This window comes from Oncorhynchus mykiss, chromosome 18 (assembly GCF_057628025.1).
Source record: "Oncorhynchus mykiss isolate SJ-2025 chromosome 18, ASM5762802v1, whole genome shotgun sequence".
Taxonomy (NCBI): domain Eukaryota; kingdom Metazoa; phylum Chordata; class Actinopteri; order Salmoniformes; family Salmonidae; genus Oncorhynchus; species Oncorhynchus mykiss.
In genome coordinates this window covers 34,748,587-34,892,765 of record NC_143039.1, presented here as the reverse complement: position 1 = coordinate 34,892,765, position 144,179 = coordinate 34,748,587, and the positions used below count along the sequence as shown (strand labels likewise).

General features: G+C 42.8%; 5 protein-coding genes and 3 long non-coding RNA genes across 12 annotated transcripts; 7 read left to right on the top strand and 1 right to left on the bottom strand.

Moving 5' to 3' along the window:
- The first annotated feature begins 9,794 nt into the window (after positions 1 to 9,794).
- Positions 9,795 to 15,256, top strand: LOC110495936 (gap junction alpha-8 protein-like). The gene has a single exon (XM_090206791.1). The coding sequence runs from the start codon at positions 11,441 to 11,443 to the stop codon at positions 12,587 to 12,589; it is 1,149 nt and encodes a 382-aa protein (XP_090062917.1). The 5' UTR covers positions 9,795 to 11,440; the 3' UTR covers positions 12,590 to 15,256.
- A 9,725-nt stretch (positions 15,257 to 24,981) lies between these two features.
- On the top strand, positions 24,982 to 38,831 carry LOC149975484 (uncharacterized). Its single transcript, XM_090208259.1, has 5 exons — positions 24,982 to 25,195; positions 25,617 to 25,688; positions 26,061 to 26,166; positions 36,340 to 36,379; positions 36,530 to 38,831. Exons 1-5 carry the CDS (start codon positions 25,144 to 25,146, stop codon positions 36,650 to 36,652), a joined length of 393 nt encoding a protein of 130 aa, XP_090064385.1. The 5' UTR covers positions 24,982 to 25,143; the 3' UTR covers positions 36,653 to 38,831.
- Positions 38,832 to 48,087: 9,256 nt separating this feature from the next.
- LOC149975483 (uncharacterized) lies at positions 48,088 to 48,579 on the top strand. The gene is made up of 2 exons (XR_016488414.1): positions 48,088 to 48,244; positions 48,341 to 48,579. It is a non-coding gene; the product is annotated as an uncharacterized LOC149975483 (long non-coding RNA).
- A 1,977-nt stretch (positions 48,580 to 50,556) lies between these two features.
- On the top strand, positions 50,557 to 77,294 carry LOC110495935 (follistatin-related protein 1). Of its 2 annotated transcripts, none has more exons than XM_021571467.3 (11): positions 50,557 to 50,848; positions 50,965 to 51,021; positions 63,907 to 64,008; positions 64,185 to 64,314; positions 64,583 to 64,618; positions 67,739 to 67,869; positions 68,769 to 68,887; positions 71,045 to 71,157; positions 71,778 to 71,888; positions 72,160 to 72,260; positions 73,095 to 75,102. In XM_021571467.3, the coding sequence occupies exons 1-11, from the start codon at positions 50,846 to 50,848 to the stop codon at positions 73,134 to 73,136; spliced, it is 945 nt and encodes a 314-aa protein (XP_021427142.1). In that variant the 5' UTR covers positions 50,557 to 50,845; the 3' UTR covers positions 73,137 to 75,102. The 2 variants fall into 2 exon arrangements, with proteins under 2 accessions (XP_021427142.1, XP_090064384.1); XM_090208258.1 differs by lacking the exon at positions 73,095 to 75,102 and adding an exon at positions 76,856 to 77,294 and having other exon boundaries at positions 50,629 to 50,848.
- Positions 77,295 to 77,760: 466 nt separating this feature from the next.
- On the top strand, positions 77,761 to 81,873 carry LOC110495934 (leucine-rich repeat-containing protein 58). The gene is made up of 4 exons (XM_021571466.3): positions 77,761 to 78,546; positions 80,171 to 80,299; positions 80,466 to 80,743; positions 80,961 to 81,873. The coding sequence occupies exons 1-4, from the start codon at positions 78,092 to 78,094 to the stop codon at positions 81,152 to 81,154; spliced, it is 1,056 nt and encodes a 351-aa protein (XP_021427141.2). The 5' UTR covers positions 77,761 to 78,091; the 3' UTR covers positions 81,155 to 81,873.
- A 2,213-nt stretch (positions 81,874 to 84,086) lies between these two features.
- On the bottom strand, positions 84,087 to 106,897 carry LOC149975482 (uncharacterized). The gene is made up of 5 exons (XR_016488412.1): positions 106,757 to 106,897; positions 106,327 to 106,388; positions 88,027 to 88,141; positions 85,108 to 85,174; positions 84,087 to 84,225 (listed from the first exon to the last, which is right to left on the bottom strand). It is a non-coding gene; the product is annotated as an uncharacterized LOC149975482 (long non-coding RNA).
- On the top strand, positions 94,059 to 139,649 carry LOC110495932 (glycogen synthase kinase-3 beta). Of its 4 annotated transcripts, none has more exons than XM_021571465.3 (11): positions 94,059 to 95,058; positions 113,887 to 114,080; positions 116,042 to 116,125; positions 127,470 to 127,580; positions 128,750 to 128,880; positions 129,204 to 129,310; positions 129,488 to 129,585; positions 130,760 to 130,855; positions 135,261 to 135,447; positions 136,300 to 136,398; positions 136,890 to 139,649. In XM_021571465.3, the coding sequence occupies exons 1-11, from the start codon at positions 94,971 to 94,973 to the stop codon at positions 136,943 to 136,945; spliced, it is 1,251 nt and encodes a 416-aa protein (XP_021427140.2). In that variant the 5' UTR covers positions 94,059 to 94,970; the 3' UTR covers positions 136,946 to 139,649. The 4 variants fall into 4 exon arrangements, with proteins under 4 accessions (XP_021427140.2, XP_021427138.2, XP_021427139.2 ...); XM_021571463.3 differs by having other exon boundaries at positions 94,070 to 95,058; positions 135,240 to 135,447; XM_021571464.3 differs by having other exon boundaries at positions 94,070 to 95,058; positions 130,760 to 130,867.
- Positions 118,219 to 122,231, top strand: LOC149975481 (uncharacterized). The gene is made up of 2 exons (XR_016488413.1): positions 118,219 to 118,338; positions 118,658 to 122,231. It is a non-coding gene; the product is annotated as an uncharacterized LOC149975481 (long non-coding RNA).
- Positions 139,650 to 144,179: the final 4,530 nt, after the last annotated feature.

Genomic DNA, 144,179 nt, shown 5'->3' with positions numbered 1-144,179 from the left:
ACCACAGCATTCTGCAGCGGTACACCATCCCATCTGGTTTGCGCTTAGTGGGAATATCATTTGTTTTTCAACAGGACAATGACCAAAAACATACCTCCAGGCTATGTAAGGGCTATTTGACCAAGAAGGAGAGTGATGGAGGGCTGGTTTGGGATGAGTTGGACCGCAGAGTGAAGGAAAAGCAGCCAACAAGTGCTCAGCATATGTGGGAACTCCTTCAAGACCGTTGGAAAAGCATTCCTCATGAAGCCTGTTGAGAGAATGCCAAGAGTGTGCAAAGCTGTCATCAAGGCAAAGGGTGGCTGCTTTGAAGAATCTAAATATATACTTTTTTGGTTACTACATGATTCCATATGTGTTATTTTATGGTTTTGATGTCTTCACCATTGTTCTACAATGTAGAAAATAGTTCAAATTAAGAAAAACCCTTGAATTAGTAGGTGTGTCCAAACTTTTGACTGGTACTGTATAAGTGGCAAATAACCAGATTAGCAATGGGTCCGGATATTTATTTTCCCTTGTATAATTTTGTCATGTTTGTGTTTTGGGGCTGAACCTGGAAATGGAAATGTGCAGCCAAAACAGAGGTGGCAATGCCAAACAATTTAACCTTCCAACAAGTATTCTAAATATTTATTGTGTCCAGATATGTACAAAGTAGACCAGTGTGGCTGCCTGGTCCCACAGGCAAGTTGCTTGTTCACGTCAGCAATGGTGCTTTTGTCTCTTTCGCCTAATTTATGCAATTTGGTTTTCTGTGTGTCTCTCTGTTTGCACTAATTCTGATGAACACCAAGATGGCAAAAAAATATATGATTTTTGCTTCTTAAGCAAAAGATTTGTCTATTTCCCTCCCATGTTGTTCAATGGTCTACAGTTTTCATAATTGGAGCAACAAATTAAAATAATGATAGACACATTACCAGTCAAAAGTTTGGACACCTACTCATTCAATGTTTTTTCTTATTTTTTTTTTACTATTTTCTACATTGTAGAATAATAGTGAAGACATCAACACTATGAAATAACACATGGAATCATGTAGGATCCAAAAATGTCTTCAACAAATCAAAAAATATTTTATATTATTCAAAGGAGCTTCCATTTGCCTTGATGACAGCTTTGCACACTCTTGGCATTCTCTCAACCAGCATTACCTGGAATGTTTCCAACAGTCTTGAAGGAGTTCCCACGTACAGTTGAAGTCGGAAGTTTACATACACCTTAGCCAAATACACGTAAACTCTGTTTTTCACATTTCCTGACATTTAATCCTAGTAAAGATTCCCTGTCTTAGGTCAGTTAGGATCACCACTATATTTTAAGAATGTGAAATGTCAGAATAATAGTAGAGATAATGATTTATTTCAGCTTTTATTTCTTTCATCACATTCACAGTGGGTCAGATGTTTACATACACTCAATTAGTATTTGGTAGCATTGCCTTTAAATTGTTTAACTTGGGTCAAATGTTTCGGGTAGCCTTCCACAAGCTTCCCACAATAAGTTGGGTGAATTTTGGCCCATTGCTCCTGACAGAGCTGGTGCAACTGAGTCAGGTTTGTAGGCCTCCTTACTTGCACACGCTTTTTCAGTTCTGCCCACAAATCTTCTGTCAGGGCTTTGTGATGGCCACTCCAATACCTTGACTTTGTTGTCCTTAAGCCATTTTTCCACAACTTTGGAAGTATGCTTGGGGTCATTGTCCATTTGGAAGACCCATTTGCAACCAAGCTTTAACTTCCTGACTGATGTCTTGATGTTGCTTCAATATATGCACATAATTTTCCGCTCTCATGATGCCATCTATTTTGTGAAGTGCACCAGTCCCTCCTGCAGCAAAGCACCCCCACAACATGGTGCTGCCACCCCCGTGCTTCATGATTGGGAGGGTGTTCTTCGGCTTGCAAGCCTCCCCCTTCTTCCTCCAAACATAACAATGGTCATTATGGCCAAACTGTTCTATTTTGGTTTCATCAGACCAGAGAACATTTATCCAAAAAGTATGATCTTTGTCCCCATGTGCAGTTGCAAACCGTAGTCTGAATTTTTTTATGGTGGTTTTGGAGCAGTGGCTTCTTCCTTGCTGAGCAACCTTTCAGGTTATGTCGATATAGGACTCGTTTTACTGTGGATATAGATAACTTTGTACAGGTTTCCTCCAGCATCTTCACAAGGTCCTTTGCTGTTGTTCTGGGATTGATTTGCACTTTTCGCACCAAAGTACGTTAATCTCTTGTAGACAGAACGTGTCTCCTTCCTGTGAGGTATGACGGCTGCGTGGTCCCATAGTGTTTATACTTGCAAACTATTGTTTGTACAGATGAACGTGGTACCTCAGGCGTTTGGAAATTGCTCCCAAGGATGAACCAGACTTGTGGAGGTCTACAATTTGTTTTCTGAGGTCTTGGCTGATTTCTTTTGATTTTCCCATGATGTCAAGCAAAGAGGCACTCAGGTTGAAGGTAGGCCTTGAAATACATCCACAGGTACATCTCCAATTGACTCAAATGATGTCAATCAGCCTGTCAGCAGCTTCAAAAGATATGACATAATTTTCTTGATTTTTCCAAGCTGTTTATAGGCACAGTCAACTTAGTGTATGTAAACTTCTGGCCCACTGGAATTGTGATACAGTGAATTATAAGTGAAATAATCTGTCTGTAAACAATTGTTGGAAAAATTACTTGTGTCATGCACACAGTAGATGTCCTAACCAACTTGCCAAAACTTTAGTTTGTTAACAAGAAATTTGAAGAATGGTTTAAAAATGAGTTTTAATGAGTCCAACCTAAGTGTTTGTAAACTTCCAACTACAACTATATGCTAAACACTTGATGGCTGCTTTTCCTTCACTCTGCAGTACAACTCATTCCAAACCATCTCAACTGGGTTGAGGTCCGGTGATTGTGGATGCCAGGTCAACTGATGCAACACTCCATCACTTTCCTTCTTGGTCAAATAGCCCTTACACAGCCTGGAGGTGTGTTGGGTCATTGTCCTGTTGAAAAACAAATTATAGTCCCACTAAGCGCAAACCAGATGGGATGGCGTATCGCTGCAGAATGCTGTGGTAGCCATTTTGGTTAAATGTGACTTGAATTCTAAATAAATCACAGACAATCTCATGGGCAAAACACCCCCACACCTCCTCCTCCATGTTTCATGGTGGGTACCACACATGCAGAGATCATCCGTTCACCTACTCCGCATCTCACAAAGACACCCCGGTTGGAACCAAAAATGTCAAATTTGTACTCATCAGATCAAAGGACAGATTTCCACTGGTCTAATGTCCACTGCCAGTGTTTCTGGCTCAAGCAAGTCTCTTATTATTGATGTCCTTTAGTAGTGGTTTCTTTGCACCAATTCGACCATGAAGGCTCTAGCAGTCTCCTCTGAACAGTTAATGTTGAGATTGTCTGTTGCTTGAACTCAGTGAAGCACTTATTTGGGCTGCAATTTCTGAGGCTTGTTACTCTAATGAATTAATCCTCTGCAACAGAGGTAACTGGGTCATCTGTTCCTGTGGCAGTCTTCATGAGAGCCAGTTCCATCATAGCTCTTCATGGTTTTTGCGACTGTACTTGAAGAAATTTTAAAAGTGTCGTTTCTCTTTGCTTATTTGAGCTGTTCTTAATATAATATGGACTTGGTCTTTTACCAAATAGGGCTATCTTCTGTATTCCACCCGTACCTTGTCACAACACAACTGGTTGGATCAAACAGATTAAGAAGGAAAGAAATTACACAAATTAACTTTGCAATGCATTGAAATGCATTCCAGGTGACTACCTCATGAAGCTGGTTGAGAGAATGCCAAGAGTGTGTAAAGTTGTCATCAAGGCAAAGTGTGGCTACTTTGAAGAATCTGAAATACAAAATATATTTAACACTTTTTTGGTTACTACATGATTCCATAGGTATTATTTCATAGTTTTGATGTCTTCACTATTATCCTACAATGTAGAAAATAGTAAAAATCCTGGAACGAGTAGGTGCGTCCAAACGTTTGACTGGTACTGTATATGTGCACATTTAGTTTGACTGCATTCCACGACACCAAATAACATCAAACAAAAAAAAATACCCACATTAAAGTTTGGTTGAGGGGGTGAGATAACAGTTTATTACACATGCATTGTATCATTGCTGCTCTGGTTTTGTCCCACTCCAACTATAACATCGCTTTCCACTGGAAGGCAGCAAAGAGGGAACCTCCGTCCATCCATTCGCTCTATTCCCATTCCCTATCCCCCCCACACACCAGGGTAAGCGAGCTGAATCAGACAAATCCTTCTTAATGTGGCTGGTATCTCTGGTATGCACAAAGAACCGAGAAGAGAGTGTCCCGTCTGGGTAGCATCAAACGACTGATCCGGGGATAGAGATTAATGGGATTATGACAGGAAGACGAGATGAGGGAAGTCAATGTGGGACTGGGATGTTCACCAGCTGAAAGATGGAGAGACCCACTGTGCAGCACCCAAAGATCAAGGAGAATACTTATAGCCGTATTGTTACAGAGCAAGAAATAGCTCTGAGAAATAACCTCAGTGCTTTGGGAATTGGATACTGCTAAATAAATTCATGCAGGTGGGATATCCTGAGAGACACATCTACATTGTTCTACCTGTTTAAATGGCTGCACAGTCCTATTTCCATATAGGGTGCAATGAAAGCCAGACCCACTCGCCCTAGCACACTTCTCCTCCAAATAACTACTACATGCTAGCGTGAGAGTCCCCTCTGGCCTTCATTTCCCCTAATGCCTTGCATCCTCTCTATCCCAAATCGACGCATAATTCTGGGATCGTCAGCTAAATCGCAACCCCAAGAGCAGGAAACGTGTGGCGCGACGGCGGGTAGGCAGATAAGCGTAAGATAACTTTGTTGGCAGGATGGTCCTCCGCTTAGCGACGAGTAGGTGCTTCATTGGCACAATCTGGGCTCACGCCTCAGCGCCCTTGCTCAAAAGAGCCCGCATGCCCCATCATGACATCATGCTTTTGTGCAAAATCCCTGCGCCATTCACAGCCCTGCTCTCGGCTTAGGCCGCTAGCGCCGGCAATATCAACAAGTAGTGCCCATAACAGACAAGTACAGCGCGGAGAACTAGCCCAGTTACTATCCATGTGTGTCTGTACCTGGATATCCTTTCAAATTCACTTAGGGAAAGTTCGGGGAAGATTGGCTATTGGCTACAGGATGTGGGGACAACAATGTAAAAGCTGTAAAAAAAAAAAAACGGCAGCTTCATTTTGTTCCTGAGATGAAACATTAACTAAACCACACGGTCAGAACTAGCAGTCCTTCTTGACCCACTAATGTCTGGTCTGACTCTTCCCTCAGTCTAGTGCTATGACCTCCATGACCCCAGCCTCAATGCTGAAGGGCTTTACAACTGCTGGCTGTCCTGTGTTCTCGCACAACCGATTTTTCTCACCGAAATATACTTAGAATTGTTATGTTTTGAAATATAGCAGTATACTTTTTATTCTGTAATATGATATAGTTGGACCAGATATACAATTGAAGTTGGAAGTTTACATACACCTAGGTTGGAATCATTAAAACTAATTTTTAAACCTCTCCACAAATTTCGTGTTAACAAACTATAGGTTTGGCAAGTCGGTTAGGACATCTACTGTGTGCATGACACAAGTAATTTTTTCCAACAATTGTTTACAGACAGATTATTTCACTTATAATTCACTGTATCACAATTCCAGTGGGTCAGAAGTTTACATACACTAAGTTGACTGTGCCTTTAAACAGCTTGGAAAATTCCAGAAAATGACGTCATGGCTTTAGAAGCTTCTGATAAGCTAACTGACATCATTTGAGTCAATCAATTGGAGATGTACCTGTGGATATATTTCAAGGCCTACCTTCAAACTCAGTGCCACTTTGCTTGACATCATGGGAAAAGACCTCAGAAAATAAATTGTAGACCTTGGGAGCAATTTCCAAATGCCTGAAGGTACCACGTTCATCTGTACAAACAATAGTACGCAAGTATAAACACCATGGGACCATGGAGCCGTCATACCGCACAAAAAGGAGACGCGTTCTGTCTCCAAGAGATGAACGTACTTTGGTGCGAAAAGTGCAAATCAATCACAGAACAACAGCAAAGGACCCTGTGAAGATGCTGGAGGATATGTATCTATATCCACAGTAAATCCACAGTAAAACAAGTCCTATATCGACATAACCTGAAAGGCCACTCAGCAAGGAAGAAGCCACTGCTCCAAAACCGCCATAAAAAAGCCAGACTACGGTTTGCAACTGCACATGGGGACAAAGATCAGACTTTTTGGAGAAATGTCCTCCGGTCTGATGAAATAGAACTGTTTGGCCATAATGACCATTGTTATGTTTGGAGGAAGAAGGGGGAGGCTTGCAAGCCAAAGAACACCATGCCACCCGTGAAGCACAGGGGTGGCAGCATCATGTTGTGGGGGTGCTTCGCTGCAGGAGGGACTGGTGCACTTCACAAAATAGATGGCATCATGAGAGCGGAAAATTATGTGCATATATTGAAGCAACATCAAGACATCAGTTAAAGCTTGGTTGCAAATGGGTCTTCCAAATGGACAATGACCCCAAGCATACTTCCAAAGTTGTGGCAAAATGGCTAAAGGGCTACAAAGTCAAGGTATTGGAGTGGCCATCACAAAGCCCTGACAGAAGATTTGTGGGCAGAACTGAAAAAGCGTGTGCAAGTAAGGAGGCCTACAAACCTGACTCAGTTACACCAGCTCTGTCAGGAGGAATTGGCCAAAATTCACCCAACTTATTGTGGGAAGCTTGTGGAAGGTTACCCGAAACATTTGACCCAAGTTAAACAATTTAAAGGCAATGCTACCAAATACCAATTGAGTGTGTGTAAACTTACCCACTGGGAATGTGATGAAAGAAATAAAAGCTGAAGTAAATTATTCTCTCTACTATTATTCTGACATTTCACATTCTTAAAATATAGTGGTGATCCTAACTGACCTAAGACAGGGCATTTTTACTAGGATTAAATGTCAGGAAATGTGAAAAACTGAGTTTAAATATATTTGGCTAAGGTGTATGTAGACCTCCGACTTCAACTGCGTAGTCGCTCAAAGACTCTAACCCATGCTTTCTACCTCCGGTCAATCATCAAACACTTCAGATGAAATGGGATATAATGAAGAGCTTATTTCCGAAACGCACCAATTTTTTACATTTGTGTTTTTTTTCATCAGAAATGATTGATTATGGGTACCTTCATGTGGTTGAAAAATGTATTTTAGATGTGCATGGAAATTATTGTTTTTTTTTTCTAAACACTATACAGTATTTAAATAGTTTAGCTGAATTTTCATATCCTGTATTTTTGACTGTGATATGTGGCTGTCTCACCAATCTTTTTTAAGAGGAATGCACTTACTGTAAATTGCTCTGGATTAGAGCATCTGCTAAATGACAAAAATGTCAAATGTAAATGTTTTACATAGAGATCTCATATTATTGTATTAATTAAGAAAACATTTTATTTTTAAAATATTGATGTCACCAATGTATCATTTGTACAGTTCTTTATAAAAAATTGTGTTATTTGTTTCATTTGACTGTGTAAAACCTAGCAGTACTACTTATTTATCTGAGAGAGGTGCAGATATTTAGCATTTAGCATTTAGCAAAAAACATGATTATTTGTCTCTTTGAAATGAAACCATCATGTGATATATTTTAAACATATACATATTTGTCATTGCACGACCATGCCATGATTATATAGTTAAAAAAACACATCTCTCTCATAATTTCTTTAAACAATAACTGCTTATTTGCCAACACTTCTGAAAATTGATATATAGAGTTTTGGAATGAAACTCTATCTAGAGGGATGATGGAACTTATTTTTGTCATTTTGCAATCCATAGAACTGATACTTACATCTATGGCAAAGAAAGGATGCAGCATTCTACTTAAAAACAAGTGGGTCATCAGCAAGCCCCTTCCTACCTGAGGCCCCACTGTTGCACTTCAGCCAATGAGAGACAGGAGGTATCATCTGCAGATTGCTTTCTCATTGGATGAAAGGTACGTCCTGTTGTGGATCCAATAGAATCAGCAGAGAGGATGTGGTTCGTGAATTATGACCCTGAGGACACACCCTGTTGAAACCGATTTTAGTAACACTTAAAAACATCTTAAGGATCGTACCCTTTTTTTTAAAATTTTCGCCTAAAATGACGTACCCAAATCTAACTCCCTGTAGCTCAGGACCTGAAGCAAAGATATGCATATTCTTGATACCATTTGAAAGGAAACACTTTGAAGTATGTGGAAATGTGAAATTAATGTCAGAGAATACAACACATTAGATCTGGTAAAAGATAATACAAACAAAAAAACATGAGTTATCTATTTTTTGTTGTTCCATTATCTTTGAAATGTGAGCGAAAGGCCCTAATATAATATTGCAGTTTAGGCACAATTTAGATTTTGGTCACTAGATGGCAGCAGGGTGTGGGCAAAGTTTCAAATTGATCCAGTGAAGCATTGCAATACTGGACAATATTTTGTATCAAGCCCAAATGTTTCCTGAATTGGTCAATTGTTACATTTGCAAGTACATAACTATAGAGAACATACAAACATGATAAGGTAATACAACATTTAAGTTAACACATTCCCAGGAATGTCATACATCATGGCTCATTAGCTTATACACTAACTTTCACACATCTAGATGGCCGGGCGGGGTGGGTGTGGAGCCAGAGACAGCAGGGGTACAAACTGCAGAACCCAGTTCCTACATTTGAATATAAACAAATATTTTATCGAACAAAACTATGCTACATTCAGCATGACAAATCAGAGCAAGATTACTGAATGTAAGTACATTATTTACCTTCAGAGGTCAATGTATCAAACCAGTTGCCATGATACGTTTTTTGTTGTTGTGCACTCTCCTCAAACAATAGCATGGTCTTCTTTCACTGTAATAGCTACTGTAAATTGAACAGTGCAGTTAGATTAACAAGAATGTAAGCTTTCTGCCCATATAAGACATGTCTATGTCCTGGAAAGTTTGCTGTTACTTACAACAGTCATGCTAATCACATTAGCGCATGTTAGCTCAACCGTCACGGTATAGGGACACCGATTCCGTAGAGTTTAAGGCATGTAGTTATGTGTTATTACTTGTTATAATATTATATCAATTAATAATATGTTACATCTTGCTGTGTCAATTTTTCAACTATTTCAAGATGACTGATATTAGCTCTGGTTCATTATGAGACTACTAACACATTATAAGCAGTTCAAAGGCTTATGTACTATGATGCACTCATATATGCATTATACCCCTGTACACCAAAGTGTCACCCCCATATCTAACCCATTAGGTAACCCATGTACAATCTCACATCTTATTTTCTGTTTGAGTACGACTAAACACTGCAGAAAATAACGTCAGATAATGTGGTAGTTTGTGTACATTTCATTTAAACACTGGGGCCATGCTAAATGTACAAATAAAATAAAGATGTCGATAACAAAAAATACAAATACAATAATCGCAATACAGAAATATTGGTAGCACCCTACGGTGTAGAATAAATTAGCAATAACATGGTAATAACAGAAGTAGGTAATTTAGCACTTTGCAGCTCTGATACAATTTTATTACATTACATAGTAACTGTATTTGGGTAACAAACCATGGTCTTGTGAGTTTAAGGCAGGATATAAAGCTATGATGCTTTATAATGCCTATTACTGGTAACTCCTTGTTTGTCAATCATAAGTTGATGATAACATGATACGATTCATTGGGATGAGTCTGGGGTATTGTGAGTGTTTGGATGGCTGATGAGGCCACTCTGTGGTACACTATTATTACCCTCTTACTCCAAGCCGTACATTTTTTAAACAAAATTCTCCCGAGATATCTGTACATAGCTGCTGTAAAGTTCGTGGTTGTCTTTGAGGGACACTTTGAGCCGTTGAGTGTACGATATCTTGATGAACATCCATATACACAGAAGTAGTGGAAATGGTCGGAAGACAAATTGCAAATAAATAAACATTTGCAAATGAGTGGTAAGTCTTTTGTCTCTTTATAACGTTTGGTCTGCTTACAGTTTCCTGGGAACATCATAAGATAAACTGTTTAGACGGTAGAACAATATCGTTCTCATAGTACATGTTGCCCACGTCTCAGTTTATATTTTCTATTTGTGTGGGTTACAGCTGACCAAACCAATGCCTGACCTTTTTGACTTTTTGACTAAAATCCAATAACAAAATTGGAAAAGCTTTATGCCTGGATGCTGTAAATAAAGTGTTACCAATTTTTATTTTGATGATGAGCAAACCAAAGTCCTTCTGTTTTTCGCTAAAATGTTAGATCATACATTCCTAGGCTTTTATAAAAGCCCACCGAAACAAGGATGACCTGACCTTACAATAAACGAAATGTAAACTTTCTCCAAAAAAATCACACACATATTTACTGCTGATCACAGTACATTCCACATGAAATGTCTAATTCACCAATAAACAATCTACGTCAGTTGCTATATCTCTCAGTCTAACCAAGTCAGTAAACAGCTTTATTGTCGGCAGCTAGTTCATTAGGATGTGCCTTGCCTGTCCTCCTTTCCCTCCCTAACATAAAACCATTCGATGGGACACACCGCGTATATTGTACACTACATGAGTTGGTATCATTCCCAACTGCGGTGTCCCATACGTTCCCATTTGTGTTGGGTGATCCTATTGTCTTCTGCGTCACCACACGTCGCCCGACGAATAAAGCCTGTCTGGCTCCCAGCTTAAATATTGCAGCAAACTAAAAACCAACCATCAGACTCAATTCATTCACTTCTGCTCAGTGGTGCGACAAGGACTGGGGGCCTTAGGTGGGAAAGAGAGAGGAAAAAAAGTTCACTTCACACCATTGGGTGCCAAGAGAAGGGGAAACACAACTACACTGGAGCTCTCACTGTGGCAAGTTGCCCATTTGTTAACTTTCACCAATATTATATTCGTGTTTCGGGAATAATATAACCTGGCATTGATTATTTCTATAGAGTTTAGAGAGTTAAGGTGTTTATTGCTATGGTGTTTGTTGCAAAAATGTGCTTTTGGACTGTTGGTTTTAGTCATTTGGGGTGAGGCAACGAGGCATGCAGCGATTTTATGTTTGCTCTCTTTGGATTTGACAAAGAGTGAGCGAGTGGCTCATCATTGCTGTAGTTACAAAATGTTATTAGCCACAGTGTAGCTAGCTACAAAGAACATTTTGGATTGTTATATGGGGATCGAAAAATGACAAAAGAGAGTTGTGGATTCAACACAAGGATTCTTTGCAGTCTTTGTCGCCAGTTCGATTTATAACTTGCTTTTCTCTTCTCCAACCCTCAATATGTAGCGCTGATTGTTGATCATGGGTGACTGGAGCTTCTTGGGAAACATATTAGAGGAAGTAAATGAACACTCGACAGTGATTGGGAGGGTGTGGCTCACAGTGCTCTTCATCTTCCGGATCCTCATCCTGGGCACAGCCGCTGAGTTTGTGTGGGGCGACGAGCAGTCGGATTACGTGTGCAACACCCAGCAGCCTGGTTGCGAGAACGTGTGCTACGACGAGGCTTTCCCCATCTCGCACATCCGTCTGTGGGTTCTCCAGATCATCTTTGTATCTACGCCCTCGCTGGTGTACGTTGGCCATGCTGTGCACTATGTCCACATGGAGGAGAAGCGCAAGGAGCGCGAGGAGGCCGAGCTGAACCGCCAGCAGGAGCTGAGTGAGGAGAGGCTGCCGCTAGCGCCTGACCAGGGTAGTGTGCGCACCACCAAAGAGACCAGCACCAAGGGTAGCAAGAAGTTCAGGCTGGAGGGCACCCTGCTGAGGACCTACATCTGCCACATCATCTTCAAGACGCTGTTCGAGGTGGGATTCGTGGTGGGCCAGTACTTCCTTTACGGCTTCCGCATCCTGCCACTGTACCAGTGCAGCCGATGGCCCTGCCCCAACACCGTGGACTGCTTCGTGTCGCGCCCCACTGAGAAGACTGTCTTCATCATCTTCATGTTGGCCGTGGCATGCGTCTCGCTCTTCCTCAACTTCGTGGAGATCAGCCACCTGGGCCTGAAGAAGATCCGCTTCGTGTTCCGCAAGCCGCCACCCCAGACCCAGGGCGGTCAGGGCGGCGAAGGCCAGAGCCCAACCGGGGAAAAGAGCCTGCACTCCATGGCAGTGTCGTCCATCCAGAAGATCAAGGGCTACCGGCAGCTGGAAGAAGACAAGCCCGCATCGCACTTCTTCCCCTTGACAGAGGTGGGCATGGAGGCAGGCAGGCTGCCCGCAACTTACCAGGTGGGAAGTGAGAACGTCTCTAAAGTGTACGACGAGTCTTTGCCTTCCTACGTCCAGACCACTGGGGCGGAGGTGAGGGTCCTACCGGAAAGCGGCGAGGACGAGGGCTCCGCGGATCCCGACGTGGAGGCTACCGACACGATAGCAGACACCAGACCACTCAGCAGTTTAAGCAAAGCCAGCAGCAGGGCAAGGTCAGACGATTTGACAGTATGAAAGTGAAAGCAATGTGAAAAAGCATGGGAGCAAAGCCTCACAGAGCCTTAACTCTCGCTGTGAGGGAAGTTAACATCAGCTTGTTATTCGGGAAAAAAGAGTTTAAAATGCTGTGCAATGTGCAAGGAGCCTTTAGTTTTAAAAGAAAGATAAACTTGTATTTTATAAGACAGCATTTTTTGTACAGTTTTTATCAATCTATTTAAAAGCTAACAAAAAGAAAAAAGGTCGTTTTCAGCAGGATTCCTATCGTACAGAGGAGGTTATTTAACAAAAACGTGCTGTTTTTTAATTCACATATTTTCTATCAAGAGTTTAACCAAAAACCAAACGCTTCCGATGTTTACATTTTTTGATTAGCCATTTAGCTTGATGTTAAATGTTATATTTCTATTGAACAAGTTGTTTTTTGCAATACTGTCAGGGTTGAGCGTGTGTATGTATTACAATCATTTCACATCTACTCACACATATACAACTCATTTATTTCACCTAATAGACCTACAGTATGTGTGCAAGTTGTATAATGTCCTTTAGATTTATTTATTTTATTTGTGAGGTGAAACATCACATTCTCATAGAATTGCCATCAAACATTTTTAAAAGAAAGGACCATTGGTTAAATGAAAATTGACATCAATCTTGGCATTTATGTTTTTAAATCCACAACATGTATCAAAAAGCCTTGATAAACATGTATTTTATTGATAACTATGGGAACCATGGAAACTACTGTGGGCAAAATACTTTCTTCCCTTCCTCTACACACAGCCGCCATGATGATAAAGATCTTGTCCCATCAGCACAAAGTATTGTTAAACAAGAGAGAATAAAAGAGCAAACTCATATTCACAAAACTGGCCTTCCTTGACAACGTTTGAAAGAAAACAACTTTTTGATTCCATCTCATGAAATGTGACAACCAATGACCAGTGTAGCCGAAGTGCTCAGTTCGCAATGTACATTTCAAAACTGGAATTAAATGTCAAACTAAGGGCCTCGCAATAAATTCATTTACACAGTGGTCAACACGCTAACGTCTATCACGTTGGTCAGATTTCGACACAGATCAACCAAGAGCCATATTGTCAGGCAATATGACATCTTGCTTTACCGATGTTCATATGTACAAATATACGATGAAGAGGTATTCCTTTAAATTGTATTGGTTATCTAGTTGATTCATTTGTGTTACAAATGAAGACTATACATATCAGAAACCCATTGACACTAATTCTGCTAACTGGACAGTGACAGAACATAAACGCTGAAGTGAAACAATTTACGGGCCTTCAAATCAAACTTGGTTTTGAAATACGGGAATCTGGAAGTGCCTGAAGGATATACTTTCTGATACTTGTCTTCAGTCTGTATGAGCCCTTCCATATTGTGACGTTGAAACATCATATTGTGAAATTGAAAGTTGAACTGTGTGTCTAAATAGAATGTCTGTAATGTTTTGATGAGCGCCAATTGATTCCATGTTAACGGTTGCTTTTATTTCTATTTTCATTATTTTACAAAAAAATGCTATTTAAAATGGCGTAGTGGTTAAGGCATTGTTGCCCTGGGAACTGCTCTACTGTTGTTCATTTGAATTAAATCCCAATTCTATTTTAGGTTATTCAAACATACAGTTTAGAGAAATAGAATCCCCCCCCCCTATCTTCCTTCCTCTAAGTTTTGCATATCTGTTACCCATCACCCTACTTCAGAAAAACACCAGGGCGTGTTGATTAGGCAACAAACGGATAAAAACAGACAAACAGAAAGGGAGTACTGTAACTGGCTTGGTTTCGATTGCCATGGCAAAAACATTTTAAAACATGTTCTGCTGTGTGTCCTAATGAACAAGACCCAGACCAGAGATCTGATGAACATTTCAATGGTGCTTTCATTCCAACCAAGTCCTGCCATTTTGCCAGAGGCCGAATGATTCAGCAATCAGTATCGCCATCAACACATTGCAACAAATAATGAGAGGCGTTTAGCACAATCACCAGTCAGAGGAGGTAAAGCAAATGTTTCTGAGTGTTGATATGATTAGGAAAGTAATGCTTCAGCAGAGGGGGAACATTGAGCCTTGTTCAGCCAACAAATGCAAACCATCTCAGTATAGTGCAGTGGTCCATCAAACCCCTGTCCTAGACAAGATGCTACAAGCTGCAAGGTTATCAACTTAGCCCAAACCTCAGTTCTGTACGTAATGTGAATGGGGCAGACATTCACTTCCTAGGGCTGCTCCAGATGGGGTGCTGTTCACTTGGATTAAATCTCATTTAAAAATGAAATCCAAAAGAATTCATGACGTTGGCAAGGTATCCAGTTAAACATTTAGCCATGCTGAAAGTCATCGGCCTTGCTGACCTGCTCACCTGAATGTCAGCAGGGAATATCTGAGGAATATTAGTTTCTTATCAAGCTGTATACATTCCCAATAATCAAGAGACAGACGAGGGCCTCATGATTTCAAACCTCACCATAGGGTTAAGTGTCCTAGCAGTATCAAAGTCAGTCTTTTACTGTTTTTACGATCAAAATAAGTATTCTTAGTAAAAAGAAAATAAACGTTTTACTAACTTGTAGTCCTATCTGCTCATAGTTGTGTGCAAGTATCATCTTTTGAAACTGTGAACAAATCCAATAAAAGGTCAGGTGTGGTCAAGAGGTGGCGCCTCCTTGTCTTTTCTGCATCACACATACACACACACACACACACACACACACACACACAGACACAGACACAGACACAGACACAGACACACACACACACACACACACACACACACACACACACACACACACACACACACACACACACACACACACACACACACACACACACACACACACACACACACACACACACACACACACACACACAGTATGTATTTTAATTAGCAAGTATAAAAGGCCATGACTTTCATCAATTTGTTGCCCGACAGGAGACAGGATGCTCTCAATTGTACATCTGTAAAAGTTTGTGATGGTTTTATGTGTAAAGCCACATTTCTTTAGCCTCCTGAGGTTGAAGAGGCTGTTGCGCCTTCCACACTATCTGTGTGGGTGGACCATTTTGGTTTGTCAGTGATGTGTACGCTGAGGAACTTGAAGCTTTCCACCTTCTCCACTGCGGCCCCATCGATGTGGATAGGGGTGTGTGTGTGTGTGTGTGTGTGTGTGTGTGTGTGTGTGTGTGTGTGTGTGTGTGTGGCTGCATTTACACACGCAGCCCAATTCTGATAATTTTCACTAATTTGTCTTTTGACCAATCCAGAACAGCTCTGAAAAAGATCTGATGTGAAAAGGTCTGATGCGATTGGTCAAAATACCAGTTAATAGAAGAAATATGAGAATTCGGCTACCTTTGTATAGACAGCCTCAGTGTCTCTGTGTGTTTCTGACATTTGGAAAGTTTACTGACAAATCTTCTGTTTCCATCAGGACTGTCATGACATTTTTTATCTGACATGTACTTCACTGGCATAAAAGGGTCGGATGGAAACCTGGTTACTGACTGCCAGCTCTGTGGGCGCACAGGTCATGTGAACATTGCCTAGATTGTTTTGCCAGCTATTTGCTATGAGGGGGAACTGCCCCAACGAAATAGCAGGATTTCATAGCATAAATTATAATAGCACAAAATAAATGCACCGTCCTGGGGTGCTCAAATGTGTGTCTGTTCAGTCAGAACTTCTGGCTCTGCTCTAGTCTCCCTCCCACATGAGTCGCTCGTGCCAGATGGCTTAATTCCACCCCAGTAAATTTTGGACTCTTGATTTTCTGAGTTCGATCGTCAAGGTCCTAGCATGATGAGAGTGATGTATCTGTTCTATGTGCGCTATTTCTATGCTTCCTGGTCTTAAGTTTTGTTTTTGCTTTCGGTTTTGTACACCATCTTCAAACAGCTGGAAATACAACATTTAGACGGTAACTATTTGAATTTTAGCAACCAGGAAATGGCAGAGGGATTTCTGCATTGTGTATCTTTAACAGAGACTAAAAGGAGGCATTGTGCTGTTTTCAGGTGGTTTAGGGACCATCGTAAAAGTGCAATACATGTGATTGCAAGTAAGCAAAAAAATATATGTTTTTGCATTCCCATGAAGATTACACACACTACATAGGGCCTCCAGTCGCAAAAGGGCCCAACATTTTTATTAGTTACCTCTAACTACTAAGGTGCTATATTTGACCCATTTACAAATATACTTTTCAAAAGGTCCCTATCCAGGTGAAATGGAAATGTACAACCACATAATGTGAAGTCACTGACCCCCCTCGTCCATGCTACATTCATTAGAAGTCCAGTTCACCACTTCCTTGATTTTATAGGCATATTTCTTCTGATAGGTCTAACTTTGAATACCTTTCTATCCATATGAGCTAAAGATATACAGACACGGGCTGTGGGTTCCTTCAACTCTCCTATCAAAATTACATTTTTTTTTATTCCTCCTGATTCTCTTCCAAATAGTTTTCCTAATACAGATTTAGATATTCATTAACATACAGATCTGATGTTCAATAGCTTCATATCCACATATACATCTAAAACGACTTGTGGTTATGTCTCTGACTACCCTCGTCCTTAGTTTGCCATGAATATTTCCTGTGATGGGTCAAATTGCTCACTGTCCATATGAGCTACAGATCTACAGACAAGTGTGGTGGGTTCCTTGACCTCTCTTATCAAAGGTACACCTTTTTATTTATTTTGTATTCCTCCCCTTTGATTTTCTACAAATATTTATCCTATACAGCTGTGGTTAATAATTCATGTACAGATCGCATTTCCATGAGCTTCCAGTCCAAATTACATAAACATCTAAAACCCACTTGAGTTTGGGTCTTTGGTGTCCCTTGTCACGTTCACTCCCACTCTGGCGCTCGACGTCGCCGGGCTACTATAACCACCGGTCCTGGCAACCCATCCTTACGCACACCTGGCAACCTTAATTACACCTGCACCTGATTAGGTAAACCTGGACTTCATCACCTCCCTGATGACTTCCCCTTTATATAGCACTCCGTTGTGATCACACACCAGGCAATATTGTTTGTGTTTCCATGTTTAGACGCTTATCTTGTTCTATATTGGTCTCCTTTCTTCGTCATTAAGGGTGTTTTCACACTTGTTTCCTTTCAGCCACTTTTTGTGAACTCAGTGTGGTGCACAAAAATGTGTTCAGATGATTTGTTTGCAATTATGTGATCTATAGGTTAAGAGAGTTTCACAAGCTGTTTATTCAATTGTGGGATTTGAATAGCATGAGAATCACAACACAGGCTTGGGACATGGGACCAACACTACCTGTTGAAATATTTCTATTTTTGTTCAGTATAGTATATTATTACAGTAATATTATAATATTATAATATTATATATTATACACATTATATATGTGTTCATATTGTCGGTGTAGACTGTTCTGTGGAAAGAATTTGTAGGTTTTTTACTTTTAAGACTGTGAAATTCAAATCAAATGTTATTAGTTATTTACACATATTTAGCAGATGTTATTGCGGGTGTAGCGAAATGTTTGTGTTCCTAACTCCAACAGTGCAGTAGTATCTGACAATTCATAACAATGCACACAAATCTAAAAGTAAACGATTTTGTGCCATGAACGGTTCATAGGGAAAAATATATATATAATCGCATAATGTAAAATGTTGGTCCCATAAACTGAAATAAAAGATCCCAGAAATGTACCATATGCACAAAATTATTATTTCTCTCAAAGTTTGTGTGCACAAATGTGTTTACATCCTGTTAATGAGCATTTCAGCATGATCATTACACAGGTGCACCTTGTGCTGTGGACAATAAAACATTACTCTAAAATATGCAGTTTTGTCACACAACACAATGGCACAGAATTTCCACCAGAGCTGTTGGCAGAGAATTTAATGCTAATTTCTCTATCACAAGCCGGCTCCAATGTCATTTTAGGAAATTGGCAGTACGTCCAACCAGCCTCACAACTGCAGACTACATGTAAACATGCCAGCCCAGGTCCTTGACATCAGACTTCTTCACCTGCGGGATCGTCTGAGACCAGCCACTTAGACAGCTGATGAAACTGTGGGTTTGCACAACCAAAGAATTTCTGCACAAATTGTCAGAAACCGTCTCAGGGAAGCTCATCTGCGTGCTTGTCGTCCTCACCAGAGTCTTAACCTGACTGCAGATTGGCATCGTAACCGACTTCAGTGGGCAAATGCTCACCTTAGACGGCCACTGGCATGCTGGAGAAGCTTGCTCTTCACGGATGAATCCCACTTTCAACTGTACCGGGCAGATGGTATTGTGTGGGCGAGCGGTTTGCTGATGTCAACATTGTGTCAACAGAGTGCCCCATGGTGGCGGTGGGGTTATGGTATGGGCCGGCATAAACTACAGACAACAAACACAATTCCATTTTATCAATGGCAACTTGAATGCACAGATATACCATGATGAGATCCTGAGGCCAATTGTCGTGCCATTCATCCATGCACGGCCAGATGTCGCAAAAATCTGTACACAATTCCTGGAAGCTGAAAATGTCCCAGTTCTTCCACGGCCTGTGTACTCACCAGACAGATAATTGAGCATGTTTGGGATGCTCTGGATCAATGTGTACGACAGCGTGTTCCAGTTCCCACCAATATGCAGCATCTTCGCACAGCCATTGAAGAGGAGTGGGACAACATTCCACAGGCCACAATCAACAGCCTGATCAACTCTATGCATGAAGCAAATGGTGTTCACACCAGATACTGACTCGTTTTCTGATCCACGCCCCTACTTTTTTTTAAGGTATCTGTAACCAACAGATGTATATCTTTATTCCCAGTAATGTGAAATCCATAGATTAGGGCCTAATGAATTTATTTCCATTGACTGATTTCATATCATGAACTGTAACTTTGTTCAGTGTAGAAATATGTTTAACAATATATTAAGGCGACACACAATGCATTCGAAACATATTCAGAACCCTTGAATTTTTCAGTCATATTACAGTCATATTCTAAAAAATAAAATAAAAAATAAAAAAATCTACACAAAATAACCCATAATGACAAAGCACAAACAGAAAATAGAAATACATGATTTACATATGTATTCAGGCGCTTTGTTATGATACTCGAAATTGAGCTCAGGGGCATACTGTTTCCATTTTTCATCCTTGAGTTGTTTTTACAACTTGATTTGAGTCTACCTGTGGTAAATTAAATTGACTGGATATGATTTGGAAAGACACACACCAGTCTATATAAGGTCTCACAGTTGACAGGACATGTCAGAGCCAAAACCAAGCCATGAGGTCAAAGGAATTGTCCATAGAACTCTAAGACAGGATTGTGTCAAGGCACAGATCTGAGGAAGGGTACCAAATAATCTCTGAAGCATTGAATGTCCCCAAGAACACAGTGGCCTGCATCATTCTTAAATGGAAGAAGTTTGGAACCACCAAGACTAGAGCTGGCCACTAGGCCAAACTGAGCAATCGGGGGGACAAGGGCCTTGGTCAGGGAGGTGACCAAAGACCCATTGGTCACTCTGACAGAGGTCCAGGGTTCCTCTATGAAGATGGGGGAACGATCTAGAAGGACAACGATCTCTGGAGAACTCCACCAATGGTAGAGTGGCCAGATGGAAGCCACTCCTTAATATAAGGTACATGGTTATGTACCCAACGCACAATAACACAGTTACCCAATAACACAGTTATTTCTCTCCTGCGTCTGACTTCTCTGCCGCCAGTTCGCACCCCTTACACACACGTACCTTGTTTTCCATGAACATTTGTGTTCACTCTCGTATGAGGCAGGCAATCAGGCAGGCAGGAAAGGAGGGTCACCACTAGATAACACAGCTTAAGTCAGATTCCACCAGGATCACTAGATTAGGTTATACATCAAAATATCTTGAATCACGCATTCCTGCTTAAATGTGTTAGTTGAAACAACTCATTTATTGAATACCTCAATTGTCTATTTATACCTCAAAAGTATATTTATCATACTTCCTATTAAAGCACTATTAATGACTTTCTGAGATGAATACTCATGATTTGAGTTGAAGGCACGCACAGTGATATGGGCAGGTATGGATAGAATGCCAGGGCTGGATTCCCTGTGTGTGTGTGTGTGTGTGTATGTGTGTGTGTGTGTGTGTGTGTGTGTGTGTGTGTGTGTGTGTGTGTGTGTATGTGTGTGTGTGTGTGTGTGTGTGTGTGTGTGTGTGTGTGTGTGTGTGTGTGTGTGTGTGTGTGTGTGTGTGTGTGTGTGTGTGTGACAGTGCTGATGCTCCCTGTTTGTTTTGTGGGTCTATGTATCAACAGGATGTGTGTAATGGCATTCCTCCTCCTCTTCTGAGGAGGAGAAGCGAGAAGGAGGAGGACCAATGCACAGTAAGTGTCCATAACGTTTATTTAAAGACATAAACTGAACACTACAAAACAATAAACGTGAAACGAACGAAACCGAAACCGTACCGTGTGGCATCAAACACACACACGGAAAACAAACACCCACAACTCAAAAGTGAAACCAAGGCTGCCTAAGTATGATTCTCAATCAGAGACAACTAACGACACCTGCCTCTGATTGAGATTCATACTAGGCTGAACTCAAAACCCCATCATAGAAAAACACACTGCCCACCCCAGCTCACGCCCTGACCATACTAAATAAAGACCAAACAAAGGAACTAAGGTCAGAACGTGACAATGTGGTAAAACACCAGTCGAGGTAGCTCACTGATCTATTTAATTAATGATTGAAAGGTGTTAAAATGACCAGTTTCTCATGGCAGGAAAATTATGTGAATTATTGTGTGGATTATATTTAATGGACATTTTGTTGGTTATATTTTTAGTTAGTGCAAATCAAGTCTGCCATTTTAAAGTGGAAATAAACTTTAGAGGCCTTTTTAAACCTCATATAAACTACATGTTTAGGACATTTCTGTGATTTAAAAAAAATTAACTAATCATATTTGTTGTGCCCTAAACCAATCAGATAACTTTTGCCCTTAGAACAAAGTTGACTGCACTTTGTCAACCTGTGGACATTTCCTGCAACAACAGGGTGATCAAAATAAGATTCTATCTGTATTCATGTGCCATATCCCCTGTTTGATGATGATGCAAAAACATGTGTCTGTTTAACAGAAAGTGTGTGATGATATGTAGCCTATCTGTTGTTGTGCATTCTCTTGTCTCTGGTGTGCGGAGAGGACAGTAGAAAGAGGACACCGAAGCTACAAACAGAAGATCAACTCAATCTACATGTGCATGCCTGACCAATACCAGCACAGGGAGGAGGACATGACCTTAAACCTGGAAACACTCTCTCTGACTGCAGTCTGGTTCTAGATTTGAGCAAGTCATTCATAACAATTACTGATTAATCATTCTCTTTCAACTAAATTAAGTGAATGATACATGTGTAGCACATGAATAAAGAGCAAATACATCTTTAGTCTCCTCGATATTCAAAGGCAAAGGAATTTGTAAAATATTAATTAGTAAAATATAATTGCTCTGATTTGAGAATAAATGAAAAATGGCAAACAAGTATTAATTAATCTGTATAATTACATGGTCAATTTCACATGTACTTTCCTGATCACTATATATACAGTCGTTTCTAAATTGGTATGATATAGATTGTTATTGGAATGTTGTATAAGGTCCACCTTATGGCAACACCTTTATGTAAACCACTCACAGACTGTGCCATACACACCATAATTAAAACGACAACATACGCCATTATCTACAGACAGCACCACACTCCATAATCAAAAGGGCAAGACATTCCATAATCCTGTTGCCTGCAGTTATGGCAAGGTGAGACTCTCACGAACACGTACATGTTGATTGTTTTGCTCTAGGATGCCCACAGACCTCACCAAAGGGGCTTGAATTTTCAAGCTCTACCTGTAGATTTAGCGGTGACGTAGTGTCACCCTAAGTTACAGAACACTGAGCAAAGCAAGGCGCAACTAGAGAAAATTAAGAACCCCTACGCTCTGCATTTTCTGCTGGCTGCCCCACCACCACAGAAAGCACTGAGCTAGGCTGAAACACCTGCATTTTGGAGCTTACTTACTCACGAAAGCAAAAAGAGACCAAGTTTGTATGAGGCTTTATTAACTCAATGAATTATATATATTTTTTTACATTGTTTGCTAACAGATGTGTGTCACGTATTAATGCCAAGATGTTAGATTATTTTTTTATTTAAAACAATGTACAAAATGTGTGGGACTCTGAATGATGGGTTGCCACTGCTGTTAATTATTATAATATATTTTTTTAAATGTGCCATCTGGATTGCTTAATATGAGAAATGTGGAATGATGTATACTTTTACTTTTTATACTTAAATATATTTTAGCAATTACATTTACTTTTGATACTTACGTATATTTAAAAACAAATTATTTTAGACTTTTACTCAACTAGTATTTTCTGGGTGACTTTTACTTTCACTGGTATCTTTACTGTTACTCAAATATGACAATTGGCTACTTTTTCCAACACTGACACATTGCAACATTATGGGAAGCGTTTGGAACAATTACCAGTCAGAGGAGGTAAAGCAAACGTTTCTGAGTGTTGATATGATTAGGAAAGTAATGCTTCCGCGGAGGGGGAGCATTGAGCCTTGTTCAGCCAACAAATGCAAACCATCTCAGTATAGTGCAGTGGTCCATCAAACCCCTGTCCTAGACAAGATGCTACAAGCTGCAAGGTTATCAACTTAGCCCAAACCTCAGTTCTGTACGTAATGTGAATGGGGCAGACATGCACTTCTGAGGGCTGCTCCAGATGCGGTGCTGTTCATTTGGATTAAATCTCATTTAAAAATGAAATCCAAAACGAATTCATGACGTTGGTAAGGTATCCAGTTAAACATTTAGCCATGCTGAAAGTAGTCGACCTTGCTGACCTGCTCACCGGAATGTCAGGGTAATATCAGGAATATCAGTAGTAAATATTAGAGGAAATATCTGTTTATTTTTCAAGCTGTGTACATTCCCAATAATCAAGAGACAGATGAGGGCCGTGTGATTTCAAACCTCAACATAGGGTTAAGTGTCCTAGCGGTATCAAAGTCAGTCTTTTACTCTGTTTTTACAATCAAAATAAGTATTCTTAGTCGTTGAAAAAAAAGAAACATTTGACTAAATTCTAGTCTTATTTGCTTATAGTTTATGTGCAAGTATCATCTTTTGAAATGTGTGGTCAAGAGGTGCTGCCTCCTTGTCTTTTCAGATACAAAATTGGTTCACACACACACATAATCACGCAGCACTTATCACACAGCACTCACGGACACATGGACACACACACACACACTTGCACATAGACACATTTGTGCATCACTCACACACACAAACATGAACACACACACACATTCACACATAGACACACACACACACACACACACAGGAATTCCAATAAAACATAAGCTACTGTACAACCTTAGAGTTTGAAAGCATACTATACTCTATGCCCTGCCATCATGTTGCTATGACTACACTACTACAACAATTTAAGCTGATAAGGAGTTTAGTTTTCTGCTGCTCCCTATTGGTCACAGTGTGATGAGACATGATGTCTTTTCAAATTGTTTATCTTTACACATGCTTCTCAATGCGAGCTCTTTGTGGAGTATGTTTGGCCTACATTAATAACCAAACATGTATTGCATTATCACAGTATTTGACATTAGCAGACACTCATTCAGAGTACCATCGAAGCTGTGAAATGTAAGGGTTTAGGTTGGGTGAAATTTTACACCAATACAAGTGGTGAAAGTCATGGACGCATGTGTTTGCGTTTATTTTTTATTGTGCCGTTATTTAACCAGATAAGTCCTTGAGAACACATTCTTGTCACGTTCTGACCTTAGTTCCTTTGTTTTGTCTTTGTTTTAGTATGGTCAGGGCGAGAGTTGGGTGGGTTGTCTATGTTCCTTTTTCTATGATTTGGGATTTCTGTGTTTTGGCCTGGTATGGTTCTCAATCAGAGGCAGCTGTCTATCGTTGTCCCTGATTGAGAACCATACTTCGGTAGCCTGGTTTTACTTTTGAGTTGTGGGTGATTATTTTCCGTGTCAGTGTTTGTTTCCACACGGGACTGTTTCGTTTATCGTGTTTTGTTGTTTTTGTTCGAGTATTCGTTTTCATTAAAAAGCATAATGAATACATACCACGCTGCACCTTGGTCCTCCTCTCTTTCTCCCAACGACGAACATTACAATTCTCTGTTACAATAAAGACCAAGATGAGAGCGATGAGAGGGTTAATTGTGTGTGTGTGTGTGTGTGTGTGTGGTGGGGGGACAGGATATGTAAATATAATCATTAGAATACGCAAAGTGCGAAGTGTGAGAAAAACATTTCCTTGTTTGCTGCTTCTTTGGGCTTAATGTGTCACTTAGTGTATCAAGACAGTCAAGATAACACTAGCCAAGAAACAATAAGGTGCTGCTTGGATATTGTTTAGTACTATTTAAGTATTAAGGAAGCAATAGAGAAGTTTTGAGATGATGGCCAATGTTTTTTTCATGGTTTTGTTTGTCCTTTCAACATTCCGAGGTAAGAAGTCAAAGGTTACACTCATATTATGCAAAGTCTATATTTTAGTTATGGATTTTTTATCTTTAAAAATAAATGACGACTCAATCAAATGTATTTCCACTTTGTAACACGATAAAATGTAAATGAATCCAAAGGGTCTATATACTTTTGCAAGGCACTTTATATTGTTTTATGTCCTGCGGATTCAAGAAGAAAGATGACAAGTTCAACAGGAAAGTGAGCCTGTCAGATAGCCAGCAGCCTTGATTCTTGCACAGAATCCAGATTTTTTTTTTGCAGAGATGTGTGCTCTTTTGTGTGATGAAAATGTCACCCACTGTATTCTGCTGATTTCTACTGTCTCTCGATATTGTTATTACATATTGTTGTGTACTAAACAGCACTATGATTAAGTTTTATTAACCTATTGGACACACAGGTAAATATTCTCTGAACCTAACCGAACCTTGTAAGAATGGAACCACTGGAACAACAGATGTAAAAAAGCTTGGTGAGTTACAGGATGGCATTTAGATATTTAATCCATATTATATGCACATCATATTCAAAACATAGATCCCCTTTACACACAACTGATATACAATACATTTGACACAGTTGTTGTGATATACACTCTTAGAAAAAAAGGGTTCTTCGGTTGTCCATAGGAGAACCCTTTTTGGTTTCAGGTATAACCCTTTTGTGTTCCATGAAAAATACTCTGTTGTATCACAATCAATCTGCCAAATGTGTTGTACATCAGTTGTAAAACCCTGACTGTGTACAAGGCCAATAACATTCATGATAAAGCAGTAGAATTGCCACAAAGCAACAAGTTAAACTTCCCCAAAATTGTATTTTTTTTTATTTCCTTGTTCTTCAGAACGTCTTGGCTTTATTCGACTGTCTATCACGTGTCTGGGTTTGTCGATCATGCTCATTCTCTCATATGCTGTCATCACCCTCCTTCACAAACTGAAGATACACAGGTTGGTGATACTTGCCCTTTTTGGATTTTAGAAGTACATTATCATATATGACCATTAACAAAAGCATTCAAACTGGATTTTCTAAATGAATGCATGGATTTTTTCAATTTCGGTGAGTCTCTTATTCAATGGGTAAAAGTAATGTATAGCAACCCAGTGTTGTGTTCGAGACCACCTAAAGCGAGACTGATTATTGACTAAGACTGGAGCAAATCGAGTCTGAGTCAAGACCAAGCCCGGAGGGGGTGGGGGGCGAGACCAAGTCAAGACCGGGAGGGGGACAAGGGGTCCGAGTCAAGGCCTATTCCTGAAAAATGCGAGTCCAATTCAAGACCATGATTGCAGTTTTGTCAAATTGCCACCATAATAAGAGTTCAAAATGTCCAGTATTTCAGTGTTCATTTTTCAGAACAACATTATTGCTAACCCAAACACAGTGGAAAACAATGGGTCTTCTAAGGATTAAAACAATTATGATTATAATAATATACTTAATGATTATACTATTACTGTTATTTTCAGTGATATTCTAATGTAATCTCTTCAGTTTTTATTGGGAAGGAAAGGGTTAACACTGAAGAGAAAAAAGACCCAATCAGGATTTTTTTTAGCTGGTCTCTGGGGAGATGAATCTAGCAAGCTAAATCAGACATATCCTAGGCCATCGGAAGCTAGATAAAGGCATCTGCCATTCAACTGTATCAGGGCCTAATTTTGCAGGGACAGTGGAATCAACCAATCACATTTTGACTTAATGGGTGGGAACATTTTTTAAAACCTACGTTAACTTCTGCCTTCTTGAAGACCAACAAGTCACTGCGCAATAGTGAGCAGCAGTTTTCCCACAGTCTAGCTAGCTTTTGTTGTCGCTAGTTTGCAGTGAATACAGCAGGTGTTATCAAAGAGGATGTTGGTGCTAATTTGTTACCTTCTCCCCTGTCAAAAATAACTTTAAACAGGAAGTTAAGTTTCAAATGATCATCAGCATCTGGGTGCTTGCTGTCTCTGAAAATAACTTGTGTGGAAAATTATTGCATTTAAAGCGGAACTGACAGAATTTTAGCAACATGAAATCTTATTAAAATCTTTTCATAAACACTTCGAGGAAGAACTGACACTTTGCACAATTGTTTTGGACAAGAGGCCACATAGATATGGTCATTTTCTTGTTTTCATAAATTCTTGTAATGTTTGGGAATTATGTAACGTTATACTAAGGCATTTGTGAAAATTCGAAAGCAATATCAAGTGGGAAAGTGGCTGTGCATTTGGACAATTAATAGATGCTGCAGTAAATTAAAGTTAATAAAAACATCTGTCTTGTCCAAATGCAGTAAGCCTTTATATAAACAAGAAATTTATATAAACTAAACAAGAAATTTGCCACATGACCTGGGATCCTTCACTTTGAACTGGACTGTGTGTTTTCAGGCAGTTGCAACAGCATGACTTTAGATCATTAGAACACATTCGCCAAAAGTCACAAAATAAACCTGAATGGATTTCTGCAAATATGTCAACACCACGGGAGTCCTTTTACATTTGGGAACTTTACATTCCTATTGATCAAACAACCATAAAAGATAGTCTCTCTCTCCCTCAGTTATGCAGATCAACAACAACAAGATCAACAACTAATCTTAGCCAGAGCAAGATGAGCTAAAATCTAACAAAGGAACATTAGATAAACCCTCTCAAACCTTTTCAGCTAGTTGGTTGTCAGAATTGCACTGATAAACTATTGGAAATTGTAGCCTCGTTATTCTTCTGCAGCTTGCCTGCCTATGCATGCTTGTCCCAAGCAAGCACCCAAGCTAACTGTCTAAAGTTGGCTAGCTTGCTAACTGGCTACTTCCAGACACAAATGAGAGTTCACCTCACCCTGACCATTTTACTCAACGTAGCAGAACGGGTTGTGCTGTTTAAATGGTATCTAGAGCGTTCTTGACTAACTATTACTTTTTTTGTCTACGTTTACTGACACCGGTCATATTCAGCGAGTGTTGCGCATTCATAAATTCATCAGTTGTTCTGCGCTCTGGCGAGAGGGTTCTGAAATCGGAGTAGATAGCCAGAGTGAATTTGCAAACGCAAGAGATAAGCTAACTGGATAACAGTTGTTCAAGTTCTTGCTAGCTAACCAAATGACTCCTGCATCTCTAGCTGTGTATAGCCACCGAAAACTTATATTTGGGGAAAAAGTAATTCACTTACCCACTCCTCCAATAGCATGACATGAAATCCTCCTAGCAGCTATCCAGCTAATGTTAGGCTCCTGTATTTTACATTGCTACATAAATAGATACGCTAGCCTATTAGCCACATTATGACTGACTTGTGAAAATTGCCCTTGCTAGTTTGATTGCACTGACATTCCCAGCCTTAGTTACATTCACCCGTTTTTGTCCAGAATATTGAGTCCTTGAAACTGAAACTGTCATGCGTAGATGTAATAGGTGGCAGGGAAGTCAGGCGCAGGAGAGTCAAATGGAGTGTAAAATGGAGTCTTTTAATAAAGTCCACGGAGTATGCTCCATAACACTAAATGTACATAAACATGGGTACAAGGACCCGACGCACACCTATACAACAATCACACTACACTGACAATAAAACAATCTCTGACAAAGACATGAGGGGAAACAGAGGGTTAAATACACAACAGGTAATGAATGGGATTGAAAACAGGTGTATGGGAAGACAAGACAAAACCAATGGAAAATGAAAAAAGGATCAATGATGGCTAGAAGACCGGTGACGTCGAACGCCGAGCACCGCCCGAACAAGGAGAGGCAACGTCGGCAGCAGTCGTGACAGTACCCCCCCCCTGACGCGCGGCTCCAGCTGCGCGTCGACACCGGCCTCGGGGACGACCCGGAAGGCGAGGTGCAGGGCGATCCGGATGGAGACGGTGGAATTCTGATAACATGGAAGGATCTAACACGTCCTCCACCGGAACCCAGCATCTCTCCTCCGGCCCGTACCCCTCCCAGTCCACGAGGTACTGAAGGCCCCTCGCCCGACGTCTCGAATCCAAAATGGATCGAACAGAGTACGCCGGAACCCCCTCGATGTCTAGAGGAGGCGGAGGAACATTACGCACTTCAGCCTCCTGGAGCGGGCCAGCCACCATCGGCCTGAGGAGAGACACATGGAACGAGGGGTTAATACGGTAATGAGTGGGTAGTTGTAACCTATAACATACCTCGTTCACTCTCCTCAGGACTTTAAACGGCCCCACAAACCGCGGACCCAGCTTCCGGCAGAGAAGGCGAAGGGGCAGGTTTCGGGTCGAGAGCCAGACCCTGTCCCCTGGTGCGAACACTGGGGCCTCACTGCGGCGACGGTCTGCGCCAATTTTCTGGCGCCTTATGGCACGCTGAAGGTGGACGTGGGCTGCCTCCCAGGTCTCCTCAGCGTGCCGAAACCAATTGTCCACCGCAGGGGCCTCGGTCTGGCTCTGATGCCAAGGAGCCAGAACCGGCTGATACCCTAATACACATTGAAAGGGAGTAAGGTTAGTGGAGGAGTGACGTAGCGAGTTCTGAGCCATCTCTGCCCAGGGCACGAACTTCGCCCACTCCCCCGGCCGATCCTGGCAATAAGACCGCAGAAACCTACCCACATCCTGGTTAACTCTCTCCACCTGCCCATTACTCTCGGGGTGAAAACCTGAGGTAAGACTAACCGAGATCCCCAGACGCTCCATGAACGCCTTCCAGACCCTTGATGTGAACTGGGGACCCCGATCAGACACTATATCCTCAGGCACCCCATAGTGCCGGAAAACGTGTGTAAACAGGGCCTCTGCAGTTTGTAAGGCCGTAGGGAGACCGGGCAAAGGGAGGAGACGACAGGACTTAGAAAACCGATCCACAACGACCAGGATCGTGGTGTAACCCTGTGAAGGTGGAAGATCGGTCAAAAAATCCACCGACAGGTGTGACCACGGCCGTTGAGGAACGGGTAGAGGTTGTAGCTTACCTCTGGGCAGGTGTCTAGGAGCCTTGCACTGGGCGCACACCGAGCAGGAAGAAACATAAATCCTCACGTCCTTAGCTAAAGTGGGCCACCAGTATCTCCCGTCAAGACAGCGCATCGTCCGACCTATCCCAGGATGACCAGAGGAGGGTGACGTGTGAGCCCAATATATCAATCGGTCGCGTACAGCAGACGGAACGTACAGACGACCAGCTGGACACTCAGGGGGAGAAGGCTCTGCACGTGACGCCCGCTCAATGTCCGCGTCCAGCTCCCACACTACTGGCGCCACCAAACACGAAGCTGGGAGTATGGGAGTGGGATCCATGGACCGCTCCTCTGTGTCATACAGCCGAGACAATGCGTCTGCCTTAACGTTCTGGGAGCCTGGTCTGTAAGAAAGAGTAAACACAAAACGAGTGAAAAACATGGCCCACCTTGCCTGGCGAGGATTCAATCTCTTTGCCTGCCGGATATACTCCAGATTGCGGTGGTCAGTCCAGATGAGAAAAGGGTGTTTAGCCCCCTCAAGCCAATGCCTCCACACCTTCAAAGCTTCTACGACAGCTAACAGCTCCCGGTTCCCCACATCATAGTTTCGCTCCGCCGGGCTGAGCTTCTTAGAAAAGAAAGCACAGGGGCGAAGCTTCATTGGCGTACCCGAACGCTGAGAGAGCACTGCTCCTATCCCAGCTTCGGATGCGTCCACCTCCACTATGAATGGCAAAGAGGGATCCGGATGAGCCAGCACAGGCGCAGAAGTAAACAGAGTCTTCAGGTGCTCAAAAGCCCTGTTCGCCTCAGCCGACCACTGTAAGCGCACCGGGCCCCCCTTTAGCAGTGAGGTAATGGGAGCTGCCACCTGACCAAAACCCCGGATAAACCTCCGGTAGTAATTGGAAAACCCCAAAAAACCTGCAACTCCTTTACCGTGGTTGGAGTCGGCCAATTACGCACGGCTGTAATGCGGTCGCTCTCCATCTCCACTCCTGAAGTGGAAATCCGATGCCCTAGGAAGGAGATGGATTGTTGGAAAAACAAGCATTTCTCAGACTTGACATATAGATCATGCTCCAACAGGCGACCAAGCACCCTGCGCACCAGGGACACATGCTCGGCGCGTGTAGCAGAGTATATCAGAATATCATCGATATACACCACTACACCCTGCCCGTGCAGGTCCCTGAAGATCTCATCTACAAATGATTGAATGCTCCATCAGTTTTCCATCAACCCATATGGCATGACCAGGTACTCATAATGACCTGAGGTGGTGCTAAATGCCGTCTTCCACTCATCACCCTTCTTAATACGCACCAGATTGTACGCACTCCTGAGATCCAATTTTGTGAAAAAACGTGCCCCGTGCATTAACTCAATAATCGTATTGAGCAGAGGTAGCGGGTAACTATATTTCACTGTGATTTTATTAAGACCTCGATAATCAACGCACGGGCGTAAACCGCCATCCTTTTTTTTCACAAAAAAGAAACTCGAAGAGACGGGTGAAATGGATGGCTGAATGAACCCCTGATGCAGGGATTCAGAGATATATGTCTCCATAGCCTCCGTCTCCGCTTGCGACAGGGGATAAACATGACTCTTGGGATATGCAGCGTCTACCAGGAGATCTATCGCACAATCCCCCCGTCGATGGGGTGGTAATTGAGTCGCCTTCTTTTTACAGAAGGCGAGAGCCAAATCGGCATATTCGGGGGGAATGCGCACGGTGGAGACCTGGTCTGGACTTTCCACCGTAGTAGCACCAACGGAAACCCCTAAACACCTACCTGAGCATTCTCGCGACCACCCTGTGAGAGCCCTCTGTGGCCAAGAAACAGTGGGGTTATGACAAACTAACCAGGGTAGGCCTAGCACCACAGAATACGCAGGAGAATCAATAAGGAAAAGACTCATCTTCTCCTTGTGACCCTCCTGCGTTATCATACACAAAGGTGCGGTTACCTCCCTGATAAACCCTGACCCTAATGGTCGACTATCTAAGGCATGAATAGGGAAAGGCATATCCACAGGAACAATAGGGATCCCTAAACTATGAGCTAGACTTTTATTAATGAAATTTCCAGCCGCACCCGAATCAACTAGCGCCTTATACTGGGGATGCAGTGAAAAGTCAGGAAAAGAGACAGAGACAAACATTAGTGCAGCAGAGGGCTCTAGATGAGAATGGTGCCTACTCACCTGGGGTGACGCCAGAATGCCCTGCCTGCCCTGTCTATTCCCAGAGGAACCAACCCGGCACCGACCAGCAGTGTGCTCTCTGCGACCTTGAATGGTGCTCGAGCGGGAACCCCCTCCGGTCTCCCTGCGCACCATCCCTCCCAATTCCATAGGTTCGGGAGAGAGGGTGCGGGAGGATGGAACAACCAGACCCCGATCTAGACGTCCACGAGTAGCCAGCATGTTGTCCAGCCTGATGGACATGTCCACCAGCTGGTCGAAGGTGAGGGTGGTGTCTCTACAGGCCAGCTCCCGACGGACGTCCTCGCGTAGACTACAACGGTAATGGTCGATCAGGGCCCTGTCGCTCCATCCAGCGCCGGCAGCCAAGGTCCTAAACTCCAAGGCAAAATCCTGTGCACTCCTCGTCTCCTGCCTCAGATGATAGAGAAGCTCACCCGCTGCTTTGCCTTCAGGTGGGTGATCGAATACTATCCGGAATTGGCGGGTGAACTCCTCAAAATGGTCCAGCGCCGCATCCTCCCTGCTACACACAGCGCTGGCCCATTCCAGGGCTTTCCCGGTGAGGCATGATACGAGGGCGTAACTCTTCTCACGGTCAGATGGTACTGGGGAGGCCGTGGCTAGATACAAGTTCAGTTTAAGGAGGAAACCCTGGCAGCCGGCAGTATCTCCGTTGTATCCCGTAGGTAGGGATAAATGGATCCTCGATTCCGGAGAGGAAAAATCGTTCACGGGAGATTCCGGTTGTGGTGGTGGTGGCGCTGGAGAAACTCCCTGTCTCTCCCAGCGATCCATTTTCATGGCAATGTGATCCATGACGGAGCTGATAACGTCAATCTCCCTAGCTTGTTCCTGAACGCGTTCCTCCAGCTCCATGGGCATAGTGTCCTCTCCTGCTGACTTCATATATTCGGTCAGAGATTCTGTCATGCGTAGATGTAATAGGTGGCAGGGAAGTCAGGCGCAGGAGAGTCAAATGGAGTGTAAAATGGAGTCTTTTAATAAAGTCCACGGAGTATGCTCCATAACACTAAATGTACATAAACATGGGTACAAGGACCCGACGCACACCTATACAACAATCACACTACACTGACAATAAAACAATCTCTGACAAAGACATGAGGGGAAACAGAGGGTTAAATACACAACAGGTAATGAATGGGATTGAAAACAGGTGTATGGGAAGACAAGACAAAACCAATGGAAAATGAAAAAAGGATCAATGATGGCTAGAAGACCGGTGACGTCGAACGCCGAGCACCGCCCGAACAAGGAGAGGCAACGTCGGCAGCAGTCGTGACAGAAACAGTGCATCCCGAATGGAGGCAGCAAACAATGTACCAGATCAGCTATGATTCAGACCCCTTGACTTTTTAAAAACATTTTGTTACGTTACAGCCTTATTTTAAAATTGATTATATAGTTTTTTCCCCTCATCAATCTACGCACAATACCCTGTAATAAAAAACAGAAATAGCCTATTTACATAACTATTCAGACCCATTACTTAGTACTTTGTCGAAGAACCTTTGGCAGCAATTACAGCTTCGAGTCGTCTTGGGAATGACGCTACAAGCTTGGCACACCTGTATTCGGGGAGTTTCCCCCATTCTCTTCTGCATATCCTCTCAAGCTCTGTCAGGTTGGATGGGGAGCGGCGCTACACAGCCATTTTCAGGTCACTCAAGAGATATTTGATCGGGTTCAACTTCGGGTTCTGGCTGGGCCACTCAAGGACATTCAGAGACTTGTCCCGAAGTCACTCCCACGTTGTCTAGGCTGTGTGCTTAGGGTCGTTGTCCTGTTGGAAGGTGAACCTTCACCCCAGTCTGAGGTCCTGAGCGCTCTGGAGCAGGTTTTCATCAAGGATCTCTCTGTACTTTGCTCCGTTCATCTTTCCCTCGATCCTGACTACTCTCCCACTCCTTGCCGCTGAAAAACATCCCCACATCATGATGCTGTCACCACCATGCTTCACCATAGAGATGGTGTCAGGTTTCCTCCAGACGTGACACTTGGCATTCAGGCCAAAGAGTTCAACCTATATTTCATCAGACCAGAGATTCTTGTTTCTCATAGTCTGCATCCTTTAGGTGCCTTTTGGCAAACTCCAAGTTGTCTGTCATGTGCCTTTTACTGAGAAGTGGCTTCTGTCTGGTCACTATACCATAAAGGCCTGATTCTATTTTTTAAAATACATTTGCAAACCTGTTTTCGCTTGACCATTATTGGGTATTGTGCGTAGATTGATGAGGGAAAAAACACATTTAATAAATTTAAAAAAAAGGCTGTAATGTAACAAAATGTGGAAAAAATCAAGGTGTCTGAATATTTTCCGAATGCCCTGTATGATTGTCTGTTTGTTTCATATCTGCAAATTAGTTAAAACACTGTCAGTTCCACTTTTAACTGTAGGTCACTGGTTACTTTGTGTGCTAAACGTGAAATGTTTTTTCCAATGGGAAGTAATAGTTGTACATCTCCATTGGGAAATGCTTAATGATGGTGTTTTTGCATTCTTATGATTGGGACATCCTGGCTCATTATGTCAAAGTTTATGGATTGCTCATCCTTAAACATCATACTGTGTGTGACTGCTGTCTTTCCATCAGCTCTATGCAGTGGTGTAGTGAATCCTGGAGAAGTGTGTATACTCAAATTTTGCCCACAAGTTCCTAAACGTCCGGCCCAGCAAAGGAAAGGCCTCCAGTCTGAAAAATCATATTATTTCTTATGTTTTTAAAAATTTGTTTTCCTATAGATTTTTTCAGATTTTCACTCTCAAAATGATGGTCTAAATCCACAACAATGCTTAAACCAAACCAATCTGATTGTGTGGGCCTGTCAGGGCCTGGCTCCCCAGTGGTGAGCCTCTTTCCACCCAGGCCTATCCATGTCTACTTCCCTGATGCAAACAAACAACACTTTGGACTAAACATTTTCAAAACCTGCTTTGCATACCCATTTTTGCCTAAGCATTATTTGGTAGGTATCATAAATTCAAACGTCTTTCCTACCCTACCGGCTACCGATGTCATTTTTCTGTGCCAAAACCAGTTGAGAGCTACTCATTCTTGCTGCCTGCGGATGATATTCAGCTGAAACTAGGCTGTGCGCAGCGTGTGTGAATATTTTTAACGTGCTTTGCGATTGTGTAGGATACTTTGTGCATGATTTCTCTATTGTACTACATAATTGATAAACTGTATACCTCCACTACACTACTTTGATATGCATTAGTAGGAATTAAGAAGTGAGTATACGCAATGTCCACTGAAAAATAATTTGGTATAGGGTTTATACTTTACTTGCGTATAGCCTCCACTACACCACTAAGCCTTTGTGTTTTACAAAAAGTGCAGTCTCCTACATGACTGCGCTGGTATTACGGTGGCTGTCTTTTCAGAATCACAAATCTGTCACACACTTTACTACTTCGCCAACATGTCTATAATACATATAAAGGCTGTTAAGATACCGTTTAATGTTTCAAGAAAGGAGTGTATATATTTGGCATGGCGAAGCGCTTTAATGCACTGACTGAATGGAAGCTGATTGTTAATTAGTTTTTTACTCCGCTAGTCTTGGCTGGTCTCTGAAGAAATAACAAGTCCTCACTGTCCAAGACCAAGTCAAGACTGAGTACAAATGTATCTAACACCAAGACAAGACCTAGACACTCAATATGTGGTCTCAAGACCGGTATCGAGACCAAGCAAGGTGTCAAGCACTACAACACTATAGCAACCGGCTTCTTCTCAGAGAGTGTGTGGCTCACTTGTTAGAGCATTGCGCTGGAGACAGTATTACAAATGTATGCACTCATCACTGTAAATTGTGCTGTATAAGAGTAAATTACTTAAATGTATGAAGTGATCTCTCCCTTTAAGGCTGCATATCAATCTGAAGCTATTTACCTACAAGTGTTATTGAATGTTGTGTGTGTGTGTGTGTGACAGCACTGATACTCTATTTGTGTTGTAGGACTATGTCTCAACAGGATGTGGTAGAACACCAGCCCGAGGTAGCTCATTAATCTATTTATTTGATTGAATCGTGGCCTTGAAAGGTGTTAAAATGAAAATACCAAATTATGTTTGTTCTGCAAAGCCAGCTATAGATGTGTCTGCTTAATATAAAGTATGTGATGATATGTAGCCTCTGTTGTTCTCAGGTCCCTGGTATGCGTGAGAAGAAAGTAGGCAGAGGGCACAGAAGCTACAAAGAGAAGATCAACTCAATCTACATGCTCATGCCTGACAAATTACCAGCACAGGGAGCAGGACATGACCTTTGACCTGGAAGGTCTCTATCTGGGTGCGTCCCAAAAGCATCCACACTTGTACTTTCCGATCACTTTATATGGTGTCTAAATTAGTTTGCTATAGCCTGTTAATGGAATGCTGCACAAGGTCCACCTTATGGCAACACCTTTATGTACACCACCCACAGACTGTGCCATATAAAAACACCCTTTGGATAATAGTAGAGAAAGAATGCACACATAAATCACTTTGGATAAAATCTGTGGATAAAAGCGTCTGCTAAATGGCATATATTATTATTATGTTACGAAACTCTCATTATGTGGTCATATGGCTCATCATGTGAACATATGAACATACAAGGAGGAATGTCATACCTCACACACACCAAATTGATATGTGCAATCTATGCTCTAGACTGCTTGGCCACTTGGAGTCAAGTCTTCAGTTTTAATCAGCTTTTAGACAAGTTAAGGCACACAGTATGCATTTGCAGTCCCACGAGCTAGCTCACAGTGTAGCAAGCCTGGCTCCTGAAAATGGTCACAGTTTGTGGCCAGGGCTTGAATCCCAGATGAGATATTATTTTAACACTTTATAATGTAGAATTATAATTATTGTGTTAGTGTGTTGCGAAGGGAAGTGCAGCCAACGCCTTGAAAAGATGAAGAATAAACGTAATGAGGAGCTACGTCTTTCTTCAGCCATATAGACAAAAATACATGGCTAATAATGATGTTTATTATATAGGCTATATTACATAGACGTGTACACTTAAATGTAGAATATATTAAATGCATTATTATAATAATCCTCCACTTCGTCACATGTGCAACCAGAAGTTAATCTTTTTTCCCTCTAACGCCCAGTTACTGCAACCCAAAGATTCTGAGTTTACCGCCTTAGTGGTGTATTCCACCTGGCAGCCTTAACACTGCGCCACTCAGGAGGCACATGCCAGTTATCTGACAAGGCCATTAACCTCTTTGACTTAAAAAAAACAAAACAATGTACAATGTTGTATAGACCTATGTATTTATCTTTTAAAAACGTGTGTGAAACAGATACGCAAACAGGTGGAATTTTATTGTACAGATGTCGGATCTTAATTTGAGCCTGTTTCATAGCAGGAGGAAATAATCCTGCAGCAGGAGGGTTTGAATAGCTGAAGAAGTATTTATACATAGCCTAACTATAAAACAGGGGTGAGCATGAAGTTTATCGTTCTACTTAGTAGACCTACATCTGTCAATCAACTGATGGGCCAAATCATCTCAACACCACCTTTCATTATATGTTTAGGCTAACGGGTAGCCGACAGAACACTTTGGATAAATGCGTCTGCTAAATGGCATACATTTTATTATTGGGATATAATCAAAAAACAAGGGGCCTGTTGCAACCATCTATGGCACTAGATGAACCATCAACGGCACGAGATTATCGCTAGCTGATGTTTTGTTAAATCATCACTTTGTGTGAAATTCACCCACAAAACTGATCTCAATTGCAGCCATTATTGGTCACATCATTACTGCTCAATAAAAGATTATGTAAGTGTTACTGTCACGTCCTGACCTTAGTTCCTTTTTTACGTCTCTATTTTGGTTTGGTCAGGGCGTGAGTTGGGGTGGGAATTGTTGTTCATTCTATGTTTGGTGTGTGGTGTATTTCTGTGTTTGGCCTGGTATGGTTCCCAATCAGAGGCAATCGTTGTCTCTGATTGAGAACCATATTTAGGTAGCCTGTTCCCACCTGTGTTTGGGGGTAGTTGTTTTCTGTCTCTGTACCAAACAGAACTGTTTCGTGTTGGTCTATTTTTATTATTTTGTCTTAGTGGTCTGAGTTAAAATAAATATTAACATAAACACTTACCACGCTGCGTTTTGGTCCGATCTTGACTACTCTTCATCAGACGAAGAGGATCATTACAGTTACCTCAGTCCTTCTTGCAACCAAAGTCCTTTAAGATTTGTTCACCCTCTGGTTGGTATTATCTTCGGAACTATTTAGTCCTTTTTAACAGGCTAAGGGTGATTTATCTAGTGGACAAGCATGCCATACAACATAAATCAAGTATTTGCTCATTTACCACTGCAAATCTACTGTGGCAATTTACCCGACACTTTGTATGAATGAAAACTTTTGGTGTAGCCTGTTATTATTTTTATTTGTGTTAGCCATTAAAATACTACTGTCTTTAAAATAAAAGTGTCTGTTATGGTCATTTCTTATCAATATTGTGGTATTTAAAATGTGTAACTAAATCAAAGGGGGGGATTGAGGTATTGTGCTAGAAGGGTATGGGTCGGAAATCAAATCCATACCCGCAGGCCTATACAGTTGAAGTCGGAAGTTTACCAACACCTTAGCCAAATACATTTAAACTCAGTTTTTCACAATTCCTGACATTTAATCCAAGTACAAATTCCCTGTTTTAGGTCAGTTAGGTTCACCACTTATTTTTAAGAATGTGAAATGTCAGAATAATAGTAGAGAGAATGATTTATTTCAGCTTTTATTTCTTTCATCACATGTACATACACTGAATTAGTATTTTGTAGCATTGCCTTTAAATTGTTTAACTTGGGTCAAATGTTCCGGGTAGCCTTCCACAAGCTTCCCACACTAAATTGGGTGAATTTGGGCCCATTTCTCCTGACAGAGCTGGTGTAACTGAGTCAGGTTTGTAGTTCTGCCCACACATTTTCTATAGGATTCAGGTCAGGGCTTTGTGGTGGCCACACCAATACCTTGACTTTGTTGTCCTTAAGCCATTTTGCCACAACTTTGGATGTATGCTTGGGGTCATTGTCCATTTGGAAGACCCATTTGCAACCAAGCTTTAATTAACCTCCTGACTGATATCTTGAGATGTTTCTTCAATATATCCACATAATTTTCCTTTCTCATGATGCCATCTATGTCGTGAAGTGCACCAGTCCCTCCTGCAGCAAAGCACCCCCACAACATGATGCTGCCACCCCCGTGCTTCACGGTTGCGATGGTGTTCTTCGGCTTGCAAGCTTTCCCCGTTTTCCTCCAAACATAACGATGGTCATTATGGCCAAACAGTTCTATTTTTGTTTCATCAGCCCAGAGGACTTTTCTCCAGAAAGTACGATCTTTGTCCCCATGTGCAGTTGCAAACCGTAGTCTGGCTTTTTTATGGCGGTTTTGGAGCACTGGCTTCTTCTTTGCTGAGCGGCCTTTCAGGTTATGTCAATATAGAACTCTGTTTACCGTGGATATAGATACTTTTGTACCTGTTTCCTCCAGCATCTTCACAAGGTCCTTTGCTGTTGTTCTGGGATTGATTTGCACTTTTCGCACCAAAGTACGTTAATCTCTAGGAGACAGAACGCATCTCCTTCCTGAGCGATATGACGGCTGCGTGGTCCCATGATGTTCATACCTGCGTACTATTGTTTGTACAGATGATCGTGGTACCTTGGAAATTGCTCTACAATTTATTTTCTGAAGTCCTGGCTGATTTCTTTTGATTTTGTCATGATGTCCATCAAAGAGGCACTGAGTTTGAAGGTAGGCCTTGACATACATGCACAGGTACACCTCCAATTGACTCAAATTATGTCAATTACCCTAACAGAAGCTTCTAAAGTCATGACATTTTCTGAAATTTTCCAAGCTGTTTAAAGGCACAGTCAACTTAGTGTTTGTAAACTTCTGACCCACTGGATTTGTGATACAGTGAATTGTAAGTTAAATAGTCTGTCTGTCTTTTTGGAAAAATGATTTGCGTCATGCACGAAGTAGATGTCCTAACCGACTTGCCAAAACTGTAGTTTGTCAACAAGAAATTTGTGGAGTGGTTGAAAAACGAGTTTTAATGACTCCAACCTAAGTGCATGTAAACTTCCGACTTCAACTGTATGTATACGCTGAAGGCAATGGCCCTAACCCCTAGACCATCCCAGGCCACGCTTGAACTACATTTTGACACTTGATACGTAACCTTAGGTTCACTAGAAACCATAAGCGTCCTCTTTTTCAATAATATAAACTGTAGATCTAAAAAATCCGGGGCTGTTTTTTTTTTGTTTTTTTTGCCAGAGTCACTCTCTTTCATGCGCCATTCCACTCCATTCCGTAGACTACCTCACTATTCTCAAATTCATCTTGTCTTCACATCTGCTATTATATTTATATATGTCCAGTGTGGATCAGTTGGTAGGGCATGGTGCTTGCAATGCCAGGAGACATATGAAGTTGCATATGAAGTTGCTCTGGATAAGAAATCAAACTTAATTTGTCCCAGGCGCCAAATACAACCGATGCTTGCTTACAAGCCCTTCCCAACTAGCCTTGTATGAACCATCCTGATCTTGTGAGTTTACAATCTGTTTTGCTAGATGGAAAGGCTCGCTAGATCAGGACGGTTCGTGCTCGTAAACAAACATTTCATGGTAAAGTCTTACAACCAGTTGTATTCGGCGCATGTGACAAATCAAATTTTTACGAATGGAGCTACAGTATATACAGGGAGTTCCAGTACCAGATCAATGGCAGAGGTAAATAGGTATTTTGAGGTAGATACTGTACGTACATGAAGGCAGGGTAAAGTGACTAGGCATCAGGATAGATAATAATGAGAGTACAATAAAGAACAGAGTAGCAGCAGCAAATCATGTGTGTGTGAGTGCATGTGTGTAATGTGTATGTATGTGTGTTTGTGTTACGTTGGTCTGCGTGTTTGTGTTATGTGTGTGTGTGTGTGCATATGTAGTGTATGTGCATGTGTGTGGGTTTTGTGAGTGTCAATTCAGTGTGTGTGAATGAGTGTGTAGATGGTTTGTATATATAGTTTAGTGAGTGTGCGTAGGGTCAGTGCAAGATATAGTAAGTGCAGATAGTTTGGGTACCATTAATTGACTATTAAGCATTCTGGCTATTTAACATTCTTATGGCTTGGGGGTAGAAGCTCTCGAAGCTTGTTGGTCTGAGACCCGATGCTCTATAGCACGGTAGCGGAGTGAACAGTCTATGGCTTGGGTGGCTGGAGTCTTTGCCCATTTTTCGGGCCTTCCTCTGACACTAATATAGAGGTCCTGGATGGCAGGGAGTTCGGCCTCAGTGATGTACAGGGCTGTTTACACCATCCTCTGTAGTGCTTTGAGGTCAGGGGCGGTACATTTGCCATACCAAGCGGTGATGCAGGCATTCAAGATGCTCTCGATGGTGCAGCTGTAGAAATGTTTGAGAATCCGAGGGCCCATGCAAAGGGGGAAAGAGGCGCTGCCGTGCCCTCTTCACAACTGTGTGAGTGTGTGTGAACCATGTTAAGTCTTTATTGATGTGAACGCCAAGGGAATTTAAGCTCTTGACACGCTCCGCAACAGCCCCGTTGATGTGGATGTGGGTGTGTTCTCCCCTCTTTCTCTTATAGTCCACGATCAGCTCCTTGGTCTTACTGACGTTGAGGGAGAGAATGTTGTCCTGGCATCACACTGCCTCTGACCTCCTCCCTGTAGGCTGACTCAGCAAACTTGATGATGGTGTTGGAGTTGTGCGTGACTGCACAGTCTTGGGAGTACAGGAGGGGACTAAGCACATACCCCTGAGGGGTCCCTGTGTTGAGGGTCAGCATGGCAGAGGTGTTGCTGCCTACCCTCACCACCTGGGGCTGGCCCATCAGGGAGTCCAGGATCCAGCTGCAGAGGGAGGGGTTCAGTCCCAGGGTGATGAGCTTGGCGATTTCTCACCTCGTACTGGACTAATATTTTTTCTTTAACTTGTCAGACGCAAAGGATTTACTTCAGACACCGGACAAGGCCCAAATCCCTGTCATTCGCATGAAGAAGAGATGGAGATATCGGGGTCGTAGGTCAGTGTGCCTTGTAAGGATCTGACGGCGAGTGGGTAATCCTCCTCTACCATCAGTCCTATTAGCCAAAGTGCAATCATTGGATAATAAACTGGATAAGCTCCGATCAAGACTATCCTACCAACGGGACATTAAAAACTGTAATATCTTATGTTTCACAGAGTCAAATCAAATTATATTGGTCACATACACATGGTTAGCAGATGTTAATGCGAGTGTAGCGAAATGGTTGTGCTTCTAGTTCTGACCATGCAGTAATATCTAACAAGTAATCTAACAATTTCACATCAACTACCTTAAACACACAAGTGTAAAGGAATGAATAAGAATATGTACATATAAATATATGGATGAGCGATGGCCGTGCGGCATAGGCAAGATGCAGTAGCTGGTATATAGTACAGTATATACATATGAGATGAGTAATGTAGGGGATGTAAACATTATATAAAGTGGCATTGTTTAATGTGACTAGTGATACATTTATTACATCCAATTTTTTATTATTAAAGTGGCTAGAGATTTGAGTCAGTGTGTTGGCAGCAGCCAATGTAATTGATGGCTGTTTGATATCTGTCTGATGGCCTTGAGATAAGAAGCTGTTTTTCAGTCTCTCGGTTCCAGCTTTGATGCACCAGTACTGACCTCGCCTTTGGATGATAGCGGGGTGAACAGGCAGTGGCTTGGGTGGTTGTTGTCCTTGATTATCTTTTTGACCTTCCTGTGACATCGGGTGATGGTAGGTGTCCTGGCGGGCAGGTAGTTTGCCCTCGGTGATGCGTTGTGCAGACCTCACTACCCTCTGGATAGACTTACTGTTGTGGGTGGAGCAGTTGCCGTACCAGGCAACTGGTACGGCAACTGCCCGATAGGATGCTCTCGATTGTGCATCTGTAAAATTTTGTGATTGTTTTCGGTGACAAGCCAAATTTCTTCAGCCTCCTGAGGTTGAAGAGGTGCTGTTGCGTCTTCTTCACCACCCTGTCTGTGTGGGTGGACCATTTCAGTTCGTCCGTGATGTGTTCTCCGAGGAACATAATACTTTCCACCTTGTCCACTACTGTCCCGTCGATGTGGATAGGGTAGTTCTCCCTCTGTTGTTTCCTGAAGTCCACGATAATCTCCCTTGTTTTTTTGACATTGAGTGTGAGGTTATTTTCCTGACACCACGCTCTGAGGGCCCTCACCTCCCCACTGTACGCCGTCTCGTCATTGGTGGTAATCAAGCCTACCACTGTAGTGTCGTCTGCAAACTTGATGATTGAGTTGGAGGCGTGCATGGCCACGCAGTCATGGGTGAACAGGGAGTACAGGAGAGGGCTGAGAACGCACCCTTGTGGGGCCCCAGTGTTGAGGATCAGCGGGGTGGAGATGATGTTTCCTACCATCAACGCCTGGGGGCGGCCAGTCAGAAAGTCCAGGACCCAGTTGCCCAGATTCTGAGCTGTAATCGATGACACTTTACATAGGTATTCCTCTTGTCCAGATGGGTTAGGGCAGTGTGCAGTGTGATTGTGATTGTATCGTCTGTGGACGATTCTTGCCATTCTCTTTCGACCTCTCTCATCAACAAGCTGTTTTTGCCCACAGAACTGCTGCTGACGGGATGTTTTTTCTTTGTCACACCATTTTTGGTAAACCCTAGACACGGTTGTGCTTGAAAAGCCCAGAAGGGCTTTCATTTCTGAGACCCTGGATCAGGCGCATCTGGCACCAACGATCATACCGCGGTGCAGGGAACAGATACAGGTGCAGACCTACAATAGAACTGAAGTAACAGTACAAGTTACTGTAATTAAGCACCATTTTTTCAAGATGTTGGAGGAAATCTATGCAAACACAGGAAGAGTGGAAGATGAGTCAAACGAAATGAAGATCATGGATATCGACAACAAAACATATGAGAATGTTGTAACTTTCAAGCCAAGCTTTTTTAAATGTATTTTATTTATTTCACCTTTATTTACCAGGTAGGCTAGTTGAGAACAAGTTCTCATTTGCAACTGCGACCTGGCCAAGAAAAAGCAAAGCAGTTCGACACATACAACAACACAGAGTTACACATGGAATAAACAAACATACAATCAATAATACAGTAGAAAGATCTATATACAGCATGTGCAAATGAGATAGGATAAGAGAGGTATGGCAATAAATAGGCTATGGTGGCAAATTAATTACAATATAGCAATTAAACACTGGAATGGTAGGATGTGCAGAAGATGAATGTGAAAGTTGAGATACTGGGGTGCAAAGGAGCTAAATAAATAAATAAGTACAGTATGGGGATGAGGTAGATTGGATGAGCTATTTACAGATGAGCTATGTACAGGTGCAGTGATCTGTGAGCTGCTCTGACAGCTGGTGCTTAAAGCTAGAGAGGTAGGTAAGAGTCTCCAGCTTCAGAGATTTTAGCAGTTAGTTCCAATCATTGGCAGCAGAGAACTGGAAGGAGAGGCGGCCAAAGGAAGAATTGGCTTTGGGGGTGTCCAGTGAGATATACCTGCTGGAGGCGCGTGCTACGAGTGGGTGCTGCTATGGTGACCATAGCAGCACCATGCTCTCTTGGAGCATGAACTGACATATTGTCCACCCAATCAAAGGATCAGAGAATGAATCTAGTACTGAAAGCATAATCTAAAGCTAGCTAGCACTGCAGTGCATAAAATGTGGTGAGTAGTTGACTCAAAGAGAGAGAGGGACAATAGTTTAGCAGTTTTGGACAAATTAATTTCTTCCAAAATGAAAAAGAAGCAAGAGAGAGAGATTTTTTAAACTTTCAGTTTCACTTACTTAGCTAGCAAATGCAGGTAGCTAGTTTAGCATACTCAAACACCCTGCTCAAACAGAGAGATGCTACTTTAGTAGCTGGCTATGACTATCCAATACGACACTGGAACTCTTCCAAGTCAAGAGATCAAGTGACACAGTTAAATGTTGATCCTGAAACCATAATCACTCATAAGGATTAAAGAGAAAACATTCTGACTAATGTGGAAAACATTTGTGATAAACTTGCGAAGGAGACAAAGACTAACAACCAGAAAAAGTTTGAAAGTGATACTGCTGACTACAAGGAGCAGAAGGTATATTTCTGGAGGGATGGCCAGAGACAGCCAATTGGCACTCCACCACCAATAAACTGGAAGTGTAAACGCCAGCCCAGCCATAATCCAAGAGGGCCATTAATGTAGCGATCAACCAACTCTCTCACATCTGACTCCAGTGACCAATCCAGAGTCAGAGCATCTTCTTTTTTGGGGGATCCCGATGGACGACGTCATCAAATAAGCCATCATCACGACCACTGCCCACCCTGTGTCCCCGCAAGAAATGCAGGAGAGGACTACGTATGAAGACGGCAACACCCAAAGTCCCCGCCCAACACAATGTCACATCGGCTCCTGCAATGCCATCTACTGCTCATCCTGTGTCTCCTTTACCTTCTGCCACTCCCCTAGTACTCTCTCCCTCTCTCTCTGTGTGTGTGTGATTGTGTGGGTGGAGACAGGTGTGTAGGAGTCAGAGCAGATCCCCACCAGCTGCAATCTGTTCCATAATTGTAACGACGTTCGTCTGTAGAAGGAGAAGCGGACCAAAAAGCAGCGTGGTGGTTACTCATGTTCTTTAATGGAAAATGAACGATACATGAAATAACTTAAATCTACAAAACACCAAACGGAACGTGAAAAACCTATACAGCCTATCCTGTGACAACAAACACAGAGACAGAATCACCCACCAACCAAAGACCAAGCAGCGTGGTAGAAAACAGCGGCGACAGCAGCAGCAGCAGCAGCAACAACAGCGGCCGGTATCACAGGACTCCTGGACATGGGAGGAGATACTGAACGGAGAGGGACCCTGGGCACAGGCTGGGGAATATCGCCGCCCCAAAGCAGAGCTGGAGGCAGCGAAAGCTGAGGCAGCACGGCAGTGCGACAGGTACGAGAGACAGCCCCCAAATTTTTTTTGGGGGGGGGCACACGAGGGGTGGAGCTAAGCCAGGTAGCAGACCTGCGCTCACTCCTCGTGCTTATTATAAGCAGCGCGATACTGGGCAGGCACCGTGTTATGCGGTTAAGCGCACTGTGTCGCCAGTACGTGTCTATAGCCCGGTGCGCTATAGGACAGCCCCCCGAGAGTGTCATGCGAGTGCGGGCATCGAGCCAGGGCGTATGATGCCTGCTCAGCGGGTCTGGTCGCCGGTACGCAGTTTTTGTCCAGGGTCTCCTGCGCCGGCTCTGCGTGCTGTGTCTCCGGGGCGCTGGGAGGGTGCAGTGCGTCCTCTGCCTGCGCTCCGCTCGTGCCGGGCGAATGTGGGAATGGAGCCGAAGGGAGAGGTGCGTGTAGTAAGCACTAGATCTCCCGTGCTTACCCACAGCCCGGTTCAACCTGTGCCTGCACTCTGGAGGGTCCGGGCTAGAGTGGTTATTCAGCCTGGGGAAGTGGTGCCAAGGTTGCGCACCAGAGCTCCAGTGCTCCCCCACAGCCCGGTCCTTCAGGTGCCTCCTCCTAACCCCAAGCCTCCTGAAGGTCTCCTGTGGCAGCCCCACGCACCAGGCTGTCTCTCTGTCTCCTCCCTGCAGGTGGTCCCGCCTGTCCGGCGCCGCTGCCGGAGTCTCCCGCCTGTCCGGCGCCGCTGCCGGAGTCTCCCGCCTGTCCGGCGCCGCTGCCGGAGTCTCCCGCCTGTCCGGCGCCGCTGCCGGAGTCTCCCGCCTGTCCGGCGCCGCTGCCGGAGTCTCCCGCCTGTCCGGCGCCGCTGCCGGAGTCTCCCGCCTGTCCGGCGCCGCTGCCGGAGTCTCCCGCCTGTCCGGCGCCGCTGCCGGAGCCTCCCGCCTGTCCGGCGCCGCTGCCGGAGCCTCCCGCCTGTCCGGCGCCGCTGCCGGAGCCTCCCGCCTGTCCGGCGCCGCTGCCGGAGCCTCCCGCCTGTCCGGCGCCGCTGCCGGAGCCTCCCGCCTGTCCGGCGCCGCTGCCGGAGCCCCTCTGCTCAGAGCTGCTGCCGCACTTCTGTCCCGAGCAGCTGTCCCTCTGTCCCGAGCAGCTGCCCCACCTCTGTCCCGAGCTGCCCCTCTGTCCCAAGCAGCCCCTCTGTCCAGTGGGGTCATTGAGTAGGGTGGCCATGGTGAGAAAGCCACGGAGGCGGACAATAAGGCGGACTAAGACAATGATGAAGTGGAGTCCGCGTCCCGCGCCAGAGCCGCCACCGCGGACAGACGCCCACCCAGACCCTCCCCTATAGGTCAAGGTTTTGCGGCCGGAGTCCGCACCTTTGGGGGGGGGGGGGGGTACTGTCACGTTCTGACATCTATTTCCGTTGTTTTGTATTTATTTAGTATGGTCAGGGCGTGAGTTGGGTGGGCAGTCTATGTTTGTTTTTCTATGTTTTGGGGCATTTCTATGTTTTCGGCCTAGTATGGTTCTCAATCAGAGGCAGGTGTCATTAGTTGTCTCTGATTGAGAATCATACTTAGGTAGCCTGGGTTGCACTGTTTGTTTGTGGGTGATTGTCTATGTTAGTGGCTTGTGTCAGCACAGGTCTCATTTTGTAGCTTCACGGTCGAATTTGGTTTATTGTTTTTGTTACTCTTTTGTATAGTCTTCAGTCTTTCTTTATTAAAGGTTTTACCATGGACACTTACCACGCCGCATATTGGTCCTCTGATCCTTCTCGCCTCTCCTCTTCAGACGAAGAGGAGGACGACCGTGACAATAATCAAGACCTCTACAAATACTCAGCCCTGCCACTTCCACGCTGCCAGATCGTAATCTCTGCTCAGTCAGTCTACGTTTCTAGCCGTTTGTTACTATTCAGATCCTGTTATTCTGTTGTGCCTGTTTTCCTTGTCTGACGCTGTTTTCCTCTCCACTACAGTTCTGCCCGCTCTGAATCTGGTCCATGTCTCCAGTCCCACGTCTCATCATCCTGCTACTCTGTCCTGGATTCTCCACTCTACTACTCCCTTGGATTCCCCTCCAGGCCTGCTTACCCTGTCTCAACCCCTCTCGCTCCAGCCTCAACCTCCGCACCTGGTTTCCAGCAACCCGCCAGAGCTACCCCTGACCTGCACTCCATCTCCTCCCTGTGTTTCAATAAAAACCTTGGTTATTTCATCCCAGTCTCCTCGTTTGAGTCTGCTCTTGGGTTCCGCTGTTCCACTCCGCGTAACACTCACAGCTTGCAAGACACAGTAATAAACTTGTCCAACATCTGATACATGTTCATCTACCCTAGGTAATGGACCATCATTTGTCCCAACATCACAGGCCAAGGACTATGATACAGTTATAGACTTTCAAAAGTTTTTCCGCAGTCTGAGTTTTTTGGTAATGGGGTTGCTCCCCATGCACCTGCCAATGTTAATCTATTGAACAATATTAGTAACGAGACAGGAAACAGTGCTAATGTTTTTCCCATTGATAACCTGAATGACAGCTAACCTGACTCTCGCCCTGAGGACATGACAAGGGAAAATATACAGTTGAAGTAAAAAGTTCACATACACCTTAGCCAAATACTCAGTTTTTCACCATTCCTGACATTAGATCCTTGTAAAAATTCCCTGTCTTAGGTCAGTTAGGATCACCACTTTAGTTTAAGAATGGGAAATGTCAGAATAATAGTAGAGAGAATTATTTACTTCAGCTTTTATTTCTTTCATCACATTCCCAGCGGGTCAGAAGTTTGCACACACTCAATTAGTACTTGGTAGCATTGCCTTTCAATTGTTAATCTTGGGTCAAACATTTTGGGTAGCCTTCTACAAGTGTCCCACAATAAGTTGGGTGAACTTTGGCCATTCCTCCTGACAGAGCTGGTGTAACTGAGTCAGGTTTGTAGGCATCCTTGCATGCACACTCTTTTTCAGTTCTGCCCACAAATCTTCTATAGGATTCAGGTCAGGGCTTTGTGATGGCCACTCCAATTCCGTGACTTTGTTGTCCTTAAGCCATTTTGCCACAACTTTGGAAGTATGCTTAGGTTCATTGTCCATTTGGAAGATCCATTTGCGACCAAACTTTAACTTCCTGACTGATGTTTTGAGATGTTGCTTCAATAAATCTACATAATTTACCCCCTCCTCATGAAGCCATCTATTTTGTGAAGTGCACCAGTCCCTCCTGCAGCAAAGCACCCCCACAACATGATTCTGTCACCCAGGTGCGTCACGGTTGGGATGGTGTTCTTCGGCTTGCAAGCCGCCCCCTTTTTCCTCCAAACATAACGATGGTCATTATGGCCAAACATTTCTATTTTTGTTTCATCAGACCAGAGGACATTTCTCCAAAAAGTACGATCTTTGTCCCCATGTGCAGTTGCAAACAGAAGTCTGGCTTTTTTATGGCGGTTTTGGAGCACTGGCTTCTTCCTTGCTGAGAGGCCTTTCAGGTTATGTCGATATAGGATTCGTTTTACTGTGGATATAGATACTTTTGTACCTGTTTCCTCCAGCATCTTCACAAGGTCCTTTGCTGTTGTTCTGTGATTGATTTGCACTTTTCGCACCAAAGTACGTTCATCTCCCTTCTGGAACGGTATGACGACTGCGTGGTCCCATGGTGTTTATACTTGCGTACTATTGTTTGTACAGATGAACGTGGTACCTTCAGGCATTTGGAAATTGCTCCCAAGGATGAACCAGACTTGTGGTAGGTCTACAATTTGTTTCTGAGGTCTTGGCTGATTTCTTTTGATTTTCCCATGATGTCAAGCAAAGACGCACTGAGTTTGAAGGTAGGCCTTGAAATATATCCACAGGTACACCTCCAATTGACTCAAATATTGTCAATTAGACTATCAGAAGCTTCTAAAGCCATTTCATAATTTTCCAAGCTGTTTAAAGGCACAGTCAACTTAGTGTATGTAAACCTCTGACCTCTGGAATTGCGATACAGTGAATTTATAAGTGAAATAATCTGTAAACCATTGTTGGAGAAATTACTTGTGTCATGCACAAAGTAGATGTCCTAACCGATATTCCATAGTTTGTTCACAAGATATTTGTGGAGTGGTTGAAAAACGAGTTTTAATGACTCCAACCTTAGTGTATGTAAACTTCCGACTTCAACTGTAGGCTAGACCTACACAGTAAATCAAATTAGAAACCATGGATGGCACATGTATTTTGGGACAACATTAAACTTTGAATCAACTCTCTCCCCGGCAACTGTCCATCCTTGAGCACTTCTCTTCTTGCTGCTGTTGCTCCGTCCAGCTTCGAATGCCTCGAGCGCTATTGGCCAAGTCAGAGAGGGGGGAGACAGACGAGGGAAATTCCTTCGTGGTGCTCAAATTTCGCCAATCTAATTTTCCTATCCTCCTTTGTCTCGGTCTGAACACTGACGTCTCTCCTCTGCCTTTGAGTCATCACCCGCTAACATGGTAAGTTTTTGGAAAAAGGATAACATCTTCGTTTTCATAAATACTCAAGTTTCTTCGGTTTTGTTTTGACTGTCAGGCCGTCACTGAAGCAACTGTCTTATTTGTGTTCTCTGCAGATGTTTCGAAGTGCCCTTTTATGTCTACTAGTCGCAGTCGTTTGCTGTCATGCCGAGGTAAATGCTTTTTATTATTTAGATGTAAAACAATATATACGCTCTAGAGGACGATTAGTCTGTTGACAAACGACTGTTTTCCTTTTTTTTTTTAAATGTATACTTTTTCATTATTTGGCTAATGTACATAATCCAACAGTAACGTGCTTGTCTGATTGGTCAATTTAACTTGGGACATTCTGATGTGTGTACGTTTTTATATAAATAACTAAACAGTAATTTAAAGAAGACAAAGAGTTTAGAAAAAGAAGGGGCAAAGCCTTGCACATCTGTCCAGCTTCAAAGGTGCAATGTCAACATTCACCAAACCAGTGCATTTGAGTGCATTTTGTGTGTACATTATGTGCCAATGAAATAGCAGCCTATTCTAATTAGCTCCAGACCGTCAGTATCTCTAGGAAAAGTCTTTATCACACATACTTGATATGTAATATATTTTAGAGAACATTAGAAGATAATTAATGTGCTTTCTGCCTTCCATTTACATCAAGCAAATCCTGATCACTGCTGTTGAATGTACTTCACTTCAGCATAGTTTTTTAAAAGTTATTTTTTTTGGGGGGGGGGGGTGTTTCACCCCTGTTTCCTGTAAACTACTTCTGATTGGTTGCCATGCAGGAACAGTTGTTCACAGTTGTTTGTAGAGGTGGCCACTTTCGTCATTGACCACCAGTGTAGTGTTGTTGACATGTTGGAGGCTCTGGCTAGGTTCATGGCACTTCTTAATGAACTGGTCTTGTGCTGCGATGGCCAGAGGGGTGATTGATGGTCTCAGAGAAAATAGACCAATATAACAGACAGTTGGGAAAGCCAATGAGGATTTTTTTTTTTTGGTCACACCTCAACCACACACACACAAGCACTGCAGATAGACAAGCGTGCACACCCACACACATGCACAAACGTAGGCACGCACACACACACACACACACACACACACACACACACACACACACACACACACACACACACACACACACACACACACACACACTCTCAGTTCCCTGCAATGAAAGACTCCAGGTGTTTTTTTTTTTACTATGTATTTGTGTGTGTTTTTTAAACCATCTTTCCCTGTTTAAACAGCTGTGAAATACACAGCTTGGCAGCTCTTAGGTGTTGACAAACGCAGATAACAGATGTGTCAGTCTTTTCATCTACAGCCCTGGGGCCACATCTTCTATATTTGGGATGTATGTGTGTGTGTGCCTGTGTGTGTCTATATCCTCATCTAGCTGCACATGTACACTGAGTCAGAGAACATGCCCTTAGACCTCAACATCCAAAGAGTGGCAGTCCTGACAAGGAAGAAAGAGGAAAAGTGATTGCTGTGTTCAATCATTTTGCTCTGTCTGTCTGGATTTTCCAGTTGTTGGTTTAGATTTCTAAAGGTTCATTTCAAAGCCAGCCTCCTTTCCTACCTGTTTCCCTACAGGTTATACTGTGGCGCAGACAGCAACGACAGTGTTGACTTTTTGAATACCATAGTAGTGAATGAGTATCATTGAATATGTTTTTTTTAAAACATGCTGCTCCAAGCAGAAACTAGGTAGTTATTTCAGATGTCCTCATTTCAGTTGTAATCTGTTAGTGTGGACACGGACAGTCAACATGGTCTCAGCTGTGTACAGTTTGTCCTGCTTCATCCATGCCCTCCCAGGCCCTGTGAGTTCATTCACAGCCAGCCTGAGGGACTGAGTTATCCAACCCTGGACATGAACATGTAACAGCACTAGAGGAATACATGCCAAATCTGTCAAACTCAAAGCTGTATTTGTGCAAAGGCCCTTGAAAAAGGATACCCAGACAGGGCCGTTTTCTATAGATTTCAGAATGGAAAATCGATGTGTTGTTGGAAGTAGGGCATAGCTCCATAACCTTTGACTGTTGTCTGAAAGAAAAATAGCTTTAGGTACCAGCTACTGACTGGTAGCACAGTCCTTCTGTAATCTAAAAGCAAGCATTATAGGCAGTACCATGATGCCCATAATGGCCCATAAGAGCCAAGGTGGCTGTTTGTCCTTCACCAGACTGATTTTACTGCTGTATGTCCTTCGGGCCGGTCCTACACAGAAGGCCAGGGTTCATGGTTTAGGGGTCCGAGTGGAGCAGGCTGGGATCTGACAGGCATGTGTGATGGCTGAGGAGCCAGCTAAGCCTTAGACAATGAGGAGATCCAACTACCTCTCTCTCTCTTTCCCTCCCTTCTTCCATCTTGTTTTGTGAACATGGTTATGGTATGTGTGCGTGCGTGCGTGTATGTGGTTGTGGTTGACAGGCATGTGGTGTGGTGCAGTGCACCCATTCCCTCACTTCTGGCACCACTTCAGAGCCATCCTTAATGCCCTCAGAGGAAAGGCTTGTTTGCTCTCCTACACAGAGCAGCTTGTGAAGCTCATTAAGGGAAGGTTGATGTTTTTCACTGTGTTTTATGCCAGTTTAAGGTCCGCTCTCTCCCTGGCTGGCATGTTTCCCAGATTCATAGAGCGAGAGAAAAAAAAGGGAGGGAGAGAGAAGGAGACAGAGAGAAAACCAGACGATTTCTAGCCCTATTAGGGGGGCAATTAGTCTCAAAATGTGGTCTGGATGACTGAAGCTGTTGCCTGGACGGCTGATAAGGAACACAGCACAAATGAGTGCCTAACCGCCAACTGATAAACACAACCTTGTAGTGCAGAAAGGCTATTTACAGCAAGGTTGTCTTGTATTTACACAATGGTCTATAACTGTTTATAACTGTGGCAGTTGATACGTCTATTAAGTGTGCTAGCTTGGCCCTCCTCAAGAGTGTGTGATTGGAACAGTGCTCTGCTTAAGAATGCATGCCTTTTCCTAGAGTGTGTCTCCTTCTTCTCCTCCTCCTCTAAACATCTGTCAGCCATTAGCTCACCCTCTCCGCCTGCACAGAGCAACACAGGAACAAGCCTGTTCTGCCATGACACCACTCAGCACCAGCCAAGACTAGCCAGGAAGAGAGGGGGGGGAGAGGGAGATGAGTTATAGACAGCAAAATTAGAGATTGAGACAGGAGGGGGGAAGAAAGTGGGTGGGAGAGAGAGAGAGTGGGATGACGAAGTGAGAAACAAGAGTGGGAGAGACAGATATAGGCGATGAGAGTTAGTCGAGAGACTAGCCGGGAGAGAGGGTGGGAGGACGGGGGAGAGGAGGGGAGAAGAGGGGAGCTATACACAGTTAGGGGGAGAGGAGTTGAATGGACTGAGCTTCCCAAGGATTTATGGGAGATGGTATATACATGGCTTTTGGGTGGATGAGAGGAGCACTGTAATGGAACTCCATTCACCTAGCCTGAGAATGAACTTGAAACAATAAGGCTATAGGCTGATTAGGCTGCTAGAGCCCGCCTTTTTGCTCATGACATCACCTTGGCTTTTATTGGTTCAAACAGCCTTTACGAACGAGACGCTCTATCTAAACCAATCACTTTTAATACGGTGAATGAATTAATGAAAGAATGCAGATGTGTAACCAATATTCAGACGTGTAAGAGGACATCTGGCCTGGGGTGGCCCAGCTGGGAGTGAAACTTTGTCTTTATTCAGACGTGTAACCAACATGACACGGCTAGCTAGTTAGCGGGGTGCGCTCTAATAGCGTTTCAATCGGTGACGTCACTCGCTCTGAGACCTTGAAGTAGTTGTTCCGCTTGCTCTTGCAAGGGCCGGCTTTTGTGGAGCGATGGCTAACGATGCTTTGAGGGTGGCTGTCGTCGATGTGTGCAGAGGGTCTCTGGATCGAGCCCAGGTAGGGGCGAGGAGAGGGACGGAAGCTATGCTGTTACAGACGCAACTTCCAAGAAAATCTGTGAAAAGAAATGGAAAAAGAGGGAGAATCAGAAAGAGCATTTTCAAATAGAATTTGTATCAGAAGTTTTTAAACCACGGAATCGAGTTGTCAGTGCTCAGGTCGAATGTGTGAGTGGAGGAAAAGGATGTGAGTTCTTGGGTTAGAAAGCTGGCCTTTTTGGATGCTAGCCGAGGTGTGAGAGACCCCTGGGAGGAATTGACTGCCCACCTTAACGCCCTCCTACCTCTGTAAAGCTTAATGTGAAAAAAACGCGTGATTTTTGTCCGAGCAGGACCCTCTGACGAAATGTTCAGGGAATCCCATGTTTTGATTTATTTATGCAAGCATTCTGCTTGTTGGGAACGCAAAACAAAACAAGACAGTAGAACAAAACTCATTACCAGCTTTAGAAAGAACTGGGGTTCATTGCATAATGAAATATGTATGCGTTGACTCAATTCTCTTTGTCAGGTACCATTTCAGGGGGGCACAGCGACTATTATTAGTACCTATTGACCTATCTGATGCCTGAGTCAGGGTCTAAAACGGAGAGGTTAACAAGTCACACATGCCAAAGAATCACTTTGTGCTAGTGCCTTCTAATCCCGACTCTGTCTCGTAAGTAGTGACCGCAAAACCTGGGGTTAAGCAGCTGCTTCTTCCCGAAGAAGTCTCATAAAGACAAAGTTTCACTCCCAGCTGGGCCACCTCAGGCCAGATGTCCTCTTACAAGCCAGGGTCACCTCCTCCGTGATCAGAGCCCTCTGACCCACCCCCCCTACCCCCCACAGCAGCTTACTTCCCAACATGGTGATGTTGTCACACACAGCTCAGACCCTTGCGCGTGCATGTGTATTAGGCCTGGGAATTCCCAGGGACCCCTCGACACGATATTATCACGACATCTATTGCGATTCTCACGATTCTATATGTATTGCAATTCCATACTGTGATTTTATTGCGATTCGGTGTTCCAAACGTATTGCTCACCATCTGATGCAGACAAGAGACAGCCATGATGAAATGCATTTTTGATCAGTCATGGAAATGAAAGTGCTGAAAACAAATGGGCTCTGTATTTAGAAAGAAGACGGAGAACAAGTTATGGAGGAACGTTTTGGCGCAGGTACAGCAAACTAGTTCAAAATAATATTGCAATAGGATATGATAGGATATGATATATCGTCAAAATGAATATCCCGATATGTAATTGCCTTGTTTTTTTCACCCATCACTGAAATGTGTGTGCGCTCATGCATGGGTGAGAGCATTCCAGTGTGTGTGCAGGCTAAGCAGCAGTAGCTGGGCTGTGCAAGTGCTAAATGGGTCAGCACAGCTGGAGCCCGCAGCCATGGCTCTGGAAGTCAGAGGGTTTGTCTGGGTGAGCAGTCCCCCGAATCAGGCCTTTGACCTGGGCAGGAATGTCTGGTATGTGGGGTGAGCTCTCTCATTTGGGCCTGATCTGGGAGATAGAGGGAAAGAAAGCTGTTCACTTTAGACACACTTATTAAGGCACGACTTAACGGATTGGTATTTTTTTTTTGTGTGTGTGTAGTTTAAACTAAAATCATATGTAGATGGATGAGACAAGTTTGAAGTTGTTCTGCAATTACATGTAGTTCAAGTTATGTGCTGTATGGAACTGTCACACCCTGACCTTAGATATCTCTGTTTTTCTATATATTTTGGTTAGGTCAGGGTGTGACTAGGGTGGGTACTCTAGTTTTTGTATGTCTAGGGTTTTCGTATGTCTAGGGGGTTTTGTATGTCTATGTTGGCCTGATATGGTTCCCAATCAGAGACAGCTGTTTATCGTTGTCTCTGATTGGGGATCATATTTAGGTAGCCATTTTCCTCATTTGTGTTGAGCGATCTTGTCTATGTGTAGTTGCCTTAGTGCACATCAGTAGCGGCATGTTTCGTTTGGTTGTTTGTTGTTTTGTTAAGTGAGTTTTGATTTTTTTTTAATTATGTGGAACTCTACTCACGCAATGCCTTAGTCCGATCCTTACGACGAACGTGACAGGAACGTAATTGCTGGAAAAATAAAGGATAATCAATGACTCAAGTAAAGGTGAAAGTCACCCAGTAAAATACTACTTAATTAAGAGTCAACAAGTATTTGGTTTTAAGTATACTTAAGTATCAAAATAAATGTAATTCCAAAAACATACTTAAGTATCAACATTAAAAGTGTAAATCATTTAAAGTTCCTTATATTAGTTTTTTTTTACGGCTAGCCAGAGGCAACATTATTTTGGCTACCATGGCTATGCCCCCATTAGATGACAATGCCCCCATCCACGGGGCACGAGTGGTCACTGAATGGTTTGACGAGCATGAAAACAATGTAAACCATACACCATGGCTGTCTCAGTCAACATATCTAAACCCAATTGAACACTTATGGGAGATTTTGGATTGGCGCCTGACACAGCGTTTTCCACCACCGGCAACAAAACACCAAATGATGGAATTTCTCGTGGAAGAATGGTGTCGCATGCCTACAATAGAGTTGCAGACCCTTGTAGAATTCATGCCGAGGACCTTTTAAACTGTTCTGGCTCTGTTCTGCTCTATTAAGATACTATGTTGGCAGTTGCTTGTATATTCTCTCTGCAGGGAGACAAGAGGCCTTTCTTTGCTGTTTGTCCTTCTGTTTAGATGTATAAGGCCCCCTTCCCCAATAGCCACAGACACAGCCTTACGTGAGACAAAAACAACATTTCCTCTACCTCCCATCTCAATTATTTTTTTGGTCTGATTGCAAAGGACTAATGTGACTCATATGTTCAGTCCACTGTGGGCCCTCTGATTTGGGTCATGGTGAGTTATGAAGTATAGACATTACACACACTCCTCTTCTGGAAAGCACTTCTGAATGAAAGGTCTCAGCAGTCAGCCAGCTGGAAAGATTAGTCATAGAGTGTAATCAGCCCCCACAGCCTTTTTCCTGGCTTTCAAAGAAAAGTATGACATTGGCAATTACATTTTATGTTAAGGGCTTTTGAAGCTTTGATGACGAAGGATCTTGAAGTTACACCTAGGGTGTGACTTTGGTTTGTTTCGTTGAACGGTATCTTTCCATTACTCATCCAAAGTAGTCCATGCATACACACACAGACACACACACAGACACACACACAGACACACACACAAACACACACACAGAACAGAAAGGAGAGAGTCTTTTCGTCCAATATGACATCGTAATGACCTAAATACAGTAATAGTTTATTATAACTCAAACCCTCACATTGTTGTTTATCAACCAATTAGGAGGATGACAGTGAGTGACACGTCCTTTGTTTGAATCGAAGAAAACTATGTTCATTTGTTTTTGGGACTAGGTCTGTTTCTTGTCTACAGCTGGGCGCTGGAAGGTTTCTCCAAAGTAATCACTCACGGTTGTGTAGAATTGTGCACTCCTTGTGTTTTGCTCACAGTCTGTCCACACTCACTTCCTGTGTTTGAGCCCTGCGGTTCTCTAGTAACTCTCTGTGTTGCTGGTATTAACCTCACCGAAACTCAGTGTTGGCCTTATAGCTCATTCTGTCTGTAAAATACCATTATCCAACACATATCCAATTAATGCACCTTTTGGTTGTCTGACAATGTATAGTCATTAGTCATAGTTTAGTGTAAGTTGTGGTCATCCCCACTACAGTACATCCCAAGTGATAACTCAATCATGGCGTTTTAGTCTTGGCCGCCGTTGGAGAACACAGTTGCTCTCCTCACCCTGTGGAGTGGCCGAACCAGGCCCATGTTTGCTGTCTGTCTCTCTGCTAAAGTAATCACTGTTCCCTGTGTGTTATTTCCTGCCTGGCCCCTTCTAGGCCTCTCCCTCCCAAAAAATCCAAAGCGGCTGTGAAATAAAGAGCAGAAACAGTTATACCTGTGTAGCCATTTTAACATCTTCCCCTGAGTCACCTCAGAAGGTGCTGGTGGAGCCAGAATATTTTTTATTGTGAAAGCCATGTAGGCAGTGTTGTGTAGAATTGTGTACCCGTTATGTTTTGCTCACAGTCCATTTACACTCACTTCCTCTGTTTGAGCCATATGGGCAAAGATGGTGGATAAATGAAGATAGTTCACTCAGGCCGTTTACCATTGGGGAAAGAATTGTCAGTCTCACATAGACACCAATGTGGCAGCTGGGTCTGGTCTAGTTAGTTCAGTGACTTTCATTGAACCAGAAAAAAAACTGGGGGAAAAAACAGCGATTGGGGGTGTCTCGCTTCCTTTTCCGTCTCTGTTATGGGTCTCCAGTAGCTCTCTGGATACACCAGAGAGGACGATGTGATGCGTGAGCATTTACTCTGCCCAAGATCTGTCCACGAAAAATAATACCAGAAAGTGAGGGATTTTGGTATTAGGTCAATGAGAGAGTGTCGCATTTGGGTTTAACCGCAGATCATTTAGGTCATTTAGAAACAAAGTTCCTTGGATAACAGATGGAAGGCTCTCTCCCCAACTGATTGGTTCATCTAGCGCTATTAAAGCCATGATTGGTTTGGTATGCCCCTGACTTACAGCTTTCTTTTTTCAGTGTCTTAACTTTGCCCTATAAAACAAGTTAGGATTGGATGGGAGAGTCACAGGTTGGACATGCTCCCAAATTCCTCATCTTGGCTCTGCAGGGGAATGTTTGCGCCCTCGTTTCCCTGAAGTGTCTTTCTTGTTGTTGTCTTCCACTCACGCTATCCATCTCCCTCTGGGCACACAGAGAGAGAAGTCAGTCCAGACCAGACACTCCAGCTGAGAATGCAGATCTGTGTGTGTGTTCAAGTGTGTGTGTGTGTGTGTGTGTTGATGGGTGTACAGCTCCTCTGTTAGACAGCTCGAAGACAGAAGTATTTTTTTACCATCAGTTCTTGGCCTGTGGACCGACCCTGCCATAAGTCTTCATGTGGACTAATGAAAATAACATGCCTGAGACAGGAGGTCTCGGCCTGACCTGCATATCGTACAGTGTTGTGTGTGTGTGTATGTCTGCGTGCTAGAGTGCGCACATACTGTACATGCCAGTGCGTGCATGTGTGGGTCAGGCCTAGGTTCAAATAGTATTCAAGAGAATTTCAAATGTTGGGTTTGATTGGGCTTGCCCAGCTCAATGGAACCAATAGAATCAAAAAACTCTTGATTGTTTCGCTGATGTATAAAAGGGTGATTGTGTCTCTATAAGGAGGGATATATATAGAGAGAGATTACACAAGGCTTCATATCGTGTGTCTGTGAAAATCTCACCACACACGCCAGCCAAGCAGTGACATACCAGCAGATACTTATGATTGTTACTAATCATGTCCTGTAATACTTAAGTAGGGCTGTGTGGCCTGGCAGGAAGAGTAGCTGTGGCTGTGTGGACCCTAATGGGGATCCTAATAAAATACCCCAAAATATCAATGGTGAGAGGTCGGGGGTCACAAGGCTCAGGCAGCTGGTGCTTTCTGACCCCCAGTCATGCCTGTCATATCTGTGACACCAGGCTACAGTCTATACATGGTCCCCCATTGGAACCCACTCATATATGCATAAAATATATAATAACATATTGGTGCCATATGTAATATACACTACCGTTCAAAAGTTTGGGGTCACTTAGAGATGTCCTTGTTTTCCGTGAAAACATACATGAAATGAGTTGCAAAAGGAATAGCAAATATAGTCAAGACGTTGACAAGGTTATAAATAATGATTTTTCATTTAAATAATAAATGTGTCCTTCAAACTTTGCTTTCGTCAAAGAATCCTCCATTTGCAGCAATTACAGCCTTGCAGACCTTTGCGATTGTAGTTGTCAATTTGTTGAGGTAATCTGAAGAGATTTCACCCCATGCTTCCTGAAGCACCTCCCACAAGTTGGATGGATGGGCACTTCTTACGTACCATACGGTCAAGCTGCTCCCACAACAGCTCAATAGGGCTGAGATTCAGTGACTGTGCTGGCCACTCCATTATAGACAGAATACCAGTGGATTGCTTCTTCCCTAAATAGTTTGTGCATAGTTTCATAGTTTGGAGCTGTGCTTTGGGTCATTGTCCTGTTGTAGGAGGAAAATGGCTCCAATTAAGCGCCGTCCACAGGGTATGGCATGGCGTTGCAAAATGGAGTGATAGCCTTCCTTTTTCGAGATCCCTTTTACCCTGTACATTTCTCCCACTTTACCACCACCAAAGCACCCCCAGACCACCACATTGCCTCCACCATGCTTGACAGATGTGGTCAAGCACTCCTCCAGCATCTTTTCATTTTTTCTGTATCTCACGAATGTTCTTCTTTGTGAAGACACCTCAAACTTAGATTTGTCTGTCCATAACACTTTTTTACAATATTCCTCTGTCCAGTATCTGTGTTATTTTGCCCATCTTAATCATTTATTTTAATTGTCCAGTCTGAGATATGGCTTTTTCGTTGCAACTCTGCCTAGAAGACCAGCATTCCGGAGTCGCCTCTTCACTGTTGACGTTGAGACTGGTGTTTTGCGGGTACTATTTAATGAAACTGCCAGTTGAGGACTTGTGAGGTGTTGGTTTCTCAAACGACACACTCTAATGTACTTGTCCTCTTGCTCAGTTGTGCAAGTGGTCTCCCACTCTTTCTTTTCTGGTTAGGGCCAGTTTGCGCTGTTCTGTGAAGGGAGTAGTACAGAGAATTGTACGAGATCTTCAGTTTCTTGGCAATTTTTCGCATGGAATAGCCTTAATTTCTCAGAACAAGGATAGACTGACGGGTTTCAGAAGAAAGTTCTTTGTTTATGGCCATTTTGAGCCTGTAAACCCACAAATGCAGATGCTCCAGATACTCAACTAGTCTTAAGAGGGACAGTTTTATTGCTTCTTTAAACAGAACAATAGTTTTCAGCTGTGTTAACATAATTGCAAAAGGGTTTTCTAATGATCAATTAGCCTTTTAAAATGATAAACTTGGATTAGCTAACATAATGTTCCATTGGAACACAAGAGTAATGGTTGTTGATAATGGGCCTCTGTACGCCTATGTAGATATTCCATTTTAAATATCAGCCATTTCCAGCTACAATAGTCATTAACAATGTCTACACTGTATTTTTTATGAATTTTATGTTATTTTAATGGACAAAAAATTTGCTTTTCTTTCAAAAACAAGGACATTTCTAAGTTACCCCAAACTTTTGAACGGTAGTGTATGTGTGGGTTTGTTTGTGTTCTTCACACTCCATGACATATTGGTCCAGTGTCTGTCTGTCTACCATCTGCCCTATAAAATTGTGGGTGTCTTTTGTCTGACTGCGTTGGCTGAGAGAACATGTGTCACTATGCGTGTGGGAGGGCATTTGCCGAAACATTGTTATGCTAAAGTCACTGTGGCTTAGCGGCCCTCGCTGTGAATGAAAGGTCACAGGTCAACGGGCTGTTCAGACTTCCATCTGAAACTGAGGGTCTGGATAGCAGTCTGGGGGACTTAGATAGCAGACAAAAGGGCAACACACTTCTCTCTCTCAATGTTGGTGTGTATGTGTTTGAGTGTAGAAATCGATATATACTGAAATTACATAGTGTTTCTTAAAATGTAACATACTGTTTATCAAGACATCTGAAACAGAACATAATTATAAGGGCGTAATTATAAGGTGAGACCCAAATGCAGACACAGGAGGCAGATGGTGGAGCTCCGATATTTATTATAACAAAGGGAGTAGGCAAAGGCAGGGGGGACAGGCGAGAGTTCATAAACCAGGTCAGAGTCCAAACCGTACCAGGGGAAAGGCAGGGGGGACAGGCGAGAGTTCATCAACCAGGTCAGAGTCCAAACCGTACCAGGGGAAAGGCAGGGGGGACAGGCGAGAGTTCATCGACCAGGTCAGAGTCCAAACAGTACCAGGGGAAAGGCAGGGGGGACAGGCGAGAGTTCATCAACCAGGTCAGAGTCCAAACCGTACCAGGGGAAAGGCAGGGGGGACAGGCGAGAGTTCATCAACCAGGTCAGAGTCCAAACCGTACCAGACGATAGGCAGTCTCGAGGTCAGGACAGGCAGGGGTCAAAAACCAGATCCGAGTCCAAAAACAGTACAAGGGGATAGGCAGGCTGGTAGTCAGAACAGGCAGAGTGGTCAGGCAGGCGGGTTCGGAGTCAGGACAGGCAAGGGTCGAAACCAAGGAGGACTAGAAACAAACAGAGACTGGGGAATAATAGGAGCAAGTAAAACCGCTGGTTAACTTTGCAAACAAGATAAACTGGCACAGGGAGACAGGAAACACAGGGATATATACACCGGGATATAATAAGCGACACCTGGAGGGGGTGGAGACAATCACAAGGACAGGTGAACCAGATCAGGGTGTTACAGTAATGGTATACACATTAGAAAACCCTACTGCTAGGAAGTGAAGGGCATTTCACCATCTAGTGACAGCCTTCATGAATGCGTACTGTCTGTCTGTCTGTCTGTCTGTCTGTCTGTCTGTCTGTCTGTCTGTCTGTCTGTCTGTCTGTCTGTCTGTCTGTCTGTCTGTCTGTCTGTCTGTCTGATACACCAGTGAGTAAATTGTGGTCACTTACTTGTGATCACAGCAGAAAATTATCAATCTCAATAACATTATATTATTTTATTGATTTAATTGTGCAGTCTTTACAAATACAATGTTATCTGACTCAAGCCAAGTAGACCTGGTTCTAGTAAAATCACCCTTTTTCTAAATCTAACATAACTGAAGAATTGTATAGTAATGCATATTGTTCAAATAAACCTAAAATGATTGCATTCCAGTCAAATGTTATACCTGTAAATCTAGCTATTTTAGTCAACACTAGATGGCGATGGCCACCTTCGATGAGATCGCTCTGTAGTTTACTTACGGCAGTAAAGAAGGACCCTTCCTTTATTACTTATTACTGTTAATTCTTTGGAATTTCCTTAGTGTTTCCTTGTATTTTTCTGATCGTGTAGATTAGAAGAATGCATTTAAGAAGTGGCATGTAATCTCAATGTCTTTGCGGGAGGAGATGTTCATTTTGTATTTACGGACATCATCACACAAGTAGAAGGCATCAGATGTATAATCTCCCATGTCTTCTGTGTCTCTGTGTCCCTGTAGGAGGGGAAGAGCAAGTCCAAGGTGTGTGCCAATGTATTCTGTGGGGCTGGCAGGGAGTGTGCTGTGACAGAGAAAGGGGAACCTTCCTGCCTATGCATCGAGGTGAGTCTTAGCCTATACACACTCACACACACACACACGCAGGCGTGCATGCGCTCACACAAACACGTACACACATACTCGCATGCATGCATGCACGCATGCATACACACTCCTGGCAAAGACCAAAGGTCTCACTGCACAGATTGAAAATGGGTGTGCTCTCTCTCTGTCTTCAGCAATGCAAACCTCACAAGCGCTCTGTGTGTGGCAGTAATGGTAAGACGTACCGCAACCACTGTGAGCTCCACCGCGACGCCTGCCTGACCGGCCTCAAGATCCAGGTGTACCACGACGGACACTGTGAAGGTAGGGGACCCTGAAAAGAATCCCCGGGTTGTCTTAAGGCATAGAAATATATTTCTAGAATGGACAAAGCCCCTCAGACCATGCACATTTCAATGAAACACATATGTACACTCAATATGACTGCTGGTCTTCCCATCACAGAGCATTACCTTGAATTGAAAGTCTGTTCTGGGAGTTCTATTTCTGTGTTCCAAGGAACATTCTGCAATAAAGAGGAGATTAAGCGAAGTGCTTGCAGTTGTTTTGATTGTGTTGTGATTTCTTTCAGAGAAAAAGACAGACAAAGCTGTTGCTGCTAGCCCAAGTAAGTATCCTGCCTAAGGTCATGAGGCCCATTGTCTCAGAGAGGTTAATGAATAATTGATTACAGTTTTTCTCAGTCACTTTGGTGCATTTTTCACATCATCCCTAACATGTGCAAAATAATAAGTGCATTTCTCAGAACTATTTGTACAAACTGCAATATACAATGGATGTGTTTCTAAAGCTAGTCAGTCACTAAAAATCCTGAGTACATCTCTCAAAAGTAAATATTCATGCCAATGATCATGTCAGTGTCATCAGAATGATAAGTCATTGAGTCATTGTTCACGAACAAGGTCGTCAAAATGTTTAGGCATGTTGTCAATGTAACTGTGTACTTTGACAGTATTACCTGATGTAAACTCAGGCTACAGTTTGGATGACAGTTACTGTATTGAAAATGCACAAGGCTGCACTTCTATGGCATATATCAATTTCAACAGTACTATTTACATATTACTGTATGTGGGTTATTGATTGAAGAGACTGGACAAGCCAAGGGGCACAAAGGAAAAAAAACTAAATGAGAAAGAAACACAGGAAACCACCCCTAAGGCACAACTTTGCCCGCAGCACTGTTGTGCTGTCTCTACACATCCAGACGTTCCTGTCTGTCGGCCCACATATTCTCATCCACATCACACCGGATATTTTCCCTTCCAATGCAACGTGGAAAGAATCTTTTGGAATGCCTTATCCATCCTCTGCAGGCGTCTACTGTGATGTCCTCACATGCTGCATCCATTGCAGCCAGCAGGGTCATCTGTGTGTGTGGCTGACGATCGTACACCTTCTACCTCCATGCTGAAAATAACTACTCAATTGAATTAAGGAATGGTGAATAAGGTGGGAGGAATTCTATGAGCATCCTCGGGTGGGTCACAAACCATTGCCTTATGATGTTTGATCGATGGAAACTCACATTATCACAAATGACCACATACTTTGGCAAATCCTCTCTAAGCAGACCCCTCTCATCATCAGGGATGAGAGCCCTGTAGAGAGTCTCTAAAAAGTTGAGTAGATGCTGGGTGTTGTATCGCCCTATAAGGTGGATATGGGTTAGGACACCATGCTCCAAAATAGCAGCACACATGGTGATATTTCCTCCCCGTTGGCCTGGCAAATCCACAGTAGCTCTGTGATCGATGATATTCCGACCCCACCTTCTGCATTTGGTCAGGTTGAAGCCAGCCTCATCCATGTATACAAAGTTGTGAGAGGGTTCACTTGATTCCAACTCCATTATACGCTATATCCCAGAACACACAGTTGAATTTGTTTTGGTAAGGAAGAGTGACATAAAATGTACATACAGTATATTGCATGTTCCTTCCACAGCAATGGACATGTGTGCAGTTTATGCTTACTGTACTATGTTGCTGTAAAGTAGTTACATAGATATATGTTTTACCTGTACATACTGGTACCGTAGCTCCTTAACTCTGTCCTCATTCCTTTGGAATGGTACACGGTACAGCTGTTTCATACTCATCTGGTTTCTATGCAGCACCCTGTCGATGGTTGAGATGCTAACCGTATGGATGTTTTCAAAGACATCGTTGTCTTCTATAATGGTCCTTTGTATTTCCCTGAGTCTCATGGCATTGTTTACTCGGACCATGGTGCAAATAGCCTCCTCCTGTTGAGGTGTGAAAAGGCGTCCTCTGCCACCGGTTTGAGGTAATCTTGCAGTCAGTCCTATGTGGGGAAATGCAGTGATGCATCGCACACTTTCACATAGACAAAAACTATGCGAACACACATTTTACTGTAAAACAAACAGGTGGGTGCATGTAAGGTGCAGTATGTATCTGTATAGAGTATATTTCTGTATGCTGTGAAATACAAGTGGACTACTGTAATATGAAGCATTGTAGGAAGTATACAGTATACTGCTTATATACAGTAACAGTGCACTGTACATTGGTGGACATACCTGTTCTCTCTTCGAAACGTTTGAACTATTGAGGACACGGTTGATCTCCCAATATTCGGCTGCATCCTTCGACCCGCCTCAGCCATTGTAAGACCATGATTGACAACACGGTCTACAATAGTGGCCCGTATGTCATCAGATATGCGCCTATGTCCTCTTCTGTCTCTTCCTCTGTTTTGCCTTCCACCACGCATCCTTGCTCCTCTTCCTCCTCCTCTTGGCTGTTGACCCTGTTCGTTTCCTGGTCCATCCATTATTGGAAAATTGCAACTGTGTTGTGGTCTGTCTATATATGCTTGCCGATTGATTCTTCATGAGATGCAACTTTGAGCAATTTAGACAACTGGTTGATTGTTGGTTGAACTAACACTTTACATTCCTTCATGAGTGAGGGTCAATTTCACCTGCACGATTCATCAATTCACGTTTTTGTACAAAAGGTCTAATAGAAAGGTGTAAAACTGTGCTTGACAGTTAATGACAAATAGTTCAACAATTTTGCATGTAATGGCTTATGCAAGGAACTAATGTCTAGATGTTTTGAGGGGTAAGACTATTCAACAGAGAACCATCTACTATATTTTGATCAACATGACATGAGCAATTGATAATGCTGACACCTGTTCAAAAGGAATAAGAAATTGCTTTAATGATGTGCACAAGTGACTCGACGATTTGGAATTTGTACAAGTAGTGTCAAGAATTGCACTTTTGATCTAAGAAATGCACCAAAGCGACTGAGAAAAACTGTAATAATAGCAGTATGTTCATTTCATGCTATCCTTACATGCACTGTGGAAGATACACTGTTGGATATTCCATTACACTTTCACACGACAGCTATGTGCTCAAGGGAGACACACACACACATACACACTCACACCCAGCCCCCCGAACACACACACACACATACACACTCACAACCAGCCCCCCCCCAACACACACACACACACACACACACACACACACTCACAACCAGCCCCCCCAACACACACACACACACACACACACACACACTCACAACCAGCCCCCCCAACACACACACACACACACACACAAACAGCAGTACTCTCACATATTTAGTTCCAGTAAAAACACGCGGTAAATATTAGCGAGTCTGTATAGTCATTCAGCTGTCTGCAGTACTGACCCTCTCTACTCTCTCCCTCTCTGCCTGTGTAGTCGTGTGCTACCTGGCCAACAGGAACGAGTTGCGCAGCCGGGTCATCCAGTGGCTGCAGAATGAGGTGGTCCCTGACGGCTGGTTCGCCAAGGGCTCCAACTTCTCCGACACCCTGCTCAAGTACTTCAAGGTAGGTCGGACTTGTGCGTGTTTGTGGGGTTGGGTGGGTGGATAGGTGTGGGTGTGTGTGTGTGGTTGTGGGCCCAGTGTGTGTGTGTGTGTGTGTGGTTGTGGGCCCAGTGTGTGTGTGTGTGTGTGTGTGTGTGTGTGTGTGTGTGTGTGTGGGCCCAGTGTGTGTGTGTGTGTGTGTGTGTGTGTGTGTGTGTGTGTGTGTGTGTGTGTGCGTGTGGTTGTGGGCCCAGTGTGTGTGTGTGTGGGGAGAGGTAATGATACTTTCATAGTTTAACTATTGTTGTAAAATCATGGAAAAACTGCAGGGGAAAGTACCGCTCACATTATTTAAAGTGGAATGGAGTATTTATTTCTAGTCCTGTACTTCTAGAAAGTCCTCCTCTGTCCTCACCTTAATAAAACGGCTAAGATTACAATCTGTTAGCATGTATGGACTACTTAATGACTCCGTAAGCAGCAGAATGATACATTTCACTTGCAGCAGTTCTACTGAGACAGAATCTGTTGAAAGTTCACCGAGTTCTCCCCCTCTGTCAGTTCGTTTGTTCTGTGGGCCAAGCTTCACAGCATAGAAAAGGCCCCACAGCAAGAACAGACTGTTTAACATTCTTCCCACTGCCCAGCACTTGAACACATAACAGCAGTTATGCAACAGCTCTCCTGCTCTGGCCCCCCAAAGAGTCAATATCATCTCCCACTTTTTGCCTGTGTGGTTAACACTTCTCACAGAAAGCCCATAGAGCTCTGATGGTCATCACCATTTATTTTCATACTCAATACAGCAAAAATAATCATACTAAAGAGTGGTGGAACTGTACTCCTTTAAAGAAGAAAAAAAACACATCTACTGCATCCTCATAGGCTCAAAATAAAATGTATGAATGAATATTCCTACAGGACTATGACAATGGAGACTCCCAGCTGGATTCCACTGAGTTCCTTAAGTTCCTCCAGCACAACGAAACAGCCATCAACATTACCTCATATGCTGACGAGGAGAACAACCGCCTGCTCAGGTGAGCCCCCACCACTGGCCCAGAGTCAGTAGCGCACAGCTGTCACTCGTCACAGACCAGCTCAGATGAGCTGCGCCCACTGGTCGATTCTCACTGAGCCCAGACCAGCTCAGATGAGCTGCGCCCACTGGTCAATTCTCACTGAGCCCAGACCATAATTGGGTAACACTTCACGTAAAGCCTGCAGGTATAATGCATTCTAAAGGTTATTGATAATGCACTGTAAGTCATGAGCAAGTATGACCTGATTATAATGTCTTATAATCATGTCATAATGGTCCTGACTAAATTCCAGACGTTTTGAGTCCGTTGAAATGTTTAGACATATAATGCCAAGTGTTACTTACTGACATTTGCTTAGTGCAGTGCATTCACGTCAAGTAGTAGCAACACCATGATTGTTTGTCTCTCAACATATTGGTATCTCGGTGTATTTCTGTGTTGAATAAGAGTACTTACTAAAAAGACTAGTGACTGTAACCTTGCCGTCATTGTTTTCAATTGCTGCTTGAAGAGAAGAGAAGCGATCTCTACCAACACCTGCTCATATTGTGAGTGGGGCCCAGCACTTATTGAGCTCCCTAAGCAAATGAACAGAGTTTTAATTTCCAGCACCTAACCAGGGACTTAACTTCAAAATAAGTTAAAATATCCATTTTTCTGGGACTAACACTAATTTAATTCAATACATGGAGTACATGGAGCAATTGAAAGCAATGGAAAGGCCACGATGAAGCTACTGCTTGCACTGCTAATACTGTAGGTATTTGATTGAGTTCTTTCAGTGAATCGGTTATTGCCATATTGATATAAAACTACCTGTATAATACATCAATATATGCTAATCACATTCTGTAGAATCCAGTTGTTCAGTTCTTGCCCTTATCAAAGTTTTCTAACTCTGATGTTGAACTGTTCAGTTGTCCGTGTCTAATCACCCTGCTGCACCTTTGCAGCCATGGTGAGTGTTCTGTAGATTTCTACAGTTGTGACTGTATGGAATCGTCAAAGAATGTAATTGATAAGACTAGGATGAGTGATGTAGATTTATTATATCACAGTTGTTTACATGGTGACCTCGAGACAGGGTGTACGGGGGCAGGGTTGGGGTAGGGGGATGGGTGATTTGGTGGGGCTGAAAGTGCTGTTTTGGCAGTTCTGTTATGGTGAGGCGGCTTGTTTTGATGGGAAGTGGTGGTGGGTGTGGGTGGCAATGGGGCTCAGTGGCACAACACTGGCTGTCCCGTGGGACCATACTCTTCTCCCATGCATCATGGGTCTGGGAGCGAGCGCAGAGAGCGGCACGGGGATTTGGGCAGTATCAACTCTCATTCATGTGTGGAACCTTCCTCCCAATGTGTGTCGGCTAGCTATCTGGGGTCATCTGTGAGATAGACCAGAGTTAAAGGGCAACTGGACTGGCATTAGCCTGATCCCAGATCTGTTTGTGCTGTCTTGCCAACTCCTGTGGTCATTGTCATTCCAATGTTTTAGTTTCAAAAGATGCCAAAAACAAAATAGTGAGGCATGATTTGGTTTCGGCGTGGTTTGTTTTAGGCCCAGTCTAAGGAACATTGAGGAACATTTACAGTGCATTCGGAAAGTAGTCAGAACCCTTCCCTTTTTCCACATTTTGTTATGTTACAACCTTATTCTAAATTGGATGACATAAATCCTCATCAATCTACACATAATGACATAAAAACGTTGTTTTTTTATGTTTGCAAATGTGTTAGAAAAAAAACAAAACAGAAATACCTTTGAACAGGGTATGGTAGTAGGTGCCTGGCGCACCGGTTTGTGTCAAGAACTGCAACGTTGCTGGGTTTTTCAACGCTCAACAGTTTCCCGTGTGTATCAAGAATGGTCCACCACCCAAAGGACATCCAGTCAACTTGACACAAACTGTGGGAAGCATTGGAGTCGACATGGGCCAGCAACCATGTGGAATGCATTCGACACCTTGTAGAGTCTATGCCCCTACGAATTAAGGCTGTTCTGAGGGCAAAAGGGGATGGGTTGCAATGTTTTGTCAACGCAGTGTATATACATTAGCTCCAGTGAAATGAGGGTAACAGTAGTCTGTTTTACTCTATTTCCCTCCTGTGTCTTATTGGCCCTATTGTTAATTCCCACACCTCTCCTGTTGGTCACTAGGAGCCTGTGTGTGGATGCCCTCATCGAGCTCTCAGATGAGAACACGGACTGGAAGTTGAGCTTCGATGAGTTCCTAAACTGCTTCAAGCCTGGTTTCAACCCACCAGAGAGAAGTAAGACTTACACCATATACAGTATCTTCCTGGTATGTTTTTTTATGTCCAATGTTCAAGCCTTACGTTTAAAAAAAAAATGGATTTGATTATTAGACCCTTTTAAAAACACACCAAAAAAGACACGTTCATAAATAAAATACTGTTACCAAAGAAAATATACATGAAGATGTCCAGAAACTGCTTCTCCAATCAAAATCACAGATTACGCTTGTAGGCGATGTCATGGCCGCGTTAGCTACCTAAGGTCATGCGCAGAAACACATCATCGGGTCTAACGATGTGCAGGTCGTCAAATCAAAAGCATTCCTTCGATATAAAGTTGTTTTTGACGAAAATGAAAACGTGTCAGTTTGTCACTTGCACAAAGTTGTAGTAATTACATGTTCTGCTTCCAACATTGGCTCGAATCTACTGTAGGTTGTGCCTATAGATTTAAAGAAAATGTACAAATAAGGAAGAATTTTCTCCTACTGATTTCCCAAAACCTGGTCTGGTCCGTTGAGACTGCTTCGCAAGGCGCTCCCGAACGTATTGACCACTTTCATTTCTGGGTTTGAAAACTGTTACTGATCAACATGTCCATTAACTTCCTGTTATCCACTTCCTGCTTCCTGTAGAGTGTGCCCTGGAGGATGAGACCTATGAGGACGGGGCCGAGACTCAGGTGGAATGTAACCGCTGTGTCTGTGCCTGTGGGAACTGGGTCTGCACAGCTGTGACCTGCGAAGGTGAGACTAGCTGTCTCACACCTGCTGTTATAGTAGGCCTTTACTTATCTGGGTCATAGTGTGAGGGGATTTTGAGTTAAGATTAGTTATGTTCTTTCTCTCTCACTCTCTCTATTTATGTCTGACTCTTCCCTCGCTTTATCTCCTTCTTTGTTGCTCTCTATCTCTGTCCATATTGGCTTGTGTCTCGCTTCCTCTGTCCTCCCTCCTCTCTTTATCTTTCTCTCTCTCTTTTTCTCTCTCTCTCTCTATTCCTCTCTCCCTCCCTAAGGCACAGATAAGATGCCTGCTGTGGAGAAGACTGAAGGTGCTGACCAGGAGATGACAGAGGAGGAGTGGACACGGAGAGTGGCTGAGCTCAACAAACATCAGGTTAGTCTGGCACCATGAACAGCACATGACGTTTCACTGCTACTTGATCAAGGGGCAATCTGCAGTTGCTACATCAATTTTTGGACTTAGAAATGAATGATATGTACCCATTGATTCTTAAAGAGTATAGTTTGTAAATGCCTCATGAACTTAGTTCAACTGTCACATTCCATCCGAACCCAACATATAAGCTTGTTTTACTCCAATGTTTGTGTAAGCAAAGTAAATGTAAACAAACATTGTATAGCCTTAAAACATGGTTAAAACTATAATTCTGATATCATGGACGGTCGGTCCTTACATCCATAGCTCTGTCTGTGAATTTGAGAGTGGTTACAGTACATTTCTCCAGCCAATCCCTCAGCTTTTAACCGAAACACTTGAGAAGTGTTCTTGTTTCAATTGTGGATTGCCCCTTTAAGTAACAGTATAGGTCAATGAGGCTGTGTACTTATACAACACACACACCTGTACTTAGAACTTTATGAGTCAATTACTGTCATAATCAGAGCCGATATTTGTCATAGTTTACATGCCCATGCTTCTAGGAATGTCTCACTTTTTGGCTGCATCTTTACTGTACATCAGACCTGGGTTTTGCTTTCTTTTTAGTACTAGGCACATTTGATTGGGCCTGCCTGAGGTGCCAGATGGGCGGGGTTTGCACATTTGGGACTATTTCATTGGTTCCATTGTGTCAGGCAAGCTCAATCAAGAGCGGCTAATGTATTTTAAAGGGGGGAAAACGATATGAACCCATGCTGTGTACACTGTGTATCATAACGGTACTTGTACTACAGTAGCCAATAATCTTGTTCCTTTAACTCTTGTAAGGAAACTGTGGAGAAGATGAAAGTGAGCACTAAGGACATTTAAGAGAGAGAGAGAGAGAGAGCCCTCCTTCAGTCCCACCATCAACAATCACTATCTGGCTGAGGCTTTGGAGCTTGTACTGTTGCTAAAGAAATGCATCACTTGTGTTTAGTTTTTATATTTTACAATGTGAATTATTGAGATTTTTTTTTTAAATGTACCAATGTCTATTATAATATTATTGTGTATAGGGGAGACTAGTTGAATTGTGTGTACCTACAAACACAGTACTGTTATCCTATTTGAGTAACACTCCCAAGCCTTGGTAAAAATCCCCATCACCTAGTGGTGGTTTAATATTTGTATTCATTTTAGTTCATTTGTTGTTTTCGTTGTTGTTTCTGTCAGTCAAATTAGCTCATCTGTAGAGAAGAGAAGAGTGTGGGAATTGGAGCTATAAAGAAAGCACAGTTGTAAAGAACTACTTTTCGCAGAAAATGACTTCACAGTTGCCACGACACACACCAACCACATCACAGAGGACAAGCGATTCGGCGAGAAAGCCTTATCAGATGCATTGACCTTACAGGGTGCTATTCCAGACACCTGAGTATTTTACAGGGCCAGTAAATCACATGAAAGATGAACACATGGCTCAGTTGTAAATGTACCTGAATACCATTGTAAATCCATCAACAGTGTGATTACACTTTCCTGGCAGTATAACTACTCATATCATATCTGTGATATATACAGTAAAACCCACTGACCCATAACATCTGATGGTGCCAGGGTTCAATCTGTTAGGAAAAGGAAAATGAAGAGTGTCCGCACTCAGTCTTAGACAAGAACATGTATTCCATCTCTATTTTCTTGTCTATGCACCAACAATATGACAAGAATCTATGATTAGATGTGTGCAGGGTTTCCTGCTTTTTCAAGGTAAAGTGATGATTCTAGGGTTCAATCTGTAGGCTACATGTCTACACTGATGAGGTAATGCTGTCCATCTATTTACAAATGGCTTTTCTATCATAGGGTTGTAGAGTTATTACACCATAAAATGAATCTAATGCCAAAACACTAGCCTGGATACTTGTTCGGATTGTGAAGTGAAACTGAAGAATTCAGTATGGATCCAGGCTACCAAAACACACAGATGGTAGTGACAGTACTGTATTGCTAGGAGAGTTTGTGATAACGCCTGTGTCTCCTCAAACCCAGCAAAAAAGATGATCAATTGTAGAATGTTTAGGGGGAAATATTTCAAGGATGCTGCAGATATGGACTAACTAATAGTACTAAAAGTACTTAATAACACAAGTACTCCAGTGCTATGGGTCCCTCCTACTAGTTTGAAATACACAATTGTCTGGTCCGTCTGAGACATACATAATCTGTGCATGCTTTGCCAACAGTACTGCAATCCGTTTCTTTTGGAAGCTGACGCATGTCGGTCTCTCAGGATATAGGTGCTTTGATGGGATGACTTTGTTAGGCACAAGGATTGGGAAAAACTGCCAAAACAACCTCTAGAAAACATTTTAGATTGCATTACTTAAACCAAAGTTCAAATGCAAGATACCTGAAGTACAGTATGTGTAATAACTTTTAGAAAATAGGTTCACAGCCTAGACTCGAGCTTTCCTTTCTTTGTTCAGAGCTGTATGTCCTGCATGTCAATATTTGAATGTGGTGGATCTCACTTCAATGTCTTTATAATGTGTGGTATTCAGTGCCTTAAATGTTCACTAAGACCTATGGGACATCCTGCTGTCGTTCTCTTAGAGCAATGGCTGTCACTATGAAACCATGCCAAATGGATGGTCTAATTGAAGTTAAAAGCCTGTGTTTCTTTTGTTTGTAATGATTTATTGTCTCACTTTTAGAATAATACCAGCTCGCGTTGTTCGCTGTTACAGTAGACTTTTAATAAAACATTTACTCCCTGTTGATTATTAACACTACTGTACCGTCAAAAAGGTATGCAAGCTTTATACATGTCAATAAATACATTTAATAGACGTAATGGAATGGTTAAGCACATTTTTATTGATACACTTTTGACTGAATGTGTGTGTGCTCCTAGACCTTAGTGCTGCTTTTGATACCATCGATCACCACGTTCTTTTGGAGAGATTGGAAACCCAAATTGGTTTACACGGACAAGTTCGGGCCTGGTTTAGATCTTATCTGTCGGAAAGATTTCAGACAGTTTGTCTCTGTGAATGGTTTGTCTGACAAATCAACTGTAAATTTCGATGTTCCTCAAGGTTCCGTTTTAGGACCACTATTGTTTTCACTATATATTTTTCCTCTTGGGGATGTCATTCGAAAACATAATGTTAACTTTCACTGCTATGTGGATGAAACACAGCTGTACATTTCAATGAAACATGGTGAAGCCCCAAAATTGCCATCGCTAGAAGCCTGTGTTTCAGACATAAGGAAGTGGATGGCTGCAAACGTTCTACTTTTAAACTCGGACAAAACAGAGATGCTTGTTCTAGGTCCCGAGAAACAAAGAGATCTTCTGTTGAATCTGACAATTAATCTTAATGGTTGTACAGTCGTCTCAAATAAAACTGCGAAGGACATCAGCGTTACTCTGGACCCCGATCTCTCTTTTGACGAACATATCAAGACTGTCTCAAGGACAGCTTTTTTCCATCTACGTAACATTGCAAAAATCAGAAACTTTCTGTCCAAAAAGGATGCAGAAAAATTAAACCATGCTTTTGTTACTTCTAGGTTAGACTACTACAATGCTCTACTTTCTGGCTACCCGGATAAAGCACTAAATAAACTTCAGTTGGTGCTAAATACGGCTGCTAGAATCCTGACTAGAACCAAATAATTTGATCATATTACTCCAGTGCTAGCCTCTCTACACTGGCTTCCTGTCAAGGCAAGGGCTGATTTAAAGGTTTTACTGCTAACCTACAAAGCATTACATGGGCTTATCTCTCTGATTTGGTCCTGCCGTACATACCTACACGTACACTACGGTCACAAGACACAGGCCTCCTAATTGTCTCTAGAATTTCTAAGCAAACAGCTGGAGGCAGGGCTTTCTCCTATATAGAGCTCCATTTTTATGGAATGGTCTGCCTACCCATGTGAGAGACGCAAACTCGGTCTCAACCTTTAAGTCTACTGAAGACTCATCTCTTCAGTGGGTCATATGATTGAGTGTAGTCTGGCCCAGGAGTGTGAAGGTGAACGGAAAGGCTCTGGAGCAACGAACCGCCCTTGCTGTCTCTGCCTGGCTGGTTCCCCTCTTTCCACTGGGATTCTCTGCCTCTAACCCTATTACAGGGGCTGAGTCACTGGCTTACTGGTGCTCTTTCATGCCGTCCCTGGGAGGGGAGCGTCACTTGAGTGGATTGAGTCGCTGATGTGATCTTTTTGTCTGGGTTGGCATCCCCCCCTTGGGTTGTGCCTTGGCGGAGATCTTTGTGGGCTATACTCGGCCTTGTCTCAGGATGGTAAGTTGGTGGTTGAAGATATCCCTCTAGTGGTGTGGGGGCTGTGCTTTGGCAAAGTGGGTGGGGTTATATCCTTCCTGTTTGGCCCTGTCCGGGGGTATCATCAGATGGGGCCACTGTATCTCCTGACCCCTCCTGTCTCAGCCTCCAGTATTTATGCTGCAGTAGTATATGTGTCGGGGGGCTAGGGTCAGTTTGTTTTATCTGGAGTACTTCTGTCTTATCCGGTGTCCTGTGTGAATTTAAGTATGCTCTCTCTAATTATCTCTTTCTCTCTTTCTTTCTCTCTCTCAGAGGACCTGAGCCCTAGGACCATGCCTCAGGACTACCTGGCATGATGACTCCTTGCTGTCCCCAGTCCACCTGGCCGTGCTGCTACTCCAGTTTCAACTGTTCTGCCTGCGGCTATGGAATCCTGACCTGTTCATCGGACGTGCTACCTTGTCCCAGACCTATTATTTGACCATGCTGGTCATTTATGAACATTTGAACATCTTGGCCATGGTCTGTTATAATCTCCACCCGGCACAGCCAGCAGAGGACTGGCCACCCCTCATAGCCTGGTTCCTCTCTAGGTTTCTTCCTAGGTTTTGGCCTTTCTAGGGAGTTTTTCCTAGCCAACGTGCTTCAACACCTGCATTGCTTGCTGTTTGGGGTTTTAGGCTGAGTTTCTGTACAGCACTTTGAGATATCAGCTGATGTACAAAGGGCTAAATAAATACATTTGATTTGATTTGCGTGCGTGTGTTCTTTGGATACTTAAGCAATAAGGTACGAGAGGGTGTGATATATGGTCAATATACCACGGCTAAGTGCTGTTCTTACGCACAACGCAATGCGGAGTGCCTGTATACAGCCCTTAGCCGTGGTATATTGGCCATATACCACAAACCCCCAAGGTGCCTTATTGCTATTATAAACTGGTTACGAATGTAATTAGAACAGTACAAAATAAATGTTTTGTCATACCTGTGTTATACCTCTCAGGGCTGAACCACCCAGTTTATAGTAGTCATTGTATCATTGCACATGTATTTTATGATTTCACATGTCTCCAGACTTTTGTGACATAAGGTCTACCACTAAAACTAGTAGGGCATATTACAAAATATTAGATATGGTTCCTCATAGGCTAATAGAAATGAGAGCTGGGGTTTCCTATTGCAAAGTTAATTGACCATATGTTTCAGCGTGAAAACATTTACAAAGCATCCACACACGCGCAGACTTGATTTCTGGACATGGAGACCTGTGGCACCAGAGCAAGCAGGCATGCACGGGTTAATTTAAACTGGGGGCGTAGAATCCAAAGTCTGACCAGCCTTTTTATACCGACTACATATGAACTTGATGCAAATGTGACAGCTGTGCGTGTGCGGTCTGTCTTTAATGGAAAAGGATTTGCACATGAGCAGAATGCATAGAGGCTTTATACGGTCGTGATCAGTGCTGAAAGAGCATATACTTTGTAAAATCACATTGTAATTCATTCATATGTTTGAACTAGGTGGATAGCAATTGGTATTGAATATGGAGCTATTTGCAACAGTTGATCAGGGGGGTTGCATTTTGGACATGTCCCATCTGAATCTGGAGAGTTTAAATTTGGACACTGTCGGTGACGAACGGAGGAGAGTGACCCAACAACTCTACCTGTATAACAACCGACTGACAGTGTTTCCCGCTTCGGTATGTCTGTTCTCCAAATTGGAAGTTCTGGATATAAGCAACAATGGATTAACGGTTCTCTGTGAGGACATTCAACGTTTGTCAAACCTCAAAACACTCATAGCCAAGAACAACCGTTTGAACGAATTTTCGTTCCCAAAGGAATTTGGGTCCATGCAGATAGACACATTGAACTTCAGTGGGAACATGTTTGAAGAGGTGCCCACTCAGTTTCTAAAACTCCAGCGATTAAAATATCTGTCTCTTGGGGGTAACAGACTCAAAGCTATCCCCGCAGAGATAGAAAATATTACCAGGTAAGAATACCGATACATTATAGCGGTAACAATTTAGGCTAACGGTATTTGTTACAAAGCAACTAACTACCTCCACGTTAATTACCATATAATCATAGGTTTTATAGCCACTTAATATAAAGGGGGACTTTTAACAAACAACTATCTGTACACAGCTATGCATGACGAAGGGAGGTTGCTGAAACTTAGATGAGCTTTAAGCTTTTAAGCTTCTGAGCTTTTAAAAACACTTAGCTTCTAATAACCCAACGTTGGGACACTCAAATGTGAATAAAGAAATTGCCATATCAAGGTTATGTTGCCCTTATCATATATATTTTTTGTAATTTAGCATACACTTATACAGAACGACTCCTAGGAGCCATTGGGGTTAAGTGCCTTGCTCAAGGGCTCATCGATAGATTGTTCACCTAGGTCAGGGGTTCAAACCAGCAACCTGTCACTTACTGGCCCATCACTCGTAACCACTAGGCTACCTGCCACCCTACCTGATAATAGCATGCTCATAATAACCATTATGTAGTAGCCGGCTAGAATAATAAGCTCTGTTGCTGTCTTAATGAAATGACTGGGCCTCCAGGACTGCTGCTGTGATTTCATAGTGTGCATTCAGGAACTAGATGGCGAGGGTTAAGATAACGGGCAAATACGTTTGCATAAAATCAATACTGTCGCTGTATTCACCTAGATAGGTTCCACATGAGCATGTGGTTCCTGATCATGTCCTGCATGATGGTGCAGGGGCCCATCGTCTCCGTCTTGGTGCTGCATTGACACACTTCTCTGGAGTCGGCTCGTCAGTGTGGCTTAGCCTGTCTGGCTGGCTGTGTGCCATGTTACAAAATCAGGTCATTTGACATATTGCCTTACCACAGTCCTAGGGACTGGCACCGTGAGAGGAACATGGGGGTTTGGGATTTGGAACAGAGTGGAGAATAAGTTATAGAGTAAAGACAAGATGAAAAGGTCCATTGGACTCCCCCCAAAAGCCCACAGCATCCTTCAAACGGTGTTGTAGCTAAGTTAGCAGCTGTGCTTTGCATCATAAGGCCTTCCCTCTTGACATTTCTATTGTAGGATCTCTCTTTCTCTCTCTCTCTCTCTCTCTCTCTCTCTCTCTCTCTCGATCCCTTTCTAAAAAGAGAAGACGTTTTACAATCAGAGTTATTTTATCATCATCTCACCTCTTCTGTATATCTTCCGTTGACATAAAATTGTCAATCAGCGGAGTTAAATTCCGAACGCTCCCTCTATCTCCTCTCTCTTTCTTCTGTTGTCAGCTTGATCAGAGATAGTTGGCAGGTGTTCTGGAGGTGTTCAAGAGTGTAGTATGTGTGTAACCTTATCACAGTGGTTCTCCAAAAGCAAACAGATCACTCAGTCAATACAGCCTGTCCTCTGGGATCTTTGAACCCCGGAATTTCAACATGCTTCCTCTGGATTTAAACTCAAAATGTTTAGGCCATTCTTGACCTTTGAACACTGTGCTTTATATAATCCACAGGATTATTTTTGGGCTGTAGAAAACTGGTTCAATTTAAGATCCTACATCTGTATGTTAATTTAGCAATGTTCCCTGTCATTCCAAATGTGAAGAAAAACACTTTTCTCTGATCTGATGCAGTCTGGAGATGCTTTATTTGGGTGGGAACCTCATCATCTCCATCCCCCCAGAGCTGGCCAACCTTCGCGGTCTCAGATACTTGGTCCTTTGTGATAACCGGATACAGAGTGTACCCCCCCAACTCACAAGGTGAGGGCCATCCCATAGGAGAAACACTGACTTTACATAATTTTCTCATGTGACCGACAGTTGTTTTTTTGTTTTTTACTTAGGTCTCCTGTGTGTCATAAGACTGTGTTAGCCTGCTGAGCTAAAGCCATGATTCACGGTCATGTCTGAATATGTCTGTTTGTAGACTCTACTCCCTGCGCTGCCTCAGTCTCCATAACAACCTACTTACCTACCTACCGCGGGAGGTCCTCAGCCTGGTGCACCTGCAGGAGCTCAGTCTCCGCGGCAACCCCCTGGTGGTCCGCTTCATCAAGGACATGACTTACGACCCCCCCTCCCTCTTGGAGCTGGCCGGACGGACCATCAAGTCCCGCAACCTTCACTACCACCCCAATGACCTGCCTGGAAACCTGGTACAGTACCTGGACCTGGCCAGCAAGTGTCCCAACCCTAAATGTACCGGTAAGTGGAGGAGAGGGGACAGGTTTAAGTTACATACTTATGTACTAGTATTTGTGAGTGGATCAGAGGAGGCTCGTCCAGGGAGGAAGAGAAGGCTGGGATTCTTCAATAATTTGAGGAAAAATTCAAATAAAACATAATCTTTGTAATAAAATCACACCTTGAGATATTTCTATTGCTCTCATATTGTTGTGCTTACTTGCCTTCTTCCTCTCAGGTGTGTACTTTGACTCGTGTGTGAGGCATATCAAGTTTGTGGACTTCTGCGGGAAGTACCGGCTACCCTTCATGCACTACCTGTGCTCCCCAGAATGCACCTCTCCCTGCAGCTCCAACCCGCAGAGCGACGCTGAGTCGGAGGACGAGAGATGCGTGTCGGCCGACAGGCTGCAGAGAGTGCTTCTGGGATAGAAGAAAGTCAAAGGACCTCGAGTTCAGTGACACACATACTGGATGATGGACAGTTTCCATGACTCCCAACTGACCTGACTAACCCAACTTCTCCTGTGCCAAACACGATAAACACTGACACTAAGCTGTTCACTTACAAAAGAGTGCCACTTTCAACATGAGATGTAGGATTCCTCAAGGACTGATTGTAATGTAAATTAACCACAGTTTATTATTGATATTTGGAGCCGTAGTGTTTTAAACATCTAACTGAAGCTTATGGAGTACTGATTTTGTTGTAGACCACTCATCAAATGTATTTTCATGTACATCCTCAGTTTGTAGTTTCTGTGTTAACATGAAGGGCTGAATGAATTGTATGTCAAATTGATTTTCTTTACAATATAGATTCAGAATCACCTCTCTTCTTAAGTTACCCTTTAATCGTCATACTTTTGTTGACATACTTTTGTCATACTTTTGTTGACGCATGCTCGCACATGCAGTCCTAATATACAGTAGTCTCTGTCGCCTGTAGCATTTACACACCATGCATTAATGCCTTCCCTTATCTCACAAAACAACAACTTTTGTTGTTACTAACCAAGGGGAAAGTTGTGTATGTTAATGAGATGATTTCTTGTTCAAAGAGACTAATCCAGAGCTTGTACTGTGAATTAAATGTTGGTTTGATTATTTTAAATTAACCATTTATTTGAATAAATCGAAATGAATATTTATATATTTTATCTGTTTATTTTATACATACAGTGTATCATTGATATGAGTACTGTTCTGTGAACTGGATACATAAGATAATGCTGTTTTATTTTCATTTTTATGTATTGAACCATTATTTAACTAGGTAAGTCATTTAAGAACAAATTCCTATTTACAACGACGGCCTACCAAAAGGCCTCCTGCGGGGATGGGGGCTGGGATTGAAAATAAAAATATAAGTCAAAACACACATCCCGACAAGAGAGAACACAACACGGCATGAAGAGAGACCCAAGACAACAACATAGCATGGTAGCAACACATGGCAACAGCACAACATGGTAGCAGCACTAAACAGGGTACAAACATTATTGGGCACAGGCAACAGCACAAAGGACAAGAAGGTAGAGATAACAGTGCATCATGCAAAGCAGTCACTGTCAGTAAGAGTGTCCATGATTGAGTCTTCGAGTGAAGAGATTGAGATAAAACTGTCCAGTTTGAGTGTTTGTTGCGGCTGGTTCCAGTCAATAGCTGCAGCGAACTAAAAAGACGAGCGACCCAGAGATGTGTGCTTTGGGAGACTGGCAGAACAGGTGTTGTATGTGGAGGATGAGGGCTACAATAGATATCTCAGATAAGGGGGAGGGAGGCCTGAGAGGGTTTTATAAATAAACAACAAGTGGGTCTTGTGACGGGTATGCAGAGACGACCAGTTTACAGAAGAGTATAGACTGCAGTGATGTGTCCTATAAAAGAGCATTAGGTGGCTAATCTGATGGCAGAATGGCAAAGAACATCTAGCCACATCTAGCTGTTCATACCCCTGGCAATAATTGTGTCAATAATTATTCCAATGTGAAGAATTTAGCATGATGTACTTTCATTCATAAAAAAAGTGTAGTATTTTATGATATTGTTTTTGTTCCATTTTATTCCATTTCTGTGTCCAGGTTGTGTTAAAGTTGGCCCTCAGGCAGCAAAGCAGTCCCAAACCATAATGCCACCGCCTCCATGCTTTACGGTTGGTATGGTGTTCTTCTGGTCAAAGGACGTTTATTTTTTGCCAAAGATGGCGTCTGGAATTTTCTCCATTTGTAGATGATCTGTCAGACAGTGGAACGATGTACTTCAAATTGCTTAGAAATTGATTTGTAACCCCTCCCAGACTCACAGGAATCAATAATCTTTCTTCTGAGGGCCTCAGATAGGTATTTTGACCTTTGCTCGATGTGTTACCACACACGCCCATATGGTTGAGACCAAACCAGACCAAGTTTCTAATCTTTGTGGAAGGCTGGACCCTCCCAAGGTACTCTCTAATGATTTCCTAATCATTGTCACCTGTTTTGGTGCACCTGATCCTAATTTTTGCCATTTTAGGTGACGGTAAAGGTAGGGGCATACACATTTTTTCTGCATTTGGAAATTCCATTTTTGTTTATTTTAATTGCATAACCTTTTCAAAGTTAATGTTTTTGTGTGTGATTTGTTAAATTCGGTTACCTTTATCAATGAATGTGGTTGGAATTTAGCTCAAATATCCATGTGTACAAATATGTAAAAAACACATTAAAAAAAGACCACTTTCCAAAGGGTGTATTTACTTTTTCACATGACCGTATTTAAGTTGTTAAGTTATTTTGTCTTCCATATTGTTGATGAACATGCAAGATAGCAACAACAAATTAAGCATTCCTAATCTTGTACCATGGCCATCCCTTTAACGTGTTCTTATTCCTAATCTTGTACCATGGCCATCCCTTTAACGTGTTCTTATTCCTAATCTTGTACCATGGCCATCCCTTTAACGTGTTCTTAAACAGCTCTTAATTGGGTGGTAAAGTAATCCTGCGGATAAAGACATTGCTCTGAATGCTCTTGCAAAAATCCCCATTTCTCTGTGCCCTGGCTTGCACTCATCAACCCTACAGAACTGAAGTGGCAGTGCCAGTTGTATGATGACACATCTCTATTGAGATACACTTATAGGCGAGTGAAAAAAAATTCCCAGGTCTTCTAATTTGAAGAGAGTGAGGATAGAAGTCGCAGGTGGCAAAGGGAAGTCCAAAGACAATTGTAACAAATGAAAAATAACACCTTGCTACTTTTGTAAAACTATCCATGGAAGGCTCTCCCCATTAATGTTAATCAACTCCTGGAACTGTAGAACTGTAGAATTCTGATATCAGGGAAGTGTTATCTCAATTATGGAGTTGAATTGCTTCATTTATGCATTCCACAGCAATGCTGTCACATTTGTGTCTGGGCTGAAGTACAGTACATCGATCTGGGCACTTTTTTCAGTAGTGTCCAACTGGGAGGCAGCTGCGTGGGAAGATAGTTGAAGATGGTATGGCTCATAAAGATACCTGAGGTAAAAGGATAAAAGAGTTTCTATGGATAAGACAGCACTATGAATGTGTAGAACTGCATATATGGGAATGTGCTGACTACAGTGGGTGGGACATGATACGTGACATTTTAAACTTAATGTGTAAAATCAGTGGTGGAACAAGTACTCAATTGTCATAGTTGATAAAAAAGTAAAGACACTGTACCTTTAATAAAAAATGACTCAAGTAAAGTATAAGTCACCCAGTAAAATACTACTTGAGTAGAAGTCAAGTAGTACATAGTTTTAAATGTACTTAAGTACAGTGGTGGATAAATGACTCAATTGCTATACTTCAAAATAAAAAAGTTAATGCTATAAGCAAACCAGACCACATGATTAACTTTTTTTTCTTTACAGACAGACGGGCACACTCCAACACTCAGACATCATTTTCAAATGCAGCATTTGTCTTTAGTGAGTCCACCAGATCAGAGGCAGTAGGGATTACAACGTGTTATATTGACAGGTGTGTGAATTGGATCATATTGCTGTCTTCTGAGTAACGTTTTAATTCCCAGAACTGTAGTAGCCTATCACCTTTCCTCTTTTATGTTGTGTCCAGGACCTCAATGAATGGAAAGCTGAGTAAATAATGCCCTCTTGTGGTGTAAAAGAGTCATGACACCATCACTGTAAAGTTGCAGCTCAACAGACCACGTGTTGTTAGATCCAGACCCTTTTACTGTCAATGGTTTGATCTTGTGAGTTGTAAGAAGAGGAGTTTTTTTGTATTGTTTAACAAAAACTACATCTCCATGCACAGTGTCAAGAAGAGCCATGTCTCTAGCATATGTCCTTCAGTCTTTCTGGATCAATCAAGAGAAAAAAAGATCATAGCACCTGAAAAATAATGTACCTTGTGTTGACTTGGGTTCTTATTCTTGTCCTTGAGCATGAATCAATGGTAAATTAGCTGTGCGACTCTGTGAAAAGAACATGTCATTACGGTGCTTTGTTATGAGTTTCCCGAATTACATAATTAATATTCTCTGACAAGATACACTCAGACAGAGGCAAAGAGGAATGAGGAGCACACAGACATTGCAGGAGAAAGGATTGTAGCAACCAGGGGCACAACTTTCACTGCCCCCCCACACACACACACATTCTGAAATTGCATTTCTGCCCCCCCCCCCCCAGTTTTATAATTGGAATGTGATACAAAACGAGGCTACAGTGTACTTTAGGACCATGCAGACGCCTGGGGAAATTATTTTACAAATAATAATAAAATGTCCCCCCCACAAAGTTGCGCCCCTGGTAGCAACTATGCTTTGACTGTATTGAACAGCCTCACAAAGAGTCTGCATGGCAAGCTGGGAAAGTATTCCTCAGGTCCTGCCACTGCATGAATGCCAAGTTCTGTCTATGTAAAGCCTAGTAGTTTCACTGAATGACACCTCCCACTGGGCACACACTGGTTGAATCAACGTTGTTTCCACATGATTTCAATGAAGTTATGTTGAACCAACGTGGACTAGACGTTGAATTGAAGTCTGTGCCCAGTGGGCTATGCTTCAGCAGCTCTGTAAATGTAAAAACACTATAATGAGTAGACCTAGCAGGCCTGACTTTACTGCAGCAGTCCACCCAAGTGAAAATATAGAGTAGGTCTAATCAGCACCACTTAAAAGCAGGTGCCCACCCATAATTTTATTAGGCTATAAAACTCTTGGTGGAGTTTCCCTCTGTGGATTTTGCAGTACTCCCGATTGGGACTGGAGATCCTCCTGGCATTTAAAAATGTTGATGGAATATGATTTATGGAACTCGTTGCTGCCTTGGCTCCATAATGACTCAGCAGGAATCCCACTCAATTACCTACACACATGGAGCTAAGCACCTAGTTACTGTGCAAAAAGAGCCTCCTCACTCAAACTCAGTCTCATCTGCAACACCTGGCAACACAATAGTCTCTCGGCAAGCCAACAAATAAAATACAGCAAATCTACAACTTACTGAACACTTTAATGAAATAGTGTGTCTTAGAGCATCAATCAATCTTCTGTCTCAAAATGCACTGTCCCGTTGAACACTGACATAACTTGCCCAAAAGCAAAATCATTATAGAACATTGTAGAGCCATTATTTTTGTTTCAGATTTTCTGCCATACTCCGGACTATGACTCTTTGTTTGGTTAAGGTGTCAGTTTCCATATAGCTATCAAATATAAATGTGACATTACAAAATGTTCAAGCAATATTGCAGGAAAATACATTTTAGATACAAATGTTGTTTGTGAAAATTTACTGGGGAAGGTCAATCAAGTTTTTTTTTTTCATGAATTCAAGACTTTCTGCGTTCCATTAGTCGTGTCTTGAACATCACAAAAAAACTCATATTCATTTCCTCAAGTGTTTTGCTTGACGGAATACCTAGACTTTTATTTCAAAAAGGTTTCTAAAATGACGACATGTCATTGTGACCAGAGATTAGAAATTAGCCATTAGCTTTTCAACACATTAAGCTAAAGGTGGGTGAGAGAGGAGTGGGTCATTAGGAACTTTTAAAATCTTATAACATTTTTGCGGGGTGGGGGGGAGTTTAAAGAGAGATGTGTTGACGATGATAGCTGGAGGCACTGTATTGCTAAGAAGGCAACACTGCTCCCATTATGGATGCAAACTTTTTGTGCTGAATTATGATCGCCAAGAGCCAGCCAAAAGCCTTAGAGACAGACATAAATATAGCCCGCCGCTGCTGTGGGTTATGAGCATGTGCGTTTACAGCACTTGAATCTTAGATCGACTGGATTTCTTGGTCAGTGGGAATGTATGTAATTGTTTTCATAGGGCCTATTACACATTGGATAACTAAATAAAATCACTCATCTAAATCTAATATTTTTTTTCTAGCTTAAATGATCCTGTTGTCCAAGTCCAGATGTGTTTGCCAACAATGCCACCATAAATGGTCTAGCTAGCCTGTGTCCCATGCCATTATAATCTGTAGCATAATGATAGGAACATTTCTCTCCCTTAACATTTTCCATTAAACTTTAATGTGTCCCGCATCTGACATCCTTGAAGAGGATCAACCTGCCTGTTACTCATACTGAGCTTACCTGAAGTAATTCATTGTCTACTCACACCAGGATGGACAATGAATGGATGAATGAATATATCAGGGTGAGGGAAATAAACTACACAGTTTACTTCTGGATTATCAATCAGACGACAATGTATTTAAAGAATGATGTGGTACAGCAACATCATTCCACTTGTGCAGTCTGGCTGGTGCACCCTCACCCTTCATGTCTACATCCTTCATGTAGCCTACCTGGTTCCACCGTTACAGTAGCGGTGTTTTGGTATAACCACTGAGGAAGATAAACCAAGCCAGTAAAAGAGCCATATTACAACCTATGTTGTGATAATTGCGTTGTTTGCTCTATAACCCATTCGTTCATGTGCCACCGTGATATACAATAAGGCAGTGACAGCAAAAAGACAACTGTCACACAGTGGCAGTGTCACGTTCTGACCTTAGTTCTTTTGTTCTTTTGTTACGTCTTTGTTTTAGTATGGTCAGGGCGTGAGTTGGGTGGGTAGTCTATGTTCTTTTTTCTATGTTGTGGTTTTGTGTTTGGCCTGGTATGGTTCTCAATCAGTTCGTTGTCTCTGATTGAGAATCATACTTAGGTAGCCTTTTCCCACCTGTGTTTTGTGGGTGATTATTTTCTGTTCGGTGTTTTGCTTCACCGTTCAGGACTGTTCGTTTTCTCGTTTTATTGTTTTTGTTCAGTATTCTTATTAAAACAATATGGACACTTACCACGCTGCGCATTGGTCCTCCTCTTCTTCCACCCACGACAGCTGTTACAGGCGGAATATGTTCAGCTACACACATACGTTTGATTTATCCCAAAAAACGGAGAGCAACATCTGTCCTGTGAAGTCCATAAAGCAAATATTTCATGTAACAAACAGTTATATCACCTGCAGCATGGTCGAGCAAGTTCATGTTTGACACTTAACTAATCAACTACTGATTTAGAACCACAGAGTTACTACAAGTCAGCACAAAGGCAACAGGAGCACTGCCTCCGCTATTCCAGCACCATTTTAACTTAAGCATCATCAAATCAATAAGGCTATATATGCTTTGTTTAATTCACTGAAAACAAACTTAAAGATACCAAAAACAATTTAGTCCAATCAAGTGGCGATTTTAGCATGCAAATCTTGATGGGGCAAAGCCACTACACTACACTACACTACACAACACTACACTAAACAATACATTCATTGCACTATAATGGTGACAAACGGTGCCCATAATATGAGAGCAGTCTTTTCAGCACCATGGAGTGAATCCTTACCACCGCTACACCTTTCTACCAGCGGAACCTTGTCTGCCAGTGAAACAGTTCATTCAGCCTCCTTTACTGCCTTTAAAAAAAACATAGCTGATACGGCTGACTTGCTTAAACAAATGTGGTTTCTACTGACATTTGAGATGTACAAACTATGAGCAGATTAGGGGAAATGCGTAATTTTGATTAAGACATTACTAAGCAAGCTAGGATGGACGTAGTCAATAAAACTATTTGTTCAGCACTTTTGAAATGTACAGCAACAGAATTCAGAACATGGTCTGTTTTACAATATTCTCCCTGTACACCAAGTCAGAAATGTAGGATAAATAAAGGGGGCACATCATCAGACAATGAAAGCTATTAGAATATTTTATGATTACGTTTCACTAAAACAGGCTTTAGGCTACATGTGCACCATCGAGTCAGAACAGTAGGCTAAGTTATGAGGGAGGAAAGGGACCAAATTATTAGGGTGAGGCACATGGGCTACTAACAGCTTACTACACAACATACACTTAGTATTACTTTCTTGGTTACAGTGTGCATATCTCCCTGGCATATTACTTCATTTATGTAGCAACATACAATACAATACATTTTTGGACTCACCTTGTTGTGCTGTGGTTACTTGAACAGGAAGGTTTTCACTATATATTTTACCTCTTGGGGATGTCATTCGAAAACATAATGTTAACTTTCACTGCTATGCGGATGACACACAGCTGTACATTTCAATTAAACATGGTGAAGCCCCAAAATTGCCCTTGCTAGAAGAATGTGTTTCAGACATAAGGAAGTGGATGGCTGCAAACTTTCTACTTTTAAACTCGGACAAAACAGAGATGCTTGTTCTAGGTCCCAAGAAACAAAGAGATCTTCTGTTGAATCTGACAATTAATCTTAATGGTTGTACAGTCGTCTCAAATAAAACTGTGAAGGACCTCGGCGTTACTCTGGACCCTGATCTCTCTTTTGAAGAACATATCAAGACCATTTCAAGGACAGCTTTTTTCCATCTACGTAACATTGCAAAAATCAGAAACTTTCTGTCCAAAAATGATGCAGAAAAATTAATCCATGCTTTTGTCACTTCCAGGTTAGACTACTGCAATGCTCTACTTTCCGGCTACCCGGATAAAGCACTAAATAAACTTCAGTTAGTGCTAAATACGGCTGCTAGAATCCTGACTAGAACCAAAAAATTTGATCATATTACTCCAGTGCTAGCCTCTCTACACTGGCTTCCTGTCAAAGCAAGGGCTGATTTCAAGGTTTTACTGCTAACCTACAAAGCATTACATGGGCTTGCTCCTACCTATCTCTCTGATTTGGTCCTGCCGTACATACCTACACGTACGCTACGGTCACAAGACGCAGGCCTCCTAATTGTCCCTAGAATTTTTAAGCAAACAGCTGGAGGCAGGGCTTTCTCCTATAGAGCTCCATTTTTATGGAACGGTCTGCCTACCCATGTCAGAGACGCAAACTCGGTCTCAACCTTTAAGTCTCTACTGAAGACTCATCTCTTCAGTGGGTCATATGATTGAGTGTAGTCTGGCCCAGGAGTGGGAGGGTGAACGGAAAGGCTCTGGAGCAACGAACCGCCCTTGCTGTCTCTGCCTGGCCGGTTCCCCTCTTTCCACTGGGATTCTCTGCCTCTAACCCTATTCAGGGGCTGAGTCACTGGCTTTACTGGGGCTCTCTCATGCCGTCCCTGGAGGGGGTGCGTCACCTGAGTGGGCTGAGTCACTGATGTGGTCATCCTGTCTGGGTTGGCGCCCCCCCCCCCCCCCCCCCCCCCTTGGGTTGTGCCGTGGCGGAGGTCTTTGTGGGCTATACTCAGCCTTGTCTCAGGATGGTAAGTTGGTGGTTGAAGATATCCCTCTAGTGTTGTGGGGGCTGTGCTTTGGCAAAGTGGGTGGGGTTATATCCTTCCTGTTTGGCCCTGTCCGGGGGTGTCCTCGGATGGGGCCACAGTGTCTCCTGACCCCTCCTGTCTCAGCCTCCAGTATTTATGCTGCAGTAGTTTATGTGTCGGGGGGCTAGGGTCAGTTTGTTATATCTGGAGTACTTCTCCTGTCCTATTCGGTGTCCTGTGTGAATCTAAGTGTGCGTTCTCTAATTCTCTCCTTCTCTCTTTCTCTCTCTCGGAGGACCTGAGCCCTAGGACCATGCCCCAGGACTACCTGACATGATGACTCCTTGCTGTCCCCAGTCCACCTGGCTGTGCTGCTGCTCCAGTTTCAACTGTTCTGCCTTATTATTATTCGACCATGCTGGTCATTTATGAACATTTGAACATCTTGGCCATGTTCTGTTATAATCTCCACCCGGCACAGCCAGAAGAGGACTGGCCACCCCACATAGCCTGGTTCCTCTCTAGGTTTCTTCCTAGGTTTTGGTCTTTCTAGGGAGTTTTTCCTAGCCACCGTGCTTCTACACCTGCATTGCTTGCTGTTTGGGGTTTTAGGCTGGGTTTATGTACAGCACTTTGAGATATCAGCTGATGTACGAAGGGCTATATAAATAAATTTGATTTGAAATTTGATTTGAAGGTGGCACGGCGGTCCTTCTTGTGGGCTCTAGAAAGAAATCCCGACTTGGAATTCCGAGTTGGACGACCATTCAAAATTACTTTCTGTATTTTCCCAGTCGGAGCTAGTTTTGTCTGAGTTCCCAGTTGTCTTGAACTCACTGAAGTCTGAGATTTCCCAGTTCCGAGTTTCCAGTTGTTTAAAAAAAGGCAGAAGTGATGCTGGATTGACAGCATGGCGAATGTATTGAAACTTTTCTGATCTATAGCGTTACCCCCTTTTTCGTGACATCCAATTGGTAGTTACGATCTTGTATCATCGCTGCAACTCCCCTACGGACTCGGTGAAGGTCGAGAGCCAAGCCGCACTGCTTTTTGACCCACTGCTTGCTGAACCCGGAAGCCAGCTGCACCGCTGTGTTGGAGGAAACTGCAGTGGGGGCTGCAGTGGTGCCTTAGCACTAATTGTTGAATTTACCATTTCCAACTTGTTGTGTAATGTTTATGACCAATGAGCACCCCGATACGCTTTATATATAATTTATCTTCATATGGCAAGGATTGAAAACAATTTGCCAGTAGATTGCCGACTTGATGCATGATGATGACTGCTAGCTTCCCAGCTAAGATTTTGAAAGTATGATGTTGACATGATCAGTCCCAATCAAAGCTATGATAGACATAACATGATCTGATGTAATTTTATCTGTGGCTAATGACCTTGAGTCTTCTTGGATGGGCACTTCTAATGTAAGTCTATGGCAGTAACCAAGGGGCTTGCTGTGACGTAGTGTCCCCATGAGTGACAGAACACTGAGCCAATCACGGAGCAACAAGAGAACATTATCAACCCCTACGCAACGTATTTTCCGTTGGCTGCTCCAACACCACAGAAAGCGCTGAGCTAGGCTAAAACACCTGCATTTTGGAGCTGCCTTACTCAGAAAAAAAAATACATTGTTTGTATGCGGCTTTATTAACTCAATGTTTTTTTCGTTTTTTTTACACTGTTTGCAAACTGATATGTGAAATGTATTAATGACACGTTAAAAAATATATATATATTATAGCTAAACAGGTGTGGCTCTGCCCTGAATGACGGGTTGCCACTGGTCCAATCAATTTAGCTAAATATCATGTGGTAGTCCATGGTACTGATTTATTTCTGTGTGTGTGTAAGTAAAAACACCCTACTTATAAACTAGTTGAACACCAATGCTATCCTCCTCATTCATGTTGGCAAAAAAGATCTATGGCTCTGTCATACAGTACACGTTTCATTTTTGTTGTCATAGGCTACCTAGCCAGAGCAAAAACCAAGCCATGATCGGGGGAAGGGTACCAAAAAACTTCTACAGCATTGAAGGTCCCCAAGAACACAGTGGACTCCATCATACTTAAATGGAAGAAGTTTGGAACCATCAAGACTCTTCCTAGATCTGGCCACCCGGCCAAACTAAGCAATAGTGAGAAAAGGGCCTTGGTCAGGGAGGTGACCAAGAACCCTATGGTCACTGACAGAGCTCTAGGGTTCCTCTGTGGAGATGGGAGAACCTTCTAGAAGGACAACCATTTCTGCAGCACTGCACCAATCAGGCCTTTATGATTGAGTGGCTAGATTGAAGGTACTCCTCAGTAAATGGCACGACAGCCCTCTTGGAGTTAGTCAAAAGGCCCCGAAAGACTCTCAGACCATGAGAAACAAGATTCTCTGGTCTGATGAAACCAAGTTTGAACTCTTTGGCCTGAATGCCAAGCGTCACGTCTGGAGGAAACCTGGCACCATCCCTACGGTGAAGCATGGTGGTGGCAGCATCATGGTGTGGGATGTTGTTCCGCGGCAGGGACTGGGAGACTAGTCAGGATTGAGGCAAAGATGAACGGAGCAAAGTACAGAGAGATCCTTGATTGAAAACCTTCTCCAGAGCGCCCAGGACCTCAAACTGGGGCGAAGGTTCACCTTCCAACAGGACACTGACCCTTAGCCCAAAGCCAAGACAACGCAGGAGTGGCTTCAGGGCAAGTCTCTGAATGTCCTTGAGTGGCCCAGCCAGAGCCCGGACTGTAACCAGAACGAAAATCTCCCCATCCAACCTGACAGAGCTTGAGAGAATCTGCAGAGAAGCATGTAGCGTCATACCCAAGAAGACACTATGCTGTAATCGCTGCCAACGGAGCTTCAACAAAGTACTGAGTAAAGGGTCTGAATACTTATGTAAATGTGATATTTAACTTTTTTATTTTTAATAAATTAGCAAACATTTCTAAAAAATGTTTTTGCTTTGTCATTGTGGGGTATTGTGTAGATTGATGATGGAAAAAACGATTGAATCAATTGTAGAATAAGGATGTAATGTAACCAATTTTGGAAAAAGTCAAGGGGTCTGAATACTTTCCGAAGGAACACATACTGAAACAGAAGGGAGCTGTTTCGCTCGCTTGGATGCTTTCTCTGGTGAGAATCAGACACTTGCCAATTGACGGAAAATTATTAAAAGAAAGCAAGAGACGAAAGGGAATGTTTTTTACATTTGTTTTATTTGTCAAATATTTGGCTAAGTCTGGCTTTCCTTGGCACCCATGAATACACTCTACTGCACCATTAGGTGGTATGTCGAAATACCTTTAAATACATTTTTTCTTGACAGTAGCGGTAGTAGACGCGCTCATCAACGCGCTCATTGGGCGTTCGTTCTCTACACAAAATTTCGTATGGATTCGCTTTGGATTGGTCGACGTGACCTCCTCGCGTCTGATTGAGCGTGCACAATTCGATATTCCCGTAGTTTAAGATTTGCGTAGAGGGTCGTCCCTAGTTACCACAGTCACAAAGTCATAAACCCCGCCCATTTCTAAAATATATTTTCTTAAAATGTTTTTTTATCCTTACCGTATACCTAACCATGGCCTGTAATTAAGACCAAAAATGTATGTTTTCTTTTAATGAATCTTTACAATAGGGGCACATTGACTTTGTGGCTGTGCTATCTAGTGGAAATCGTGAAAAGAGATTCACCCACTCAATAGTTTAAGTAATTTGCGTTGTTCTGCTCGTAGTCTGACAAAGAGAAGTAGCAGACAGAGAAAGAAGGAATCAAAGGAGAATTTCAGATTTAGTGGAGCTGTATCATAACTATTTTCAACAAAACATTTGCGATAGTCTTTCACGTCGCCGTCAGCCAGCAAGGACTATCCACAATTGCTTCCGTGTTTATGGGGGCGAAGTTGTCACTGAAACGTCCGTGCGTTTCTTTCGGCCTAAAATCGTGAATTTTGTTCATTTGTGTCCGATTTGAATGTTGGTCGGTCTGAGACTGGGAGCCGCCATGGCTGGTGCTGTCGGATCCTTTAGTCTCCATATAAGAATATGAAGATTTGTTATTGGACCTGATATTGGTTTCTTTGGGGAATCATTCAATGTAAGCAGACTTGACGTTCATGCCACTGTATGTAGCCTATTCCTGTTTACCGTTGTGTTTAAAAAAAAATGTACTGGCAACTTTGAGAGGCCCAATTTATGAGACACCTATCTCAGGACGTTATTTCATAGAATGCCTTTATAACGTTAGCCTAGGTAAGTGAAAAGAACATACAAAATAAAAGGAATGACAGATTCTTGCTGAATGTGGCTGGACGACAGCTCGAGACCTGACACAGCTGACCGGTTCGAAATTAGTTTGCTAGCTAGCTAGCTGGCTGGCTAGTTCGTGCTAGAACGATATAAGAAGAAGCAGACCTCTATCGTGGAATTAGCTACCAATTATCTTTTAAGTCAAAGACTAATAGAACTGGAAAGTCAAAAGACTAATAGTACTGGGAAAAGTACGATTCGACTGAAGACGAAGCGGGGATATCTTGGATTGGAATATGTCGGGTCGGCCCAGAACCACCTCCTTTGCGGAGAGCTGCAAGACAGTGCCGCAGCCCTCAGCATTTGGCAGTATGAAAGTCAGCAGTAAGTATGACCATAGAGTTAAACGCTAGTTTACGACAACAAAAAATCTGAAATGTTCTCTGTGCTTTTTTTTGTCATAATATTCTGCTGCTGCTATTATGAGAAAAGGGTAAATTATTGATATATTGAAGTGGACTAAGCCTAGCCTAATTCACATTTAATACTGAAATGCCATATGGGTCCACACATTTTCAGACAGTAACGTTACTCTCCCATTCACTGTCCAAGTCATATGCTTAGTTAACCGTTGTCACCTAGACCCAACCAGTGCACTTAGAGCCACCGTCTGGCATGACGTTATTAGCATTATGTCTGGGATTATTGAGAAACGTGATCATAAAAAATGTAAATGGATGGTAAGATACCATTGGAGCTTTCCAAATGATCACTGATCATATTATTAACGACCATAAAATAGCCTAGATGCAAAAGTATGTTTGCTTGTAGTGCTCAATGTGTAAACTAGTCAACATGCCTAGTGGCAGGAGGAGTGATCACTGCATTTGAGCCTTACCTCTACTTTAGAGATTTACCCCTTGATTTTTGGGAGTATTGAAACAATGGATTGGTGAAAGAGCTGATAGGGCATGCCTAGGGGAACACTGTCATGTCCAATCCACTCATTCCCCACCCTGCAGCTCTGAGGCAGACACACCATGGGTAGTGTTGATTGAGCTCTCTCGGGTATCGAGCAGGGTTAGGTCAGATGAAGCCCCGGGGCTGCAGAATTAATCCAGACCAGTAGATTGGAGAGCCTACAGTATGTACTGCAGGTCGGTTTTGCTAGACTGTTGGGTCAGGTGTCACCCACAGTATCATTGGTCTTTGCCAAAGGGTTTGTGAAAGTGGGATAAAAACCTAAAACGCCACTTAACTTTTCTGTAGGATTCCATTGTAGCTCCATTTCATTATACTCGCATCTAATGCCAATATAAGATTGCTTGGTTCATCAAAATAATAACTGGCACATAGAAGCATCAGCCTTTCACCAAATTCATTGATCTTCATCTAAATTCTCCATACTGGATGCTTTTGCTGCATAGGTCTACTTCTAGTAAAGCTTCAACATCTGGTAAATGAGGCTAGTTCTGACTACTACTACTTTTGGAGCTTCACACACAGCCAGCCAGGTCACACAGCTCATCAGCACTTTGTTCAGCTCAATAATTGACAAGTTGCTCAGCGCATGGAGAGCTGCTGGCCCCTGCTCTGCCGTGCAGCATCAGCAGACCCCAGAAAATGGGGGCAGCACCAGGACTTTCTGATTGGTCCGCAGAATCGGGTGTCTGCCTGCGTCTCTGAAGGTATCCATGGTTGGTCATATGACTCCAGTCAGTCCTGACCTGCTAGTGCTTTTTAAAATGTCTGTCTACTGAAAAGCCTGGTCAACCCTTGGAGAGCAAATAACTGTCTCGTTTCAACACATCGACTTAATTACTTTATAAATGGGTCAAAACCAAGTTCCCATCTTTGGAGAGTCATCCTGTTTATGTGTGCACATAAGATGACAGTGGGCTATGCTCTTTTCTCTCACATCAGTGTAGACTTACAGGGCTTGACATTAACTTTTTAGTCACTTGTCCTAGGACAGATTTTTTTTTACTTGTCCAAAATATCAAGTCACTTGTCCTCTTTACAAAATACAATACATATTTTTTACCATAGAGAATCAGACAAAAATGTAGGCAACATGCTTTTTACATTTTTTACGTTTATTATTATTATTATTATTATTATTATTATTTAGGCATTTTTAAGGCTCTCCTGGAGGATGGTTGGCCCCCCTTGGTAGCCTATAAAATATTGCAACATTACAATGACAACCAAGTACTTGTGTTTTTATGAAATAATTCCCTCCAGGGCTCGAAATTAAGAGTGTCCCGCCATCCCTGGGACGATAAAAAAACATGCCTACAGTCCAAAACAGACTCTGGGACAGTTATGGGACCACTGCACATATATTTTTTTATAAACAGCAATGAGGCTGATGCAGCAGGTCAGACCGTTTAGCTTAAAATGCTGATAAATATTTATTACTTCATATTATATGCTCAACAATACGCACATGGCTGTAGGCTATGCATGAATGTTCCAAAATGCAATAAGGGGGAAAACACTGTGCGTGCGGTACGCTTTTGAGACAATCTGTTTAATGTGACGGAGATGAAAATATCCTTTAGAAATTAAGAAATAGGGGAGTTTTAAAGATGCGTCAACTAGCATGGGTTACTATTATGACTAGAATTATGCCTTTGGCTGCTGGACAATAAAACTAAGTTGATTTGAAAACCAATGGAACATGAGAAATGCTGGTTTCAATAGCATATTAATCAAGCCTTTAGACATTAATGTTAATTATCCTTCATTATATTTGTCAAACATGACTGGCGTTTAACTTATATTTATTTCATTAAAAGTCTCATTAAAGTTTGCCTACATTTTCTGCCGCCTTCCTCATATCAGCACCGTTTTGGACATTAGACTAGCCAATATGCATATCACCTACATTTTGAAATGTAAACATTTTGAAAATGAAAAATTGATTTGAATATTATTCTGATCGAAGTAATTGTTTGATATTGTGATTTATATATATTTTTTACTAAAATCTATATTTTTACTTGTCCCGGACAAGAGGACAAGCGTTAATGTCGAGCTATGCCTTGGTGTTTGTTTGCTGATGTACAAATTAAAGAACCTGGACAAAGATGTTGGGAAATAGCTCACCATAAGATTACCTTTTTAGCCCTCATTTATATTCGGAGAAGGCTTTGCCCCCTAGTGGTGTATTACATAGTCTATTGTGTACTAGCCAAGAGGAAATGGAAATGGGGATCTGGACAAGAAAGCATCAGATGTAATGTCCAGCTGGGGAGAGGAGGAGAAGGAGGACGTGAAGGCTGAGTATGTGAACATGGACGGATGACTGGGTGATATGCGGGTGGGTGAGGTGGCGGCATTGATCATAATTAGATATGTTCTCCATATGTTCTCCAAGGGAAACGTTCAGTAGGCACCAAACAGTTGAAAACAGAGTAAACCCTAATCTTTGAGCAGGTAGCCTTGCGGTTAAGAGCGTTGGGTCAGTATCTGTAAAATCGCTGGTTTGGAATCCCAGAGCCGGCAAGGTGAAAATATCTGCCGCTCTGCTCTTGAGCAAGGCAGTTAACCCCCAACAACAACTGTTACCGGGCGCCAATGACGTGAATGTAGATTCATTTGGATTAAATGCGGAAGACACATTTTATGTTGAATGCATTCAGTTGTGCAACTTACTAGGTATGCCCAATTAGAAATACAAATCTTCATTTGTTTGCTATGGTGAGTCCTACTGAACATTAAACATGGTAATGAAGGTCAGTTGACATGCCTTGGGCTGCGTTTACACAGGCAGCACATTTCTGAAGGTCAGCTTTGAAAAAGATCTAATGTGAAAAAACCTGATGTGATTGGTCAAAGGACTAATTTAGGAATTGGACTGCCTGTGTAAACGCAGCCTTGAAGATGCAGTTAAAACAGCTGATAAAGAACCCTAATTGATTTGGGAGTCTACTGAAGGGAAAAGTACGTTTAAAGTCCTCATCTAATTGGATCATATGAGAAGACCAAAGTCCACCACATTTTCAAAAATAGCCTTTTTATGGTTGGTTCAAGTCATCATATATTATTTACCTCCATATGTTATCATCAAAAGCGCCTAATTTGTCTTATTCTTCCATGTGGCCTTGCGTTATGCTGTAACCTGTGAGATGCTCATAAAGAAGAGAGGTGCCGTTACGTAATTCCATTTCAGCTGCCCTTGATCCACTCTTAGTAACGCTTAGGGGAGAAAATTGGAGCCAGATATGAGACCTCAGCAGATCCTTCAAGACTGTCGCTAGCTGCCTGGCTCGTTGAATTGGCCTTTTTTCCCCCCCGCACCGACTCACTCCCCTCTGAATGAAAAATAGGATTACATTTGCTGTTTATTCTCAGCAGGCTTACTACGACCCGACTGTCACAAACATGCCAAGGGTCTTGTGACCAGTTCAGTGAGTTGTGCGTCTCCTCTGGTGTCCTGTTTCCTTCCTGTTGCTGAGCTACTGCTGCTCCGGCGTCAGGGCTTCTCCCCCTGGCCTTTGGGATTAACTTCGCTGGTAAGGAACCTCAAATAAATCAATGTCCTTATTGGCGGTTGTGCCACCGGCATACATATATTTGACTCGTGCACATGGTAGTCTTGACATCAGCTAATGTAGCCATAAGCAAAGTATAGCTGAATATGCACATTACATGTCAATGAAAAGGGTTTGGGATTTTGTTACATCCCCCAGGTGTTAAGCCCTTGGTCTCAGTGTGTGGGTTATGTCTGTGTTTATTTTGCGGGATTGGCCTCACCTACAGGGCAGTATTTTGGGCTGAGTGTGTGTATGTAGCAACAGAGAAGCATCCTCCGCTTACAACACTATACTTAGTGGCACGGGTGCTCTTTCCCTCCCCGTTGTGCTAAACCGCACCTTATCAGAGGGAATCACGTGCTGACTCACCGTGGCAGAGGCACTATGGCAACCTACAAACCAAGCAGCGTTAGGATACGTCCTCACCTGGTTGTGGTTTGTGTTGGAGAAGGAATGCCAATGTGTTAAGACACATTCTCATAAAAAAAGCTGAAATTTATAGAAATGATGAATTTCTGTCAGTTGATAGCTTATGAGTATTGTCCATCAACATTCTGAATGACGGCAAGAAAAGGCTGGTTCCACCCATCTCTCACAGCTAAACTGAAAAAAGTTTAGGGAATTGGATGATAATAGCAATACTTTCTTTAAAAAAAAAAGTAAAGGTGGCTCTGTATGAAAAAGGTTGTTCACAGCCTGTGTGTGTCAGAGAGATTTTGGGTGGGTGGGAAATGTGCCTGTGTTGTCACAGGCTCTGCTCTGACTCATCACATAGCAAAGTGCTGAGCCGGTATCGGAGCCGGTATCGGGCTCCTCGTCACTCTGCTCACTTTGTTCTCCGAGGAACAGCTTTTGATCCAAAGGCCCTAATCAAACATGCTGTAAGGCAATGTTGAATACTCACACACCCACGCCTACAGTAGTATCACTAACTTGTTTCAGTTCTCTTCACACACACACACCAGCTTTTGGCAGCATTGGGCTAAGACACAAAAACACACGCCTTTCCTTTACAGGATTGCTCAAGCAAATCAAACCCTCATTGCATTCATCCCCTCGCCACGTTGAAGTGAGACATTATTCCTAGTGGATAAGCTGTTGTGTGAGATGAGCTTCACTTTCTCCCCAGTGTACTGCCCTGCTACAGTGCGTGCAGAAGGTAGACACTTGTAATATAACGGCTAACCATATAGTGCTCAGGCCCTGCAGGCCTGCGCTCCAATCGTAATCGCATTTGTCTGTGTGAACGCATTGGTCTCAGTCTGTCTGCTGAACGTGGCGGTTGGGAACATGGCCCCAGATCTGAAGAACTGGTATTAGCAGCATCATGATGCAACTGCAAACCTAGAACAGCTTGTGGCTCGCTCGCTTGCTTAGTTACTCGCTCTGCTTCCTGCCCCCTCTGAGGAGTTTCCAAAGCAGCTGGCCATGAACAAAAAAAGTATTTAGCTGAAATCTATACTGCAGTCAATGACAGTACTCTGTGAATGCAGGGTTGGGTAGGTTACTTTCTAAATGTAATCTGTTAGTTACTAGTTACATGTCCAAAATTGTAATCAGTAATGTAATTTTTGGGATTACCCAAACTCGGTAATGTAATCTGATCACTTTCAGTTACTTTTGGATTACTTTCCATTAGGCATTAGAAGAAGACAAATTATCTATGAAATGTATTTGGCATCATCATAGTGGTCTCTGACTTGGGCCTTGTTTCAACGCTGAATTTAATGTCATTGAGAAAACAAAGGTGCGATAATATATTTTTTCACAAACATACTTTCTGAATGTAATCCAAGAAGTAATCGAGTTTTTCAAGTGTCTGTAATCTAATTACAATATTTTAGCTGGTCATGAAGCTGGTTAGTTGTTTCATAGTCAGATTACATGTAATCATTTACTCCCCAACCCTGTATTTGTGTGAGGAGGACCGTTTTGATTGCGAAGCTTGTTTTCAAGAACTGAGTGACCAAATGGCAGCTGTGTCTCTGAAACCAGATCTCTATCATTTCCAACCTAAGAGCATCATGTGTCTGTGTCCACTTGTTTGCGTTGCCTGCAAGTCTGTGTGAATGGTTCTCAGCTTGCATCCCTCCCTGCGTACATTTGATAATGTGCATCTGGGTAGTGTATCGACTCAGTGTTGATAATGGTAGCCAGTGTGATGTTATGATGATAGTGTGAGTCAGTGTACAGAAGGAAATGAAAGGCTTTGATGTAGCTGTTGACGTGGGCCGAGCCTCTGGTCCCTGTGGGGAGGGGAAATGGCTCACCACCAGTCAGGCTTTGGAATGTGCGAGGAAAATGTAGGTATCTGTGCTCAGAACTCGGTCCTACCGGGAACACATTACATGAGTTCTGCAATCCAAGAGGTTTCGCATTACCTTTCCATTACACAACTCTGAGAAATGTCTAATTGAAAGTTGTAAGATGCCTGGCTTTCATGTGTAGCTCATAGCATAATGTTATTCATGCTATGGAAAGTGTATCAGTGACATAACAATTTCAAACATAATATTTTCATAGTATTAACCCCAATGATTTTTATTTTTTATTTTTATTTTTTATTTTTTTTATTTTTATTTCACCTTTATTTAACCAGGTAGGCAAGTTGAGAACAAGTTCTCATTTACAATTGCGACCTGGCCAAGATAAAGCAAAGCAGTTCGACACATACAACGACACAGAGTTACACATGGAGTAAAACAAACATACAGTCAATAATACAGTATAAACAAGTCTATATACGATGTGAGCAAAGGAGGTGAGATAAGGGAGGTAAAGGCAAAAAGGCCATGGTGGCAAAGTAAATACAATATAGCAAGTAAAACACTGGAATGGTAGATTTGCAATGGGAGAATGTGCAAAGTAGAAATAAAAATAATGGGGTGCAAAGGAGCAAAATAAATAAAAAAATACAGTAGGGAAAGAGGTAGTTGTTTGGGCTAAATTATAGGTGGGCTATGTACAGGTGCAGTAATCTGTGACCTGCTCTGACAGTTGGCGCTTAAAGCTAGTGAGGGAGATAAGTGTTTCCAGTTTCAGAGATTTTTGTAGTTCGTTCCAGTCATTGGCAGCAGAGAACTGGAAGGAGAGGCGGCCAAAGAAATAATTGGTTTTGGGGGTGACTAGAGAGATATACCTGCTGGAGCGTGTGCTACAGGTGGGAGATGCAATGGCGACCAGCGAGCTGAGATAGGGGGGACTTTACCTAGCAGGGTCTTGTAGATGACATGGAGCCAGTGGGTTTGGCGACGAGTATGAAGCGAGGGCCAGCCAACGAGAGCGTACAGGTCGCAATGGTGGGTAGTATATGGGGCTTTGGTGACAAAACGGATTGCACTGTGATAGACTGCATCCAATTTGTTGAGTAGGGTATTGGAGGCTATTTTGTAAATGACATCGCCAAAGTCGAGGATTGGTAGGATGGTCAGTTTTACAAGGGTATGTTTGGCAGCATGAGTGAAGGATACTTTGTTGCGAAATAGGAAGCCAATTCTAGATTTAACTTTGGATTGGAGATGTTTGATATGGGTCTGGAAGGAGAGTTTACAGTCTAACCAGACACCTAAGTATTTGTAGTTGTCCACGTATTCTAAGTCGGAGCCGTCCAGAGTAGTAATGTTGGACAGGCGGGTAGGTACAGGTAGCGATCGGTTGAAGAGCATGCATTTAGTTTTACTTGTATTTAAGAGCAATTGGAGGCCACGGAAGGAGAGTTGTATGGCATTGAAGCTTGCCTGGAGGGTTGTTAACAGTGTCCAAAGAAGGGCCAGAAGTATACAGAATGGTGTCGTCTGCGTAGAGGTGGATCAGAGACTCACCAGCAGCAAGAGCGACCTCATTGATGTATACAGAGAAGAGAGTCGGTCCAAGAATTGAACCCTGTGGCACCCCCATAGAGACTGCCAGAGGTCCGGACAGCAGACCCTCCGATTTGACACACTGAACTCTATCAGAGAAGTAGTTGGTGAACCAGGCAAGGCAATCATTTGAGAAACCAAGGCTGTCGAGTCTGCCGATGAGGATGTGGTGATTGACAGAGTCGAAAGCCTTGGCCAGATCAATGAATACGGCTGCACAGTAATGTTTCTTATCGATGGCGGTTAAGATATCATTTAGGACCTTGAGCGTGGCTGAGGTGCACCCATGACCAGCTCTGAAACCAGATTGCATAGCAGAGAAGGTATGGTGAGATTCGAAATGGTCGGTAATCTGTTTGTTGACTTGGCTTTCGAAGACCTTAGAAAGGCATGGTAGGATAGATATAGGTCTGTAGCAGTTTGGGTCAAGAGTGTCACCCCCTTTGAAGAGGGGGATGACCGCAGCTGCTTTCCAATCTTTGGGAATCTCAGATGACACGAAAGAGAGGTTGAACAGGCTAGTAATAGGGGTGGCAACAATTTTGGCAGATCATTGTAGAAAGAAAGGGTCCAGATTGTCTAGCCCGGCTGATTTGTAGGGGTCCAGATTTTGCAGCTCATTCAGAACATCAGCTGAGCAGATTTGGGAGAAGGAGAAATGGGGAAGGCTTGGGCGAGTTGTTGTGGGGGGTGCAGTGCTGTTGACCGGGGTAGGAGTAGCCAGGTGGAAAGCATGGCCAGCCGTAGAAAAATGCTTATTGAAATTCTCAATTATGGTGGATTTATCAGTGGTGACAGTGTTTCCTATCTTCAGTGCAGTGGGCAGCTGGGAGGAGGTGTTCTTATTCTCCATGGACTTTACAGTGTCCCAGAACTTTTTTGAGTTAGTGTTGCAGGAAGCAAATTTCTGCTTGAAAAAGCTAGCCTTGGCTTTTCTAACTGCCTGTGTATAATGGTTTCTAGCTTCCCTGAACAGCTGCATATCACGGGGGCTGTTCGATGCTAATGCAGAACGCCATAGGATGTTTTTGTGTTGGTTAAGGGCAGTCAGGTCTGGGGAGAACCAAGGGCTATATCTGTTCCTGGTTCTAAATTTCTTGAATGGGGCATGTTTATTTAAGATGGTTAGGAAGGCATTTAAAAAAAAATATCCAGGCATCCTCTACTGACCGGATGAGATCAATATCCTTCCAGGATACCCCGGCCAGGTCGATTAGAAAGGCCTGCTCGCTGAAGTGTTTCAGGTGTTAGGGGCCAGTCAGTGAGTCCCTTATAGGAATGGAGGGAGGGTTGGGCTGTCAGTAGACCAGGGCTCTCCAACCCTATTCTTGGAGAGCTACCCTCCTGTAGGTTTTTGCTCCAACCCTAATCTAGTGCACCTGATTCTAATAATTAGCTGGTTGATTAACTGCTTCAGGTTAGTTACAACCGGGGTTGGAGAGCGAACCTATAGGAAGGCAGCTCCCCAAGAACAGGGTTGGAGAGCTCTGCAGTAGACCATTGAACTAATGGATCTGGTCATGTGATCAAATCAAATGTTATTAGTCACATGCGCCAAATACAAGTGTAGACTTGACCGTGAAATGGTTACTTACAAGCCCTTAACCAACAGTGCAGTTCAAGAAGAAGAAAATATTTACCAAGTAGACTAAAATAAAAAGTTATAATAAAAGGAACACAGAAATAACAATAACGTGGCTATATACAGGGGGCACCGGCACCAAGTCAGTGTGCAGGGGTACAGGCTAGTTGAGGTAGTCTGTACATGTAGGTGGGGGCGAAGTGACTATGCATAGGTAACAAACAAACACAGCGAGTGTACAAAAGGGATGCGGGGAGGGGTCAATGTAAATTGTCCGGTGGCGATTTTATGAATTGTTCAGCAGTCTCATGGTATGGCTTGTGGGTAGAAGCTGTTGAGGAACCTTTTGGTCCTAGACTTGGCTTGCCGTGCGGTAGCAGAGAAAACAGTCTATAACTTGGGTGACTGGAGTCTCTGACAATTTTATGGGCTTTCCTCTGACACCGCCTATTATATAGGTCCTGGATTAGAGGTCAACCGATTAATCGGAATGGCTGATTTAATTAGGGCCAATTTCAAGTTTTCATAACAATCGGAAATCTGTATTTTTTTTGCCGAAGATTTTGCTGAATTTTTTATTAATTAATTTTTTCACACCTTTTGTCTAGGCAAGTCAGTTAAGAACACGTTCTTATTTTCAATGACTGCCTAGGAACGGTGGGTTAACTGCCTGGTTCAGGGGCAGAACGACAGATTTTTACCTTATCAGCTCAGGGATTCAATCTTGCAACCTTACGGTTAACTAGTCCAACGCTCTAACCACCTGCCTCTCATTGCACTCCACGAGGAGCCTGCCTGTTACGCGAATGCAGTAGAAGCCAAGATAAGTTGCTAGCTAGCATTAAACTTATCTTATAAAAAACAATCAATCAATCATAATCACTAGTTATAGTAGTTGTACATAGTTGATGATATTACTAGTTTATCTTGCATGTCCTGCGTTGCATATAATCGATGCGGTGCGCATTCGCGAAAAAGGACTGTCGTTGCTCCAACGTGTACCTAACCATAAACATCAATACCTTTCTTAAAATCAATACACAGAAGTATATATTTTTAAACCTGCATATTTAGCTAAAATAAATCCAGGTTAGCAGGCAATATTAACCATGTGAAATTGTGTCACTTCTCTTGCGTTCATTGCACGCAGACTCTGGGTATATGCAACAGTTTGGGTCGCCTGGCTCATTGCGAACTAATTTGCCAGAATTTTACGTAATTATGACATAACATTGAAGGTTGTTCAATGTAACAGCAATATTTAGACTTAGGGATGCCATCCGTTAGATAAAATATGGAACGGTTCCATATTTCACTGAAAGAATAAACGTTTTGTTTTCGAAATAATAGTTTCCGGATTCGACCATATTAACCTTTCTGATCTCCCCATCCCGGATCCGGGTTCGTGAATACAGACTCAAGCTCATTACCATAACGCAACGTTAACTATTCATGAAAATCGCAAATGAAATGAAATAAATATGCTAGCTCTCAAGCTTAGCCTTTTGTTAACAACACTGTCATCTCAGATTTTCAAAATATGCTTCTCAACCATTGCAAAACAAGCATTTGTGTAACAGTATTGATGGCTAACGTAGCATTTAGCATTAGCATTCAGCTGGCAACATTTACACAAAAAAACAGAAAAGCATTCAAAAAAATAATTTACCTTTGAAGAACTTCAGATGTTTTCAATGAGGAGACTCTCAGATAGCAAATGTTCAGTTTTTCCTGAAAGATTATTTGTTTAGGACAAATCGCTCCGTTTTCTGCATCACATTTAGCTATGAAAAAACCCCTGTATCCAGGATTGTGTAAATCTATCAGCAAGCTCATTAGCATAACACAACGTTAACTATTTATGAAAATCGCAAATGAAATGAAATAAATATGCCATCTCTCAAGCTTAGCCTTTTGTAAACAACACTGTCATCTCAGATTTTCAAAATATGCTTCTCAACCATAGGAAAACAATAATTTGTGTAAAAGTAGCTAGCTAGAGTTAGCATTTCGCGTTAGCATTTAGCGTTAGCATTAGCGTTAGCATCCAGCACGCAACATTAACAAAAACATAAAAGCCTTCAAATAAAATCATTTACCTTTGAAGAACTTCTGATGTTTTCAATGAGGATACTCTCAGTTAGATAGCAGATGCTCAGTTTTTCCAAAAAGATTCCTTGTGTATTAGAAATAGCTCCGTTTTATACATCACATCACACAAATTCAGTCCTCAAAACGCAAACTTTTTTCCAAATTAACTCCATAATATCGACTGAAAACATGGCAAACGTTGTTTAGAATCAATCATCAAGGTGTTTTTCACATATCTCTTCATTGATACATCGTTCTTGGACACATGCTTTCTCCCCTGAATCAAATGGTAAAGTAGAAGCAGCTGGCAATTGCGCACCGAATTCGACGCAGGACACCAGGCGGACACTTGGAAAATGTAGTCTCTTATGGTCAATCTTCCAATGATATGCCTACAAATACGTCACAATGCTGCTAAGACCTTGGGCGAACGACAGAAAGTGTAGGCTCATTCGTTGCGCAATCACAGCCATATAAGGAGAGAATGGAAAACAGAGCTTCAGAAATTCTGCTAATTCCTGGGTGATGCATCATCTTGGTTTCGCCTGTAGAATGAGTTCTGGGGCACTTACAGACAAAATCTTTGCAGATTCTGAAACTTCAGAGTGTTTTCTTTCCAAAACTGTCAAGAATATGCATAGTCGAGCATCTTTTCGTGACAAAATATCGCGCTTAAAACGGGAACGTTTTTTATCCAAAAATGAAATAGCGCCCCTAGAGCTCTAACAGGTTAATGCCCTAAGTCTCGTATTTCTGTGTGTTATGTTATAATTAAGTCTATGATTTGATAGAGCACTCTGACTGAGCGGTGGTAGGCACCAGCAGGCTCGTAAGCATTCATTCAAACAGCACATTTGTGCGTTTGCCAGCAGCTCTTCGCAATGCTTCGAGCATTGCGCTGTTTATGACTTCAAGCCTATCAACTCCCGAGATTAGGCTGGTGCAATCGATGTGAAATGGCTAGCTAGTTAGCGGGGTGCGCGCTAATAGCGTTTCAAATGTCACTCGCTCTGAGACTTGGAGTAGTTGTTCCCATTGCTCTGCAAGGGCCGCGACTTTTGTGGAGTGATGGGTAACGATGCTTCGAGGGTGGCTGTTGTCAATGTGTTCCTGGTTCGAGCCCAGGTAGGGGCGAGGAGAGGGACAGAAGCTATACTGTTACACTGGCAATACTAAAGTTCTTATAAGAACATCCAATAGTCAAAGGTATATGAAATACAAATGGTATAGAGGGAAATAGTCCTATAATTGCTGTAATAACCTCAACCTAAAACTTCTTACCTGGGAATATTGAAGAATCATGTTAAAAGGAACCACCAGCTTTCATATGTTCTCATGTTCTGAGCAAGGAACTTACACGTTAGCTTTTTTACATGGTACATATTGCACTTTTACTTTCTTCTTCAACACTTTGTTTTTGCATTATTTAAACCAAATTGAACATGTTTCATTATTTATTTGAGGCTAAATTGATTTGATTGATTGTATCATATTAAGTTAAAATAAAAGTGTTCATTCAGTATTGTTGTAATTGTCATTATTACAAATAAATAAAATTTTAAAAAGTAATCAGCCGATTAATCGATATCTGCTTTTTTTTTGGTCCTCCAATAATTGGTATCGGCGTTGAAAAATCATAATCGGTCAACCTCTAGTAAACATGCAGGGGACACTATGTTTCTGTGCTTTTCGGGACCATAATGCAATTCTTCCATTTTAAGAAAATACCTCAAATAATTAAGAGAGAAGAATAACAAATAATTAAAGTGTTGTTCAGGAGTCAGGGGCAGGTCCACAGAAATATAATTACTCGAAGGGATAAAGACCCATCAGGCCAGTGCAATTTTACTCAATACTCATTGTAGAACAGGACTTAGGAATGTCTGTACTAGTAATTGTATTTCTGTGGTAGACTAGCCATTTGGATTCCTATCAGATCCAATCTCTTCATGCAGTGCTAAACTGAGAGCGAGCCGCCAATGGATAGACGCTCCAGTGTGTGACTAGAGGATTATTGCACAGCTGCCCAAAGCATGATGCAGTGGTCAGGGTAGGGATTTTCATTAAGGGCCTTTTGCTCTAATGTGCTTTGCTCTGTCTCTCCTTTCAGACCCAGAGATGAGTACGGGGGGTGTTGTTAGAGGATTTACCACAGGAAGAGGTGTTGAGGCCTACACCCTGGTGTCGGGTTTCTCTTTTGACATTTCGAGGATAAACAATAGTCACTGACTGTAGACACTGTCAAACACATTAGAATAATGAACAGTCTCGTCAAATCTGTAATCTCTGATTGTCAGTCTTTAACTTCAGTGATCACCATTATAATCAACATTGTCCTCATTACAATTCCATCCCCTGCAGTAGTAACATGGTGTCAGGCTTCCGGTTGGGTGCTTGTTTTCTGTGCGTGTGTGTTCAGAGGAGGAGGAGATGCCTAATTTGGCAGTACTCTCTGCTCTGTCCCTCCCTTCCCCGTCAGGCTTTGGCAGCTCTGACATTTTGCTCCACTTTCCTGCTACTCAGCACAGAAAGGGAGGAAGTGCGTGACCTGGAGTGGTCTGACCCGCGAGACCAAATTCCCATCTATATTCTACCGCATTACGAGCTCAGTGGCTTCCTACATAGAGATGCAGCGTGTTCAGACAGGATTGGCACATTGATAATGTGTATTTAACATTTTGTTAAAACTCTAGTATTTCCTCTATCCCTTGACTTCTGACCCAGACGGTAGCAACGCTGTACAGAGTTCAGTGCTGGATCCCCCGATGTAGCTGTTGTGAAATTCTGCTGCTGCAATGTCTCTTCCCTTGTCAAGCCTCTGCAGTAGCCAAGGCAGTAATATCAGAGGTCAGTGTTAGAGGGGCATAAGGGCACTCTCTGTGTGTGTGCACACAGAGATATGTAAGTTCTGGTTGTAAAACAGATTGCAGGGTGCTAAGAGGTCAGTGCTACACCAACACTCCTACATGGTATAATCACTAATATATAGGCCTAGAGCTAAATCTTCAAAGTATGGAGTGGCCATTTTAAAGCGTCTGGAAAAAAGAATCCCCCTGTATTTAACAAACCATCAAGCCCACTCTACGTTCCTTGCAAGATCTGAGATGCTAAATTATCTCTAGTAAATTGGTGAGAGTGGCTGCCAGGCCAAGGTCATGTTCATTAGGACTCGCAACTGGAATGCTTTAAAACATTTAGCCAAGGAAAGCAATTAGGCTTTTTTTTCTTATTGAACATGTCCAGGTAGTTTCTCCTTGTTCCAGAGTGTTTTCTAATTATTCCGTTTTGGTGTCTAATGGATAACCAGGACTAATATTTTCCAAGCAAGTCATGGATTTTACTTCCCCGCGTGTCTTCCTTGCAAACAGTGGCGTAGAAAGGCTCAATGGTAATAATGGCTCTTCTCCATTTCTCATGTTGCTAATTCCTATGCAGGGGGACTCTGTCAAGTCACTCATGGACAGAGGTCCAGCTGTTCTTGTGAGATCTGTTTTTTCATTCATTATGTTTCAAGACCAAACTCCTTCTGCATATCATTCACTTTATGGAATACTTCACCACAGGTGTCTTTCATGCCAATTGGAATGTGGCATGAATACTGTTGAATATCTACTGCCTGGTATGACAACTGCTCGGCCTCCGACCGCAAGGCACTACAAGAGGGTTGTGCGAACGGCCTTGTACATCAAGCTTTCTTACATCAGGACCTCTATACCAGGCGGTGTCAGAGAAAGGCCCCAAAAATTGTCAGACTCCAGCCACCCTAGTCATAGACTGTTCTCTCTGCTACCGCACTGCAAGCGGTACCAGAGCTCCAAGTCTAAGTCCAAGAGGCTTCTAAACAGCTTCTATCCCCAAGCCATGAGATTCCTGAACATCTAATCAAATGGCTACCCAGACTTTTGCAGTACCCCCTTTTGACAACAGAGAGTAGCAGTGGTGTAATCTATTCATAGTCACTTTAATAAATCTACCTACATGTACATACTACCCCAGCACATTGACTCCGTATCGGTACCCCCCTGTATATAGTCTCACTATAGTTATTTCACTGCTGCTCTTGAATTACTTGTTACTTTTATCTCTTATTCTTATCTGTATTTTTTAAACTGCATTGTTGGTTAGGTGCTCATAATTAAGCATTTCACTATAATACACCTGTTGTATTCGGTGCATGTAACTAATAAGATTTGCTTTGATGGGGCATGCTGGTGGAGTTTGCTAGCAGTTTTAGGCTGTATAATGTCGTTTTGGCTTGTCAATTTCCAGAAACAGCATTGTGGTAGACTTCATCATGATGATGCACTTCTTGGAGCGTTCAACCACATTTTAGTTCGTAGAAGAGTAGTACTTTAGGGATTGACAGGTTCTGGCACAGCTATTTATAAAGCTTTGTCAATCAATCAAATGTATTTATAAAGCCCTTTTTACATCAGACAATGTCACAAAGTGCTGTATAGAAACTCAGCCTAAAACAGCAAACAATGCAGATGTAGATGCACGGTGGCTAGGAAAAACTCCCCATAAAGGCAGGAACCCAGAAAGAAACCTAGAGAGGAACCAGGCTCTGAGGGGTGGCCAGTCCTCTTCTGGCTGTGCTGGGTTGACATTATAACAGTACATGGCCAAGATGTTCAAATGTTCATAGATGACCAGCAGGCTCTAATAATAATAATTACCACAGTGGTTGTAGAGTGTACAACAGGTCAGGAGTAAATGTCTGTTGGCTTTTCATAGCTGAGCATTCAGAGTTGGAGACAGCAGGTACGGTTGCGAGAGAGTCGAAAACAGCAGGTCCGGGACAAGGTAGCATGTCCGGTGAACAGTTCAGGATTCCATAGCCGCAGACAGAACAGTTTAAACTGGAGCAGCAGCACGACCAGATGGACTGCAGACAGCAAGGAGTCATCAGGCCAGGTAGTCCTGAGGCATTGTCCCAGGGCTCAGGTCCTCTGGTAGGGAGTAGGGAGAGAGAATTAGAGAGAGCATACTTCAATTCACACTGGACAACGGATAAGAAAGGAGAAAGACTCCAGACATAAGACTGACCAAAACCCCCCCGACACAAACTAATGCAGCATAAATACTGGAGGCTGAGACGGGGGGTCGGGGGACACTGTGGTCCTGTTCGACGATACCCCCAGACAGGGTCACCCAGGCAGGATATAACCACACCCACTTTGCCAAAGCACAGCCCCAACACCACTAGAGGGATATTTTCAAACCACCAACGTACTTCCCTGAGACAAGGCTGAGTATAGCCCACGAAGATCTCCCCCACAGCATGAACCCGAGGGGGGCTCCAAACCCGGACAGGAAGATCACGTCAATGACTCAACCCACTCAAGTGACGCACCCTTCCTAGGGACGGGATGGAAGAGCACCAGTAAGCCAGTGACTCAGCCCCCGTAATAGGGTTAGAGGCAGAGAATCCCGGTGGAGAGAAGGGAACCGGCCAGGCAGAGACAGCAAGGGCAGTTCGTTGCTCCAGTGCCTTTCCGTTCCCCTTCACACTCCTCGGCCAGACTACACTCAATCATATGACCCACGGAAGAGATGAGTCTTCAGTAAAGACTTAAAGGTTGAGACTGAGTCTGCATCTCTCACATGGATAGGCAGACCATTCCATAAAAATGGAGCTCTATAGGAGAAGGCCCTGCCTCCAGCTGTTTGCTTAGAAATTCTAGGGACAATGAGGCCTGCGTCTTGTGACCGTAGGTATGTATGGCAAGACCAAATCGGAGAGATGGGTAGTAGGAAACCCATGTAATGCTTTGTAGGTTAGCAGTAAAACCTTGAAATCAGCCCTAGCCTTTACAGGAAGCCAGTGTAGAGAGGCTAGCACTGGAGTAATATGATGGAATTTGGGGGTTTTAGTCAAGATTCTAGCAGCTGTGTTTAGCACTAACGGAAGTTTAGTGCTTTATCCGGGTAGCCAGAAAGTAGAGCATTGCAGTAGTCTAACCTAGAAGTGACAAAAGCATGAATTAACTCTTCTGCATCAGTTTTGGACAGAAAGTTTCAGATTTTTGCAATGTTACGTAGATGGAAAAAAGTTGTCCTTGAAACAGTCTTGATATGTTCGTCAAAAGAGAGATCAGGGTCCAGAGTAACGCCGAGGTCCTTCACAGTTTTATTTGAGATGACTGTACAACCATCAAGATTAATTGTCAGATTCAACAGAAGATATCTATGTTTCTTGGGATCTGAACTAGCATCTCTGTTTTGTCCGAGTTCACAAGTCAAAACATTTGCCGCCATCCACTTCCTTATGTCTGAAACACAGGCTTCCAGGGAGGGCAATTTTGGGGCTTCACCATGTTTCATCGAAATGTACAGCTGTGTATCGTCCACATAGTAGTGAAAGTTAACATTATGTTTCCGAATTACATCACCAAGAGGTAAAATATATATGTGAAAACAATAGTGGTCCGAAAACAGTGCAATCTAGGATTGTTTGGTGCTCTTTGGGTTTGTGTTGAGGTCCACGGCCAGGTGCCAGCCATAACGGTAGGTTAGAAGAGCCCTTGCGATCTGCATACAATGAAGGCTTAGGGCCAAGCGGGGTGGGTAAAGAGTGATTTCGGACCGGCTGTTAGTGTTCGACTTTGCCTGTCAACTCACACCTCCAGTAGACTTTCATTTTCATGTTGTCAAAAGTTGCGATGGCGATGTGCAGTTGTTGAATTGGAGCTGTTTTGTGGGGAAACATTTGGTGCCTGCAGCGCTGCTTCAAACTAGGAACAGTACTAGGAAAGTGCTTAGCTGTTTGCAGTGCACGCCACCCACACATTATCTTAGACTAAAACTACATCCTCATTTTCACCACAACCTTTACGCCTAAACCTTTTATCCTTCTACTGTACTTTCAGGCTGTCTTCATTACGGTGTCTGCCAGAGCCCGTTAACATGGGTAGCCCTGCTCCTAGGAAATTACTCATAGCAAAAAAAGTGGGTTAGTACAGCTTCCAATTTCTGGCTCACATGCTTCAGTCTGAGTCTACGTCTAGAGATGCAGTGACGAGAGAGGATGAGAAATGTTACAGGAGCTTCTTGGTGTAAAGACTGTGTGGCTGAATGAGTTGTCCTATACTGCATCTCTTGTGTGACATTGCTTTATTCTCTTTCTTTCTCTCAGGAGACAAAGATGGCAGTAAGGTGACCACAGTGGTAGCGACCCCAGGCCAGGGCCCCGACCGGCCGCAGGAGGTCAGCTATACAGACACTAAGGTCATCGGCAACGGCTCGTTCGGCGTGGTCTACCAGGCTAAACTGTGTGACTCCGGGGAGCTAATAGCCATCAAGAAGGTTCTGCAGGACAAGAGGTTCAAGGTGAGTACCATTTCACTGCAGAGGCGAATACATCGGAGAGTATTTGTTGCACCGTGTGTTTTTGAGTAACGACAGTTCTTTGTCTTGAGGCCATTGAGTCGCTGTCAGTATGACGTCACTGAAACTAGATCCCTAACTGGAGTCTCACATTAAATGGGCTCACATTTATACTGTCATTTGACTGAAAATACTAGGTTTGTCAGATCACTTACCGCTGTGAGACTGCTCTCTCATGGTGATCGTAGCCTGCCGTACCACACTGATAGGCGTTTGGTTAATCATCCTGGCAGTCGGTCTGTGCATGATGCCCTAGTCCCCAGTGATGTCATGTCTTGTGAGAACACGCCCCTTCCTGTTGGAGCTGAAACGGGGCGTCTCGTCCCTCCCTAGTCCATCTTCAGCTCAAGCATTGAGTTGATGATTAGTTCATCTCTTCTTGTCGCACCCGAAAGGAAACTCAACCCATGGATTTCCTTAGACTGACGTAACTGTGCTAATAAACAAGTGCTGCAATGGTTGCACAGTGCCAGTGTTTGAAATAGCTTATAATGTGTCTCTGTGGGTAATTTACTCCCTGTTCAGATATCACTGACATGATTTGACCCCCATTCAATTATGGCTGTCACTGTTTTACAATGATCTATGATAGTTGTAGCTGGCCTAAATTATCCTTGTGTGGGCTTCTAATTTAAGACCCTAACAGGGTGCCAAACTCAGACTAGATATTCTCAGTTTCTTATCTTGAACGTTTCATTAGCTCTGTGATGGACACACATGGTTGTGTTTTAGCTGTTTCCCAAATCTCTCCTCGAGTACCCCTTGCCATTCCACTTGTTTGATCTATTCTAATACTAGCACACCTGATTTAACCAACAAGGTGTTGAACCAGGCCTCGCTCGCTCGCTTCCTTCTCCTCTTGCTCGCTTCCTCCTCCTCTCTCTCGCTTCCTCCTCCTCCTCTCTCTCGCTTCCTCCTCCTCCTCTCTCTCGCTTCCTCCTCCTCCTCTCTCTCGCTTTCTCCTCCTCATCTCTCTCGCTTCCTCCTTCTCCTCTCTCTCGCTTCCTCCTCCTCCTCTCTCTCGCTTCCTCCTCCTCTTGCTCGCTTCCTCCTCCTCTTGCTCGCTTCCTCCTCCTCTTGCTCGCTTCCTCCTCCTCTCGCTCGCTTCCTCCTGCTCGCTCGCTTCCTCCTGCTCGCTCGCTTCCTCCTGCTCGCTCGCTTCCTCCTGCTCGCTCGCTTCCTCCTGCTCGCACGCTTCCTCCTTCTCGCTCGCATGCTTCCTCCTTCTCGCTCGCACGCTTCCTCCTTCTCGCTCGCTCGCTTCCTCCTTCTCGCTCGCTCGCTTGCCCCTTCTCGCTCGCTCGCTTGCCCCTTCTCGCTCGCTCGCTTGCCCCTTCTCGCTCGCTCGCTTGCCCCTTCTCGCTCGCTCGCTTGCCCCTTCTCGCTCGCTCGCTTGCCCCTTCTCGCTCGCTCGCTTGCCCCTTCTCGCTCGCTCGCTTGCCCCTTCTCGCTCGCTCGCTTCCCCCTTCTCGCTCGCTCGCTTCCCCCTTCTCGCTCGCTCGCTTCCCCCTTCTCGCTCGCTCGCTTCCCCCTTCTCGCTCGCTCGCTTTCTCTCTCTCGCTCGCTTTCTCTCGCGCGCTCGCTTTCTCTCGCGCGCTCTTTCTCTCTCTTGCGCTTTCTCTCTCGCTCTCTCTCTTGCTCGCTTTCTCGCTCGCTTTCTTTCTCTCTCTCTCTCGCTTTCTCTCTTGCGCTCTCGCAACAGCCTTTTCTCTAATCCTGGATCTGTCAGCCCATCTCCGATGAGCCTCCAAAAGCCTTTTAAGACTCATTGAAGAGAGTGTCTGACTGGTCCAGAATCAGAGGAATGTTTCTTCTGGGAGAGTGCAACTAGCTCAGTGTGACAGTAGCTTCTCTAGCCTGTTTGACTTGTCTAATGCTCACATATCAATGTCTCTCTGTCTCAGAACCGGGAGCTGCAGATCATGAGGAAACTGGACCACTGCAACATTGTGCGTTTACGCTACTTCTTCTATTCCAGTGGAGACAAGGTGGGTGGTTGCTGCTCATACATCAGTCTGTCTCTGTGTGTTGTTGCAGGTGATGGAGACTCCCTATTCAACAAGTTTTTGTTTGACACTGACTAGGCTAAATGTTGCTCCTGAACTTCTGTTTCTACCACTTATATTCTTAGGCTTTCCGAATATTTTCATATTAAGTTAAGCTGTTTAGGTTTATACTCTTATATTGTTGGGATTAGGGCCGACCCCATTTTAATAAACTAGTCAATTATTTGTTCAATAAGCTGTTGGTCGACCAAGATTTCTTTAGTCAAGCAGTAGCAAAAATAAAGATATATAATAGAGTATCAGTCAAAGGTTTGGACACCTCATTCAAGGGTTTTTCTTTATTTTACTATTTTCTACATTGTGGAATAATAGTGAAGACATCAAAACTATGAAATAACACATATGGAATCATGTAGTAACCAAAAAAGTGTTAAACAAATCCAAATATATTTTAGATTCCTCAAAGTAGCCACCCTTTGCCTTGATGACAGCTTTACACACTCTTGGCATTCTTACAAACAGCTTCATGAGGTACTCGCCTCGCTTCTAGTCCTTAGGAAACTATGCAGTATTTCTTTTTTTTAATGTATTATTTCTTACATTGTTAACATTTAAGATTTTCTGGGCTATTACATACGAGCGACGTCAACTTACCAACATTACGACCAGGAATACGACTTTCTCAAAGTGGATCCTTTGTTCGGACCACCACCCAGGACATTGGATCTAATCCTATAGGCCGGCCCAAAACGATGTCTTCGTAGAAGAGGTAGACGGAGCAGCCTCCTGGTCAGACTTCGAAGGCATGCACACCACCCACCGCTTCTGAGTATATTACCCGGCAATAGGGTTGCAAAAGGTCGGACAATTTCCAGTAAATTTCTGTACATTTTTGATGGGAGGTTAAGCCCGGGAATTTTGCTTAACTCCTTGACGCTACCCAACCTTGTAGCGGGATCATTTTCGTCAGCAACCTCTGAATAGCATAGCGCAACAGTCAAATAATATTACTAACAAATATTCATATACATGAAATCACAAGTGCCATATTGCGAAACACAGCTTAGCCTTTTTTTTAATCACCCTGTCGTCTCAGATTTTGACATTATGCTTTACAGCGAAAGCAATCCAAGCGTTTAAGTTCATCGATAGCATAGCATTATGTACACTTAGCATCAGGAAGCTTGGTCACACAAATCAGAAAAGCAATCAAATTAACCGTTTACCTTTGATGGTCTTCGGATGTTTTCTCTCACGAGACTCCCAGTTACCCAGCAAATGTTCCTTTTGTTCCATAAAGATTATTTTTATACCCAAAATACCGACGTTGGTTTGTCGCGTTATGTTCAGAAATCCACAGGAAAGAGCGGTCACCGCTATATTCCAAATAATATCTATAATGTCCATAGAAACATGTCAAATGTTTTTTGTAACCAATCTTCAGGTAGTTTTAAAAATATATATTCGATAATATTTCAACCGAGTGTGTAGCTTTTTCCATAACAGCGGGAGGAAAAATGGCGGCTTTACTCAATTGGGCACAAACTCACTCTGAGAGCCCCCAGCTCTCCACTTAGACAATCTGATCCTTCATGCTCATTTTTCTAAATAAAAGCCTGAAACTATGTCTGAAGACTGTTGACACCTCAGGGAGGCCACAGAAAAAGGAATCTGGTTAATATCCCTTTAAATGGAGGCTAGACATGCGTAGGAACAAAAGGGTTTCAAAATAAGAGGCACTTCCTGATTGGATTTTCCTCAGGGTTTCGCCTGCAATATCAGTTCTGTTATACTCACAGACAATATTTTGACAGTTTTGGAAACTTTAGAGTGTTTTCTATCCTAATCTGTCAATTATATGCATATTCTAGCATCTGGTCCTGAGAAATAGGCTGTTTACTTTGGGAACGTTATTTTTCCAAACAAAAATAGTGCCCCCTAGCTTCAAGAGGTCAAATTCATGAAAAAAGTCAGCTTATAACAGTGAACCTTTTTTTTGTGGGATACACATAAGGAAATTCTAGGTCTTGTGGCATATTTTGGTTCAACTGTCCCCAATTCAATGGAATTGCAACCCTCTCCATGCACAGTGCATTCTTCCATCACATGTGTAGCTGATTCTCAAGATCTTGCCGACTAATGAGATGCTATCGAGCCCCCATTACTACACTGTCTGAGCCAAGGACTGCTTTCTGGTAAGTTTTGATTACAATACTGGGTGGGTTGAATATATTTTATGACATACATTATTTTTTTGTTAACTAGTAAATAGTAACCTACAGCAAAGTGTTCAAATCATTTCTAACTTGTTAACAATTTCTGCTAGTTAGGTTTGGCTGCCATGTGGGTTTTAGCTTGCTTGAGCCTGCTAACTGAGGAGTGTTAATTCACCTGTTTCCATACATGTTTTATAAACTATCTTACAAAAGAGTTGTTTAATCTAACTGCTTAATTATTTATCTGTACATGAAATTGTATTTTATTTATTTTTTCATTTTATTCTAATCTTTACAGGAAAATGCCACTGGCGCACTATCTGATGTGTGGAGACGTTTCACTGCAGCTAATGTAGAAGGATGAGCTGTGTACATTTGCAAATACTGTGCCACATCATATGTGAAGAATGCAACAAAATGCAGAATCATCTGGCAAAGTGCATGAAGTTCCCTCGTCGCTCACAACAACCAACCTCTGACAAAAGTCCCTTTACTTCTGTTCGAGGTGAAAATGACAAAGCCGACACCTTATCGATAGCAACAGCACATTGTCCTCCTGGAATTAGACGTTTTTTTGACTCAATGGAGGAATGTAGTCAGAGGAATGTCTTGCTCGAGCTGTGTATGCAACTATTTCACCTCTGATGCTCACAGGCATTGTGTATTGGAAGGGATTTCTGAATGTTCTTTGCCCAGCATACACCACTCCAGCCAGACATGCTTTATCTACTCATTTGCTGGATGCAGAGTTCAAGTGAAGGTCAAGCAAATCATAGAGAAAGCAGCCTGTATTGCATTCATCTCTTATGGGTGGCTGAATGTTCGTGGGCAATGAATAATGAACTACATCTCCACCGCTCAACCAGTATTCTACAAGAGCACAGACACAAGGGACAACAGACACACTGGTCTTTACATTGCAGATGAGCTGAAGGCAGTCCATGACCTTGGACCACAGACGGTATTTGCACTGGTGACAGACAATGCTGCGAACATGAAGGCTGCTTGGTCTAAATTGGAGGAGTCCTACCCTCACATCACAACCATTGTCTGTGCTTCTCTTGCATTGAATCTGCTCCTCAAGGAGATCATGGCACTGAAAACAATGGATACACTCCACAAGAGAGCCAAGGAAATGGTTAGGTATGTGAAGGGTCATCAAGTTAAAGCAACAATCTACCTCACCAAGCAAAGTGAGAAGAATAAGAGCACCACATTGAAGCTGCCCAGCAACACCCGCTGGGGTGGTCTTGTCATGTTTGACTGTCTCCTGGAGGGGAAGGAGCCTCTCCAAGAAATGGCCATATTTCAGTCTGCCGGTTGGGAGAGAGTGGTAAGCAGCCTGAAACTCCTAAAACCTATGGCAGTAGCCATTGCATGGATTGAGGGAGACGATGCCCTCCTGTCTGATGTTCAGACTCTGCTTGCAGATGTAAGAGAAGAAATCTGTACTGCCCTTCCTACTTCACTGTTGCGCCAAGCAGAGGAAAGCTGTAATTCTGAAATACATCAAGAAGTGCGAAGACTTCTGCCTGAAGCCCATACACACCGCACCGTACCTGTTGGACCCCAAGTATGCTGGCAAGAGCGTCCTGTCTGGTGCAGAGATCAACAAGGCCTATGGTGTCATCACTACCGTGTCTCACCACCTTGGCCTGGATGAGGACAAGGTTCTTGGCAGTCTGGCGAAGTACACTTCCGAGCAAGGGCTTTGGGATGGAGATGCAATATGGCAGTCGTGCCAACATATCTCATCAGCCACCTGGTGGAAGGGACTTGTGAATCTGAGGTTCTTTCCCCTGTCGACAAACTGAAATGGTCCACCCACACAGACAGTGTGATGAAGAAGGCGCAACAGCGCCTCTCCATCCTCAGGAGGCTGAAGAAATTTGGCTTGTCACCTAAAACCCTCACAAACTTTTACAGATGCACAATTGAAAGCAACCTGTCGGACTGTATCACCGCCTGGTACAGAAAATGCACCGCCCTCAACCGTAAGGCTCTCCAGAGGGTGGTGTGGTCTGCACAACACATCACCGGGGGCAAACTATAGCACCCGATGTCACAGGAAGACCAAAAAGATCATCAAGGACAACAACCACCCGAGCCACTGCCTGTTCACCCTGCTACCTGTTCACCCCGCTTCCATCCAGAATGCGAGGTCAGTACAGGGGCATCAAAGCTGGGACCAAGAGACTGGAAACAGCTTCTTATTTCAAGGCCATCAGACTGTTGAACAGCCATCACTAACACAGAGCGGTTGCTGCCTACATACAGACTCGAATCGTTAGCCACTTTAATAAATGGATCACTAGTCACTTAAAAAAATGCCACTTTAATAATGTTTCCATATCTCACCTTACTCAGCTCATATGTGTATATACTGTATTTTATACCATCTATTGCATCTTGCCTATGCCGCTCGGCCATCACTCATCCGTATATTTCTATGTACATATTGTTATTCCATCCCTTTACATTTGTGTGTAGTAGGTAGTTGTGAAATTGTTAGATTACTTGTTAGGGTGTTACTGTACTGTCGGAACTAGAAGCACAAGCATTTCGCTACGCTCACATTAACGTCTGCTAACCATGTGTATGTGACAATACATTTTTATTTTAATGCTTTTTCAACTGTCTTGAAGGAGTTCTCACATGCTGAGCACTTGTTGGTTGCTTCACTCTGTGGTCCAACTCATCCCAAAGCATCTCAATTGGGTTGAGGTTGGGTGATTTGTAGAGGCCAGGTCATCTGATGCAGCACTCCATCACTCTCCACCTTGGTCAAATAACCCTGACATAGCCTGGAGGTGTGTTTTCGGTCATTGTCCTCCTGAAAAACAAATGATAGTCCCATTAAGCGCAAAGCAGATGGGATGACGTATTGCTCCATAATGCTCTGGGAGTCATGCTGGTTAAGTGTGCTTTGAATTCTAAATAAATAAGACCGTGTCACCAGCAAAGCACCATCACACCACCACCTCCATGCTTCACGATGGGAATCACACATGCAGAGATCATCCATTCACCTACTCTGCGTCTCACAAAGACACGGCGGTTAGAACCAAAAATCTAAAATTTGTACTCATTAGACCAAAGGACAGATTTCCACTGGTCTTATGTCTATTGCTTATGTTTCTTGGCCCAAGCAAGTCTCTTCTTCTTATTGGTGTCCTTCAGTCGTGGTTTCTTTGCAGCAATTCGAACATGAAGGCCTGATTCACGTCTCCTCTGAACAGGTGATGTTGCGATGTCTGTTACTTGAACTCTGCAGCCCAAATAAATGCTTCAAACTGAGGTCCAGTTAATTGCTGATATTTGAGGCTAAACTTCTGCAGAGGTAACTGTCTTCCTTTGCTGTGGCAGTTCTCATGAGAGCCAGTTTCATCATAGCACTCAATGGTTTTTGCAACTGTTCTTGAAGAAACTTTCAAAGTACAAAAATAAATGATGCACTGTCATTTTATCTTTGCTTATTTGAGCTGTTCTTGCTATAATATGGACTTGGTCTTTTACCAAATAGGGCTATTTTCTGTATACAACCCCTATCTTGTCACAACACAACTGATTTGCTCAAATGCATTAAGAAGGAAAGAAATTCCACAAAATAACTTTTAACAAGGCACAGCTGTTAATTGAAATGCATTCCATGAGACTACCTCATGAAGCTGGTTGAGAGAATGGCAAGAGTATGTAAAGCTCTCATCAAGGCAAAGGGTGGCTACTTTGAAGAATCTCAAATATAAAATATATTTTGAGTTTAACACTTTTTTGTGGGATACTACATTATTCCATATGTGTTATTCATAGTTTGTCTTCACTATTATTCTACAATGTAGAAAATGGTAATAAAAAAATAAATAAATAACCTTAATTAGGTGTGTCCAAACTTTTGACTGGTACTGTAAATATCATGGTGTACAAGACACTGATTTCTCGCCTGTCTGAAGTCGACTGATCCATTGTGGAGGTCATGGGGATAGCACGGTCCATCACTCAGACATGCTCCTGAAATTGTATATGGTTATATTACAAAAGAACAATGGTTCAACACCAATAAAAATAATATTTTATAACATGCGCTTTCTCCCGCGTTGGATAGTGGTCGCTGTCCGCGGTTCAGAAACATATCAACGGGCTGTTGAATTGGTGCCTTTTTCCTAGACCATGTTTATCTGTGCATAATAGCAAAGTTAACCAGCATATTGGTGTTGAGAACAATACGTTTGAGACAGCAGCCCTTGCCTTATTGTCTAAGAAAGGTGAGGAGAGCGGAAACCCCAACTTAATTGATCAATAGCCTAACTGTTAAATGTGCCTGGCTTTATAAATCATCAATATATCTGCAGAAATAAGACATGTCCTGCTTTTGTTACCTGTTTGAGTGTTTAATAGCCTACTGATTCCGTGCTCACGCAACATGTCAAGTAAACAATTTCACAAATTCGGCTGATTTTAATCTTTGCTTTGCTATAATAAAGGCTTCACACTTTTCTTTTGTTACAACATCCTCTCTGACATTATTTATCATTCATTTAGTGTTTACACTTCCAAATTGTCAAAACTATTTACAATGCTCCTTTTTCTTGATCTCCTTATTGTTGTTATTATTATGATCATAAGTAATGTCATTATCATTGGAAGGCTTAGTGTAGCAGCCTTGTATAACCACCACTGAGCTGTAGGCCTGAAAGCGCCTCCTGTTTAGTCTTAATACCGTAACTTACTTAGGCCTGTATTTCAATACTTTTATAGTCTACTGTATCTATCAATCAGTCATTCATTGTCCATGTCATCACACAGCATACGAGTCATTCATGATTTGAATTGTAGTCAAGCAGTTTAGTCAAATTAAATCAAGCGAGCCTTGAATAATTAGCTTAAACAATAAATAAAACGTTCCATTTTGGAAATTGCATTCATGAATTAATGCGACTGTTTTTAGTCTTTGCTGTAATAAAGGCCTAACAAAAAAAACGCTACAATAGACTTTTTACTGTTTACATTGTTCCAAGCGGTCAGGAAAATTATATTGTATTCTATACAGCATCTGTTTGGCACACATAATATACATGCAGCGCTTGCTCCTTACCTTCTTTTTCTTGATCTCCAGTGTTATCCAGTAGTCACATTTATTCCACACATCTGAATTGCCCTTCACCTCCTCAGCAACCAGTAAACATTCCCCTGTTTCGAGTTTATTTGTCATGTAATTTTCATTTTTGTAATTTAGCAGACACTCTTATCCAGAGCGACAACCACATATCACAGGAATAGAAAGTACATTTTCCCTCAACGTAGCTATCAGTAGAGTAAGAGCTGGAAGGGAGGTTGGGGGGGTCGAGTGCTGGTTAAGTGTATAATATTTTTTTTTTGGGGGGGGGGGGATTATTTAAGATACTGTTTGAAAAGTTAGGGTTTCAGATGTTTTCGGAAGATGGGCACGGACTCTGCTGTCCATGCTTCAGGGGGAAGCTGGTTCCACCGTTGGGGTGCCAGGACTGAGAAGAGCTTGGACTGGGCTGAGTGGGAGGGCCAAAAGAACCTGAGGTGGCAGAATGGAGTGCTCGGTTTGGGGTGTCCTCTGCATCCGTTTTGCTGTTACGGTGTTCAGAGTTTGTTATGACCAATGTATTGATGTGATTATGATATGCTATAAGTCAGGCCCCATTGTGCACTATTCAGACGGGATTAGTTTTACTAGGGGAGGACGGGTTACAATCTAAAATCTTGGGAACCAGTCTCAGTGGACATATTGAAATATATCTTCATTCCTAGAATAAAAACCTCCAGTCATAACTTTCAATGTATTTATAAAAAATTACAGGGGGCAGTTTTGAAAAAATCTCGCCCAAAAAGTTCTGTGGAATAACGGACATTCTGGGGTTATAATTGCATAACTAACGTTTTCTAATAATACTAGTCCCATGCCAATAGGTCTTTGTTCAAGTGCATGCAATACATACATGTGTCACGTAAAGAGAGCAAGGGTTGAGGGAATAGGGAATGTTCTTCCTAAACAAATTAGAGATTATGGTAACTTAACTTTACAGTCAGAAATGGCTGTAATTATATTGCAGCTTCAGCAACACGGACAGTACGATAAACACTGATATTCAGTGGTGGTCACTGCAGCAGGGAGGAGAGAGAGACAGTTACTGCTTTTAAAAAAAAAATTTACAGAGCGCAGCAAGTCTGATCCTGGCCTGGCCTGGTCGGACTTCCTCTAGTCATGCGTGTCATAATTATTTAATCAAACAGTGTGCTTAAAGCATCAGACAAACTCAGTGAATATTTGATTAAAACACATAGGATGTGTCAATATATGGAAAAATATACATTTTAAAATCTCGACCCATCAATTGGAACAGACTACTCTTGATCAAGCAATAATTTTTTTTTGGGGGGGGGGGGGACATAGTTGGGATATATACGTGAACAAGGGGACATTAGGGTTGTAGCATTAACCTGTTAATAAGAAAAAAGGCATGTTGTGCATTTATATTTGTGTCATTGTGGCTAGACAGACTGACATTGTGGCCTATGTTGGTGTGCAGTGAAGGTCTATTTGCATAGATAAAGTGATACAGTCAGTCTGCCACTATGACCTGTAGTGTGTGTTTAATGTGATGTGATCCTGCAGCCTGGCACAGTGTGGTGGGTATGCTGACACCGGGTGTCGGGCCTCTGGATGTGGGCCAGAGGGAAACGAAGCCTGCTATGTGACCAGACTAAAGGCTGCTGCTCTACCTTAAAAGAGCCGGCTCCTATTCTGCCCTGCCTTGCCCAGTGACGGTATTACGTCTCTCTGGCTGACCACGGGTGCTTCTCAAGGAGCTTCATCTCCTCGCCTCTTGTGATGGGAGAAAACATTTATACAGTTATTAGGGTATTCTTTTTGGTGGGGACTAGGAGAGGAAGCCACTTTACACTATTGAGATGTGACCCTTTAGCCTCAGCCAGACCGAACACCAGGACCTAGTGTCTGGAGGTCTGTACACTGATCTGCGTCCCTGCTTGCCCTTTCCCCTCCTCTGACTGTGACTTCATAGACACATGAGACTGTCTGCTGTGGAAGGGGAGTCACTGTCGTTCCATAGAGAGGGTGGTGCTCATTAGGGCATGCAACAGATTAGTATAATTTTTTTAACTGGGTGGTTGGAGCCCTGAAAGATGGTTGGCTGAAAGCCGTGCTATTTCATGTAATTTTACTGCTTTAATTACATTGGTGACCAGTTCATAATAGCAATTAGGCACCTCGGTAGTTAGTGGTATATTGCCAATATACCATGGCTAAGGGCTCCATGTTGCGTTGTGCCTAAGAACAACCCTTATACCACACCTCCTCGGGCGTTTTTGCTTAACTGTACCGTTCCGGAAAATACACAGAATTACTACTTGTATACTGTTTAATTCCCACCATCTTATGGTTAATCAGGGTCCTAAGTGGTCTTGTTCAAACAGATTTGCCTTTCCTCTTGATTGGTGAAGCACAGCTTTGTGTCATTTATAAGCATATACAAGGCTTGTAGTGAGACTCTGGAAAACAACATCTCATTTAGACACATGTAGCCATGGCACATAAACGACATCCCCCATCTAAAAAAAATCACATTGTTATGACATTTGTGCCATATTTTTCCAGCCCAACATCATAGCCTACCACATGATTTACAGATAATCTATGTTTTTCTCAGTTCATTTAGCGAATACTGGCAAATGCATAAAATAGACAGACACACACACACTGTTACTTGGGGCAGAGCACTAAGCAGTCACTACCTGTTGCTGTCAAACCAATAAGTTATTTACATGGTCAGGAGGGAACAAGGGAAGGATCCAATCACCTGCCTTTTGTGTGAGCCGATGAGCCAATCAGAGGTGTAATTTAGGGGCTGCTGTTGCCTAGTGAGAAAGGCAGGAGAGTGAGTCATCCTTTGTGTGGGGGCTTATTTTAGAGCATGGCTCTATCAGGAAGTGTGTGTGTGTGACTGTGTGGGTCTTGAGAAGACACATAAGGCACAGGGATCAAACACATCTCAGCATGACTTGGCCTTTTTAATTTCCTGTGTGGTAGGAACAGATGATATACAGTTAAAACATATACACAAAACATTTAGAACACCTGTTCTTTCCATGACAAAGACTGACCAGGTGAATCCAGGTGAAAGCTATGGTCCCTTAATGATGTCACCTGTTAAATCCACGTCAATCAGTGTAGATGAAGGGGAGGAGACAGGTTGAAGAAGGATTTTTAAGCCTTGAGACAATTGAGACATGGACCATTCAGAGGGTGGATTTGAATGGGGGATTTGAACAGACAAATGGGGGATTTGAACAGGGTATGGTAGTAGGTGCCAGGCGCACCGGTTTGTGTCAAGAACTGCAGCACTGCTGGGTTTTTCATGCTCAACAGTTTCTTGTGTGTATCAAGAATGGTCCAACACCCAAAGGACATCCAGCCAACTTGCCACGACTGTGGGAAGCATTGGAGTCGACATGGGCTAGCATACCGGTGGAACGCTTTCGACACCTTGTCGAGTCCATGCCCCGACGAATTGAGGCTGTTCTGAGGGCAAACGTGAGGGCTGGGTGGAGGGCATGCAACTCAATATTAGGACGCTGTTCTTAATGCTTTGTACCCTCAGTGTATATGTGATCATTCTTAATCTTTTAGTGGGTCATTGAAGACATCTGCGGGGACGGATTCGTAGAAAAAGTGTGATATCCCATTGCCCTAACTAGAACAGTCATCTGTTCCTCTGTTGCCCTGCCAAAAAAACAACCATCTGACTCCCTTGATGTTAAGTCTAGCTTACGTGTCTCTGCCAGATCATACAGTAACTGTTTTTCTTATTTTTTTTCTCTCTCACTTTCTGTCTGGCCAGCGAGACCTGGGTTGTGTTCATTAGGCACACAAAACGAAAATTAGCCTTTCTTATTGGTAGCCACTCAACGTTTCAGTCCGTTTTCTTCCGTTTGGTGCCTAATGAGCAAGAACCATGTTACATTGTGATCACTCCAAAGGAATTCATACATGCTTCTAACCTCCTCAGCCAACTGTCCCAAGTCTGACCCATACTCTAAATGTCTCTGCGTGTGTGTTACAGAAGGACGAGGTGTATCTCAACCTGGTTCTGGACTACGTTCCTGAGACTGTGTACAGAGTGGCTAGACACTACAGCCGAGCCAAGCAGACCCTCCCCATGGTCTATGTGAAGGTAAGACCCCCTCAAGTCTTATCGCGTCATCAAGATACTACTCTCTGTATGTTTCTTTTTAGATCAGTGTTTCTCAACTCAGGTCGCGCACCCAACAGCACACGTTTGTTGTAGCCCTGGACAAAAACACCCGAATCAACTCATCGAGGGCTTGATGATTATTTGGCAAGTTGAATCTGATGTTCTTGTCCAGGCCTTATAATAATAATGTTTACTGTTAGGGGACTGAGAAACACTGCTTTAGATGCAATTTTGTGGTAGACCTGGGTCAAATACAAATGTCAAATACTTGAGCTGTTCTTGATTTAGTTTGCTCGGTACAGGGCCTCCCGAGTGGCGCAGCGGTTTATGGCACTGCATCGCAGAGCTAGAGGCGTCACTACAGACCCGGGTTCGATCCAAGGCTATGACGCAGCGCACAATTGGCCCAGCGTGTTGGCCAGCCGGGATGTCCTTGTCCCATCGCGCCGCTGCTCATTGTGGCGGACCGATTTTGTGCATGCTGACTACGGTCGCCAGCTGTAGGGTGTTTCCTCCGACACATTGGTGTGGCTGGCTTCCGGGTTAAGCAAGCAGTGCGGCTTGGCGGGGTCGTGTTTCGGAGGACGCATGGCTCTGGACCTTTGCAACTCCCGTATGGAGTCGGGAGAGGCAGCGATGGGACAAGAATGTAACTGCCAATTGGTTATCACGAAATTGTGGAGAAAAAGGGGTACAAATAAAAATGTTTGCGCGGTACTGTAGAACCAACAGAATAGTCTTGCACAATGAGTGGTGGTGGGATGGTTGTGTGTCTGGGAAGGCAGACAGACTCCTTTGGGCATTTCCCTCCCGTCCTCCTCACCATGCTGTCCTGCGTCATTGTGTAGCGGCCAGTTGAGATGGGGTCAGCGGCCTTATTATAGCGCCCCCACCATCTCTGCCTTTCCAACTTGCCACTTAAGGAAGTGGAAGTAGTGGCATAAACAAAGGGCTGGACTGGAGTCAGAGCCAGGGACTGTTGGCTGAGGCTTCTGGGGGATTTGGACACTGGCACACTGTTATTTTTAGCCCATTGAATACGAGGGAGCATGAATTGCCTCTACTCTATAGGCCTACCACACATGTCATTATGTGTAGCTAGCTTAGAGCATGCACTAAGTTGTGTGTGTCCACATCTTTCTCTGCAGATGTACATGTACCAGCTCTTCCGGAGCTTGGCCTACATCCATTCCTTTGGGATCTGCCATCGGGACATCAAGCCCCAGAACCTGCTGTTGGACCCGGAGACAGCCGTGCTCAAGCTCTGTGACTTTGGCAGGTGGGCTGGAACATTGAAAGCCATATTGATGCTCATAGAAATATAATTACTAGAATGGACAAAGCCCCTCAGGCTTACACAACACCAATTTGCTGTGGTCTGGGCCTGAGTTCTAGTAAGATTTTTTTTTTAATGAGGTTAGGTTTGTGTCTGAAGATATGTCTGAGAACGTTACTAGCTTCGTTACCTTGCTTCCTCCATCCTTTTTTCCTTTGAGAGGAATTGCGCAAACTGCTAACTGGTATACATAAAAGAAAGAGCAGTTTCAAGTCTCAAATTCTCCTTTTGACCTTCCTTCCTTCATCCTTGGTTATCTTTGGCAGTGCGAAGCAGCTGGTCCGTGGTGAGCCCAATGTGTCCTACATCTGCTCACGGTACTACAGAGCCCCTGAGCTCATCTTTGGGGCCACTGACTACACCTCCAGCATAGGTACGCTTCCACTACTAAAACCTTATGCTGACTACACCTCCCATTACTAACACCTTACACTGACTACCTACACGTTACACCAACTATACATCCAGCATATGTACACTCCCACTACTAGTGTGTGTGGGTGTGCGAGTCTGTGTGTGAGTCCTCACAGTATTTCTCCATCCTCTGCAGATGTATGGTCCGCTGGCTGCGTTCTAGCAGAACTGTTGCTAGGGCAACCCATTTTTCCCGGCGACAGTGGGGTGGATCAGCTAGTGGAGATCATCAAGGTAAAAACACCTGCCTTCAAATGTCAACAGACGGACGGTAAGCCGGACCGTCAACCAAAATAATGCACAGAGATACATTGACGAGATCCTGAGGCCATTGTCGTGCCATTCATCCGCCGCCATCACCTCATGTTTCAGCATAAAGCATGGCCCCGTGTCGCAGGGATCTGTACACAATTCCTGGATGCTGAAAATGTTGCAAGTCTTCCATGGCCTGCATACTCACCAGACATGTCACCTATTGAGCATGTTTGGGATGCTCTGGATCAACCTGTACGACAGCTCTTTCCAGTTCCCGCAAATATCCAGCAACTTTGCACAGCCATTGTAGAGGAGTAGGACAACATTCCACAGGCCACAATCAACAGCCAACTATGCGAAGGAGATTGTGCATGAGATGTGTGCATAAGTTAAATGGTGGTCACATCAGATACTGACTGGTTTTCTGATCCACGTCCCTACCTTTTCTTTTAAGGTATCTGTAACCAACAGATGCATATCTGTATTCCCAGTCATGTGAAATTCGTAGATTAGGGCCTAATTTATTTATTTAAAATGACTTATTTCCTTATATGAACTGCAACTCACTAATCTTTGACATTTTTGCATGTTGCGTTTTATATTTGTGATCAGTGTACATAAAAAAATAAATAAATAAATAAATAAAATATATATATATATATATATATATATACACGCATATAAAATATTGATGAGAAAATGTATTTTCAGGACACTCTTAAAATGAATGATCAAGCAAAACAAAACCTGTATGTGAATATTGTAAGTTATTATATGTCATTAATCACTTACATTTGTTAAGTACTACATTTCCCAGAATGCATTAGTTTATCCCTCAAGTTGTCTCTAGAGCCTTCAAAAAGAAGCCAAACAAATGAAATGGGTTGTGGAAATATAATTGGCTATTCTAAGCACTAAGGTTAAGAGTGTGAACATTGTTTCCAGAGAGAACCAATGTATTCTTTGGTGTCTGTGTGACCTGTCAGATTCAATCGATTACCAAATTCTGAATTGAGAACAACCCTGGTGGTAATGTAACTAATGTAATGAGTGTTTAACTTCCGTTTTGACATACAAGTACTAAGTACACACCTGATACTTCAAATGTACATATCGATGGGAAAACGGTTCCTCTGTCTCCGTGTCTTCCCAGGTTCTCGGCACTCCCACTCGGGAGCAGATCAGAGAGATGAATCCCAACTACACTGAGTTTAAGTTCCCTCAGATCAAGGCACACCCATGGACTAAGGTGAGTCAACAGGTACAGGAACCGTTTTTTACTATTTTAAAATCTGTCGCCTACATCTGAGTGTCTCTTTCTCTGTCGCTGAGTGAAAATATAATTTAAGAGGAAGTTCGGATTCTCCCCCCGTCTTCAAATCTCACTCATGCATCAGTGTTCTTGAGATAAGCATGTTAAACATTTTCACACAGTCACCAGCCTCAGGGGCAAGCAGAGGAACAGCAGTGTACACACACACTCACACAGTGCTCATTTTAGAATCTGCAGGTTGAACAGCATGTGCTCAGTGGGTGCAGGACTCACTATGTACCTCACCACATTGGTGACAAAAGGGACAGCTGGTCCAAATTCGCTGATTATTGTTCTCTGCTGTAGACTCTAACCCTTGAGTATTCCACCTTTACAAATCTGCACACATCGAAGGGTTACATGCTGATCACACCTCTCGCGTCGCAAAATAAATGTACACGTGCATGTTATTCAATCATTGCACCCACACTGCTCGTGCCCGTCAGCGAGCGTCTTCATGGCTAGGTGCTAAAATAGAAATTGGTTCTATTTGTGAAGCTCAACTCTCTGCAAGTCCGACCTCTCGCATCTCCTCATTGGTTTTTAGGAGCATATACCCACGTGGGTGATTGAAAGATGAACTTAGGTCCACACTCCGGTCGGTTGTAGCAATGCTGTGAAGTTGGTTGCCAACCATCATATAAAGTCCAAAGAAGCCTGAAGGAAGGAGGAGAGATGACGAGAAAGGTATTCGGTTTACCTTTTTATCTGTGGATGAATCTTTCTAGCGCAGGCGTTCCGCTAGCGGTACCCCTCGACAACATTCCACTGAAAAGGCAGCGCGCAAAATTCAAAAATAGTTTTTAGAAATATGTAACTTTCACACATGAACCTCTCTGGGATATGTGGGACGGTAGCGTCCCAACTGGCCAAGAGCCAGGGAAAATGCAGAGCACCTAATTCAAATAAATTTCTATAAAAATCAAACTTTCATTAAATCACACATGCAAGATGGCAAATTAAAGCTACACTTGTTGTGAATTCAGCCAACATGTCAGATTTCAAAAAGGCTTTTCGGCGAAAGCAAACGATGCTATTATCTGAGGTTAAGCACCTCCGTAAACAAAGAGAGAAACCATATTTCAACCCTGCAGGCGCGACACAAAACGCAGAAATAAAAATGTAATTCATGCCTTACCTTTGACGAGTTTCTTTTGTTGGCACTCCAATATGTTCCCATAAATATCACAAATTGTCCTTTTGTTCGATTAATTCCGTCAATATATATCCAAAATGTCAATTTATTTTATTCCAACTTGCTCAACGTGACTACATAATATCTTAAAAGTTACCTGTAAACTTGGCAAAACATTTCAAACTACTTTTGTAATACAACTTTAGGTATTTTTTAATGTAAATATTCTATAAAATTGAAGACGGGATGATCTGTGTTCAATAAAGGAAGAAGACAAACTGAAGCATGCTTTCTGGTCACGCGCCTCTAACAGTACACTTCAAGTGACCCTCGTTTAAGATGGCCGTACTTCTTCATTACACAAAGGAATAACCTCAACCAATTTCTAAAGAATGTTGACATCCAGTGGAAGCGATAGGAACTGCAAGAAGGTCCCTTAGAAATCTGGATTCCCAATGAAAACCAATTGAAAAGAGAGTGACCTAAAAAAAAAAAAAGAATCTGAATGGTTTGTCCTCTGGGTTTTGCCTGCTAAATAAGTTATGTTATACTCACAGACATGATTCAAACAGTTTTAGAAACTTCAGTGTTTTATATCCAAATCTACTAATAATATGCATATCTTCTGGGGATTAGTAGCAGGCAGTTGAATTTGGGCATGCATCATCTGGACGTAAAAATACTGCCCCCTGTCACCAAGAAGTTAACAAGTACAATACAGCAAATGAAAGATTAACATCTTGTTAATCTACCCATCGTGTCCGATTTCAAAAATGCTTTACAGCGAAAACATATCATTTATGTTAGGTCATAGCCAAGTCAAAAAAACAGCAATTTTTCCAGCCAAAGATAGGAGTCACAAAAAGCAGAAATATAGATAAAATTAATCACTAACCTTTGATCTTCATCAGATGACACTCATAGGACATCATGTTACATGTATTGTGTATGTTTTGTTCGATAATGTGCATATTTATATCCAAAAATCCAGCAACCGCTGTGTCAGATTTCAAAAAAGCACTTACCTTTGATCTTCATCAGAAGGCACTCCCAGGAATCCCAGTTTGACAATAAATGACTGATTTGTTCCATAAAGTCGATCATTTATGTCCAAATAGCCACTTGTTAGCGTGTTTAGCCCAGTAATCCATCTTCATGAGGCGCAAGCACTTCGTCCAGACAAAAACTCAAAGTTCCGTTACAGGTCGTAGAAACAAGTCAAACGATGTATGGAATCAATCTTTAGGATGTTTTTAACATAAAACATCAATAAGCTTCCAACCGTAGAATTCCTATGTCTGAAGACAAGCACTGGAACAAGAGCTAACTATGAGCCCCTCCTTTATAGTAGAATCCTCAAACCAGTTTCTAAAGACAAGTGGAAGACGTAGGAAGTGCAACTTGACTCCATAGACACTGTATTCGGTAGGCCAAGCTTTGAAAAACTACCAACCTCAGATATCCCACTTCCTGGTTGGATTTGTCTCAGGTTTTCGCCTGCCATATGAGTTCTGTTATACTCACAGACATCATTCAAACAGTTTTAGAGACTTCAGAGTGTTTCCTATCCAATACTAATAATAATATGCATATATGAGCATCTGGGACAGAGTAGGAGGCAGTTCACTCTGGGCAAGCTATTCATCCAAAAGTGAAAATGCTGCCCCCTATCCCAAAAAGGTTAATTGTCGGAGTAGAGGACCTTGTGCATTTCAGGTAAAATGACAACCCAATGTTTATATACCAGGACAAACTAGCTAGCAACAGCAAACTTGCTAGCTAAATTGCCATACATGTTTAATGCTTTTTGACCTGTCCCCAAATTAATATTTTTTATTTTACCTTTATTTAACTAGGCAAGTCAGTTAAGAACAAATTCTTATTTTCAATGACGGCCTAGGAACAGTGGGTTAACTGCCTTGTTCAGGGGCAGAACGACAGATTTTTACCTTGTCAGCTTGGGGATTCGATCTTGCAACCTTTCAGTTACTAGTCCAACACTCTAACTACTAGGCAGCCTAGCTTTAATTGGTTCAGAGTTTGGTTTGATATTTCAACCTGCGTGTCCTGATCACTTCTGGTGTGGGTGAACAAAATCAACTTGTGCGCGTGTGGTTTGGTCAGCATGTTAGGGCCAAGGGGAAGGGATACAGTTAGGGAGGTAATTGGGACCGCAATATTTGTCCCACGGTTTTACACCAGCTCTCTCGTCTGCAGGAGACAATTTATGCTCGATCTGAAAATGTGGTCGGAGGTGCTGTATGGGTGGTGTGGCCAAGTTGAGCTCCGTACCGCATTTCTTTGCGCCTCTCAAATTCTGTTACAATGCAGAGGGCTCCGTATGGCTCCGCATTGACATGATTGGTTGACGGTAGGTGAGGGCGGGAGGTCCTGTATAAACACAAACTCACTTCTTCCTTCAAAACAGCTTTGGGCTGCTCGGTGAAGTGCAAGAAGTATGAATGCCCCACTTCTGCAGATGCCGTATCACCTTAAATTCTGCACAACCAATGCAGAGATCGGGATTGATGTAGCACCTTTAAGATATGTTTACACTCCCTCTGGTGTAGTACTGCACTGCACTGTCCTCTGGCCTGTTGGTGTCTGAATAAATGTGAATCTACAATACATTTTAGGTCCCTCTTTAAACAGCCACTTCAAAGGTTTGATGAAGCCTTTATAAACCCTTTATAAGTCTATAAATGCTTCAGAAAACATTCATAAGCAAAAAAACTACAGATGTAAGAACCATATGTATGTATGTATGTATGTGTATATGTATGTATGTATGTATGTATGTATGTATGTAAAGCTTTGTAAAGTTGTTTAAAGTGGAGCAAGATTTTAAAACCCTGTCATTCCACCTGTCGTGTGTGTGTGTATATACAGTGCCTAGTGAAAGTCTTCACACTTGCACAGTTTTCACATTTTGCAGCCTTAGATTTAAATAAAAAAATGAATTGGGATTTTGCACAGGCACTGTATAATATTTACCTGTCATTGGTTTAGCAGGTGTAGGGTGAAGTTGTCTCTGGACGCTGATCTTTGGTCAGTCTTGCATATTCCCCACTAATGCTTAAGGTTAGGATTGGGGGAAGCTGATCCTAGATCTGTACCTAGGGTAATCTTCACCCAGGAGCTTTAGCCGACATGTCACCTCTAACCTGTGTTATTGACCGGTTTCAGCCTTGTGTGATTGGCTCTCAGGTGTTCCGGCCGCGCACGCCCCCTGAGGCCATCGCTCTGTGCTCGCGGCTGCTGGAGTACACGCCCACAGCGCGCTTCACGCCCCTGGAGGCCTGTGCCCACACCTTTTTCGACGAGCTCCGGGACCCCAACCTCAAGCTGCCCAACGGGCGCGAGAAGCCCCTGCTCTTCAACTTCTCCACACAGGGTATGGCGGGAGCTCAGACACAGCTCTGTATCTCCTACAGAATTACTAGAATGGACAAAGCCCTTCAGACGACTGCAAATTTGACTGGAACACTCATGGGACCACTAAATATGGATGCCAGTCTACTCATCACAGAACTTTGACTTGAATAGGAATGTCTGTTCTAGTAATTGTATTTCTATACATGCCAAATTTGACTACTGATTAGCGTGGTGGTTGATAATGGGGAATGTGACTATTACTCCATTAAATAATTGTGATTGAGATTGAAATTTGATCACAGCGAATTAATGCTGTGACTATGGTTGATGTAATTGTGTCACTATTCCTTGCTGCTTTGTAATGCAGGGCTCCCTTGTAAAAGAGAGCTTGGTCTCAATGGCCCTGCTAAAATAAAGGATAAATATGCTATGAAGGGGAATGTGAAAGTTGGGCCTGTGGTTGTAGGCCAAATGGTAGAATGTGTGTATATAGGTAACTGTATTTGGGTGGTTGGCTCTGTGGTTGTAACTGGTAGATGTGGTTATATCCTGACTCTCCACCCTTCTCAAAGTGTGCACTTTCACACTTCTTGTTGTGGATGTGACATTGTTGGAAACACCCTCTAGTCACTATTTACACCAATCCAACTCTTTTAAATCCATGATGGGGAGTATGCAAATTTTGTCCATAGACACAGAATGTGACTTACTGAATTTGAGGATGGTGATTGATTACGATGTGGTCATCAATGCATGCTGTGACTCCGGTAGGATGGTGGTGATAGTCGGGTCTGTAGTTGTACATCTAAGATGTGCTCTCTGTCTATAGGTGATTGTGTTTGACGTGATGTTTCTTTCTCTATGCTTCCAGAGTTGTCCAGTAACCCCTCTTTAGCCTCCATCCTCATCCCCGCCCACGCCCGGAATCAGCCCGGGGCCTTCACCCCTACCAACACCTCCGCACCCTCAGGTCAGTACACCCTCCACCTCCCTGTCTTTCGCTTTCTTTCTCTCTCACCCTCTCTCTCTCTCACCCTGTTTCTCTCTCTCACCCTGCCTCTCCCACTATTGCCATTCCTAAATCAACCCCTAGACACGTTTGTATATCTGACAGGGTTGGATAGGTATAAACTAGGGTTCTTGTGGCAGGGGGCTAGGGGTCAGTGGAAGATTGGGAACCTCTCTCTCTCCCCCTCTGTCCTCACCCTCAGCTCTCAGTACTCCTGGCTAGTCTCTTCTCAGTACTAACCAGGACCTGTGTTCACAATGCGTCTCAGAGTATAGCGTCTAGAGTGCTGATTTTGGACCAGATTTCCCCTTTAGAATATAATGAATAACATGATATGGAAAGGGTGGACCTGATCCCAGATCAGCTCTGTTACTCTGAGACGCTTTGTGAATAGTGGCCCAGAGCTCTCCTCATTAAAGGCGAGTAGTGTAACGTACTGCTTCCATTTCCAGATGCCAACAGCGGAGACCGTGGCCATACCACCAACGCTGCCGCCGCCTCCACCTGAGACCTCTTCCTGACCCGTCTGCCCGCTGCCCATGCCCCAGCTCCTGGACAACAACAGTGGCATGGCTGCATACCAACCAACTAATGAAGCAAAGCAAGAAAACTGACGCCCGATAAAGATGAACGCAAGGAAAACCGAATCGGAACTTCGTTATTCCCCTACCACCTCCACCCTCTCCCATCGTTTTAATGTTTGATTATTTATTTGTACAAAAAGGACAACAGTGATATGTTCTCAGAGCTGCTCTTCATCTTTCTGTGCTTTGAAGAGGAGGGGACTGAGTGCAGGTGTGTTTAGTGTAGAGATAATGTATAGCTAAATAAGTATACAAAAGTACTTTGATGTGTTTGTTTCCATAGACAATCTTCCTTTTTTCTTACGCTTGGTATAGTCACCCACTCTCTCCGTGTGGGGGAGGCCTCTACATGCCTCTTGCAACAGCCTTACGTTCAGACTGTGGCCCCTTGGGGCCTCTGTCAACCCCATCCCACCCATTCATACATATACATCTGAAGACCTTGATGACATTGTGACTTTTATTGGTTGACCTCGATATCTGTCTGTGTTCAATGTACACATACACAGTTGATATATTGTAGAATTGTGTCAGCTACTCTCTCTCCTGCTTCAGAAATCACAATTCTGCTACTGTATGCAGCACCATTTTGTGATTCTGCTCGTAAGGCAACAGTTGTCTCGCACCTCCGCATGTTTTTTGGGTTTGTCCCCGTTTTAGCTGCCAGAAACGGTGCAGAAATGAGTTTTCCCCCGTTTTCCCCCTAAGGGTAATGCCGTACCCACAAAACTTTGCCAGAACAGACCTAAGAGCAAGAGATTCTGCTGGTCTTTCATGTGATTTCAATGAAGACCACGACCTCTGTTTTACTTTTCCTGCTGTTGTCAGATAGACATTATGACTAGTAAAGCCTGGTATTGTTCCATTTCTTGTTAGGTTGGGGTGGGTTTTGGGGACTGGCTATGAAGGATGCTTGGATGAGGGCGTATGCTGTTGATTGTGCTGAATTTCATCACAATCTTTCTTTGTTACCATCTGTGTCCGAATGTTCCCTATAATTTAGTGCACTGCTTTTGACCACAGTCCACATTGCGCTGGGCAAAAGTAGTAGGGAATAGGGTGTCATTTCAGACGCAGCCTCATGTCATTTTAAACCACTGTTGGAAGTCCTTCCTCATTCTGACTTCACCCTTTCCTGCTCTTCTTTTGCAACTGAAAGTCCTTCCATCCCATCCCTCAACACTTTGAAGACCTATACAAAAAGTACACACAAATGTGTTTGTATTTATGTAAGTAGATGCACCTCACCAAACTGGCTTACGTGTGCGTGTCTTCCTGTGGTATGTATGGTATGTAAATAGGCAGACCCAAGAACTGTTAACGAGCAAAAACAAAAATGAATGATAAAGAAGAATACAAAAGAAAAAAACATTCAGGTTAAAAGTTATTGTATAGTCAAACTGTAGATCAGCTTTGTTTTTCTCCTCCAGCCATTTAGTTCAATCTCGACTGTACAGTAGGTGCCAGCTGTATCATTGTAAGGATAACCAGTAATGTATAGTGTATCTATAGGTTGGAGTGCCTTTGCTTCCACTCGTTCGCTCCTCTCTTCCCCAGGTCTCCTCCCTCTATGGTCCTACCTGGAGGCTCTGTTGTAAAATTGCCCTTACGCACAGATCTAGGATCAGCTTGGCCTCCCGAAATCCTAACCATAGTGGGAAAACACAAAACTGACTCGAGACCAGCGTACAGGGCAGATTCACCCTATTCCTTCGTGGAGTGCTGTTGACTTCCCCTTTCCACCTCTCTGATCTTTCATGTTCCACAATTCACTGCAAAGCCAGGCGTCACACAGACCACACTCATCACATCACCTCGTCACTGTTTCTTTTTGTACGATTGGCTATGTGTCTTTGACTTTGGGATCCCCTTTGGTGGTGGTGGGTTGGGGGAGTTGTAGCATTGATTTTCTCAGACACTTTAAAAATACATTCTCTTTCCAGGAAGGTTTGGGGTGGGTTTTAAAATGTGTTTTTATGGTTTTATGAGCGATGCATGTACAACCCCACATGGTTTTGGGGGGGGGGGGGGGGGGGGGGAGTCTTATCGTATTCAGTATTACTTTCTCAACTATGGCAATAAACAATTTGTCTGTAGGATTTGTGTCCACATTCTCAACAGCACTCTGGGAGAGATGTCATGTAGCACCAATCCTTCATGTTTTTTATTACATTTTGTAAAGCATATATTTGTATGCTTGCATCCGTAAATGTGTTGCTATCCAATAATTTGGCCTGTAAAACAAACAATGTGACCACTTCTTGTCTTTAAGGATAATATATGTACAAAACACAATGTTTAAAAAAAATATATATATATATATATATATATATATATATATATATATATATATATATATATACAATTTTAAAAAGAATGAAGGACTGGGTTATATTCAGAAATTAAGACTTTACAACAGAAAAAAAACTAACATTACTTCTACTTGAATGCCTCTGACTGAAATTTTGATTTCATTTTGAATATAAACCTTTTGTTCTGTGAAGGTATGCTTAATGTCCCCTCTCCCTGTAAATATTTCTGTCTCTATGTGACTTGGTTCAGAGAAATAGTTACCTGGTACTGTAATTTGCATTAAATAAACCGTAGGTTAGCCTGGAAAGGAACAAACTGTGTCATGTCTTTTGTTATGTTCTCATATGCTACCTGGGTTGTGTTTAGAACAGAGAAAACATTGAAACTGAGTTACTTGAGCTTGTATAAGAACGCACGTATTTGTTATTCCGTTGCAAAACATTTGCAACAGTATGTTCCCTACTGAGCACGACCCTGTTTGTTGTTAGCTCAAAGTTGGATGTGTTCCAGTAGAAAGTAGCCTATCCAGTGACACGCTTGTTTTGAGCCCAAAATCAAGAAAATCCGTCAAATTGTAAGATGCAAATCTACCCCAGGTTGTGGCTTAAGGTATTATAATATAGATAGTTGGGACTCACTTCTACATTCCTCATCCTAAGAAGAGGATTAACATTAAATACATTCCAAATTAACAAAATACATTTCATTTTCAGATTTGACATGTATTACCTTGTTCCCTTAATTTCCTCTACCTTTCTGCAGTATTTACACATTTGCCTGAACAATTTACATGTTTTTGCATCTTCATTTAAAGAAACACAGGTGTTTATCTGGATCTGAGGAACTGCTGAACACAGTTGACTTGGATGGTTCTGTATACAATATTATATTTAACAGTACTGCCTCTTCGGTGGTCTGTGTCTGTTCAATACAAAAGACCGGTCATTACCGTTCTTAAAATATTTACAAGTGACAGACTGTTGCTGATAACAATTGAATAAAGTTTTTTTTTCTCGCAGGTTTGTAAATTCATCAGTTCTTCTGCGCTCTGGCACACAGACGAAAGTGCTCTGAATTGGAGTAGATAGCCAGAGAGAACTTACAAAACGCACCCAATGTGACCTACCTGTGTTGAACTGCGTTCCCTCATATTTAAACACTAGCGGCACGCCACTCTATGGGTGGTACATATTTGTGGCATCACAGTCACAAAACCCAGGCAAATAAACAAAAATACAAAACAGTGGAATTTAAAGTTGCCTACCCCATAGACCTGAATGATGCACTTCTTTTAAGACCAAAATTGTAGGACGCAAATTTTCCATGCACCAGTTTATGGCTTATGGTATCATAGGTCTAAATTAGATGTTTGCACCTTCAATATATACAGTGGGGCAAAAAAGTATTTAGTCAGCCACCAATTGTGCAAGTTCTCCCACTTAAAAAGACTTAAAAAGATGAGAGAGGCCTCTATTTTCATCATATATACACTTCAACTATGACAGACAAAATGAGAAAAAAAATCCAGAAAATCACATTGTAGGATTTTTTATGAATTTATTTGCAAATTATGGTGGAAAATAAGTATTTGGTCAATAACAAAAGTTTATCTCAATACTTTGTTATATACCCTTTGTTGGCAATGACAGAGGTCAAATGTTTTCTGTAAGTCTTCACAAGGTTTTCACACACTGTTGCTGGTATTTTGGCCCATTCCTCCATGCAGATCTCCTCTAGAGCAGTGATGTTTTGGGGCTGTTGCTGGGAAACACACACTTTCAACTCCCTCCAAAGATTTTCTATGGTGTTGACATCTGGAGACTGGCTAGGCCACTCCAGGACCTTGAAATGCTTCTTCCGAAGCCACTCCTTCATTGCCCGGACAGTGTGTTTGGGATCATTGTCATGCTGAAAGGCCCAGCCACGTTTCACTGGCTAGGCCCAGCCACGAAGGAGGTTTTCACTCAAAATCTCACGATACATGGCCCCATTCATTCTTTCCTTTACACGGATCAGTCGTCCTGGTCCCTTTGCAGAAAAACAGCCCCAAAGCATGATGTTTCCACCCCCATGCTTCACAGTAGGTATGGTGTTCTTTGGATGCAACTCAGCATTCTTTGTCCTCCAAACACGACGAGTTGAGTTTTTACCAAAAAGTTATATTTTGGTTTCATCTGACCATATGACATTCTCCCAATCTTCTTCTGGATCATCCAAATGCTCTCTAGCAAACTTCAGACGGGCCTGGACATGTACTGGCTTAAGCAGGGGGACACGTCTGGCACTGCAGGATTTGAATCCATGGCGGCGTAGTGTGTTACGGATGGTAGGCTTTGTTACTTTGGTCCCAGCTCTCTGCAGGTCATTCACTAGGTCCCCCCGTGTGGTTCTGGGATTTTTGCTCACCGTTCTTGTGATCATTTTGACCCCACGGGGTGAGATCTTGCGTGGAGCCCCAGATCGAGGGAGATTATCAGTGGTCTTGTATGTCTTCCATTTCCTAATAATTGCTCCCACAGTTGATTTCTTCAAACCAAGCTGCTTACCTATTGCAGATTCAGTCTTCCCAGCCTGGTGCAGGTCTACAATTTTGTTTCTGGTGTCCTTTGACAGCTCTTTGGTCTTGGCCAGAGTGGAGTTTGGAGTGTGACTGTTTGAGGTTGTGGACAGGTGTCTTTTATACTGATAACAAGTTCAAACAGGTGCCATTAATACAGGTAACGAGTGGAGGACAGAGGAGCCTCTTAAAGAAGAAGTTACAGGTCTGTGAGAGCCAGAAATCTTGCTTGTTTGTAGGTGACCAAATACTTATTTTCCACCATAATTTGCAAATAAATTCATTAAAAATCCTACAATGTGATTTTCTGTTTTTTTTTGTCTCATTTTGTCTGTCATAGTTGAAGTGTACCTATGATGAAAATTACAGGCCTCTCTCATCTTTTTAAGTGGGAGAACATGCACAATTGGTGGCTGACTAAATATTTTTTTGCCCCACTGTATCATCAGTAAATGTCTAATCATATAGATAAATCTCAACCTATACGTAAGTAACAGAGTTGAAAATGGCACCAGGGTATTGCTGCTATTCAAGTCTCAGGACTGTTGAGCCAAACGGAGGGTACTGCAAGCCGTCTTTCAATGCTAATTTGACTGTTATAATATCATATTGAGGAACATAATGTGAAGACATTTCCATTGTCCGAATGTGGCTTTAAAAGACTGCATATCAGAGATAGAGAGTTGATACACCATTTGAAATAATGCTACAGGACTTTCACAGGACAGTAAGTCAGACAAACCAGGATTCTGTTTTATGTGTTAGTTCGGTCTTCTCTGCTACAACGAGGTACTCCATATTGAACTGAACCCAGATCCCCTCAAACCAATCAGGTCAGTTTCCTTTTATTCCCAAAACTAGGAACTCTGTGTAGAATAAGAGTGTAGATGTAAGATATTACCTGATAAGTGTCTTTTTTCAATCGACGTCTGAGCAAGTGAATCATTCATTGTTCCCGTTTCAATCAAACATTTGTAGACTACATTAGAATTACTCACTATGTCTGTGAAAAAAACGTCATGAAGAAATTGTGTCAAAAAGCTTTCGCTTCAAATGTTTTATTTATGTGTAATTGATTGACTTTAATTACTTACTTACTTACCCTCTGGTGTTTTTATCCCTGTAGGATAAATACTTCCACAGCATTATGAGTAAATATAGAAAGTATAAAGATCTACTGAGAGATATTTCTCTCTTTCCAGGTCATGTATTTTATTTATATTTATATTATATCCCTGACTGTTTCTTAGTAATAACAGAATCATAATTGGAAAAACAATTCAAACTTTTTTTCAAAGTCCAAAACTGCAGCCCAGAAAACAGAATGGCCATAGGGTTGTTCATGCCCCCCCAAAAAAGGCCTCTTAAGAAATGTTATGATTTTTTGTAAAAAATTCTAATTTGGCTAATGGGAAGCTGTCCCATTTAAAACACTAGCTAAAAATAGTTTACTGGACTGGCCCATTTGACTCTGGTGGGCTGGTGTGTCAGATATGGCCAGGCCGATTTATTGGTAGTATTCAGCCCCTGCTACATTTTTAACACATTTCAGTATAATTTATAACAACCACTTCCAACTCATGTTCTATTTGATCAGCGTAGATGTTTGAATGTTTAGAAAATAGTTCAGCAGTTAGTGCCCGTTTATGTGAACGTATCATGTGTGTTTTTCAACTGTCATTCATTTTGGCACTTGTTTCACCTTGTGTATCGGACATTTTCACTAATGGAATAACACGCAATCTGGCGCACCCCAAGAAAAGCTTGATGGGCCTCTACACTAAGTTGGACATAGAGAAGTACAACAATGTGATGATCAAGAACGTTGTCAAACTGTGTCAGATCCAGGCCCATTGTGCTATCCTGGTGGTAACAGCTTATGTAAAACTCTTATACCTATTTCAGACAGAAGATGTGGTTACCTGTGAAAAAAATACAAAGCAATGTTTACATGACCCACTTTTAAACCCTTATGTCCCACTTTCTTGCAGGTACTGAATACCCATTTTATACATATCAGTCGGCAACTGGCAAATTGGGAGGGGTGAGGGGGCTGTTGTTAAACCATGTGGCGGTTTGCAATTCAAATTTGGGACATGTTAAATAATGGAAGTGTTAATGAATTTACCTGCAAAAAAGTTGAGGACCATTCACCTAGACCCGATACCTGTATTTTGGTTACAGGGTCTGTGAAAATGCAGGTTTCATGACTCAGTCTTGAGGTGGGACACACACACGCACACACACTCGCACACACTTGATCCAGTGCAATCAAATCTACTCTGTCC

Excerpts from the sequence above, each read along its gene's own strand:
- LOC110495936 (XM_090206791.1), top strand. The coding sequence starts at position 11,441 with ATGGGTGACTGGAGCTTCTTGGGAAACATATTAGAGGAAGTAAATGAA.
- LOC149975484 (XM_090208259.1), top strand. The coding sequence starts at position 25,144 with ATGATGGCCAATGTTTTTTTCATGGTTTTGTTTGTCCTTTCAACATTC. Across the intron at positions 25,196-25,616 it reads TGTCCTTTCAACATTCCGAG|GTAAATATTCTCTGAACCTA; the intron begins GTAAGAAGTCAA and ends TTGGACACACAG. Across the intron at positions 25,689-26,060 it reads AACAGATGTAAAAAAGCTTG|AACGTCTTGGCTTTATTCGA; the intron begins GTGAGTTACAGG and ends CTTGTTCTTCAG.
- LOC110495935 (XM_021571467.3), top strand. Across the intron at positions 64,315-64,582 it reads CCACGACGGACACTGTGAAG|AGAAAAAGACAGACAAAGCT; the intron begins GTAGGGGACCCT and ends GATTTCTTTCAG. Across the intron at positions 64,619-67,738 it reads AGCTGTTGCTGCTAGCCCAA|TCGTGTGCTACCTGGCCAAC; the intron begins GTAAGTATCCTG and ends CTGCCTGTGTAG.
- LOC110495934 (XM_021571466.3), top strand. The coding sequence starts at position 78,092 with ATGGAGCTATTTGCAACAGTTGATCAGGGGGGTTGCATTTTGGACATG. Across the intron at positions 80,300-80,465 it reads GTACCCCCCCAACTCACAAG|ACTCTACTCCCTGCGCTGCC; the intron begins GTGAGGGCCATC and ends GTCTGTTTGTAG. Across the intron at positions 80,744-80,960 it reads TCCCAACCCTAAATGTACCG|GTGTGTACTTTGACTCGTGT; the intron begins GTAAGTGGAGGA and ends TCTTCCTCTCAG.
- LOC110495932 (XM_021571462.3), top strand. The coding sequence starts at position 94,971 with ATGTCGGGTCGGCCCAGAACCACCTCCTTTGCGGAGAGCTGCAAGACA. Across the intron at positions 129,586-130,759 it reads AGCTAGTGGAGATCATCAAG|GTTCTCGGCACTCCCACTCG; the intron begins GTAAAAACACCT and ends GTGTCTTCCCAG. Across the intron at positions 130,868-135,239 it reads GGACTAAGGTGAGTCAACAG|CCTTGTGTGATTGGCTCTCA; the intron begins GTACAGGAACCG and ends GACCGGTTTCAG.